Here is a 144,179-nt window from a genome sequence, read left to right on the forward strand (position 1 = left end):
GAATATGTCTTGCGAATGCCAGGATGCCCAGCCACCTTACTGTCGTGAAAACACTGTAATAGCTCCAGTTGGAGTTCAGGAGGAACGAAGTGTCTTGCCGCAGGAGTCTGTCTAGGTGCCAGATGTTGCAACTTCATGATCTGGGCAAGCAGCGGAGAATGAATTTTGAGACTTGTGTTAGCGATAATATTGCACTTGGGTACTATAGAAGACAAAACCGGCTCAGATAAAGCAGAAGGTTCATATTGGCGAGACAAAGCATCGGCTTTGGAATTCTTAGAACCAGGTCTATAAGTGAGTATGTAGTTGAAATGAGTAAGGAATAATGACCAACGAGCCGGCCTTGAGGACAATCGCTTGGCCTACCCAATATAGGACAAGTTCTTGTGGTCCGTTAAAATAGTGACAGGATGTAAGGTCCCTTCCAATAAATGTCTCCATTCCTTTAAAGCCATGATAACCGCTAGTAGTTCCCTGTCACCAATGTCATATCTGCTCTCAGGACCTGAAAGTTTTTTGGAAAAAAAACCACATGGATGTAATGGTTTATCCACACCTAACCTTTGGGACAAGATAGCACCTATACCCGTCTCTGAAGCGTCTACTTCGAGTAGGAACGGCAGAGTAGTATCAGGATGAACTAAAATTGGTGCAGAAGCAAAAAGTTCCTTGAGAGTCTTGAAAGCAAGGAGTGCTTCAGTAGACCAATTCTTAGTGTCAGCCCCCTGTCTGGTCATATTGGTGATAGGAGCAATAATTGAAGAGTATCCCTTAATGAAGCGCCTATAGTAATTGGAGAATCCAATAAACCTCTGAATGGCCTTGAGACCCTTAGGTAAGGGCCAATCTAAAATGGACTGGAGTTTCTCCGGATCCATCTTAAACCCTTCCCCAGAAATCACATAACCAAGAAAGTTAGTCTGGGATTGATCAAAGCTACATTTCTCCAATTTGCAGTACAAGCCGTGTTGAAGGAGCTTGCGCAAGACCCTTCTGACCTGTGCGTGGTGAGTCTCAATCTCTCTAGAATGTATAAGTATATCATCGAGGTATACAATAACACAGTCATGTTGAAATTCCCTAAGAACTTCATTGATAAGGTCCTGAAATACTGCCGGTGCATTGCAGAGACCAAAAGGCATTACTGTATATTCATAGTGTCCATATCGAGTGTTGAACGCCGTCATCCACTCGTGTCCCTGCTGAATTCTCACCAAGTTATATGCCCCTCTGAGATCTAACTTGGTGAAAATCTTGGAACCCTTTAAACGATCAAAGAGCTCGGTAATCAAAGGAATCGGATAGGCATTTCTAATGGTTATTTTGTTCAAACCTCGGTAGTCAATGCAAGGTCTCAGCGTGCCATCCTTCTTTTTTTTTTGTTGTAAATATAATTTTTATTTCCTGGATATAGGAGGTAAACATGGTTATTACTGCGTAGACTCGCAGGTCTGTGCAACTTTCAACAAGATGTTAGAGTCAAGCATAATACGGGCACGCAGGCCCAACAAGGCTGCCGGACACGCAGGTCCCAGATAACAACAACAATAAGAGCACAAGAAGGTGAGTCCCCCCCTCCCTCCCCCGGGCTCTTCCCATTCGTCTCATGCGTCATCGCCATCCAAAGAAGGGTAATCGCCCGTGGCTAAGCTGTTGTCCCCTCAGGTTAAGACTAGCTCCCTCTAGGTGGCTACCTCTAGGGTGTCTAATGCAGAGTTCTCTATTACCTCCCTTGTGCCCCCTGCGGGAGCTTTTGTGATCTGCCTGTGCGAGAAGGATGAGTATTTGATCTGATGAGTTGCTACTGTGGGGGTCGCGTCTGTAGGGGTTCCCTATTGACAGCTTACTATAACAGCGGAATGCCATTTTGTAGGGAGGTGAACATGCATGGGCTCATTTCCAATGCCCCTATGTCATCATGGCCTTTGAGTAGCGTTTCTAGTTTGTGACTCTTGGGTAGTGGGGAAGGGGGAGGGTTAGGAAAGTGAAGGGGAGGAGGAGGAGGGTCTGTCCGTTGTCCCCTAGATCATGTAGGCAGAGTATAGCCCTATATTTAGTTTTGTAGCATCGTCAGGAAGTCCTGTTTCGTCGTAGTCAGTATCCAGTGAGTCCAGATGTCCAAGTATGTCTGATGCTGTTTTTCGGTAGCCAACATGGAGAGCTCCTCCACCGCTCTCAGCTCCTCCATGTGGGTGAACCATTTGAGAAGGGAAGGAGTCTCACTCTTTTTCCAGTATTGTGGAATAGTTTGCTTGGCCATGTTTAGGATGCGGATTGTGAGCGATTTTTTGTACTTAGAAATCGGTATAGTCGTGTGGTGAAGCAGCATTGCTGCAGGTTGTAATGGTGGTGGGTTGTCAGAGAAGCGTGAAGTGATTGTGTGTATCTTCCTCCAGAATGGTTGGATGAGTTCGCAAGCCCACCAAATATGTAGAGGTGTACCCGGTGCATTTGTGCATCTCCAGCATATGTTGGTCCCATGGGCATGTATGTATTGAGGTGTGTCTGGGGTGCAGTACCATTGCGTGAGTATCTTATAAGCTATCTCCTGGCTCTTGCTAAATATGGAGCAGTGGTGTGTGATCTCACATATCTTTTCCCACTCCCTTGCGCTGAATGTGTGGTCGAGAGCCTCCTCCCATTTACCCATAAAGCGTGGTGTGGCCGTGGGTGTGTGTGTTTGTAGGAGGGTGTAGAGCTGCGAAATACCGTGTGGTAGCGGTTCAGGGTCTACACAGAGTTGTTCAAAGGTAGTAAGTCCCCTTGTAAGAGCTCCTGCCCGTGGTAGGGTTTTGGTGTAGCTAACTAGTTGTGCGTATCGGAAGTGGGTCGTGAACGGCTGGTTAGGGTCACCGCACAAGTCAGTTAAGGACCTCAGCCCCTGACCGGAGCATACATGTCTCAATCTCGGCAGTGGGCATTGCACCAGGGCCCTCAGTGCCCTAGGGTCCTTACCTGGTGGGAAGCCTGGGTTATGTGTGAGGGGAAGCAGTGGGGACGGGAATGTGGAGAGTGTGTGTCTACCGACACTCCCTCTCCATACCTTCAGCGTCGCTTTCGTGTATGTGGAGTAGTGTGTTTCCTTTCCGTCAGTCCCCCCGGGGAGCCACGGGATGAGGGCAGCTGGGATCCCAGCCAACCCCTCCTCCGCCTGTTTCCATAGTTTACTGACCCCAGTTTTAGACCACTCCACTACCCGTTGCAGATGGCATGCCTTGTAATATTGCCGGAAATCGGGTAAGGCTAGGCCCCCTTTGTTCCTAGGTTGGGTGAGTAGTGCATATTTTAGTCTGGGTCTCCTCCCATCCCACACAAAGGCTCCCATTGCTTGTCGAAGTGTAGTAAAGAATGAGGTGGGGATCGAGATAGGCAGAGCCTGGAAGAGGTAGAGTAATCTCGGTAGTAGGTTCATTTTAATTACTTGGATTCTACCCAGCCAGGAGATGTGCGGTAGGGCCCACTCCCTCATGTCTGCTTGGAACCTAGTCAGTATCGGGGCAAAGTTTGCTGTAAAGAGCTCCGATTCCCTGACCGTCAGCCAAGTGCCGAGGTAGCGGATTTTGTCAGTGGCCCACTGGAACGCGAAGCTGCGTTGGAGCTGCGTCGTTCTCCTTTTGGGTACGCTGACATTTAAAACATACGACTTGGAGAAGTTGATCTTGTACCCTGACAACCTGCCGAAGGTCTGGAATTCCCGCACCAGGTTGGGGAGGGAGACCTCTGGATGTGTTATGAAGAATAGGAGGTCATCTGCGTACGCGGCTAGCTTATGGTGTGTATCTCCTATGCGTACTCCCTTGATATCTGGGTGGTGGCGGATAGTAGAGAGCAGGGGTTCCAGGGCCAGGACAAACCGCAACGGAGATAGGGGACACCCCTGTCTTGTTCCGTTGTGAATTGGGAACGACTCGGTGGGCGCCCCATTGACCAGGACGTGCGCTGTCGGATGAGTATACAGGGCCTTGATCCATCCCTGCAGGTACGGTCCCACACCCAGGTGTGACAGTGTCTGAAACATATACGTCCAGCAGACCCTATCAAAGGCCTTCTCCGTGTCCGTGGACAGCAGGAGAAGGCCCGTGTCGTCCCCTGTTTTTTTGTGCATTACAGTAAGGGCCCTTATGGTGTCATCCCTGGCTTCCCTTCCCATCACAAACCCCACCTGGTCCGGATGGACCAGAGAGGGTACGTGCACCTGGAGTCGGGTCGCCAGGACCTTCGCTAGCAGTTTGATGTCGTTATTTATAAGGGATATGGGCCGATAACTCCCGCAGTGCTCCCGGTCCTTACCCTCCTTCGGGATTATAGTGATGTGTGTCATGAGCGCTTGTGGGGGCAGTTCGTGTCCCTCCCTGATGGCATTGAACATGTCTAGGAGTGGGGGGTACAGGATCTCGGCATAGCTTTTATAATATTTGATGGGCAGGCCGTCTGGGCCCGGTGTCTTGTCCGGTTTCATGGATTTAATAGCTAGCGCTAGTTCCCCCATAGATATAGGTTCATCCAGCTGGGCGGCCGTGGTTGCCGTCAGAGAGGGGAGCGTATGGGTCTTTAGGTAGTCATCTATTGAGGTCTTGAGTGATCGTGACTGGGCGTCAGTGTGGGGGCGTGGGAGGGAGTACAACCCTGCGTAGTATGTGCGGATGATTTCTTGGATCTTGGCCGGGTGTCTGTGTAGGACTCCCACCTTGTCTCTGATCCTGTCTATGTACGTGTCTTGGCGCCTTTTGGCTAGCATGCGCGCTAGAAGTTTCCCACTTTTGTTCCCATGAATCGCGAAGAAAGCCCTATTTCGCAGAGCGTCCCTTTGGTGAGTGGAGTGTAAGAGTGTAGTCAGTTCCCTACGCAGGCTGAGGAGAGTGGCCTGGTGTGTGGGGAGTTGGTGTTGTTTGTTAAGTGTGTCTGCCTGTGCTATGTCCGATAGTAGTTTAGCCATGCGGGCCTCCCTCTGTTTTTTCAGGAGCGCACTCTTTTGGATGAAGTGGCCTCTTATGACACTCTTATGTGCCTCCCAGCGTATGGTGGGGGAGGTCTGCTCGCAGGTGTTATATGTGAAATATTCCCTTAATGTCGCCCCTATGTCCGAGGTGATCGTAGGGTTTGTAAGCAATGATTCGTTCAATCTCCACTTAGAGATCTTGGGTCTGTGAAGGGGGGAGTGTAATTTGATGATCACTGGGGCATGGTCCGACCACGTCACAGTGCCTTGGTCAGCCTGTAGGACTAGCGGTATGTGGTAGCTGGGTACTAGTAAATAATCTATGCGGGTGTAGGAGTTGTGAGGGTGGGAGTAAAAGGTGAAATCCTTTTCGTCGGGATGGAAGGCTCTCCAACAGTCTACTAGCTTAGCCCTGGCCAGAAGAGTTTTAATGGCTGTAAGGTATTGTGAGGGGATGTGTGTGTGGCCCGAGGAGGAGTCCCACTTGGGGTCTAACGCTACATTTAGATCCCCTCCCACTATTAGTATGCCTTCCTGGAAACCCGCTAGTGTGCGGAGCGTCTTAGCCAAGAATTTATATTGCCCCCGGTTAGGGGCATAGAGGTTGGCGAAGGTATACGTAGTACCCGCGATCGTCCCCTTGAGGAACAGGAAGCGGCCCTCCGGGTCTGTCAGGACCCCAGATTCAGTAAATGGGAGGTGTCTATGTAGGAGTATAGCCGTGCCTCGGGATTTACCTCCCTGGAAGTCACTATAGTACCCCTTGGGGTAGTGGTGGTTCGTCAACTTGGGTCGTGAGCCTGCCCTAAAATGGGTCTCTTGCAGAAACACTATGGATGCTCGTGCTGTCTTAAAGTCCTTATGAGCTCCAGCCCTTTTTTCTGGCGTGTTTAGTCCCCTAGTGTTCAGTGAGAAAATGGTGAGTGGGGCCGGTATTAGAGACATACTGGGTGTGTGTCAGTTGCTCACAGGTGTTACTGTCACTTCTGTCCGGTCGTCAGGTATAGCGAGTACTGGATAGGGTAACTTGGGGAAAACCGGGAAGGTCAGAGGGTAAGAGGGGAAGGAACGTACCCACTGGGTCTAGAGACTGGGTACGGATGAATAACACTATGTACAACGAAAAAACGAAAAATGGAGTTGAGCGTTGGAGGGCAGTAACCACCCCCCCCTCCCGTAGGTGGGAGGGGTGCACCGCACACCTAGGGTTAGAACGCTCCAACCAGTAGGGTAGCAGAGGAGTCCAAGAAGCCCCAAGTGGGCAGGACCCAGCGGGCCCAGGACGCTCCCAGAAAGATCGTCACGTACCTCTGCGAGCCCCCGGGGTACCGCCCAGTCAGGACATCCCGTCTCCCCGCCTCTTGGCTCACCATGCAAGGAGTGTAGCCTATGATGTACCTCCATAAGCGAATGTTTGCAGGGTCTGTGTCATGACCGCAGTTTGTGGACTAATCGGCCCACCGATGTATCATGGTGTCCTTTAGTTTAAGTGTGCCTCGCCCGCCACCCCCCAGGTCACTGGGTGATTCCCAATTTTCTAGGGTCAATTAAAACCACCTAGCTTAGAGTAGTGAGATTTTCCCCTTGGTTTCCCTCAGATGTCGTATGCGTCCCCTTGCTCCCCCCCCCCTAGGCTCCATGACCTGCCTCCCCCCAGTCCCGGCCCGACCCCCAGCAGCCATCCGGCCCCTGTACTTGCATGCAACAACATATATTTAAATGGTCCCTAGAAGGTCTAGTACAGCTTTCTCCCGTAACCCCCTATAACCCGGCAGGGGCGAGATCAAGATAGCCGGGATAGCAGCAACAGTCCATAAAGTCTGAGGGGACCCACTGTGTAACTGCGTGGGCCGCATCACCCCTCTACAGGTGCTGATGTGGCTGACTCCCCCGTCTCGTGCGGGTGGTGTGGTGGCATTGGCCAGTTAGCGTCCCAGTTTGTCCTGATAGGTTGTGCCTGGGGGCTGTAGCCTTTCGGGGTGAATATAGGGGTGATTCATGTGGGTCCCCCTATCTCCTCGCCTAATAAAGGGGGGACAAGTCCAGGGCCGAAGTGTGTCTATCCTGCTCCCTTCGTGCCATGATTAGGCAGGGTATGCCATTTAGTAGAACCCGGGGCCACCCCCTCTCCCCCTCCCCAAGTATTCAGCCCACTGTCCTTGTGTTGAGGTGAAGCGTGTAGTCCCGAACCCCCCTTGTCCCCTTAGGCATACTTGCGGTTATGAAGCGGGAAAAGGAATGCTGTCCCCAGACTCCGGTCCGTTAGTCTGTTGACTGTTCCACGTGGGCCCAGGGTTTGGAGCCGGAAGGCCAACTGTAAGTCCCAGGACTGGAGCGGATATACTCAGGAGAATGGTGATGCTCGAAGCGATATGGATGCAGCAAAGAGAAAGTAGAGGGTGAAATAAGCATACAAGTCCTCCCTGTCAAGGCTTGGTGCGTTCCGTCAGAAGCCCAGGGAGCGGCAGGGTCGTGGCACTGTTAGTTCTGTGTTCCCGCTGGTCTTATCGTCTGCATGCGGGGGTTCCGTAGTCGTTGGGGTTTGGGGCCCACGCCTTGCGGCCTAGGACCTTCCGTGTAAAATCTGAGCGGGTTCGGCCATGTTAGCTTCTCCGGCGGCAGATGTAACTCACGTTGAAGCGTCTCTAAGTCTTCTGCGCCCGTGACCATGAAGGGGCCTGAGGGTGTCGCTACTTGAAGGCCCGTGGGGAAGCACCATCGGTACCTGAGGTTGGCGGACTGCAGTTGCCTGGTGAAGGGTTTCAGGGCTCGCCGGTACGCCAGTGTAGCAGGGGACAGGTCTGGATATAGCTGGATGTCCGACCCTTCTAGTAACACCTTGTCCGCTGCCCGCGCTTTGCGTAGGATCTCCTCCTTAAGCTGGAAACTCTCCATGCAGCAAATGATGTCCCTGGGGGGTCCCCCTGGGGGCCCTTGAGGTCTCAGAGCCCGATTAGCTCTAATAAAGCCTATATGCGTCAGTGGCGGCCTATCGAGGAGCCGATTGAAAAGCTCCATCAGTGTGCTTTGTACTGTGGCCTTGGTATCCAGTTCCTCTGGGACCCCCCTTACCCTAATGTTCTGGCGTCTGCCCCGATTGTCGAGGTCCTCTATATGCAGGGCCATCTGTCTCATCACTGTGGTATGGTGCTGCAGCATGTCTGTGTTAGCTGCCTGTGCCACTGCCATGTGGTCACAGTCCGCTTCAATCTGCGATACACGTTGGTTGAGGCCTTGTAAGTCCTCTCTCAGAGCATGGAGTTCCGCCGTGATCGAGGAGTGCAACTCAGCGTTGGCCGTCTTGAGGTCTTTTTTCGTGGGTAAGTCTTTTAGCAGGGCCATCAGGTCCGACATTGCTGGGTCTCTTGTCGCCCGCGTTTCAGGGGCCTGCTCTCCCGTTGGGGAACGCTGGGAGAAAATGTCCGACTCCGTGGAGTCATTTGAGGCCTGCGGATCCAAGTCCGCCTGTGCGAGCAGGTATCTCTTCATTGTCGGGGTCGGGGTTCCTTTTGGGTGTTCCCCTGATCTTTGGGTATGTGAGGCTCGATGAGTCTTACCCATCACTGCGGTCAGAGTGCGGATTAAACGAGGTTACAAGCCGAGCCAGCGGGGAGCTCAGGGATCAAGCTGCCATCTTCTCGGACCGCTAGGCCACGCCCCTGCCATCCTTCTTTTTAACAAAAAAAAAAACCAGCCCCGGCAGGGGAGGAGGATCTCCGAATGAATCCTTTGTCTAGATTTTCACGAATATACTCCTCTAGGACTAAGTTCTCTTTAGTAGACAAAGGGTATACATGGCCCCTGGGAGGCATAGTACCAGGAAGTAGATTAATCTTACAATCAAAGGACCTGTGTGGGGGTAAAGTGTCGGCCTTCTTTTTGTCAAATACCGCCTTTAAATCCAGGTACAGGGGCGGTATTTGTACTTCTGTAGAATCAGTAGAATTAGTTGGTGTATTAACTATGCAAAGCGGTGACACTTTCCGTAAACACCTCTCCTGACAGCTCTGACCCCATGAGACTATCTCCCCTAATTCCCAATTAATAATAGGGTTATGTCTCTTTAGCCAGGAATACCCCAGGACTATGGGAACAGAAGGAGATGAAATGAGTAATAGAGATATCTCCTCCTTGTGTAAGATACCAGCAGTTAAGTTAACAGGTATGGTCTCACGAAAAATAACAGGCTCAAGTAAAGGTCTACCATCTATGGCCTCAACAGGCCAAGGGCGTCTCCCTTAACTGGGATGGAATAGCGTGTTTGGTAACAAAAACTTGGTCAATAAAGCTCTCAGCAGCTCCGGAATCTATCAATGCCATAGTTTTTAGTACTCCCTTCTCCCACGTTAAGGAAACGGGTAGCAGAAGCCTGTGCTCTTTATAATTATGAGTAGAGGACAAAATAGAAACACCCAAGGCCTGTCCTCTAGAGAAACTTAGGTGCGAGCGTTTCCCGAGCGATTAGGACAAGTTAGGCGTAAGTGACCCTTGACTCCACAGTACATACACAACCCCTCCCTTCTCCTGTACTGTCTCTCCTCTTCTGAGAGGCGAGTACTGCCTATCTGCATAGGTTCTGGAAAAGGTAAGGCTTTGGTCTCAGGACTTTGAAATGATGGAGCTAGTCTAAAGGAAGGTCTACAGGTTCTATCTCGAGTGTTCTGCCTCTCTCTTAAGCGTTCATCAATGCGAGAGATAAAAGAAATTAAATCCTCCAAATTCTCAGGAAGCTCTCTAGTAGCTACCTCGTCAAGTATTACATCTGATAATCCGTTTAAAAACACGTCTATATAAGCCTGTTCATTCCACTTAACTTCTGCCGCCAAGGACCTGAACTCTAGTGCATACTCCACAAGTGTTCGGTTATCTTGTCTAAGGCGCAACAGTAATCTAGCTGCATTGTCCTTTCTGCCAGGAGGGTCAAAAGTTCTTCTAAAAGCAGCTACAAAGGCATTATAATTATATACTAACGGATTATCATTCTCCCACAACGGATTGGCCCATCTCAGAGCTTTCTCAACGAGTAATGTGATGATAAATCCAACCTTCGCCCTATCTGTAGGATAGGATCGGGGTTGTAATTCGAAGTGAATACTGATTTGGTTTAAAAAACCACGACACCTCTCAGGAGAACCACCATAACGTACAGGAGGTGTAATTCGGGAAGAAGCACCTACAGTGGCTACCTCTAGACCTGAACTCACAGGAGAGATAGAAGTATTACGCATCTCCTCTGGTGGATTATTAGGACGAGATAGTAATGCTTGTAGCGCTAGAGCCATCTGGTCCATTCTGTGCTCCATGGCATCAAACCTAGGATCGGAAGGACCAAGTTGACTGTTTGTACCTGCAGGATCCATTGGCCCTGTCGTAATGTCAGGATCGGGACAGGGATCCAACACGCAGAGTACAAAGAGTAGAAAGGTACGTATACCGGACCTTAGAATGGCCGGACTAACGTAGAAAATGGTCAGAGACAAGCCGAGGTCGAGGGAACGAGAAGACAGGTAAGCGAGAGACAAGCCGGGTCAAAGGGTAACAGAGAGAAACAGGGTAATATAAACAAGCCGGATCAGAACCAAAGAGACAATCAGAATACAAGAGCACTGGGTGACTAGACTGGCTAGAACCACGACAGGGCAATGAGCAAATGCGGAAAGCTCTATTAAATACCCCGGTTCTAGGAGGTAATCACACCCCCGACTAGTCCTGATACGTGTTCAGAACTTGACTGACAGGTCGGGCTGGATTAGCGTCATGACGTCGACTACTAAGCGTCGCGTCATAAAAGGACGTGGATCCCTCGCGGCCGGCGTGTAAGTGACCGGAGGAACCGCGAGGAACGGAAGAAACAGACCTTCTGGAAGGAAAAACGTCTAAGTCTCTCCTCCTCTCAGAGGTAGAGACTACAGGTACCCTGACAGGTAGACATTGAATCCCTTCTCATGGGACCAGATCTCCCACAATGTGTGTCCCTAAATCACAGAGAGTCCTACATGAATCACATGCACAGCAATCGCAAGACTCCATGCGGATGTGAGATACAGTGAGAGAGCGATATGCCTTCGGGTCCTATCCATGACCAATGACACCCTACCTATGAAACAAAATATTCTTACGAGGTATGAGGGCTTGGGATTTCAGAGGATTAGAGTGGACAGGATTACAGGGCTACCTGCACTTATACCAAGGACAGGAGATAGTCAGCTTTACAACATTACAGAACATCACACATCTCACCCCCAGCGACTATTTACGTTCCTTACAAATTTGAGGTCTAGTGTGAATGGAGGTGTTAAAGAGAGCACCACAAAACCCCTCTCACTTTTTCTGAGAAATTGTGTCTCGAAGACACCACTCAAACCAGCTTAAAGGACCACTATAGTGCCAGGAAAACATACTTGTTTTCCTGGCACTATAGGGTCTCTAGGTCCCCCCATCCTCTGGGCCCCCCTCCTGCCGGGCTCTAGGAGGTGGAAGGGGTTAACTCTTACCTGTTTTCCCCCACCTGTTTTACCTGTTTTCCCCCTACCGTATGGAAAAGACAGAAACTGATGGTTACTAGCACATGTGCGAGGAAAAGAGAACTTATGTTCATATATGGTGGGAGTGTCCAAAGTTACTGGTTATTATATCTGATATACTGCAGAGACACATTGATGGGATCTGATGCAAATTAATGTAGCACATAGTAATTCCGGTGAATATAACAGTTTACCATTATTACTATTCTTGGAACATGATAGAAATCATCACAATGTGCTGTGTAATGCATATTTGGTTTTCCTCTGCTAGGGTAGATTTGAAAGAATTGTTTAGAAAGATTCAAAGCACTTTTTTTTTTTTTTATTCTTTATTTTTGCAGTGCATATAGTGGTAACAGTCAGGCACGTGGTACCCCAAAGGCAATCCGCATGCATATTTCTAAAACAAAGAGTGACAACCTGGAAAGCATTAGGGTATGGTAGTACAATGCACTATTTTTATATTTATGAACAGGCTTAGATCGTGCTATTTAGTCGTATTATAGATTATAAGATAGCTTTACAATAGTGGTAACAAGCGCTGCCAACGTTGGGTATTACTAGTAGTCAACGCTACCGACAACAGGTATCCGAAGGTCTATGTAAATTAGCGGTTACACAACATCACTGTTTATAGTTTAGGTATGCATGTTTACTAAGACAGTCTGCGAGGCATTACTGGTAATGGTAAAGTGTAGCTGGAACCCCACCTGGCAAGGTTACTGCCCCTACCCCACTCACTGACAGTAAGGGAGTAACAGTAGGTGAAATTAAATGATCGGTGCCCGACCGGCTAGTTATGTTAGCGTAATTGCGATGTGGGGAAGGTAACTTAGCTTTAGTGCACTTCCTCTGAGAAAACCAACCAAGTACTCTGAACTGACAGGTTATACGTGTTATTTAGTGGATGTGTGTGCAAACGAGCCGCTAGGGTCGAAGAACGATTATTAGTGTAGCCCTATGCCATGTTGCTAGTATTAGAAAATGATGAGGGCTTAAAAGTGGCGGTTAGGTATACATGCTAAGCCAGACTAGCGAGTCTCCCGTGTGGGGCGCGGTGTTGCGCTAAACGCCAACCTAGTGGACTGAAAAGCCTTATTGTATATCATGCTAAATTAACAAGCTTGTGAGACAGGCCTACAAGAGTCCACAATATCGCACATGAATTAGGTACTGGTACTGACAGTGTGGTACTCAGAGAAGCTGCACTTTTTTGGTACATTATAACAAGCTAGTAACAATTTTATGATCGAGAAAATATAAACTTAAGTCCATGTAAGCTGGATCATAGCAGGTGACCGCCAGGTTAAACCGGGTCTGCCAGCGCCATCACTGGGACTTGCCTGCAAGCCGTCCGGGTCTTCATATCCCTGCATTCAATGCCCAGTCTATGGGGAGGTCGTCGATCGCTCTGCAATGGGCATGTTTCATGCAGATATGCACCTTTCTTAAGAGTAGGAGGCTGCACTGCGTCTGGGTGTCTTGTGGTGCACCTGCACGATGATCCGCCATCTTGTGGGGTTAGGACTTTGGGCACATGTGGAGGCCAGAAATGCCGAGTGGTCAAAAGGGATCCATTTGTGGTCGGTGACAGCAAATGCCTCTGCGCCATCTTGCCTGTCGTTGAACCGCACCGCCTGAACAGTCTCCTCAGTGGGGGCCTCCCGTCAGTCAGCTTTGACCGTTCCAGCTCGTACCTGTTGCCGGCGGGTGACGGCCATTTGGGGAAATACCGCTGGTGAGTTTTCTGCAGCAGGGTGGTTGTTTCGGCCCCGCGTGTCGGAACATGACAGGAGTTGCTGCTTGTGCGGGCAGACCGGGATGACCCCCCGGTCCAGGGGGGGGGGGGGGACGCCGGACACCGGCTGGAGACCCGGGAGAGCGGCCGTCTCGTCCCGGCTCAAGCTCCTCACGCCTCGGGCCTTCATCGGGTTACGGAGGGCAGCTTGTGGGGTATCCCCTCGAACCCCAGGTTCTGGGGATCAGGGTGGTAGTTGGTGCGGGTGGCTATTAAGATTTGTGCCCCCAGTTTGCTCCGTTTTCGGGCCTCAAAGCGGGAGCTCAGACAAAACGTGTCTGATCCCGTCGGCGGTCCGGCCCCGCCCCCAAAGCACTTTTTTTTTTTAATTGCAGAGCACTGTGGCATGATGTGCTCTTTTTACAAAAGTAATAATTAGCTGTAGGGCAGGGGTGCCCAAAAAGATGATCCCCAGATGTTGTAGAACTACAACTCCCATGATTCTTTGCGTGCCTTTAGCATTACAAAGCATCATGGAAACTGTAGTTTTAAAACATCTGGGGATCTACCTTTTGGGCACCCCTGCTGTAGGGTATCCATAAAGTTTCCACCAAAAATCTATTCATAGCAACACACTTAAAACCTATATAAAGAATTAAAAACAAAAAAAAGTGATCATCTCACTTTGAAGCAGAGTTATTTTTTTTTATTTACAAAAAAAGAGCATTCAATGACATGATAGGGTGATTTTTTTTCTATTTTCAATTTTATTAACATAAAAAAAATTAAACGTTACAGTTTCCTTCAAATGTCATGTACACACATAGTAAGGTGAGAGGAATGGGCGCCCTGCATCCCAAAACTACTAGTGTTCAGGTCCAAGCTAGGAGTTGTGGATAGCTGCCTTTGGAGACAGATTATTAAATGCAGCTGCCTGCGTTGCCATATGTATAGTATTTACCACTATGTCAGGGGCATAGTGGTGAGATCAGGGATGGTCAACAAATAAATATATAAATAACTTTTCATCTATGCAACTTGGATTTCACAATATCCATTTGCATGCCCTTTAAAATGACATGTCATATTTGGCATGACAGGTGCACTTTAAATGCTGAAGTTGCTTGCCCCTGGTAAATGGCATTGACTACTCGATACACATTACCAGACAGAGTCAGCACCCTGGTATGAGAACCATTTGTGCAATTTGTTGTATTTCAGATATATGTAACCTTGGTGTCTGGAGTTTTATTCTTAGTGTTTTATAACTGCAAGTCCAGAATATGTTTCTTGATAATGGTTTTCACTGAGTGTTACTAAACTAGGCAATGTAGGTGATACCATGCTTGTTTTGGCTATAGCACAAAGGTTTCAGGTGATGTTCCTATGCCCTCGTTGTTTGTTTAAGTGCCTCGTTAGATCTTCTATCCTCAGGTCCTTCAGCTGTACCAAGTGCTCCAGACGCTGGACCTTCATCTGTAGGATCTGTCAAAGAGAGAGCTCAATCAGTTGACCATACCCAGTGAAGGTCACAGCTGAGACTAAGCTGTAGTTTTTGTGCAGAGCAGCAGAAAACATAAGTCGCATAGTTAGGAATTACTTAAGTACATAACATTAGAAAATATAAACAAAGCTATAAAAACTCTAAACAACTGCTTCACCAGATTTAAACACACACAAAATATTTAGAACTTCAGGCTAGGTTGTCCAACTGTCTTCTATAACTGCGAGTATAAATCAGTGCTGCACTAATTAGGATTAGATTTTTTGTTTTTATAATATCATAAGCCTGCCTGGATGAAATATATACTTGAAGGCATATTCACTAAAGTGTGACATGTTGTCAATTCAAAGTAAACTTTAACCCCTTAAGGACACATGACGTGTGACATGTCATGATTCCCTTTTATTCCAGAAGTTTGGTCCTTAAGGGGCTAAGGGGGGTTGTTTTCCAGGAAGCATGTAGAGATCGATTCTCAGAGAGTACTACTCAGCTGGAATTACTAATTCAGTTCTCTGAAACTACAAAGTCTACTTACACTAAATGAGGGCTACATGGCATTCACCTAGGGATCAATAATTGGTACATTGTGGTTTATCATTAATATTTAGGTTTCTGGCTGTTTCAGCCTCCATTTTAGGAAACACCTTGCCAAGTTATCCCATAGGATGGACACAGTCACATTATACCTGTATTACTGACACCACTGATTGCCTCAATATAATATTGTCATATTAACATCCACTGATGGCTTTCTTTCCATCTAATTTTGTCAAATGGTTAGAATCACTGAAGCAGAGATCTGGACCTCATCAACTACTATTAACCATCGTCGAGAGCTTTAGTTTGCCTCCGTTAAAGTATGCCGCATTGCTTTCAGTTTCACTGGGTCCCCAATTATTTAAATCTATTTCCCTTTTGCCCAAGAAACTTGAGGTTACAGTTAGAAATTATTTTTACCGTGGAACATTCCCTTCCAATAATGCTGACTCTACTGCCCTGCTTCAGAAATGGGACCTTCTGTTAACTTTCTTACCTTTGTGTAGACTGTCTTGCAAACTTTTGCCAAGCACTAAGAACGTTCTTGCAGGATTTCTCCATTCTCACTCCTACAGTTCTATGTCCTCTAATAAGCAACCTATAATGTCCATGTAACCATATGAGATCACAGAGCCTATGAAATCAAGCCTACAATTTGGCAAGCTCATGCTACTGCTCTCAGGTCCTTGACAGACCAGTGAACAGAGGACCGAATGCTAGCAACTACCAGTCACTTGCAGGACAAGCAAATCACCTTTTGCCCCATTAGCTATATACGAGGGAGACCATGGGCTAGACATTTTGATAGCAGACCCATAGCTGGGAGTTAAAGTGGAACCAGAAGGTCAGGATCAAAAACAGAGCTGTACCTACACAAGCCAAACACATGGATAATGTTTCCACAACCATCTGACTATATAGCTCTATGCTGGCACTATGGCTTGACCTAGATGTGGAAGCCATTTAATCCCTTGCAATGTGTATTATGGGACTGCCCACATCTCGGCTCTCTGATGGGAGGGGAGAGAGTTCAGCCCAAGTTGCGCACACGCATTCACAAGTTGGATAATATTAACTTGGGTAGCCTATATCTTCTGGACGTGTTGAATGACCGTGATGATGGACGGTCTTAGAGCTGCAGAGATTTTTATACATTGCTTCAGTTCTAAGCTACTCAGAGCTGAGAGTAGACACAGGGTGCTCTATGGATCTTTACCTTTTGCAATCTTGTAAATTTTTGAGAATGATCCCTTAGTTAAAGGCTTGATCAAAACCTTTTTTGTATATATGTATTCCCCCACCTTAATAAACTCTCAAAGAGCGTTTTTAAAGAAGATTTACTTACCTCAAACCAGCGCCGGGTAAAGCTTCCCAGTGCTGCTCAGTGCATGCTTCCTTCTGCGTGGGAGGGAGCAAAGACAAGTGCTTCCAAATCAGTTAGCACTGATGACCGATGCAAAATATGCACAGAATTTAGATTAAGCAGCAGAGACCTGGGTTGACTAAGTCACATGTGCTCGGGTGCAAATTAACACCGGCACACAATTAAAAATAACTCTGGATGTGCAGTCGTTCAAGCTGAAACACTACACATCCAGACTCCTACCACCATGGCCACTTGAAAAAGATGTTTGAAGTAACCCTTTTAAATCCTGGTAGGAAAACCATATCCTCCAAATGTTTATTTGTTGGTAGAGGAAGCATTTTTCCCTGAATCTCATAGCTGCAACAATTCAAATTTTCTCTTTGAGAATCAGATCAGTACCTTGGTATCTATTTTCCATTACTAAGTGCACTGCAGACACAAACCATTCGTCACCAAGACAGGCCCAGCAGGACATGAGCTAAAAAAAAAAAAAGGTTTCTATTTCTACATGCAAGATCTGTTTTCCTACAAAGCAATGTTTAAACACAGGGTGGCAGCTGAGTGTTTTAGTGGCTATCCAAAGTCTGCCTAATGTTGTGGGAAATACGTTGTTCAAAGCACAGCTTTCCTCTAATTGTAGGCACATGTCACAATCTTTAAACACAGGCTGTCAGCTTTCTCTTTAGTGTGGTGAACTGCTCTGTAATAGATTTGCCAACTACACAATTTGACAATTGTTTTACCTTGATTTGGATTTATTTTGTAAGACAACATTTTCTGACTGGTTGTTTCTCAACTGTTATCAGTGTTGGAGAAGGGAGGATGGATGTGAAACAGCTGCTTCAAGATGACTCCTATGGGTTGTGTTTTCAAAACCAGTATTAACCATGCTGTCATAAAGGCAGATGTTACACATAGCAGGCCTTTGAGATTAGCGCCCCAGATCGTGTTTATCTCAAAATTAATATGACACTTAAAAATAAGCCTAATAAGTCCTTACTTAGATCTAAGAACTCCCCATGTTTAACAGACACAATATACTGCATTTATTTTGTGTACATTGAACACGTTTGGTGGAGATGGCTGTTTATGTCTACAGTAACTTTGAACAAAGGAGAAGTGTAAAAATGGTGTGCTGCTATGATAACTTTTCTAAACAGTTTATGTTGTGCCTGTCTTTCTCCAAGCACACATTTTTATGCCTGGTTCAGTGCCATCATGCCGAGGAGGACACTGGGAGTGCAGCATTATTTTTAAATATCGCCTTAAAATACATCATTTATCCATATACTTTTATATTAAAAGTAAACTTGTTAGTAATAGTTGTTTTTTATATCACTGCTTATACTGCACAATTATCTCTGAGGAAGTCCAATCTATTTGGACGAAACGCGTTAGATTGCAGTTTATTTAATTTATTTATCTTTGATTAAGGCTTGTTATTGCCTTAAAATAAAACTGTTTATATTCCAACTGGCATACTCCCAATTCTTGGAAGACAGTTACCTATCCGTGGAAGGTGAACGCTACTTCAGCCCCATGTGAGCTTAAAGGCGCATTATTCTACACTATTTCGTGAGTGCAATTATTGTGGGCTAAATCCAATTGCTATTATTGTACTTCACTATGTGCTATGTATTCTTTTGTTTTTTAGTTATTCAGCTGTATCCCATTTTTGTTTATTCGCATATCTGTATTTGAGGTCCGTTTGGGGGAAACCTCTTGGGAAGCTGTACTCATCTCACACTCAGTTAAGTACTTCTGCATATTTTTACCATTTAGTTGGTTAGGTGCATTTGTATCTCTTGTGTGTTTTGTTCTTTTTTTCTCTTTTTTATTCATAAATCAACCCAGGATGGCAGGTGTGGAATAACCTTTTTTTTCCCCCATGACAGATTTTGCCTTTTAGCGGAAAGCAGAAAGGTGAATAGATCGTACAGGACTCGCCTAAGAGGTTTGTCTTGACATTGGCAGTAAGCTTGCACTTAAAATGTTACTCCAACCTTTTTAGGTATATGACAATTTGCTATTGCTCAATAGGTCCCTACTTAATAATAAAGTTAAAAATGAAGAATAAAATTCAGCTCCAAGCAAAGTTCCCTGCTTTGGTTTCCATGCCCCTTCTAAGATCACTGCTTCCCTTGCACAGTCCGATTTAAATGCCTCACAGAGAAGCATTTTATTGTACTGTTTCACGGGCTCAGAGCGCATGCACATGCTGTGAGCGGATAAGAGTAGGAATTGAGGGGGTGGAAAGGGGAGGGTAGTCAATAATAAAAAAAATATAAATAAAAAAAAAAAGCATAATCAGTCACTAGAGGGAGGCTGGGACAGAGCACAAAGAGGGAGGGAGAGCTCCCCTTTGCATGCGCACCTTCAGCGCTGCATGCAGGGGGCGAAACTAAGAATGTCTGTCTCCAGCACACAGTGCGAGCAGACAACAGATGGAATTTTTACACAGAATTAACATTAGGCAGTCTGGAACAGAGTTCCAGCTTGCTCAAGTAATGTGTGTCGGGGGTGAAACACCAGCACAAAAGTGCAAATATCTCTGTATGTGCAGTGCTTTAAGCAGATTCCTACCACCATGAGCACTTATAAAAGCAGAAATGGTAATAGTGGTTGGAGTAACCCTTTAAGTGCCCTTTGTAGTGGTAACAAAAACTGTTATTTGAAAGGACACATTCCTAAACACTGACAAAGCTGTCACAATGATCTTTGGATCAGTACCTTAATTACACAAATTACACAATTCCCACCTATCCATCAAAACAAAATCAAATAGCACACTGACCGCAGTCCACTCTTTCAAATACCTGGGTATGTTGTTAGACCCCAATCTATCTTTTGGCCTGCACATAGAAAAACTTGCATTAAAACTTTATCCAAAACTAGGTGCCCTGTACAGAAACAAATCCTGCCTAAGCCCTTCAGTAAAGGAAAAGATTGCACAGCAAAAGCTGATACCAATCATTGATTATGGGGATGTAGTACATGCACCTGCACCACAAACGCACCTTAACCTCCCTGGCGGTATTCCCGAGCGTGACTCGGGGTTAATTTTCGCTGCCAGAAGCGGTAACCCCGAGTCACGCTACAATGACGTTACATATATATAATATGTATATATATTATATATATAATAGATGTACATATATATATATATTATATATAAATACGTATAATTAAAATAATAAATAAATAAAATAATAAAATAAATAAATAAAATATTGAAACAAAATTTAATATAAATTATATATGCATATGTAATTTCATTCTAACTGTATTTTGTTATTAATATATATATATATATATATATATATATCGGTAACAAAATACACTTAGAATGACATTCTCTATATATCTATATATATATAAAATACAAATAACCGCAAATATATATATATATAATTACATAAAAGATTACATTAGTATACACGTAGAATTTAAATACCTATAAATGCATATATATTAAAATTCTACATGTATATTTAAATAATCTTTTAACGTAATTATGTGATTTGATTAATTAAAATTTGATTGACATGCCTGACATGGGGGCGGAACTGGGCGGGTAATTCAAATGCAAAAAAATGGTACCGCTTTTGGTACAAAATTCCTGACATAATCATACCGCCAGGGAGGTTAATAAGCTAATACATTGTATAACTTGTTCTGCTGCTTTGTGCTACAATGTAATTACATGACCCACCATGGTGACATGCTAAAATAACTAAACTGGCTGTTGCTGGAATTCAGACGCATCCTTCATCTTTCCAGCCTTGTGTTTATGAGATTTTCTGGTAAGCTCCCACCCTACCTGAGCAGAATGCTCTCCCCGGCTGTTCCCACCTCCTATAACCCCCGATCCAGTATCAGCACTTTATTTAGTCTACCTCAATACAAAAAGAAAGCAGCCTGATCCTCCTTTTCCTACAGAGCGCCGCAATTATGGAACGACCTCCCGCACACTTTCAAATCTTCCCCAGGCCTAAAATCCTTTAAGAAATCCCTCTCTACATACCTCAAAACAGAATGCACCACGGCCATGGTTGATTATATATTTCCTACCTGTTCTATGTTATATTTTGTATATATTGTGTATTAATATTGTTTTTGTATTTTATTGTACCCTATTGTATCAATGCAATGTTTTGTGGACCCTGGACATACTTGAAAACAAGAGAAATCTCAATCTATCTTTCCTGGTAAAATATTTAATAAATAAATACATTTAGGCTAGCATATTTATCTGCAGGATAATATCTGGTAATTATATATTATTTTTCTTTACTGTTCGTGCCACTGAATACAGTAGAAGGATCAGACCACTCTTACTGTATTTTTAAACTTATAATGTCACAGCTTCTTTGTGATGTGTCATCTTGTTGCACAGGGTTTTTGTTATGCTCGTATATCAGACATACCAAGTCTCCCGGAGGCTCCAGGATTTTCCCACATTTTTAATGCAGCTCCCTAACCCCCGCAAATCCTATACAATAACCCGGAAATCACACACTCAATCTGAATGTGCATCTGTATGTTCCCGTTTGTGTCTGTATGTGACAGTGTGTGTTTGAGTGTGTATGCACCAGTGCATATAGCAGTGTGTCAAGGTGTTCATATATGTTTGGAGGCTGTGTGGGAGTGTGGTGGGCACAGTAGCTGATAAAGCCACCTCCCTGAAGTGCATTTTGGTATATTCTACATTTCAATCATAGGAGCTGGTGATAGTATCAACTATACAACATGCTATAGTTTCGGATTCTGTGTGATCTCTATAGGAAACGTTCTTTGATTTTAGAATTTGCATGTTCAGCTAAAACTGAATGCACCTTCTGCTGATTTAAGTAGGATATGACTAGTTATATCTGAAGGAATCTTTGCTTGCATTTTCTACATCTGCAAAACTGTGGCTAGACCTCTAAATTCATGTCAGGGTATAGAATGTGCCAAATTTTTTCTTGTGTTCTGAAGTTTCCTATTACAGTTTCTGATATGGGAAACCGTGACCTGTTCATAGATATTCTTGTTAGATGAGAGCAGATTGTTCTTTATCACAGCAGTTATTTTCAATATGTTATTCCAAAAGAAGCCAGCAATACATTCCAGAATTTTACCAGGATCTGCTAGTTAACAGCTGTTTAAAGAGGAACTGTCACTTCATCAAAGTTAGATTTTTATTTTTTGTGCTATTTTTTAAATTCATTTTAAACTTTACATGCTGCATGTAAATTGGTTAAACCTTGTAGTGCTGTGCACATGACACGTACATGACATTTCTCTGTAAGATGCCTGAACGAAATGTGCCTGCGACTGCCTGAGACCTTTTGGGGCAGTGACGCCTCCGCAAGAAAGTTTAAAAAAAAATGTTTTATTTATGGTGTTTTTGGATGCCTGCTAGCAGAGTAATGGAAGAGTCGGGCAGTAAGCAGGGCCTGTGTATACGTATGTATGATGGATGTGTTTGCAAGTGGATGTGGGTGATATTAAACATTGGTGTCAGTGCAGTTAAAGGGAAAAAAAAGTTGATCACTTTGCATATACATACTTCTGTGACTGCTCTCTCATGATGAATAGGTCATACTGATGGAAGATGCATGAATGTATGTCACACTTCGTTTAAGTCTTCTCTTAAAAAAAAAAAAGGGCCATTTGTTTGTTCTTGCCCCCAGAAAAAAAAGTTGTTGGCCATGTCTTGAGAGGATACATGTCCTATATAATGACTCGTCTACAGCCCATCCTATACTAAATCCCTACACATTCACACCTCTAAATTATTTTCTCATGTTAGAACAATGCCTTCCGCACTGCATTCTGTCCTACCACCAACTCGTATATTCCCTACAAACTTCACTAAACAGCACTGTAAAGTAGTGATGCACATTGAGGTGTTGATTCTGTGTCCCTTGACTTGTATTTTATACTAGCATATGATTGTTCCATAGTTCCTCCTGTCCGTTATATTGTTTTTCTGCAATATGTTTTCATTGTTTCTTGCTTGCTTCACCATCCCATTTAATTTTTAGTTTTTTTAATTCCTCTTTTCCGCTTTTATAATTTCACTTCACATTTCTATTCTTTCCCCTAGCTATCATTGGTTGTTGTTGTTGTTGCTATTATTATTATGATATTTATATAGCGCCATTAAATTCCGCAGCGCTTTACAATGGGTGGACGAACAGACATTATTATTATTATTATTATTATATTATTTATATAGCGCCAACAAATTCCGTAGCGCTGTACAATGGACTAACAGAAACATAATTGAGATCAGACCACTGGACATACAGGAACAGAGGGGGTTGAGGGCCCCGCTCAATGAGCTTACATGCTAGAGGGAGTGGGGTATAGTGACACAAAGGGTTAAAGTAGGGGAATTAAATAGTTTGTTAGAGAAGGGTTTATTGAGTGCTTGGTAGGTAATTTTTGACAGTTGCAGGAAAGGAGTCATGGGGTGGGGGATGAGAAGCCTGCTGACAGTTTAATTGATACGCTTTAATGAAGAAGTGAGTTTTCAAAGATTTTTTGAAGAAGTGGAGGCTGGGTGAAAGTCTGATTGAGGAGGGAAGGGAGTTCCACAGAATAGGTGCAGCCCTAGAGAAGTCTTGAAGGCGAGCGTCAGAGGTGGGGATCCGGGCAGAGGATAGGCGTAGGTCTTGGGATGAGCGCAGGGGTCTCGACGGGACATACTTGTGTATGAGGGAGGATAGGTATGTTGGAGCAGCATTATGTAGGGATTTGTAAGCAAGCGCCAGAATTTGGAATTGGGCCCTATATCTAACTGGAAGCCAATGCAGGGACTGACAGAGCGTGGAGGCGTGGGAGGTGCGACCGGACAGGAAAATAAGCCTCGCAGCCGCATTCATTATAGATTGCAGCGGTGCAAGCTGGGAACATGTAAGACCAGTGAGAAGGGGATTGCAGTAGTCGAGGCGAGAGAGAACAATAGCATGAACCAGTATCTTAGCCACGTCCGGCATTAGATATGGGCGGATGCGCGCTATGTTCTTGAGTTGGAAGCGACAGGATTTGACTATCGATTGGACATGGGGAGTAAAAGAGAGGTCAGAATCGAAAAGAACCCCTAGGCAGCGAGCCTGCGAGGTAGAGGTGATAGTAGCGCCGTTGACTTGAATGGAGACAGACACAGGAGTAGCAGCACTTGAGGGACTAAAAACTAGAAGTTCTGTTTTGGACAGGTTGAGTTTAAGGAAGTGAGCAGCCATCCAGTTGTAAATGGCAGCGAGGCAGTCAGAAACACGAGTCTAGGTGGGCGGAGAGAGATCAGGGGAGGACAGGTAGATTTGCGTGTCATCTGCATATAAATGATATTGAAAGCCAAAGGAGCTGATGAGTTTACCAAGGGAGGCAGTATAGATAGAGAACAATAGGGGGCCGAGGACAGAACCTTGGGGGACGCCGACAGAGAGGGGTTGGGGAGAAGAGGCAGAACCAGAGAAAGAAACACTCAAAGAGTGCTGGGAGAGGTAGGAGGAGCACCAGGAGAGAGCAGTATCCCGTAGACGAAAGTTATGAAGAATGTGAAGAAGCTGTTGATGATCAACAGTGTCAAAGGCGGCAGAAAGATCAAGGAGGATTAGGATAGAGTATTGGCCGTGAGATTTAGCAGCAATTAAATCGTTGGATCAGGACCAGTGCAGAATCCAGACTAAAGGGGGTCAAGCAGAGAGTTGGATTCGAGAAAGTCTATCAATCTGGCGTAGCCAACTCTCTCGAGGATCTTGGAGGCAAATGGCAGTAGCGAGTTAGGGCGGTAGTTGGATGGGGAGTTGGGATCAAGGTTGGGCTTTTTCAGAATTGGGGTTACGGTTGCATGTTTGAAGGGTGAGGGAAATGTGCCAGAGGAAAGGGAGAGATTGAAAATGCTAGCAAGAGGAAGAGCAAGAGAGAGAGACAAAGTGCGGATGAGATGCGAGGGAATAGGATCGAAGGAGCAGGTGGTGGGGCGGGAGGACAGGAGCAGAGCAGAAACCTCTTGTGCTGTAGAAGGTGCAAATGTGCATAGGATGGTAGGGGGGGTGGGGTTGGGTGATGTAATTATAGGGGTAGAAGAGAGATTAGAGATCTCTTTCCTGATTGTAGAGATCTTCTCAGTGAAATGAGATGCAAAGAAGAGCATCAAAAGTGTGAAACAGGTGTTTGGGTTGATGGGACAGTGTGCTTATGATGGTTTTGAAGGAGCCATGCTGTAGGAGCGCAGTATAAATTTATAGTGGACAAAGTCAGATGCAAAGTGAAACTTTCTCCAGCAGCGTTCAGCCGTTCTGGAACATTTTTGGAGGTAACGGGTCAGCTTAGTGTGCCAGGGTTGTAGTTGGGGGCGCTTGCTGTGTTTAACTGTAGGAGGTGACATGATGTCAAGTTGAGAGGAGAGAGTGGAGTTGTAGAGTGAGGTTGCAGAGTTAGGGCAGTTGAGATTTGAGATGGGTAAAAGGAGTGTTTGGAGTGTGGTGGAGAAGTGCTGGAGATCGAGGGAGTTGAGGTTTCTGCGAGATTGGAGAGTTGATGGTGGTGAAATTTTGGTATGGGGTATGCAGATGTTAAATGTTAGCAGATGGTGGTCAGACAAAGGAAATGGAACAGTGGAGAGATCAGAGGTGGTACAGAGATTGGTGAAGATGAGGTCAAGAGTGTTTCCTGCAGTGTGAGTTGCTGAGGAAGAAATCTGTGTGAGTCCAAAGGAGGAGACATGTAGTTGTAACCAGAGAAGTTGGACACACAGGAACAGAGGGGTTGAGGGCCCTGCTCAATGAGCTTGCATGCTAGAGGGAGTGGGGTAAAATGACACAAAAAGGTAAGACTAGACTAGTGACAGTTGCAGAAGAGGAATCAGTCAGGAGCTATTAACAGATATGCTTTTATGAAGAAGTGGGTTTTTTAAGACTTTTTGAAGGAGTGAATTTGAGTGGATAAGTGATGAGCTACTTATGCAGTGGCAGTTAAACATGATGTCAATAGTATTTATTGATTATATTGCTATTTGTTTAATGTTTCTATGCACCTAGAATACAAATCTAAATCGTTGGACATACGTGAAAATGTACATCTACTCTTTCTATTGGGGTCGACTGAGAGCCTAATCCTACCAAGGTCAATAAAATGAGAATCACTGATCTTGTTCATGCGGTCTAAATACACCATGGCAAAAAAAATTATTGGTGAAGTAAATAATATTAAAGGGATACTCTAAGTACCAAAACAACTTTAGATGTTTTCATTTTCTGAAAGCATAGTGTGTTAACTTTAGAAGTTGTTACTTCCTTCTCTGTTAATTGAAAATTAATCACACTCAGGAGGCTCCTGCAAGCTCTAGCAAGCTATTAACGGAACTGGAGATAAGAAATTCTAAATAAAACAGACTGTGTAATAATGGAAGGTTAAAGCTTAGATCTCTCTTTACAGGAAATTGAGTTGTGGCCATGGCTGCATAAACAAAGTGATTTAAATCCTAAATGAGAGCAATGAGACTGCAGGGGCAAGATATATACAGCAAAAGCACATAATTAAGCCAAAGCTATTTTGGTGCTTATAGTGTTCCTTTTAATAATGTCACTGTTAAACTCAAAGTGTTTTATAAAAATATTTCAAATAACTATTACAAACAACTTTCAATGGCATTCAAACTAGCAACCGGATGTAAGACACAGCTTTGACAGGTCTTATCTGATTACCAGGGCTACCATCAGAAATTGTGAGGGCCCTGACACAGCTCAAGCTCTGGGGCCCTTGGGTTTGCAGAGTGTGTGTGTTTGTGTAATGGGTGTAGTGTTTGTGTGTATTAGATGTGGTGTATTTAGTGAATGCAGAGTGTGTGTTTTGTGTAGTGAAGGCAAAGTGTGTGTTTTGTGTAGTGAAGGCAAAGTGTGTGTTTTGTGTAGTGAAGGCAGAGTGTGTGTTTGTGTAGTGGATGTAGTGTGTGTATAGTGAAGGCTGTTTGTGTGTATTAGATGCCGTGTGTATAGTGAATGTGGTGTGTGTTTGTGTAGTGCATATAGTGTGTGTATAGTGGATGTAGTGGGTGTTTGTGTAGTGGGTGTACAGTGAATGCAGTGGTCAGGTGGCATGGACTCTGCAGAGGGGGCCCGCAGGACACTCTAACTTCCCTTCTCAGCAGCTTCCCTGTCTAACTCTCACGGCCTGCGTACTGCGTTGCCAAGGCAGATGTAGAAAATGCAAGCAAAGATTCCTTCAGATATAACTAGTCATATCCTACTAAAATCAGCAGAAAGGTGCATTCAGTTTTAGCTGAACATGCAAATTCTAATATCCAAGAACGTTTCCTATAGAGATCACACAGAATCCGAAACCATAGCATGTTGTATAGTTGATACTATCACCAGCTCCTATGATTGAAATTTGGAATATACCAAAATACATTTCAGGGAGGTGGCTTCATCAGCTACTGTGCCCACCACCCTCCCACACAGCCACCAAACATATATGAACACCTTGACCTTGGCAACGCTATGACAGTCGTGGGACTCACAAGATTTAGATGGAAGCTGCTGGGAAGGGAAATGAGTGTGCTGCAACGAACATTAGCCGGGGGCCCGCAGGTATATATATATATGTGTGTACATAGGCAATGTGGTCCTGGGGAGCCCGGACTGCTCTGGGAGTTCCGGGCCCCCAAGGACCGCTGGGCCCATGACAACTGTCAAACATACAGCCCGTGGGAAATTTCCCCGTAGGCCGTCTGCCCTAGTAGGCCATGGCTGATTGCGTGCTCCATTGTAAGGAGTCCTATCTGGCGGCTGTGTGGCGGTGCTATAGTGCTCAGAGAGGTAGGCTGTGTGCACAGCAGGCCAGCCACTCCTCCTTCCCTGCTGCTAGCAATGCCAGAGGAGCATATGGCCTGCGAGCAGAGAAGATCCATCAGGGCTAGTCTGGAAGACGGCTTAAGGTAGGGAAAAAGGAGCTCGTGGGGAACCTCCCTGTAGTGTAGTGTTTTACATTTGGGGGGCAGGGTATAAAATTGGGGGAGGGAGGTGGAGCAGTGTAAAATTGTGTGGGGGGCAGTTTATTAGCGTGGTGAGAGGGAGCGGGCAGTGTATTAGAGTGGTGGGAGTGGGGGCAGTGTATTAAATTAGAGTGGAGGGAGGGGGACAGTGCATTAGATTGGGGGCAGATTATTAGATTAGGGAGGGGGCAGTGTATTAAACTAGAGGGAGGGAAGCAGTGTATTAAATTAAGGGGAGGCGGTGTATTAAATTAGAGTGGTGGGAGGCAGTGTATTTGGGGGGCAGTGTATTAGAGTGGGGGGGTCGGGCCGCGGGAGGCTGTGTATTAAATTGAGGGGCATAGTAAGTGTAGCGGAATGGATGTTTGCCAGACTCTTTTTTTTTTTATTCCCCTTTTTCAGCTGTCCGTACCCCTTGTAATAAAACTTCCACCTTTCGTGTGTTTTCCAGCTGTTATTTCGTGTGCTTCCTCTTTGGCCATTCGGGAGAATTCATACAAACGGATCCCCTTGGTCTCCCGAACGAGGACCACCCCTGTGCCCCAATAGAATGTTGACACCAACCACTCAAGTGCGAAACCGCAGGGGAAACAATTAATAAATGCTTCCTCTGGGTGGCATTTGTCTCCCGAACATGGGCAGTGGTACTTGCTCGTCGAGTGCCTGGAACTCTTTTCGGCTAGGCACTCGCGTGAACGCCGGTAAACCTTAGACCGCTGCCCATTCCAATTCCCGACCACCTACACGAACAACGTTTGGGAGATATGAGATACCGAACAGGGGGAGCATTTGTATCCTGAAATAAAGAGATTCCCTTGTGTGGTATTTGCACAAGACCCTCATGAACAGAGACTGGCCAGGGCACTAATTTCCCTGTAACTGTTTTGGGCTAACGCCTCGTGCCTGGCCAGTCAAAACTTCGACATAATGCCATTCCCGTTCTGCCACACCGATCTGAGTGATTTTTAGATATGTTGGGCACTCAGATCGGGGCTATCAGGGAATGTAATTTTCGTGGGGTTCTGTGGTATGGTTGAGGTACTTTTGGGGTACAGGATATTTTGTTGGATTTTCTGTGCATGGGAGATAATGAAATTAGAGAAGTTTGTCTCAGGCAATTATCTCCCAGGCTCAGAGGATCCTGGGATTGAAAACCCTGCTTTACTGTATGTGAAACCCAATGCATGGGACTTGGCATAAAAGCCGTGTATGTGCCAATAAAAGCCAATAAACTTCAGTTGTACCCCCAGAGCTGTATGTCGTCCAGTTGCTGGGGAGGAGGTGTTATATTCTTGGAGTATTTTACTTGTACCTGACTGTTCCCTTGGATTGTTGTACTCGTTCCTGACTGTACTTTGGTGTAACCAGCGGAGGAGGGTCCCTGCTAGGACTAGGGCTCCGCTACGGTAAGTAACTGGAAGTGAAGCTTTTGAGTAAATAGTAGAATATATATATATATATATATATATATATATATATATATATTACATATGTACCAAGGATTACATATTGTTTGTAACCACTTCAATAAGATAAAATAGTTATATTAACTACAGTGCCACTTTAATTGCTTAAACTGGAGTGTTTAACATAAGGTATTTTTACCACACTAATAATGTTAAAAGTTTTGCTGACCAGTATTAGGATGGTGGAATTGTGATTATAGCTAATCGGCATCCATTAACATGTTCATAATTCAAATCAAACAATAAATCGGAATGTACCCATACATCTTTGCTCTCATGCTTACTTGTACAGTTTCCTGCAAGGCCATCAGTTCTTGCTCTTTTTCTTCTAATAGCAGCCGGACACGAGGCTCCACATGTGTATATTGATGCAAACGTCCATCCACTCTGTAGGATAATGAATGCATTAAATAGTTTACTTCTCAGTGTAGCTGGTTTTATCCTGTTAAAATGTCCTTTACTCCAACAAATTCCTCTGCAGTACATTGTTTGTAATTGCAGTAATTGTTTGATAGAATTATAATAATACAGTGGTTTAAATGGCCCAGTTTACAACTTATAGGAGATAACAGCTTAGAAAAAAAATCTGAAGGGCTTCTGTTTTGAGTAGCCATTTCGGACAGTGAAGAAAATGTGAAATAACTGATTTCTGTGCTTTTTTTTATAATGCATTTTTATGTTTATTTTGTTTTGGATGAACTTTGAGACAACAATCTTTTTGGGAGTAGCTCGATTTTTCTAGTCCTTTAAAAAAGGAAGCAAGACCAAAAGCATATCTTAACTAATGGACAGCACAAATCATCTGATACATCCAACTATCCCCTCACCCCTGTCTCTGTATTATAAATCTCTTTGTCTGTGCACTTGGGTTTGACCTCTGAATAAGATGCTTTGCTGACTAAACAACATGAGGGCTACAGAGCAATCGAGGTCGGGAAGCGAAAAATACTGCTGTTTTCTCTCTCTTTGCAGATTACGAAACGGGCTGCGGTCTGACGGAGTGATTAAGTTACAAAAAAAGTTCTTGTGCTATGGTGAATGATTTTGTTCTGTTTCTCATTATAAAACAGATTTTTGATAACCAAGAGAATTTTAAAAAATGATACTGTAACTAAAAAAGAAGGGAATCATGTGGCTTTATTTACAACTTTAACCAGGAAGAATATATTGAGATTTATTTTGCATTCTTTAAGTATGTCCTGGACTTCATGGTAAAATCTCCTACTTACATAAAGAATTGTAGATTCTTATTAGCTTAACATAAGAAAACAAGCTCAATTCTGCAGTGCAATGACTACTCACTGTATTATTTCCTGGGAATTGAGGTAACTCAGAGGCCTAAAGGCTGTCCATTCCCATATGATCGAATTGTTGTTATAGGTTGGTACCTGTACCAGGTAAGCAGCATAATGAGGAAGATTGCAAGATTGGAGTTTTCATGGTATTACTACTCTCCATCTGATCTGTTCTCAAAGAGTTATGGCCAGACAGCAAAATCATGGAAAAACAGCACCTTGAATTCAGAGTATTCCTATGTTGATTTGTTTTTGTATTTCTAAGCCCCTCTCCTTCATCTCGTGTGTAGTTGAGCATCACGGGGAGTAGATTCTATCTCTTGAATTAACTTTGCAACCTCTGAGTATGATATTTATGGCAACCAGAAAAGCTCTTAAAGAGCTCCCTCAATCTAAGGACACCACTGGATAGATTATGGGAAAGGTATTTTTACTCACCTTTTTTCCCCACACTGTGCTGGTCTTGCCTCGCCTGGCTCCACCTCCACGGCTGAGATAATCAATCTTGATGATCTCAGTCAATTTAATGTTTCCCATAGGAAAGCATTTGGAGGCTATTGAACATGCACGGCAAAACGCGGTGCTGTGCCAATCGGCATCTCCTCACAGAGATGCATTGAGCCATGTCTCTTTTCAGCTATGTAACTATGTACTATTTTACTTTTCATTGATGACTTGTAAATAACACATTCACTTTTAAATGTACAGAATTCCTGAAGATATACAGTATGTAATGCAAACCACTTACTAATGAATTCTGGATTATGGTGTAGTCAAAAAGTTGGAACAATTCTCCAATTTAGCTATTCTTACCTAATTCTCCAGTTCCATGTTTAGTGAATAAATCTAAAAACACAGTGATATATTTAGAAAAAGATTAACCATATGCATTCCCCGTTAAATTTGTACGAATCTCTGACTCTTCTTCATTCCTAAAAATGTTATGTGCTCTTGAGTATTTATCTCCATGTTTCATCCATTCTATATGTCATGGTTCATCCACTGTTACACTGAACCCTGGCAGCCTGTGATGCCTATCAGACTTAAGGCACATTGGTTAAATACTAATGACACTGCTGATCTAAGTTATTCCGTCAACTTTTCCTGGACTATAGTTTTGTATCTAGTCCAGCTAAGTTTGAGTTTCACAGTAACATGTCAATAATATAAGCTCTTTTTCAGTAGCATATTTTATCCAATTAAGCCTTTTTAACACAAGATTCATGTGATAAACCCATAATGTATCAGTGAAGATTTTCAGTTATCGCCTATCAGAAATGTCACGGTGATCTGTGAAAACTACAGTTAATTATCCATCACAGTAATGAACAGCCTGTAATTATAGCTAATTAACATAAACATTATGAAAAGTTATTTAACCCGGTTTGTCAATGACCTAAAAAACTGCAGTTTAGTATATTTTCTGTCCGCAAGGAAAATAAATGGAAAATAAATATGGTTCTTGAACATTGCAGAGGGTAAGACCTATAGCCCCTGGGAAAGAAAGCTAAGAAAAGCAAAGTAAATCCTGGTATTCATGACCTCAACTTCCTGTGCTGCATAGTCACATGTTTTGGTGGGGGAGGCAGTGAGAATATGGTCACAGGCTGTGCCCTTTATGTTCTGCTATGCATTAGAACACTTAGAGCATCTACCTCTTGTTCATGAGGTCAACAAATTTAACAAACTTAAATAAAAAAAGTTCCAAATATCCAACCTTTAACCCTGCACTGCCAGGCTAGCAGATATTTTTGTATCTGTCATTTGTGAGAGATTACCGTTTTGTGTGGTTCTGGGACTGGTCCGTATATCCTGGGAAAGCCTTTGAATGTGTAGGAGACAGAAGTGCATCAGGGCCTGAAAAAAAACAACAAGAAAAGTTTAGTTTTTGTGAGGCAAAAAAAAGAAGAATAAAAAGGAATATAGTAGAACACAGAATGGCTTTGATGTTGAACAGCACTTATAATATGTGCCTGACTCCGTAAGCCAGATATAGACTCCGCTGCCAAGGGTTACAGGCCTTTCTCTATCCCAGGCTACAGAGCACTGTTCTGACAGTCGTTCCATCTCTGTCTTGTGGTGAAAATACTCAGATTGTAGGTTGACTCCAAATCAGAAGAAACTGTCTGTCAGCTGAACTCTACAGGGTCCGTGGATACATAGCAAACTTCCATAAACCAAGTTTAGCCAAGTTTAGCTGTCTAAGGACATTACATTGAATCAAGATCCGTGGAGCATCAACTTGGATGAACTTTGCAGTCACTGAATTTTGAAGATTGCTCACAGTCCAGCTCAACACAATACTCTCAAATGACCTCTGTCATCCTGTCTTCATTGCATAACACCTTAAAACTGCATACAACTTGCATTACTGTTTATATATATATATATATATATATATATATATTATATATTTTGTTTATCTGTTCAGCAGATTATTTGCAATAACTAAAGGTTTTAGAGTAAAAACATTAAGTATGTTTTCCTGCAGCGTGGAATTCTGGAAATTAATTTGTTTTGTAGAAAATGTCAAGCTATAATTGGCTGTTGATGTCACATGGTCTCAACAGCTTTAATTTGTTTTATATTTTCCTGAGGGCTGAGAATTGTGATGCAACTACAATGGAGTTACCCCCACGCTGAAATCTTCAAGTGCGTCCATCTATCATTATATATGCTTGGATTAAAATGCTATTTATCTGCTAGCAGAATTGTACTGATGATTTAGGAATGCTAGATATGTGCAATATGTGCCAAGAGCACAGGCGCAATGGGCACCATGCTGTGAGCATATTATTTAACTCTCAGCCACAATTCATGCCCGTGCTGTTTGCGATGGGTTGCATCAGGTCATGTCATCCACATGCTCTCTTCATATCCCTCAAAAAGTATTTGCTCTGTCATCAGTTCAATGCCTTGTAGAAGGAGAACATGAATATTTTAAAAACTTCCTTGAAATGGGTTAATAGAACCTACTCTGAAATAACAAAGAGATGAAGAAAGTGTAAGATAAATGTGAATGGCTTGGAGGAGGATAAGGGTGACGTGTCCGGGAAGTGGAGATTAAATGATAAGGGAAAGAAAAGAAGGGTATGCCATTGGAAACCGGGTGAACTGATATATATAGTATAGTAAGAAATAAGTATGCTGGCCTTACTATATGCTTACAGTAACTGTACTGTCTGTGCTGGAATATTGAGATATTTAATGAATGGATTAGTGCCAAGGTCATCAGGAAAAGAGAGGATGGCCATGTCAGATGGTAGTATTTTAAAAAGTTTCTTTTTTTTTTTTTGACAATCTTTATTTACGGTTTTATATTTTATTCAGAAATAAGAGATATAGAGTATAATGCAGGTGTAGATGAGACCAAGATAAAAGTGTTCTGTTACATACATGCAACATCAGCTAGTCAGCTAGGTCGTGATACATAACATATTAGGAGATATCAAGCAACTGTACTAAGTTGACAGCGAGCACAGGTGAGGTCGGGGAAAACATGTCCGTATTTTCTACCTTTGTATGTACGTCACCCGGGCCAGTTATGCCTCTCGTACTCCTCAATCAATCTTGATTCAATTTGAGAGTAGTGTTGGAAGAGCTACTGTGTTTCCAACACCTACATAATGAGTCATAGTACTAGCCTTTAAAAAAAATTAAATTTTTAGAGGGGGGTGGCAGCCGACCCAACGAGACCACCCGGGCCACCACAGATGGAGGGAGTGCCCACACACTCATCCGGGCCGATGTAACCCACCGAAATGTCTTGTCGAGGGGCATGGATTTAATTCCATCCCATTCGTTCTGCACTATTACCAGAGTGCCAATATGGATTGGGACAGGAAGTCTATCCACTGAGTCCATCTCTGCAGGCAACGTTCCGTATTACCCTTCAGGGAAGCCGTGAGCATTTCAATTTCATGGATCTCTTCAATCTTTGCCATCCACTGTTGGAGGGTGGGAACCTCAGCGGAGCGCCACCTAGCCAGGATCAGCAGTTTAGCTCCATTTAAAAGATGTTTGGTTAGCAGCGACTTATACCTCGAGATAGGCATTGTGGTGTGGTGAAGGAGCATCTGGAGAGGCTGGAAAGGGAGGTCTGTATCCAGTATGTCTTTGATCGTTGTGTGGACCTCAGTACAGAAAGGGCTTAGGTTTCTGCAAGACCACCAAATGTGGAGATCAGAGCCCACATCCTCCTCACGTCTCCAGCAAGTCTCAAAGACCTCAGGAAGCATACGATGTATTCTCTCTGTTTTTTTTGTACAACATCGTCAATGATTTGTAGTTAGGTTCTTGGTGTTTGGAGCACATGGAGCTCTGGTGTGTCAATATGTGGATTTTCATCCACGGAGAGTCCGAGAGTGTGACACCAGTGGCTCTTTCCCATCACGCAGTAAGTTTCACGGGTTCGGGCGGGTCGGATGACTGCAGCAGCGTGTACAGAACAGAGATTTCCTTATGGAGGTGTGCCCGCGCCCTGCACAATTACTCTAACTCTGTTAGATTCCTGTGAAATAGGTGTCGTCCATATTGAGACGTGTAGTAAGATTTAACTTGGAAGTAGCGAAATCTGTCCAGACCCGTTGTATTTTAAACCGTTTCAACTGTTAAGAAAAAGTGCACCACAGCAATTTAAAAAAAGATAATTTGGTAGCTAAAACTTTGGAAAACAAATTACTTTGGCACGTATAATAATAAAGAAAGCAGTAATTCTCAAAGCAATCTCAAACTGCTTTGGATTTAGCTATTGCATTAGAAAGACGATAATCACTAATTAAAAGATTGCACTGCCCAATTCAGAGATCAGTAGAATAATACCTGATATGCACGACAGCATAATGTTTGTGGAATTTGATAGAATTACACAGACAAAGAACTGGGCTGAATTCCTGATGCTGGTCCATCGGTGACTAGTGATGTTATATCTTCATGAAAGCACATGCATACATTACTCACGCATGTTTGTGTAGGTTTTAGCATGTATCTTCTCTTTAGAAGGAGTGATCACTTAGGTATTCCAGGTATGAAAACTTTACAGAAATATTGGGAGGGAGACGCATATTTCCTGGAAAATGCAAGCCTCTATTTTCCTGCTTGAGACCAAATAGCTATCCACATTAGACAGGAGTCTGACAGCAGTACATGAAAAATTTCACATGATTCACAAAATCACAACTAATTTTATTTTCTGTTGGTACATCAAATGTTACATTTGTCACCTACATTTAATATTTTACAGCTTGCTGGATTATTGCTAATTTGATTAACCCATTAATGTGTGAACACTGTTTTTACTATAGCAATGTTTTTTTACCTGCTCATTGTCATGCAGATTGATTGCACTAATTAAGCCTTTGAATAATGCACATTGTTTTACCATTTGTCATAGCTTAAGTTAAAAGTGTGCTATTCTATTATGTTGATTAACTTCCTAACAACTATATGTGGAGATTGGTGGTGTTTTGAACCTGCTGTGAGATATCCTAAAAAGTAAGAGTAACCGTGCACAGGAACATACCGGTACATTTAAATTACAATGGCTTTTACGAAGGTTTTGTGCAGCATAGTGTAATTCACTTTGTGTGGATCCTGTGTGTACACTGTGATTGTGTAGATTGTGGAAACACACACTTGTCTTATAGTGGTAATCGGTAAACTGCATCATATTTGTTATAAGTGAGGTTCCCAAATTACCCAAAATGCTATGGCTCAGGGCTCAAAATTCCCACTGGCGCACTAGTCATTAGCAAGTGCAAATTCAGTCCTGGCAAGTAGAAATTCACCCTTGGTGAGTGTACCATGGACCCTCCAGGATTTCCGTGGTGAGAACGTTTAGGCCTGCCTAGCGCACTCGACCTAAATTTTATTTTGTGTTTAATTATTTACCATGCAGTCTTTATTTAAGAGAAAAATGTATTACATAGATACAAGCATAAATGTCAGTGCAGACCATTAGCTAAAGTGCCAAAAGACCGTAGACTATATACATAGTTATATAGTTAAAGAGACATTTGTCCATCAAGTTCAGCCTTTCTCACATCTATTTTTGTGGTGATCCAAAAGAAGGCAAAAAAAACAAAAAAAACAATTCAGTTTGCAACACTTTTTCAACAAACTGGGAAAAACAAATTACCACACAAATTAAAAATGATATCCCCGAACATTGTTTTTGCAAGTATTTATCCAGTCACTGTTTAAACATCTGTACAGACTCTGATAAAACAAGTCTTATTGTTCTTACTGTTAAGAAATCGAATTTCTTCCAGTCTAAATACGTGATATCACGTCCAATATGTAGTCCTGATTATGAATAGATTTCCAGACAATGGTTTGTATTGGCCCCGAAAATATAAATATATCTATAGAGATATCTATATCGAGAGATCGATAGAGAGAGATAAACAAAGATTATAAAAATAAGTGAACCAAGTCTCAAAAGACCAGATGCATTTCTAGGAACAATATGGACCAGGAAACTAATACCTTGTGATTACAGAAAGCTGGTAGTAACAAGAGATAGTCCACATCAGCCAGCCCAGGTAAGTAACTGCAAACTGAGAGAGGGCTCCTAAGATATGTAACAGGGATGATGTTCCAGGAGGAATTTGCCAAATGGCAAATGATTTAGGTAAACTAGAAAAATGGTCAGAGTTGTGGTAACTGACATTTAATGTGGATAAGTGCAAGATAATGCATCTTGGACGTAAAAACCCAAGGGCAGAGTACAAAATATTTGATAGAGTCCTACGCTCAACATCTGAGGAAAGGGATTTAGGGGTGATTATTTCTGATGACTTAAAGGTAGGCAGACAATGTAATAGAGCAGCAGGAAATGCTAGCAGAATGCTTGGTTGTATAGGGAGAGGTATTAGAGGTAGAAAGTGGGAAGTGCTCATGCCATTGTACAGAACACTGGTGAGACCTCACTTGGAGTATTGTACGCAGTACTGGAGACCATATCTTCAGAAGGATATTGATACTTTAGAGAGAGTTCAGAGAAGGGCTACTAAACTGGCTCATGGATTGCAGGATAAAATTTACAAGGAAAGGTTAAAGGATCTTAAGATGTATAGTTTGGAGGAAAGACGAGACAGGGCGATATGATAGAAACATTTAAATACATAAAAGGAATAAACACAGTAAAAGAGGAGACTATATTTAAAAGAAGAAAAACTACCACAACAAGAGGACATAGTCTTAGATTAGAGGGGCAAAGGTTTAAAAATAATATTCAGAAGTATTACTTTACTGTGAGGGTAGTGGATGCATGGAGTAGCCTTCCAGCTGAAGTGGTAGAGGTTAACACAGTAAAGGAGTTTAAGCATGCATGGGATATGCATAAGTCTATCCTAACTACAAGATAAGGCCAGGGACTAATGAAAGTATTTTTAAAAATTGGGGGACAATACACCTTCACCCCACTCAAACACATGACCTGAACAGACTCCCCCCTCCCCACCCCAAAAGTATCCTCACACTGAGGTAATACAGGTATACACAGCCACAGATACATAAATGACAACGGGACAACGTATCAAATCTGGACTGCTACCCATTGCCAAACTGCTAACATATATCATTGTACTACAATATTTTAAAGCGTACCCTGCGATGGTACAAATTTGAACGGATGGCACTGTTATACCCCACCCCCCCCCCACCCCTCTTCTTTTCTGTATCCCTTCCCCTGAATATTGGTATATATACAAAACCAATAAATAAAGAATGATAAAAAAAATAAAAAAATTGGTCAGACTAGATGGGCCGAATGGTTCTTATCTGCCGTCACATTCTATGTTTCTGCTTCCAGTAAGTGGTTACAATACTGTGAGCAGCATTAATCAAGTGATTAATTACTAATTTCCAGTAAGACTTTCCAGGAAGTGAGGTACGGTGCAGCAGATAGGTTTCCTTATCAAAAGGGAATGGGGAGTCAACCAGTTGGGAAGCAACCACATGAAAAGTCTACCAAAACGGCGGATTCCGGGGCAGTCCCATCATTTATGGATGAGGGAGCCAAATTCCCTAACTTTTAGCTAACTAATATACTAACGAGTGAGCAGTTTGTACCTCAACTCAGTAGTGTGTGTGAACAGAGTTTTTATGGGTAAGAAGAAAGACCCGCTCCCATGGAGTTTCATCAAAAGTTTTGCAGAGCTCACATTCCCATCACTATATATAGGGAAGAGCCACCCAAGGATTCCAGTTGAAGTCAATAGAGCTGCTATACACAGTACTCCAATGGTTTGGTGTGAAGACCAAGTTCTTTAATGGGGCAGCGATCGTGGGAGATATCCCTAGAGTGAAGTATAAAGGAAACAAAGTGTGATAGCTGTCAATTTCGGAAGTGGGATGCGCAGACCCAACAAAAACTCCAGGGGTTGCGGGCAGCCCGATTAAAAAAACAAAAAACAAAGTACTCAGAGAGGGTGCAGAAGGTCTAAAGAGGGAAGAAAGGGAGGATGTAATTTTGGAGGGAATTGGAAATTATCTAAGAATGGAGCCAGGGCGGGAAGGCAAGGTGAAGAGAGGAAAGCCTGAAATGTGGCCCTGAAATTTTTAGCCCTTCTATAGTGATGGATATATGAACGTCCCCATCCTAGAGGGCCAGGCTGCAGTCTGCTGGAGACCAATCATCTCAGCTAAAGGGAAAGCAAATAATTGATTAAAACAAATAATTGATGTACGCTCCCTAAACCCAACAAGCCTCCCACAACTCCGCAAAATTTCCGTCCCATATCCCTCCTCAACACTGACGCGAAGCTCTTCGCTAAATTATTCGCAAATAGGCTAGGAAACATCTTACCACACGTCATACACAATGACCAGGTGGGATTCGTCAAAGGGAGACAGGGAGCAGAAAACACTAGAAAGGTCATAAACATCCTTTACCATCTGAAAACTCAGCAGAGAGGGGGACTGATGGTCTCCCTCGACGCAGAAAAAGCTTTTGACCGTCTGCATTGGGGGTTCCTACGAGCAGTTTTAAGCAAGTTTGGCATCCCACCTGGCTTTGTGTCCGTTGTGAGAGCCCTCTATAGCGAGCCCTCAGCAAGGGTGCTCAATGCAGGGTTTATGTCCGAACCGTTCAAACTCACAAATGGCACGAGGCAGGGATGCCCCCTGTCCCCCCTGCTATATGTCTAGCGCTAGAGCCGCTGGCGGTAAGGATACGCGAAAATTCGGCGATACACGGTATAGAAATAGGAGGGAGGGAGTACAAAACTAACCTGTTTGCAGATGACATTTTGCTTACACTTACACAGCCTCACATATCATTACCAAACCTACTGCAGGAAATAAAGAATTACGGGGAACAATCATACTATAAACTAAATGTCACAAAAACCCAAGCGATGGGGATAGGACTACCACACAGTTCTATAGAACACCTCAAGCTCTCATTCCCACTGGACTGGAGAGACGACCACCTCACGTTCCTAGGATTGAGAATCCCGAGAGACCCGCATGGCCTCCTGGAACTCAATTACGGAAGATTACACAGAGAATATAGTGATACACTGAAAAAGTGGGAAAACACATACATGACATGGGTGGGGAGATTGGCGGCGGTTAAGATGATGTTACTGCCTAAATACCAATACTTACTTAGGACACTGCAGATTCCCCTTCCCAATACGTACATAAAGCGGTTGCAAAATGTCATCACAAGTTTTGTATGGGCACACAAAAAAATAAGAGTAGCAACGTCGATCCTAACTAGGACTGTGGACCAGGGAGGGCTGGGACTGCCGGACATGCGGACGTACTATAGAGCAGCAATAATATCCACGGCCCTACAGGCTCATGCAGCTGAAAACCCACCTCAGTGGATAGAGATGGAATCGACCTGGACAAACCCCAATGGCCTTAAATACCTATTATGGGTGCCGCACAACCGGCGACCACCGCTCCCAAACATGCCCGCCACCACAGACACACTGCTCAGAGTCTGGGACAAGGCTAAATCGCAACTAGGGTACACAAAAGCTTGGTCACTAGCCACCCCCATATTTAGCATACATATAGCATATCCCGCCTTCGACCACCGCAAATGGATAGATAGGGGATGTACACTAGTTAAACACCTGTATAGCAAGGGACACATGAAACAATTCCCAGAACTACAATTAGAATATAACTTGCCACTAAACATGATATTCTCTTATATACAACTGAAGGGAATACTGGCAAACGACACCAACCCGAACACTCCGCCAAATGCAAGAAGAGTAGAACACGCATGTATGTCACTGACCATGCCAAAAAAGCCACTTTCACTCATTTATGCAACACTAAATGATCCGAGCCAGCAAACACAGGGAGACACCTTTAGAGTAGCATGGCACAAAGACATAGGCATGGACTTCTCAGACGACCAATGGTCCAAAGCCTTTACGGCTCATAAAGGCAGGTCTCGCTGCTCATCCCATCTAGAACTCATGCGCAAATTACAGTATAGATGGTATCTCGTGCCAACCAGACTGGCGCGCATATACCCCGACTCCCCCACAACATGCTGGAGATGCTTAACAGATGAGGGCACCATGCTCCACACTTGGTGGACCTGCCCGGCCATTAGGGAATACTGGAGGAGAGTAGAAAAGATGATACAGGGTGCACTACAAATCGAATTTCAGCTAAGACCGGAATGCGCCTTACTACTCATGACGCTCGAAAACTACACAAAAACACAAGCCAGCCTATTGTTTCACATATTAATAGCGGCCACCCTCCTAATAGCAAGGAGATGTAAACAAACACAAACACCCAAATGGACTGACCTGATACAACAAGTATCACTTAACTTGACTTATGAAATAGGGACTAATCAGCAATCCCAAATAGCAAAACACATCATTCAAGCCAGACTAGAATGGGAGGTCTTTGTGGAGAAGCTAGGACCAGTGGATGAGTTTGAGTCATAAATAATAGATAATATTAATTAAAAAAAAAAAAAAGGGAACACTTAATAGCAAAGGGTAATCGTGGTAACAGGAGGGATGAGAGGAGCGCTGACTCCGGAGAAGTAAGGTAGAGGTTTACGGAACACACCCACTACTACACCTGATTCAGGGCACTGGAGAACTAAAACCCACACTGTACATAGTTGAGGGGATCCAGGCCTGACTACCAAGAAGAAAAACGAATACGGCAAGGTAGCCGGAAGCATTGTAAATTCGAAGAAGGGCTCATGGAACTCCCCCTCCCCCCTACCCTTCTGTCTTCTACCCCGCCCGCACCCCGATGTCAAATACCCCATCCCCCCCCCAGAACAACAAGCAACAGATAGGTTTACTAACAAACAATCGAGAATAGTCACAGCTATAGGTGTAGACAACTCAGTAATATCAAAAAACTGCTAACACACAGGGAGAACGATGCCAAAGTGTATCACACTCGAGTTAGCTATTAGGCAGACTCATCAATCAACAGCTGTTCCAAGGCATAACAACAGACGAACTTTAACATGTATAATGCGATCTATGTATGTATATGTCCGATGCAACCAATATGATAAATAAGGAAATACTCCAAAATGTATAAACTGAAAAGGTATATATTATTAAGATGACTCTCATTGTCGAATAAGCCGTTGTGAATAACACCACCTTATTGTAAATATTGTATAAATGTGCTACTGTACCAAGTGAACCATGTCGACTGCTAACGAACGCTAATAATGTGCTCATTGTGAACCCCTTCCACCCCCCTCCTTTTTTCTCTTCTGTATCCCTTGTTGAGAATTACGACAAAATAAAAATTGTCAAATTGAAAAAAACAAAAAACTAATAATTGATGTTCACTCCATGCACCATAACCACTTTAGTCAGTTGAAATACTTATGGTGCCTAAAGTGTCCCTTTAAGGAACTCCCAACAATGAATCAATAGGAAACTAGTGCAGGTTTGGATGCCTTTGACAACACGGTATAATAGGTCCAGCCAGGTCGAGGTTGTCAGATAGCAGAATAAAGAGTAACACTAGAAAGGTAAAAAAACAAGAGGACTACACTGCAAAGTACTATTACACTGTTAGTATGCTGTGTTCAATATGACCTGGGTATATTTAGCATTCGTGACTTGCATCACGAAGATGTGTGAATGTGTTTGCAAATGATGCACTGGATCATGTAATTTTTTTTTATACTTACCAGTTGGTTGGCCGGTTTTCGTGCTGTAGTATTCAGACTCCTGAAAAGAAAACCATTGTGGGAATTCTGTTACCTTTACATACAACATAAACAATAAAATTAAACTTTTCTGAGCTGGATATGTCTAATAATAAATTGTGGGATAGGAAAAAAATATTTTCTAAGCCATCATTAAGGGAAAAAAGTTGAAAGATTGGGTACAAGTACCTTTTGGCTTTAATCTATAATAATACCGGATAAAATTTGTTTCAAAGATGCTTACTGTATTCAGGCAATGGTCAAATGCTTCTCTCTGAAACACTGCATAACACAACTTCATGACCCAATAATCTGCTTTGAAAAAACAAAAAATCTCAAATCCGTCAAATTCAGCCATCCAGACACCTCGGTTTCTGCTGCTGATCCAAGAGAAAGCACAAAAACTAAATTAAAGTACGGTAATTTCCATTTGTGCATTCTTTCCTAAATCTGAAATGGTAGTCAGATTTTCCTTGGATCAACAAGCTGTTACCACAAACACATTTTAACCATGATGTCTTTGAATATTCTGTTTTTCCACAAAAGCATCTCTGGATGCTTTTTAACAATTTCTGAACAAACTTATCAAAAAAGATATATAAAATATACTCAAACTACCCACACCACCGAGACCTGGAGCAATCCAGGACGGACAGCTTGAATCAGCCGGTAGCACAGAGACAGGTTTGAGACCAGGGGTCAAGTCCTGGGGAAAAAAGTGTGGGAACTCTCCCCCACCAAAAAAAAACCCACTCGTATGCATATATAAACGCGTGCACACACATACACTCACAGACACACACATGCACTCAGACACTCACAGACGCACACACATACTCAGACACTCACACAGTGGTGTATTTTAATTTTGTGCTGCCCTAGGCATGACTATACCTGAGCACCCCTAATCTAAATTTACCACCCCTTCCTGTCAAGGGCGCACCGCTTCCTGATTAAGAACCCACCCCTTCCTCTTTAGACTCCACCTTTTCCTGCTCCTTTTAAAGAAATACTATAGTGCCAGGAAAACAAAGCTGTTTTCCTGGCACTATAATTCCCTGTAGTGCCCCCCCTCCCTCATTCGACACTGATGGGGTTAAAATCCTATGGGTATTTAGCAGATGCTGGATGTCCTCATGCACAGGGGTGAGGACGTCCAGCATCAGTTAGGCGACTTTTGGTCACCTAACCACCCGAAAGTCCCTCTAGTGTCTGATAGACAGCCACTAGAGGTGGAGTTACCCCTCAAGGTAATTATTGCAGTTTCTGAGAAACCGCAATAATTACACTTGCAGGTTTAAGGGGACTGGGACACTGCACCCAGACCACTTCAATGAGCTGAAATTGTCTGGGTGCCTATAGTGTCCCTCTAAGCACACTCTCTGACAGACACCCACACTGGCAGATACACACTGACAGTAACACACACACTACGTGACAAACACACAGACGTCACTGATTTGACACACACACACACACATTCACTGACACACACTCATTCATTGACAGAGAGACACACACAAACACACTGACAGACACACACTAATAGTCACACACACACTAAATGACAAACAGACTCTCACTGATTTGACAGACACTTACAAACATACACTAACAGAAGCACATACACGCAAACATGTGCATACACTAACAGAAGCACATACACTCATACGCACACACACATGCATACACTAACAGAAGCACATACACGCAAACATGCATACACTAACAGAAGCACATACACTCATACACACACACCTACATATGCTAACAGACGTAAATACACTCATACACACACACACACTGACACAAACACACACATACACCAACAGACATGAACTAACATACACACACATACATAGACTAACAGACATACACACACACATACATAGACTAACAGACATACACACACACTAACAGACATACACACACATAAACAGACATACACACACATAAACAGACATACACACACACACGCACACATACACACACACTAACAGACATACACACACACACTAACAGACATACACACACACACTAACAGACATACACATACACTAACAGACATACACACACACATACACTAACAGACATACACACACACATACATACACATACACTAACAGGCATACATACACATACACTAACAGACATACACTAACAGACATACACACAGACATACACACAGACATACACTAACAGACATACATACACACACATACACTAACAGACATATACACACAGACATACATACACATACACTAACGGACATACACACACACACATACACATACACTAACAGACATACACACAGACATACATACACTAACAGACATACACACAGACATACATATATACAAATTATTCAAATAAACATTGCCCACCCACCCAGCCTCCCTACCTTTCAGGAAAGCTGTCATGGATGGGTCCCTGGGGTCCAGTGGGGCTGCAGTGAGGCTGGCATGGGGGGGCCACCTGATTGCCTGCCCCCCCCCGGTGGGCGGCTCTCTCCCTGTCACACGCGGCGAGGGAGCTGTGTCCTCTCTGCTCCCTCTCGCCGCGCGCCGTTTTCTGATGCAGGGAGCCGGAATATGACGTCATATTCCGGCTCCCTGCATCAGCAGAAAACCCACGCGGCGAGAGGGAGCAGAGAGGACACAACTCCCTCGCCGCGTGTGACAGTGAGAGAGCCGCCCCCCGCCGGGGGGGGGGGGGCAATCAGGTGGCCCCCCCATGACAGGGGGAACAGAGGGCATTTGGGGGCGGCATTTTTTGGGACCGCAGTCTGCAGTGGGGAAGGTACACCTTATGACGACAGATCCAAACCGGGGAACCTGGAATCAGATAATCGGGTCCAACCGTAAACACAGCACTCCAAGTAGCACAGTGCACCTAAGGGGTAACCCTCTAAGGCTACGAAAGAAGCTAGGAAAGTATCCCAGTGACAGCGTACCAAACATGGACAGCTAGAATCGCAGTCTAAATCAGTTAGAGCCCGAGCATAAACTTGTTTGCGCAATGTTGTTCATTCAGACTAAATGTACTTTACCTGACTGACTAATGTTACATTATCTTTTGAAAAATCCAATAAATAAAGATTGTAAAAAAAAAAATATATACTCGCATATCGTAGAGCAGGCTGACTGCTCTGTGGTAATGGCTATGGTGGTATGATCCCCACCTCTGATTTCTTTAGAGTTGTGGTTAAAAAGCCAGGTAAGAAAAAATGAAAAAATAAAACATTTTTGCTTTTAAACAATTAAAGGAAATTGGCACAACCTAGGTATATTTGTCCAAAATAATTCCTTTATTTAAATACAAAATAAAACTGAAAAAAATCTGAGGTGGGGATCATACCACCAGAGCCGATACCACAGAGCAGTCAGCCTTCTCTACGGTGTGTAGACATGTGCAATTCGTTTCGGTCCGAATATGTATTTGGACAAATTTCGGGCAATTCAGACATTCGGGTACTTCCGAATGTCCGAATTGCTGAAGTGCCGAGTTCCCGAAGTTCCTAAATTACCGAATTTCCAAAGTGCCGAAGTTCCGAAGTGCTGAAGTTGCCGAAGTTCCGAAGTATCAAAGTGCCGAAGTTCCGAAGTATCAAAGTGCCGAAGTTCCGAAGTATCAAAGTGCCGAAGTTCCGAAGTATCAAAGTGCCGAAGTTCCAAAGCACAGTATTGCCTAAGTACTAAAATACTTACCCAGTGAAAGAAGAAAAATTTTACATTGTATACAATTTTAAATAAAAAGTATACAAACATAGCCAGGATTCACCTGTAAGCATTTGCAACACTTACAACAATCAAGTAACATACATTCATATAAAATGTAAGTTACTTGGCCAGTCAATGTAATGACAGAAATGAATAAGTAGATAACTCCCTAATTCCCACCGCATTAGGGAGCTATCTACTAAAAGGCTGAAAGATCTAAATTGGTATTTCAGACAAATTTACTAATACTAAGTAAAGATTACTTAGTATTAGTAAATTATGCCCCTTCCCGAGCCCCCACCCCTGAGCGGCGGGTGGGGGCCCTAAATTATAATGAGGGGGGACCTAATGTCCTCCCCCTGGCCCCCACCCCTGAGCGGTGCGTGGGGGCCCTAAAAACTAATAAGGGAGGGGGACCTAAGGTCCTCCCCCCTGGCCCCCACCCCCGAGCGGCGGGTGGGGGCCCTAAATACTAAAAAGGGGGGGACCTAAGGTCCTCCCCCTGGTCCCCACCCCTGAGCGGCGGGTGGGAGCCCTAAATAGTAATAGGGGGGGACCTAATGTCCTCCCCCCTGAGCAGTGGGTAGGGGCCCTACAGTAAATTAAGGGGGGGACCTAATGTCCTCCACCCTGGCCCCCACCCCTGAGCGGTGGGTGGGGGCCCTATATACAATGTAAGGGGGGGACCTAATGTCCTTCCCCCTGGCCCCCACCCCTGAGCGGCGGGTGGGGGCCCTAAATACCAATAGGGGGGGGGACCTATTGTCCTCCCCCTCGCCCCCACCCCTGAGCGGTGGGTGGGGGCCCTAAAAAAAACAGCGTGGGAAAGTTCTTTGTAATTTTCCCACGCTGTGTAATTGTCAGGATCGGGACAGGGATCCAACACGCAGAGTACAAACAGTAGCCAGATACGTATACCGGACCTTAGAATGGCCGGACTAACGTAAGTAGTACAGTATAGAATGGTCAAAGACAAGCCGAGGTCGAGGGTAACAGAAGACAGGTAAGCGAGAGACAAGCCGAATCAAGGGTAACAGAGAATAGCAGAGTAAGGTAAACAAGCCGGGTCAAAACCAAAAGGGATAATAGAATACACAAGCACTGAGTGACTAGAACAAGCTAGAACCACGACAGGGCAATGAGCTAATGAAAGAAGCTCTGTTAAATACCCTGTTCAGAGCAGTAACCACGCCTCCGAGGCGTCCTGATTGGTCCTGCAACAATTGACTGACAGGTCGTTCCGGGGGAGTGTCCTGATGACTACTTCCTGCCTAGATGCTGTAAAAGGCAGTCACTCCCTCGCGGCCGGCCTAGCATGACCGGATAGACCGCGGGGAAGGGAGCCATCAGACCGTCTGGATGGAGGAACAGCTAAGTCTCTACCTCTTTCGGAGGTAGAGACCACAGGTACCCTGACAGTACCCCCCCTCTCAAATACGCCCACCGGGCGGAATGAACCGGGACGAGATGGGAAGCGAGAGTGATACGCCCTGCGGAGACGGGGAGCATGAACATCCTCCTGAGGTACCCAACTCCTCTCCTCAGGACCATATCCCTTCCAATCAACCAGATATTGTACTCTCCCCCGGGAGATTCGAGAATCAATAATAGAGTTAACCTCATACTCCTCCTGACCCTCCACCTGAACGGAGCGAGGAGGGGCTATTGTGGAGGAAAATCTGTTACATATGAGTGGTTTCAGCAATGAAACGTGAAACGAGTTCGGGATGCGTAAGGTATTAGGAAGAGCTAAACGATACGCAACTGGATTGATACGGGTCAGCACCCTGTAGGGTCCAATATAACGAGGAGCGAACTTCATGGAGGGCACTTTTAAACGGATGTTCCTCGTGCTCAGCCATACCCTATCACCTGGAACAAAGACCGGAGCCGCCCTTCTACGTTTATCAGCGTGTTTCTTGACCAACATAGAGTTGTGCACAAGGATTTGTCGAGTTTGATCCCACAACTTCCTCAAATTGGCAACATGAACATCAACCGACGGCACCCCCTGGGAAGGAGAATCCGAAGGAAGAATAGACGGATGAAAACCATAATTCATGAAGAAGGGGCTTGAATGAGTAGAATCGCAAACGAGATTGTTGTGTGCAAACTCCGCCCAAGGAATCAAACCGACCCAATCATCCTGGTGTTCAGAAACAAAGCATCGTAAATATTGTTCAATTTTCTGGTTGGTACGTTCAGCAGCTCCGTTAGACTGAGGATGATAGGCAGAAGAAAAGTTTAATTTAATACCAAGTTGAGAGCAGAAGGACCTCCAAAAGCGGGAAACAAATTGGGAGCCTCTGTCCGATACAATTTGAGAGGGTATCCCATGTAGGCGAAAAATCTCCTTAGCGAATATCTCTGCCAATTCGGGAGAAGACGGGAGTTTAGGCAGGGGAATGAAGTGTGCCATCTTAGTAAACCTGTCAACCACGGTGAGGATAACAGTCTGTCTTTTAGAGATAGGTAGATCGACAATAAAGTCCATGGCCAAACAGGACCATGGTTTTTCTGGAACCTCCAAGGGGTGCAGGAATCCACATGGAAGCGTATGGGGTTGTTTGGTTTTAGTACAAACTTCACATGCAGCGATGAACTCCTCAATATCCCTCCGTAAAGCAGGCCACCAGAAGTCCTTAGAGATCAACGTGTAAGTTTTGCGAATACCAGGATGTCCTGCCATCTTGCTATTATGTAAACACTGTAAAAGCTCCAGTTGAAGAGCCGGAGGAACGAAATGACGGCCCGCAGGAGTCTGTTTAGGTGCTAGATGTTGCAACTTAATGATCTCGGCCAGTAATGGAGAATGAATCCTGAGATTCGTATTAGCAATGATATTGCATTTCGGAACTATAGAAGAAAGAACTGGTTCAGGTACAGTAGAAGGTTCATATTGGCGAGATAATGCATCGGCTTTAGAGTTTTTAGAACCAGGTCTGTAAGTCAGTACATAATTGAAGTGAGTCAGGAATAAGGACCAACGAGCTTGTCTAGAGGATAAGCGCTTAGCCTCCCCAATATAGGACAAGTTTTTGTGGTCCGTCAAAATCGTAATAGGGTGTAGGGTCCCCTCCAACAAATGTCTCCACTCCTTTAAGGCTTTAATGACTGCTAACAGTTCCCTTTCCCCGATGTCATATCTGCTCTCAGGCCCAGAAAATTTCTTAGAGAAGAAACCACAAGGGTGTAACGGTTTATCCACCCCTAACCTTTGAGACAGAACAGCCACAACTGCTGTCTCAGAGGCATCGACCTCGAGCAAGAAAGGCAGAGTCGTATCAGGATGGACTAGAATGGGAGCCGAGGCAAAAAGTTCCTTGAGAGTCTTGAAAGCACCAAGAGCTTCCTTAGACCAGAACTTAGTATCAGCCCCTTGTTTGGTCATATTGGTAATAGGCGCAATGATAGAGGAGTATCCTTTAATGAAGCGCCTATAGTAGTTGGAAAAACCAATAAACCTTTGGATAGCCTTGAGTCCTTTGGGCAAAGGCCAGTCTAAAATAGATTGGAGTTTTACAGGATCCATTTTAAAACCTTCCCCAGAAATCACGTATCCAAGAAAGTCTACCTGAGACTGATCAAAACTGCACTTCTCCAATTTGCAATATAGACCATGTTGCAGCAGCTTGTGTAATACCTTTCTGACCTGTCTATGGTGAGTCTCAATCTCCTTAGAGTGTATTAGTATGTCGTCCAGGTAAACAATAACACAATCATGCTGAAACTCCCTAAGTACCTCATTAATCAAATCTTGAAATACTGCAGGAGCATTGCATAGTCCAAATGGCATAACAGTGTATTCGTAATGGCCATACCGGGTATTGAATGCCGTCATCCACTCGTGACCTTGCTGGATTCTCACCAAATTGTAAGCCCCTCTGAGATCTAACTTGGTGAAGATTTTGGAGCCCTTAAGACGATCAAATAACTCGGTAATCAGTGGGATAGGATAGGCATTTCTGACAGTTATTTTATTCAAGCCTCGGTAATCGATACAAGGTCTCAGCGTGCCATCCTTCTTCTTAATGAAAAAGAACCCAGCCTCGGCCGGAGACGAAGACCTCCTGATGAATCCCTTTTCTAAATTCTCCCGAATATACTCCCCTAGAACCGAGTTTTCCTGAACAGACAAAGGATATACATGGCCCCTTGGAGGCATAGTCCCGGGTAGAAGCTTAATTTTACAGTCAAATGACCTGTGTGGCGGCAAAGAATCGGCATTCTTCTTGTCAAACACTGCCCTTAAGTCTAGGTAAAGGTCTGGTATTTGTCTTCCTGTGGACTGAGTAGGATTCTCCGGTATGTTAACATTAGCTAATGGAGAAACCTTGCACAAACACCGATCCTGGCAGCCCTGGCCCCACGAGAGTATCTCCCCTAACTCCCAATCGATAATAGGGTTATGTTGCTTCAACCATGGGTACCCCAGAACTATGGGAACTGAAGGGGACGAAATGAGCATAAGAGATAAATTCTCCGTGTGTAGGATACCAACATTTAAATTAATGGGTATGGTCTCACGAAAGATAACAGGGTCTAGTAGTGGTCTACCATCTATGGCCTCAACGACCAAGGGTGTCTCCCTTAGCTGGGATGGGAAATTGTTTTTACTAGCAAAGGCTTGGTCGATAAAATTCTCAGCAGCACCGGAATCTATCAATGCCATAGCCCTTACTACTTCCTTCCCCCAAGTTAAGGAAACTGGTAGCAGAAGCCTGTGATCTTTATAATTAGGAGTAGAGGACAAAATAGAAACACCCAAGGCTTGTCCTCTAGAGAGACTTAGGTGCGAGCGTTTCCCGGGCGGTTAGAACAGTTCGAGAGTAAATGACCCTTGGCTCCACAATACATACACAAACCCTCTCTTCTCCTGTACTGTCTTTCCTCCTCAGAGAGGCGGGTATACCCTATCTGCATAGGTTCAGTAAGCAAAGATACCGTGGAGTCAGGACTTGGAAAAGCGGGAGCTAACCTAAAAGAAGGTCTCCGGTTCCTCTCTCGAGTGTTCTGTCTCTCTCTTAAACGTTCATCTATACGAGAGATGAACGAAATTAAATCCTCTAAATTCTCAGGGAGTTCTCTGGTAGCAACCTCATCAAGGATTACATCAGATAGGCCATTCAAAAATACATCCATATACGCCTGCTCATTCCACTTGACTTCTGCCGCCAGAGACCTGAACTCTAGTGCATAATCCACCAGTGTTTGGTTCTCCTGTCTCAGGCGCAACAGTAGTCTGGCTGCATTAACCCTTCTACCTGGAGGGTCAAATGTTCTTCTAAAAGCAGCTACAAATGCGTTATAGTTATAAACTAATGGGTTATCGTTCTCCCATAGTGGGTTGGCCCATCTCAGAGCTTTCTCAATAAGTAGGGTGATAATAAATCCTACCTTTGCTCTATCTGTAGGATAAGAGCGAGGTTGCAATTCAAAGTGGATACTAATTTGGTTTAAAAAACCACGACACTTCTCAGGAGCCCCACCATAGCGTACTGGGGGGGTAATGCGAGAAGAAGCACCCACTGTGGCTACCTCTAGACCTGACCCGACAGGAGAAACAGGGGTATTACGTATCTCCTCTGGTGGGTTATTGGCACGAGCTAATAGAGCCTGTAGCGCAAGCGCCATCTGATCCATTCGGTGATCCATGGCTTCAAACCTAGGATCAGGAGAAGCCAGCTGACTGTTTGTACTTGCAGGATCCATTGGCCCTGTCGTAATGTCAGGATCGGGACAGGGATCCAACACGCAGAGCACAAACAGTAGCCAGATACGTATACCGGACCTTAGAATGGCCGGACTAACGTAAGTAGTACAGTATAGAATGGTCAAAGACAAGCCGAGGTCGAGGGTAACAGAAGACAGGTAAGCGAGAGACAAGCCGAATCAAGGGTAACAGAGAATAGCAGAGTAAGGTAAACAAGCCGGGTCAAAACCAAAAGGGATAATAGAATACACAAGCACTGAGTGACTAGAACAAGCTAGAACCACGACAGGGCAATGAGCTAATGAAAGAAGCTCTGTTAAATACCCTGTTCAGAGCAGTAACCACGCCTCCGAGGCGTCCTGATTGGTCCTGCAACAATTGACTGACAGGTCGTTCCGGGGGAGTGTCCTGATGACTACTTCCTGCCTAGATGCTGTAAAAGGCAGTCACTCCCTCGCGGCCGGCCTAGCATGACCGGATAGACCGCGGGGAAGGGAGCCATCAGACCGTCTGGATGGAGGAACAGCTAAGTCTCTACCTCTTTCGGAGGTAGAGACCACAGGTACCCTGACAGTAATTTGACTCATAACTCTCTGATTGGTTACTTAATCCACCAATCAGAGAGTTATGAGTCAAATTACACAGCGTGGGAAAATTCCAAAGAACTTTCCGACGCTGTGTAAAATGACACAGAGCACTCTGATTGGTGGATTTCAGATAATCGGGAATAATTTCAAACCAACCAATCAGAGTGCTGTGACAGGTAAATGTAGAGACTTACCTGTCAGTCTCTTCATTTACTTGTCAGAGCACTCTGATTGGATGGCTTAAACCCACCAATCCGAGTGCTCTGAGCCTAATTGCAGGGCTGCGCGGAGCCCTCCATGGGTGAAGAAGGATTATATTTTTTTGCGCACGTTTTTTTTTTTTTTTATTGCGTCGGTTATTATGGTTTTTTATTTGGCCTTTTTTGGGGCTGAAAAAATAAGATTTTAGAAGAAAGAAAACATCGAATGGTAAGTTATTATTTTTTTTACAGGTTCTTAGTTAAATGTCCCCCCCTCATTATTTTTAGGGTGAGGGGGGAAGGTAGGGGGATCATTTTTTTTGGGGGGGGAGGGGGTGACTAGGGGTTTGGGGACCCCTAGTCACCTGGGGGGGACAACATTTTTTTTAGGGCCCCCACCCGCCGCTCAGTCACCTGGGGGGACATTTTTTTTAGGGCCCCCACCCGCCGCTCAGGGGTGGGGGCCGGGGGAAGGACAATAGGGCCCCCCCTATTGGTATTTAGGGCCCCCACCCGCCGCTCAGGGGTGGGGGCCAGGGGGGAGGACATTAGGTCCCCCCCTTTATTAGTATTTAGAGCCCCCACCCACCGCTCAGGGGTGGGGGCCAGGGGGGAGGACATTAGGTCCCCCCCTTTATTAGTATTTAGGGCCCCCACCCGCCGTTCAGGGGTCGGGGCCAGGACCTTAGGTCCCCCCCCCTTTTAGGATTTAGGGCCCCCACCTGCCGCTCAGGGGTGGGGGCCAGGGGGCAGGACATTAGGTCCCCCCCTTATTTTACTGTAGGGCCCCCACCCACTGCTCAGGGGTGGGGGCCAGGGGGGAGGTCATTAGGTCCCCCCCCCTATCGTTTTACTTTAGGGCCCCCACCCGAGGGGGGGGGGCTATTTTTTATTTATTTTTTAAACAGTGAGCTGCTCACTGCACTGTTTACTAGACATGCCGAGTCTAGTAAACAGTGAGTATAGCGAGTAGGGGCAAAATTTACTGATACTAAGTCATTTTTACTTAGTATTAACCCCTTAACACCGCAGCCAAATGTACAAGTTGTGAACAGAACAAAACGTAAACAAAACCTGGCATTTGCGCTATATGTCTGTCCAACCGTAATTCACCTCTTTCATATGAAATGCATCCCCCCTTATTATATATCATTTTATTCAGGGGAAACAGGGCTTTCATTTAACATTAAATATTTAGGTATTGAACATAATTTAATATAAAAAATATATAAAAAAATGGGAGAAAAAAAGATTTTTTTATTTTTTTTTAGTTCTATGTGACATTTTAACTGTGGATGTCAAAATACTGTTTGCTTTTACTGCAATGCAATACACATATTTGTATTCAGCGATGTCTCACGTGTAAAACAGTACCCCCTATATACAGGTTTTATGGTGTTTTGGGAAGTTACAGGGTCAAATATAGCGTGTTACATTTGAAATTGAAATTCGCCAGATTGGTTACGTTGCCTTTGAGACTGTATAGTAGCCCAGGAATTAAATTTACACCCATAATGGCATACCATTTGCAATAGTAGACAACCCAAGGTATTGCAAATGGGGTATGTGCAGTCTTTTTTAGTAGCCATTTGGTCACAAACACTGGCCAAAGTTAGCGTTAGTATTTGTTTGTGTGTGAAAAATGCAAAAACGCCAATTTTGGCCAGTGTTTGTGACTAAGTGGCTACTAAAAAAGTCTGGACAAACCCCATTTGCAATACCTTGGGTTGTCTACTATTGCAAATGGTATGCCATCATAGGGGTAATTTTAATTCTTGGGCTACCATAGGGTCACAAAGGCAACGTAAGCAATCTGGCGAATTTTAATGTGAAAAAACTGAAACACAAGCCTTATATTTGACGCTGTAACTTTTGAAAACACCATAAAACCTGTACATGTGGGGTACTGTTGTACTCGGGAGACTTCGCTCAACACAAATATTTGTATTTCAAAACAGTAAAAAGTATTGCAGCAATAATATCGTCCGTGTAAGTGCTGTTTGTGCGTGAAAAATGCAGAAAACGTCACTTTTACTGGCGATATCATCGTTGTAATACATTTTACTGTTTTGAAACACTAATATTTGTGTTCAGCAAAGTCTCCCGAGTAAAACAGTACCCCCCATGTACAGGTTTTATGGTGTCTTGGAAAGTTATAGGGTTAAATATAGTGCTAGCAAATTAAATTCCCTATACTTTCGGCATGGGTTGTCAGGCAGGTCCCGCTAATTGTAATTAATTAGGATACCTAATTATGTAAAATTATTACATAAATATATGTGTAGAATTAATATATGTATATATATACATATGTGTATATATACGTATATATATATATAATTTTTTTTAATATTTTTATTTATATATAGGTATATATAGTGATATATACGTATATATTTATGTATATAGATATATATATTATGATATATATTATTTTGTTCTACGTGTATTTTGATATAAATATATATATATTATTATCACAATACAGTTAGAACGAAATAACACACATCTATATATTTTTTAATTATTTATTTTTAAATATTTTTTTAATTTTATTTTTTTACGTATTTACATATATATTTTTTTTATATTATATATAAATATATATATAACAATAATTATATATATATTTAATCAGTATCAGTCTACGTGTAATTTGATATTAATATATATATATATATATATATATTAATATTTAAATACACGTCGTGTATGTGTAAATGTGTGTATGTGTATATATATATATATATATATACTTAGATCATATATATATAATATATATGATCTAAGTATATTTTATTTGTAACTGTAATTTTTTTTATTTATTTTTTGAACTAATATTTTATTTTTTTTACAGGACAGGGGGCAGAGACAGTGTCAGCCAGTGATGTCACATCACTGGCTGACACACAGGATCAGTGATCACAGTGACTGCCTGTCACTGTGATCACCTCCTGCAGATTGGGTAATTGACCACAGGGGGGAGTGCCTGGGTGGTACAAGCACTCCCCCCTTCCAATCTGCAGGGGGATCATTGTGCCAGTTACATGTGTCAGCCAATAGGCTGACACATGTAACACTGATCGCAGTGACAGGCTGTCACTGCGATCAGAGCGCTCTGAGATCGCAGTGACAGCCTGTCACTGCGATCTCAGACCTAGCAGATCGCGGTCACTGACCCCAGGGGGACTGCCTGGGGGGCCAGGTAAGTCCCCCGACCGCGATCTGCAGAAGGGGAAAGCCGCCGGCCGCATGTGTCAGCCGATTTGAAATCGGCTGACACATGCTTAATACTGGTCGCAGTGACAGCCTGTCACTGCGATCAGAGACTGCAGATCGCGGTCACCGGCCACAGGGGGGGTTGCCCGGGGGGCCAGGCATCCCCCCCGACCGCGATCTGCAGCGGGAGAATACCGCCGGCCACGTGGGCGGCAATAAAAGCGAGGACGTACTATTACGCCCGCCGGCGTTTAGAGCCGGTTTCTGCGTGGCGTAATAGTACGTCCTCCGGACTTAAAGGGTTAATAAATTTGTCTGAAAGACCAATTTAGGTATTTCAGCCTTCTGGTAGATAACTCCCTAATACTGTGGGAATTAGGGAGTTATCTACTAAGCGGCTGCAATAGAAGTGCCGAAGTTCCGAAATTCCGAAGTTGCCGGATTTCCGAAGTGTCGAACTGCCGAAGTTCCGAAGTGTTGAAGTGCCGAATTGCGAAAATTCCGGAATTTCGGAATGCCGAACCGAACCGAAAATTTTCCCCATGCACATGCCTAACGGTGTGTGAGTATATTTTATATATCTTTTTACACTTGGTTTTTATCTTATTGCGAGCACTATTGTTGCCCCCCTACTTTTGGTATCGTTTGAGCTCCAGCTAACCCAAAGACTGAGGGTACCTACAGTATATCCAGAAGTGGGGATTGTACCACTACAAGCGCTAGATGCTAGAGCTGGCTATAGCTCTGCCAAATGTGAATGCATTATTAATGTATTATTATTCCACCATAACCACTTTATACGATACATATTGCACTATTAGGCCTTTTCTCTCTTCTTCTCTCCGTTTCATATGACCGAATATCGGAAAGACTGATTAAGGATACCATTCCCAAGCTTGAAGAATTCACATCTCCCATTGAATATACCATAAAGACACAGACACAATCTGGTGTGAACTTAAAGGTTTTCTTTTATACCTCTGGACTTCCTGTCATTGACTATATTCCATTACTTCCTGTGGCGCAGCCCCTAATTATCTTTGTACATTTCTGGTTTTTGTTCAAAGGGTGAGAGGGAACCCTTTGTTGTGGTTGCTGCCTACCCATTGATATATCAGCACTGGTCTATTTCTTGTGTACTTGTGTGTTCTATTTTTAAGGTGTTGCAGTTTCCATATTTGCATGTTCAAAATAAAATCTAAATAAATAAATAAAAAGGTGAGCAAAAAATCTTTACATCAGACTCTGATGGCCATAAGAACCTTTTGGATTACAGCATATCATAATGCGCAGATCGCTTTACATACGGGCCTGTATATTTTGAGATTCATACTTTAACCCCTTCAGGACGGAGTCAATAGTGCACGTTCTGATCAAAACAAAACGTAAACAAAAACTGGAATTTGCGCCAGTGGCGGATCCAGAGCCTGATCTCGGGAGGGGCACTTGTAGATTATTTAAATAAATAATCCAGACACAATAACCACTACAGCTCAGTGTAGTGGTTATAGTGCCAATAATGCCAAGATCCCCTCCCAGAGTAAGTAGTCAAACTGTTTAAGAACTGTTTGACAACTTACCTGAGGTCCTCTGGGAAATGGGGCTGTTGTAGGGCAGAGGAGCAGTGGTATGTGTGAGTGGTGCAATGTGTGCAGTGTGTGTGTGTGTGAGGGGGACAGTGTATTAGCAGTGTGTGTGTGAAGGTTGCAGTGTGTACGTGAGGGCGGCAGTATATGTCAGGGGTGCAGTGTGTGTGTGGATCAGTATGTGTGTGTGACAGTTACAGTGTGTGTGTGTATTGCAGTGTATTTGTGGGGCAATGTATGTGTGTGGGGGCAATGTGTTTATGGGGGCAGTGTGTGTTTGTAGGGGCAATGTGTGTTTATGGGGGGCAGTGTGTTTATGGGGGGCAGGGGCAATGTGTGTATATGGGGGAAGGGGCAATGTGTGTGGATATGGGGGGCAGGGGCAATGTGTGTGTGTGTATGGGGGGCAGGGGCAATGTGTGTGTGTGTATGGGGGGCAGGGGCAATGTGTGTGTGTATGGGGGCAGGGACAATGTGTGTGCATATGGGGGGCAGGGGCAATGTGTGTGCGTATGGGGGCAGGGGCAATGTGTGTGCGTATGGGGGGCAGGGGCAATGTGTGTGCGTATGGGGGGCAGGGGCAATGCGTGTGCGTATGGGGGGCAGGGGCAATGCGTGTGCGTATGGGGGGCAGGGGCAATGTGTGTGCGTATGGGGGGCAGGGGCAATGTGTGTGTGTATGGGGGCATGGGCAATGTGTGTGCGTATGGGGGGCAGGGGCAATGTGTGTGTGTGTGTGTGTGTATGGGGGGCAGGGGCAATGTGTGTGCGTATGGGGGGCAGGGGCAATGTGTGTGCGTATGGGGGGCAGGGGCAATGTGTGTGCGTATGGGGGGCAGGGGCAATGTGTGTGCGTATGGGGGGCAGGGGCAATGTGTGTGTGTATGGGGGGCAGGGGCAGTGTGTGTGTGTATGGGGGCAGGGGCAATGTGTGTATGGGGGGCAGGGGCAATGTGTGTATGGGGGGCAGGGGCAATGTGTGTATGGGGGGCAGGGGCAATGTGTGTGTGTGTGTGTATGGGGGGCAGGGGCAATGTGTGTGTGTATGGGGGGCAGGGGCAATGTGTGTGTGTATGGGGGGCAGGGGCAATGTGTGTTTATATGGGGGGCAGGGCAATGTGTGTTTATATGGGGGGCAGGGGCAATGTGTGTGTGTATGGGGGGCAGGGGCAATGTGTGTGTGTATGGGGGGGCAGGGGCAATGTGTGTTTATATGGGGGGCAGGGGCAATGTGTGTGTGTATGGGGGGCAGGGGCAATGTGTGTGTGTATGGGGGGCAATGTGTGTGTATGGGGGGCAGGGGCAATGTGTGTGTGTGTGATAAGAAGGATTTTTTTTTTTCATGTGTGTGTGGTTTTTTTAATTTATTTAATTAAATAAATGTTATGTCCCCCCTCCCTTCTTACCTTTACTGGGAGGAGGGGGGACATCTTTCGTTCCCTGGTGGTCCCAGTGGGGTTCATTGGTGGTCCCAGTGGTAGAACTGAACTCTAGCCCGCGCTCCAGGGCTAGAGTTCACTCTCGCGAGATTTGGAGCGTTGCCGTGGTAACCGCGGCAACGCTCCAAATCTCGCGAGAGGAGGACCCGGAGGAGCTGCTGGTAATAGCTCCCGGGTCCTCTCTCCCTCCCCTGACGGTCGGCTGTCAGTAATGTGCCTGCGGACCGGGAGGGAGATCACTGATCTCCTTCCCCGGTCTGCAGGCACAATGCAGGGCTGGCACTTGGGCAATGTCAGCCCTGCATTAGCCGGCAGGGGAGAATCTCGGGGGGGGCAATTGCCCCGTTGCCCCCCCCCTGGATCCGCCACTGATTTGCGCTATATGTCTGTTCACCCGTAGTTCCCCTCTTTCATATTAAATGCACCCACACTTATTATATATCATTTTGTTCAGGAGAAACAGGGCTTTCATTTCATATAAAATATTTGTATATGAAACAATTTATTATGAATAAAATAAAAAAAAACTGTGAGAAATTTTAATTTTTTTTTTTAATTTGTAGTTCCGCCTCACATTTTAGCTGTAAATGTCATAATACTGTTAGGTTTTACTGCAACAAAATGCACATATTTGTAATCAGCGATGTCTCACGAGTACAACAGTACCCCCCATTAACAGGTTTTATGGTGTTTTGGAAAGTTACAGGGTCAAATATAGAACGTTCCATTTTCAAATTGAAATTTGCCAGATTAGTAATGTTACCTTTGAGACGGTGTGGTAGCCCAGGAATGAGAATTACCCCCATAATGGCATACCATTTGAAAAAGTAGACAACCCAAGGTATTGAACGTGGGGTATGTTTAGTTTTTTTTAGTAGCCACTTAGTCACAAACACTGGCCAAAGTTAGCGTTCATATTTGTTTTTGTGTGAAAAAAGCAAAAAACTAATATTTGGCCAGTGTTTGTGACTAAGTGGCTACTAAAAATGACTGGACATACCCCATTTGCAATACCTTGGGTTGTCTACTTTTGCAAATGGTATGCCATCATCGGGGTAATTCTTATTCCTGGGCTACCATACGGTCTCAAAGGCAACATAACTAATCTGGCAAATTTCAATGTCAAAAAAATGAAATGCAAGCCTTATATGTGACTCTCTAACTTTCCAAAACACCATAAAACCTGTACATGGGGGGTACTGTTATTCTCGGGAGATTTCACTAAACACAAATATTAGTGTTTTAAAACAGTAAAACATATTACAACAATAATATAGTCCATAAAAGTGCCGTTTGTTTGTAAAAAATGCAAAAAACTTCACTTTTACTTAAAATATCATCGTTGTAATACAATTTACCAGTTTTAAACACTAATATTTGAGTTCAGCGAAGTCTCCCGAGTAAAACAGTACCCCCTATGTACAGGTTTTATGGTGTCTTGGAGAGTTACAGGGTCTAATATAGTGCTTGCGAATTAAATTCTCTGCACTTTCTCCCTGTGTTGTCAGGCATGTCAATCAAATTTTAATTAATCAAATGACATAATTACGTTAAAAAATTACTTAAATATACACGTAGAATTTTAATATATATGCATTTATAGGTATATAAATTCTACGTGTATACTAATGTAATCTTTTATGTAATTATATGTATTTATCTCTATATATATATTTGCGGTTATTTGTATTTTATATATAGATAGATATATATAGAATGTCATTCTAAGTGTATTCTGTTTCCAATATATATATATTAATAACAAAATACAGTTAGAATGAAATTACATATGAATATATAATTTATTTTATATTTTGTTTCAATATTTTATTTATTTATTTAATTAATTTATTTATTTATTATTGTAATTATGCGTATATATATATATATAATATATATATGTAGATCTATTATATATATAATATATATATACATATTATATATATGTAACGCCATTCTAAGTGTATTTTAATATTAATATATATACTAATATTAATATTAAAATACATTACGTATGACGTTACATATATATAATATGTATATATATTATATATATAATATATATACATATATTATATATATAAAAAGGCATTTCATTTATTTTATAACATTTAAAAAAAAAATTTTTTACACTACCTACCAGCAGGGGGACTGTCTAATATTTTAGACAGTCCCCCTGCTGGCAGATCCATAGCCAGCTATAGGGGGCCATGTGATCGCTCTTTGAGAGCGATCACATGGCCCCCGGGGGCCTCATTTGCCGGAGGGGGGCTGCCTGGGCTCTCAGACAGCCCCCCAGAAGAGGATCGCGGCGGAGGTGAGTACACCTCTGCTCCTGGGGCTGCAAGCCGTTACGGCGTTCTATGCCGCCGCAACGGCTTTAAAGCCCTTTAAAGCCGCGACGGCATAGAACGCCGTAACGGCGTTAAGGGGTTAAGGAATATTCCAAACACCTCAAGCACCTTATATCACTGAAGTGCTTTATGTGTGAAGAGTGTGCCCCCTTTTTAAATTTTTAAGTGCAGATTTCAATAAAAAATTATTTTTTTATAAATTAACCTTCTTACACCCCGTGGCTGTCAATTAGACATTCGGTCCTGTTGCTTCCTGGTTTGGTTAGCTTAGTGGATCTAATCTCAATTTGCAGCAATGGCTCAGAGCACCTGCCTTGCAAAGACTTCTCAATGAATTATAATGGTAAGTCTGTGATTGGTCAGCCACAGGGTTTAAAATTGATGCAGACAAGAGATCTGCTGCTTTTATCAGCTGTTTTTAGATAAAATCCAATAAAAAACAAACAAAAAAAAGTGCAATTGTATGCATGGTTCCATTCTGGGTAAATCAAACGTGTTTTTTTTTGTTATATATGTTGTATTTGGGCAGTGGTGGTAGAAGGCTGATGTTAATAAACCTGACATTGTAGGAGGGGGTCAGTAGACTATACCCAACCTGGGCATCCAGCAGGATTACGCATATGTCTGCTGACCCTTTATTTAGTTTCAATCCTTTACCATATTACCTAGTTTAGATGTACGGTACATTTGTGACAGTTGGGCACAACTCGGATCATCCTATACATATGGTTACCATCTTGTTACAGACATATTCATTAAATAGACCAAGGGCCACAATTTAACATTTAATCTCGTTAGTCAATTAGTCTTTGAGAATTAACATTCAACATGATTATTCAATAATCACCAAATAGAAGTAAACTAAAAACAGAGTTGCAAAATGTAGGCTAAAATAGCCAACCCATGACTGTAACAGAGTTGGAGAATGATTTTCAGATGAGCTATTTTTGGCCTACATTTTGCAATTCGATTTTCAATTAATCTCAGTTCATTGAATAAACACCACAATCAACTATATTGTTTTGCATAGTTTTTTTATTGTATCTGTTCTAGTGTATCTAGAATTTTAAAGCCATAACACACAAATAAGTGAGAACAATTTACAGTAGTTAAAAAAAACAACCATAAAAATAGAAAGTTAACATAAAAACTATGCAGCATGAGCCTGTTGGTAAAATTGGTTGTGTGTATATGAGTACATTTGTTTACGTGCGTGTTTATATATTTATATATAATTCTATATACCATTTGACAAACCTTGACTTGAGTTATGCCTCTTTGTCTTTGGGAGTTCTCTTGCAGCTTTTCATTGATCTTCTGCCTCAGAGAATACAAGACTGACTCAATCACCCCTGGGGCATTGGAGATCAGCCTACGGACAATGTCCTCCGGGACATGAAAGTTTAGCTTAGAGAATACCTTCCTGTGAAATAATGAGTAGACTATAATTACAGGAATTGTCATCAACCATTAATCCATAGTTGTCATGCTTCTCTGATAATCAAAATAAATCTACCTCCGTGTGTGATATCATAAATTTCCTCTTTTTTATAATAATATGGCTAGCGATACTGAACATTTTATGGGTAAAAAGTAGTAAACTCAGGTACTTTTAATCATGTTATCATGGTATTAAGAGAGGCCACCATAGTGTTGATGTATATCTTAATCAATTAGTTTCAGCTATTTGCACTCTGCAGGTGCCAGACATCATACAGAGGAAACATTATTAACTCCATTCATACAAACAAGGTTGGAAAACCTTGGAGGGACTCTCATCACCACCCACCAACTTCAGGTAATGGTTTAATCCTTAAATAGGACTTGGTTAGGACCCATACCAAGCTTATACTATATTGTCCCACTGACTGGCCCAGCTTGGATATGTGGCATGTATTTCATTTGCCACGTTTTGTTTTGTTCTGTTTTTTTTTTTTTTTGTTTTTTACTTTCAGGGCCAGATGATTGTGTTGAGAACTCATGGTTGCTTTCCCAGTATTGGGACTCGTTGTAGCAGTGTGGAAGCCAGCATGGTGAGGTACTGACAGTTGTCGCCCTGGCGGCCTCTTGCGCAGTCTCCTCCTCCGCACCAATCCAGGAAGACTTGGGGGAGACCCGTTCATGCTGCGTTGGGCTTTACGGCAGACCACAGGAGTAGAGGTAATTTCCTTTCTATAAAGATTGGCCCAGAATCTTGCACAGATACCGTCGAAGTTCAAGAGTAGTGGGTCCTTGAGCGAGGGTGGCTGTGGGAGGACGCTTCCGGCTGTGGGCCCCAACAGGGTGACCATCTAGAGTACCAGGCTCGGTCAGACCGGTAATTGATAGTCGCTAGGGTACTCCCCGGGGTTGCATGCAGGGTTGAATCCCAAAATTGAGATAGTAGTGTCGAGTTTTAGACTCCTTGAGTTAATTCTGCTGGGGAGGCTCCAGCATCATACGACCGTCCTGGTCGGCTGTCCAGACCCGCCCCCTTTAAAAAAACTGTTTTCAACTCCAGCATCATCACAGCTCTACTATTTTCTGCATTCATTTTGCAATTTTAAATCTAGTCTTGCTTGCCCTGGTGTCAAACTCCAGCCCTTTAATATTTCCAGTGAGAACAATGTGCACTCATAGGACTAAACATAATTTCTTTATTTTAAAGTTAACGTGTCAATGTTTAAGCTCTGTTACCAGGAGTCAAGTGAATGAGCTAGAAATGTTGAATGTATGCTCTTACACATGTTTGCTTAAAATAAAGCTGTTTCCATCCTATTGTGAAGTACTGAGTGCACTACTTCATGTTGCAGAAATATTTTTTCAAATGTATTTTTTTTTTTATTCTTTATTTTTGGTATGCAAAGTTTTACAAACAGGCTTGCGATTCCACAGCGGCTGAAGCAAGCATAATATTAGCGTACAAGATGTAGCATTGGTATGGCATATACAGTAATCATGCACATTTTGTATGAGAATATAAAAGAAGACAAATAGAGTAATAAGAAAAAGAAACAAGCCTGGCAGTCCTGTCTAGGGGATAGATAGGCGAGCTGAAGCAGATTTTATGTGGCAAATCTCGTGGCTTACAGCCTATATAACTGCCTAAGTGTACAGGACCGAAGCTGCGCCTTTTCAGCTGCTATCTCTACTGGGACCGGGTCCTACGCAGCTCCCTGAGACACGCTGAGTGCTTGAGTTGTCAGCTAGGAGTGTGTCACATTTCCCGTATTTCTGCTTACTCCAACCCCTGGCCACCGTGGGAGCCTGCGCCCCATGTCCATTAACCCCACAAGTGTAGGCTGGGGTCAAAGTTCCGATAGAGTCCCCACAGATCTGCCAATGCTTGTGGATGGTGGAACCCCCGAGTGTGTGGACGGTGCTCTGAAATGGCTCTCAGCCAAGACAGCGACCTGTCACTCTCCAGTATAACCCGGCAGTCAGGGGGAACGGTGAAACTGCGCTGTCGATCATCGGAGTATTGCCAGAGTCTGGTGTACAGGTCGTCCGATGCCTCCAGGGAGGTACACAGCCACTGCTTAGGCAAGGCAGTCTTTGCACTCCGCCTTGCAACAGGTGCGGTGGCAATCTTGTTTTCTCCACTTGGGCCCAGGCTGGTCACTCCACTGCCCATAACAAGTGAGTGTGTACTGCGTCCTTGGTGGGGACTGGGATAATCCCCACTGGCCCACGGGGGGGAGGAGGAGAGAGGAGTACTGGCCTTGGGTAGGCAAAAGAGAGGTCCCCCTGGACCAAGCACAGGAGATCGGCTGTTTCTCCCACGAGAGCCTCACAGCAGGCCACAGACTCATCCGCCCACCAGTCGGTACTGCAAGCAGGTTCCTTGGGTTCCCCTTGCAGGTTGGCATCCACTGGTGGCAATATCAAGGGTTAAAGGGGTAAGTATATGCTTAATATTGAAGACCTGTCAAGGAGCCGAAGTGCTCCACGTCCATCCAGCTTGGCGGTCAGGGCCTGCACCCGGTTTCTCTTTCTCCCCTCCCCTCCCCCTGCATATGTACACTGAGCTGTTACCAAGGGTTGGTATTAAAAAATAAATTAAATCCAGTGCTGCTTTTTATTGCTGTTCTGATGCTGGTTATGACGCCACCCATGAAGTCTTGGTTGCAGTTAATGGATGCAAAGGTGAGCAGTTACGAAGTGTTTATCCTTTTTTATGTCTCAATTCCAGGCTGTCCAAGACCAAGCGATTTACTTATAGCTGCTCCTCTGCTAGCATGGGAATATATCTACGGCATGGACATTAGAGACAAATGCACTGCAGCTTGTTCTAAATCCATCAATGACGGTTTCTGATGGGGCTTTGACTACCTAAGCATCCGTATGAGATGCATTGACAAATAAATACGGTATTCTATGTCTGATGCAGGGCTGAGCTACTTCAGCATTAGTAACACTAATTGTAAGTCTGCTATTCTAAGTGACATGACTGTCTACACAAATTTAATTATGGCCGTGCGTGTAGGGAAAAAAATGATTTGGAAATCTTAATTGGTATGGTCTAGAACAAATACAATTAGATAGGCAGCACATTAATTTTTATCATGTTTTATCTTGCAAAACAATGAAAGCATTTACCAAGCCAATCCTGCAAATTGCTCATTAGGATGAGGAGAATATTTGCTTGACACAAAAGGTTTAACATTTTTGTCAACCATACCCTTAGGAGGCACCATTTAAATTAAAAGTCTCTTTGCTTCCTATTGCAGGAGTGATATATTTAAGGTCTCTGATTTTTCAAGGTTTATTTTTAGATTTGGCTAATGTACACAAGTTATGAAATTAGTAAAGTACTTCCCAAAGTGAGGTTTAAGGTTTTAATACTTTAAATGTATTTTTATATTATTTAAAACGATACAACTAGTTAAAGCCTTTGTGAAAGAAAATTAATTCCATCTTGGTTTTCTGGAGACTGATGAAAATCTCTCAACTTGTGTGCAAAATAATGGAGTACTACTGAATCTTAGTGTCTGGAGATACCTTTTATTGGATTAACAGTATTTTAGTATTCTTCTTTTATTATATTTAGTCAAAGAGGTAGTGAGATAGAAAATAATAGGGTATGACACTATCTGTATAGCTGGACATGTGTATATATTATACATCTGTTACTTCAATGGGCAGATCATGTTTTCAGATACCAGTGCCACATATAATTAGATATAATATACATATTATGATCTTTCCTATGAGTTTTTTATTTTTTATTTAAATCCAATATTTCCCTTTCAATCTACTGGAAGGTCTTTTTCAATGTATAATCTTAACGTATAATCTTTTTATTTAATTTTTTTTTTTTCATCAAAAACAAACAGAGCAGTGGATTTTCTTATATTTTTTTTTACCATACTAATTCAAGGATTTTCTTGCTTACCCGTATTATTTCCTATATATTGAAATGACTAGATTCCCCATAATAAAATAAAGGTTGGATTGTTCATTTTGTTACTAGTAAATGCAGGCACAATTTGCAAAACAGATACTGAACTGACTGAGTCATATTTAATAATATAAAGGAATTAACATGGACAAAATGGATGTTTGGCCTTTAGGAAGTAGATGCCATCTTCGTAATTGTTCCTAATAACATCATGTAGTTGAAACTGACCTGTCATTAGATATCTTTCTGCACAATTAAAGGTTACCTATGGATTGTGCTTGAATTTTACAAATACATTTCAATATTTATTTATATTACATGTTAGAAATGACATGTAAGTTACATGTACCTCCGAACTGCCACACATGTGGTTACATGCATACGTATGGCACTACTGAAGGAGGCACATGTATGGCATGATTTAAAAAAAATAATAATAGATAAATAAATTTGACGTGCATTTGGTTGCCATGCCCTGTGGAGCCTGGCTCGTGTGTTTTCCTTTGATCGAAAAGGGACACTCTAGGCACCCAGCCCAGTTCAGCTCATTGAAGTAATCTGGGTGCACTGTCCCAGTTCCCTTAACCCTGCAACAGTAATTATTGCAGTTTCTGAGAAACTGCAATAATTACTATCCAGAGTTAACTCCACCTCTAATGGCTATCTACAAGACAGCCACTAGTGGGACTTCCAGGTCGTTAGACGACTTTTGGTCACCTAACTGATCGTGGACATCCTTATGCATATATCCAGCGTCACCCAGAACCACAAAGCATTGTATAGACTGTCTAAATGCATTACCAAAAGAGGGGCCAAAGCGGAGCCTGACCCAGTGCCGAGGGACATTGGTGCTGGATTCCTCTAAGCCACAAAAGGGTTCTGTGCTGCAGGGGGGTTGCGCGAGCGAAGGGGGGCCATGTAGGGAGTTTGTATTCCTACCCTATCATTTCCCTTTAAGGATTGGAACCTGCTTAGTCTGTCCTGGACTAATTTAGGACAGGAGTCTTTTTTTATACTATTACATGAAATAGCATATAATAAATACTTTATAAAAATGTTAAATTCCCTTGTTGGTTTTATAAACAAAACCCAAGGTGTTGCATTTGGACAGTACATTTATTACAATTTTAGGTAAAGGGAGGAATGGAAACATATTTGAATACTATTCCTAAGCATTCTTGATAATGTCTAGATATGTTCAGGCAAAGCATAGAAGTTTAAAAATTCTAACAAAGTACGGTTATATTGAATACATAAGTATGCAAATTGAAATTGAGATTTTTTTTTGAATTTTTTTTATTCTGTATTGTATATTGTCTTGATAAACTGTAGCCATTCTATAGAATATTTGACCCTTTCATACAATATGTATTTCATGTTTCACCAAGAATGTGACTGTTACCGGTTTAAAATTCCCCAGTTGCTGAGCTTCTGTTGTGTTGAGTTTGCTGGGATGTAGTTATGCATTTCCACGATCTTAGGGAGAAAATGTTTGACGACCTCTGCAACCAATACTGAGGAGACAAAATCAGCAATTTGGATTAGCTGAGACATCTGAACAAAAAAAAATCCTTAGAGTTCGCATATCCATCACATCCCAAGGTTTACATTGTGAGTCATTAACAGGGAGAAAAAAAAAAAAACATTTGAAACTTTTGCTGAGCTGTAATGGTGGTCATCATTTAATTATGCAGCTACATCAGATATACAGTAAGTTATCGGCATTGAAATACAAGAATGCTACAATACAAATTATTAGCAATATCCAGTTATGTTTAACCCCTTAAGCACACATGACATGTGTGACATGTCATGATTCCCTTTTATTCCAGAAGTTTGGTCCTTAAGGGGTTAAACTCTATAGGACACGTTCAAAGACTAAACAAAAGCTGAACGAGTTTCACTGCAGCAAAATGTCTCACCAAGAGATCTGAGAATGAGTCATAGAATAAACTGCAACAAATGTTAGCTGCTCTATTTAAACAATTTACTATGACAAATTCCTCCTAGAAGAAATATCACTTTTTATATTACTCTGCAATGTGGATCCACAGGATGTTGTTGTTTTTTTAATTTCTTTTATATCAAGAAATCTAACCATCAACAGTCCTAGCTACATGACCTGGACTAAAACCTACCTTCTAATAGTCCTAAAGATAGCTAAAGAGTCTCAGGTTCTCCTGCTATCTTGGCTTGTTTTATCTAGTGTCCCCAGAGAACGATGCGAGTGGCTTAATATTTATTAATAAGCTTGTGGCTGAGCTAAGCTTGCAGGGCATTTTTACTGAAGCGAGAGAGCTTCCACAGGACTCTGACTAGGCATTCTGGTTGTTATGACAGCACGTGAAACACTGCACCTTATCAAACACACCAGCTGGAACTTCATTTGTGAGAGCCCCGTTTCATTAAAAAGTAATTTATAATGTCAATGTATGGATTAAGGAAGTGTGTAGGTAGACATGGTGAGTCACAGCCTAGGGAGGTGTGGCTAGTGCTGCATAAACAAAGTGATTTAACTACTAAATGGCAGAATATTGATGAGTGAGCATGATCTATACACCAAAACTGCTTCATTAAGCTAAAAAACATTTGATGCGTAGAGTAGAGATATTCAGCATTTTGCCAATAATCGGTATTGGCCTTGTAATTTATCAATATTACAGATAACTTCTTCACCTCTACCAGTCATCCAATCAAGCCACCAACCAATGAAGCATTATGTCGTGACCTCATGTCACCCCTTTCTGTGAAGTCAGGAAGGTAAGACCATGAAAAATCTATTGTAATGTACTGCACTGGCTTACAATGATAGGAGTGTGATTGAGGTTAGCATATTCAGTTAATGCCAGATTTGGGAAGATATTCTTACTTTTTAAAAACTTTAAATGTACAGAATATCGGCACCAGTTCTTGTCAATCAGCCTGAAAGGCTACTGATAATCTGTATCTGTATCGGTTCTGGAAAAATTATATTGGTCGATCCCTAGCACAGTGTTTCATTAAGTAGGGAACATCTAGGACATTCTACAAGCATGAAATGGACAATGTGACACCTCTTAGGGGACACTTAACACCCTAAAACACCTCAGCTTGCTGAAGTACCTTAAGGTTCAACTGCATATCCCTCCAGGTTTCTTTTTATAAAATGTACCAATTTTAAGAAAACAAATGTTTGTTTTGGTAATTCCCTTAGTAACAGCTGCTAGCTGTCTGTTTTGGGTTTCCTGCCTTTCTTGCTTTAGTTTGTAAGAAGCATTATACATCCCTGTGAGAATCACCTGATTGGACAGATGTCATCACGAATGATGACTTGTACCAGAGTCAGAAGTGCAGAGATTAGACTCCCTGGAGCTGAAAAAAAGGTGTGTTACTGATTTAAACCATTTCAATCTGAGTTTATGGAGTACACCAATTTAAAAAAAAAAATAGCATCTCTACATTTATAGCAGTTGTAACAGTGTCTGTTGAATTCTAATACACGTACACATCATTCTACGTAATGAGGTACTGACTAGGGATTACCTGAACCAAATCTTATTTAACGTGGAAAAGTATAAAGAACACTGCAGTGGCCAGCACTATCTTCTTGCTATATGATAAGCCGGATGGCAAAAATATTACTAGTAGCACCTCAAAAGTAATTGGAATAAATAAATATCTATTGACTATGACCAAGAGTTGAAAAAGGTTTTGAGTGAGGAATAGAAGGGTTCAGTTGTGTCTTTACTGCTAGAGGTATACAGTGAGCGTCAGGTTAATTCCATGCTTAAAATTTTAATGAAACCAAGGTCAAGCAGCAGTTATTGGCGCCAACAAAGCTACAGACCGGCAGAGGGTGAAAACGACAAAAACTAAAGAATGGGAAATGGCAGCGGGGGTGAAGTGCATGGTGAGGACCGTTCGAAACAGGCTCCTGGGTGCAGAGCTGAAGCTGTGCAAATCTAGAAAATGAGCAAAGCAATGAGAAGCTGGCTGATGTTTGCAAAAGACCATACTGATTGGACTGGAGTAAGGTCCTCTACTTTCATTAGTCCAAGTTTCAGATTTGCCTAGCACCTGGTCATCTAACAGTTATACAAAGATCTAGAGAGGCCTACAATCCACAATGTCTCACACCCACTGTGAAATTTGGTGGGGGATCAATGATGATCTGGGGGTGATTCAGCAAGGATGGAAATTGGGAAGATTCATCTTTGTGAATCAAGCCATATACAGTTATAATGAAAATTATTCAACCCCTATTGAAAATCAGGTTTATTGTCAAAATTCTCAGACTTTCTGCTATTTGCATTGAACAAATCAATCAAAAGCAATTGAAATAGCTCAACACCGTGAAAACTTAAAGTGATTTCCCCATATGTAACTGAAGTCTCAGAATTATTCAAACCCTTCATGGCAAGCATCTTTAGTCCTTTGTAGAGACCCCTTTTGCTATTATGAAATGCTGCAAACCAGGTGCATAGCCAGACACGAGATTCTGGCAGCACTCCTGAGGAATCTTAGCCCTTCGCTGAGCAATGGCCTCCAGTTTAGTAATATTCTTGGGTTTGCGCGCTGCAACGTCCGTCTTCATTTCCTACAACAGATTTTCTATCAGGTTCAAGTCAGATGACTGTGATGGCCACTGTAGTTTTCCAGGACTACTTCATTGCAAACAGCTTAGAGTCTGTAAATTTTGACAATAGTTTTCAAATGGGAGTTAAATAATTTTGATTACAACTGTACAAGGTTGTCTGGGAAGAAAAAATGCTTCCTTTGCGTTGACATGTGACTATGTCCCCCAACTCTGATGATTGTTTTTTCCATTTCTTTCCATGCCACACAGCCAGGTGGATTGAGAACCACCAGATTAAGGTCCTGTCACGGCCTGCCTGATCTCCAGACCCCAACCCCACTCATAAAAGCTAGAATGTAATAAGAGGATGGATGGTCACCAGTCATCGAACAAAGCCGAGCTGCTGGATTTTTTTTGTTGGGCCAAGAGTGGCTTAAAGTCACAATACGTAAGACTGGTGGAGAGTATGTCAAGACGCATAAATGCGGTGATTGAAAATCAAAGTTATTCCACCATAGTTTGATTTCTGTACACTATGTTAATTAATATTTTGCTGTTTAAAAATGAATATGATATGAACGTTTTTCTTTGCTTTAATCAAGGACTGAAAACACTGCATCTCTTTTTTTTTTCTTCTAATTTTGATTAGCTGTCATTTTCTGCAAATAAATGATCAAAATTACAATATTATTTTGGATGTGGAAGAAATGTTCTCAGTGTGTTCCATTAAAGTATACATGTTATCTGAAATGGTGTAAATGACTTGCATTCTAATAGATTAATTTTATACATCGTGCTGGTGAAATTTTCCACAAAATATAAAGATTAAAGGGTAAGTTACCTGATGATAACTATGTAAGTATGATGATGTCTTCTTACTCCTGCAAAATGGTGTCATTAGCGGGAGAGTATAGCTGTGCATACAGCCAGCCTAGCTCCTAATGATAGAACACGCATTTAAGGACGCTCACAAACACCTATAGAATGCTAGCAATCTGGCATGTACAAAAAAAATACATTTTTATTCTCTGTAAAATTACATTAGGCCACTTTTGTCAAAAGCACTCATCCACTTTGTAAGTATATGTTTTAAAATATCAACTGTAAATACTGTACCATGGGTGGGCTTCTTATCAGCTATTTTACCCTGTTTATCAGTGGTTTTGCTAGAATCAATTAAGAGAAACTGGCTATTTTATAGTCAATAGCCTAACAGATGTCTTTTAAAATGACTCCTTTTACACAAGAGTGTAAAGTGTTCTTAATCATACTGATTTATGTGACGGATTTGTGTGTCTTTCTCTCTTTATGTGTTTTTTGTGACCTATACTTTTGTGAAATGCCTTGGATGACAAAGCGCTTTAATTGATGCTGACTATAACCTTGCACTTAGATCATCCTTGCTTTTACCCATATTTTAACCAAAAGGTCAAAACGTGTTTCTGTACATTTTAAAATATACATTTCCAACTCCAATCAACATTTTTGACTACATAGACGCACAGTATAAATAATATGGCTCCTGCTAGAGGAAGCTTCGCCATGGGATATGCCCACATGAGAGACAAATTTATTCACTGGTAAACACCCCCACACTCGGAGGATGTTTGATTTCCCTGTTCATATTAGCTCAGGAGACCTACATGAAAACAACATTCTGGCAAATATATTCTACTATGAAATAGACTATCATAGGGGTGAAAATGTTACAGATTGTAGGGGAGTTTTGGTCAAATTTGTCAGGGACCCCCCAAAATGGTTGAAATGTTCTCAAAATAATGAAAACCATTGTGGACATCATACAGCAGAATTTGTTTACCAGTCATTCCTAGTCTATGTTGAGTTAAACTGCCGCCATTCATGTTGGTATACAATGCGGTGAATATACACCCAAAACTGAACTACTATGATGGAAGGAGATGATGGAGCAGGCCATGTGTGAAGTGTCAATATTGACTGAGCTCACAAGATGTGTTCCACAGCAGGGAAGTACAACGGGTCCGACAGCTCGGGAATAGGAGTGGGTGCTGAGAGGGAGATAGGTCTAAAGCGGTACATATCATGGGTTGGTGTGACAGAGACGGAGTACATTATTGACAGGGGATGATGTTGCATTAAGTTCTGTATTTGTTGTAGTAGTTGGTACAGGAAACAAACAGGCAGATATATTTGATGGGTAATTCACAAGAATATGAAATCACACTGACCACATATAGAAATATTGTTTTTCTTCTTATTAATTCACATACATATTTTGCAAAGGTAGTTATTTAACATGTTGAGCTTGCAGGAAAACAAACCACAGGAGAACCAAAATCTACTTAACTGATTAGTCTTCCTAGTGTATAATTATAAATACTCCTGAAAGTGGAATATGGATGGAAACCCCCTTAAAAATTAATGTCTTTTATGGTAAAATCATCTACTCCACTACAATTTCAAGATGCTGCCACACCGACTGACTCACAATCACTGCATGCATGTATCTGTCTGGTTTGCCATCAGCAATGACAGGTTCTCTTTGCGTAAGCTATTTATTAATTACTAAATGAAAGTTGCATTTTCGCTGGTGTTTTTCTTCAGAGGACACCTGAGAAAATTCAACTTTAATTCAAACTGATGCACAGTTTAGGAGAGCAGAGCCTGCAAAACAAAAAAGTTTTAGTAAGTATGGAAGGGCATACATAAATTATACCTCCACCATGCCTCCAGCTCACAGGTGACCATGCTGCCAAATGATATGAAGTAAAAGATAGGAGTAAGCACTTGTATGAGGTCTAAAAGCTGTACTTTGGAAGGGTTACAACAACATTTTGGCACAAAAGCGAGCCAAAATTATGTTGTAACCCGTCCATTAAAGCTGCCTTTGGACCTCATACAAGTGTCCACTCCTATCTTTCACTCTATATAACCAAAACAAGTGTAAACATATCATTAAAGGAACACTCCAATCACCATAACCACTACTCGCCCAGTGCCCTTGTGCCCCCCCCAGAGTAAATTGTCAAACCGTATAAAGAATGGTTTAACAACTCACTTGGGTCACCCTAGATGTTCACTACCACTAAAGCTACCCTAAAGACTATATCACTCTACTTGCAGTCTGTTTCTTCTCCCCTCCATAGGAGCCCAGCAAGCACTCATCTCTTCCTTAAAACCCTCCATTAACATTGCAAAACCACAAGGTAAACAACTAATGAATGCCCTCCTGGGTGGCCACCATTTCGTACAGGCAAACACACATGGTCGAAATAATGGCTGGCGGCCATCTTGTCTCCCGAACGCAGGCAGCGGTACCTGGTCGTCGAGTGCCTGGAACTGATTTCGGATAGGCACTCTCGCACACCGGAGAAGACGGAACTGCTCCCCGTTTCTAGTTCCCGACCACCCATATGAACGGTGTTCGGGAGATACAAACTACCGAATGGGGGAGCATTCGACACTTGAAAACATTCATCTATTATGTGTGGTTTTTGTATGGAAGTCTGTGAACGGAGACAGGCCGTTGCCACAATTCCTCTTGAACTACTTTGGGCTTCTACCTCATGGACGGCCGGTCAAAAGAGAGATCAGGAGAGGACAGATGGATTTGTGTGTTATCTGCGTAGAAGTGACAGTGGAAGACAAAGGAGCTGATGAGTTTGTCAAGGGAGGCAGTATAGGTCGAGAACAGTAAGGGACCAAGGACAGAACCTTGGGGAACGCAGACAGGGAAGGGTTGCAAAGAACAGCCCGAAAAAGAAACACTGAAAGAGCTCTGGGAGAGGTAGAAGGAGAACAAGAAGAGAGCAGAGTACCGTAGACCAAGATTACGGAGGATGAGAAGCTGTTGTTGATGATCAACAGTGTTCAAGGCAGCAAAATGGTCAAGGAGATTTAGTAGAGAGTAGCAACTAGTGGATTTAGCAGCACTTAAATAATTGGATACTTTGGGCAGGGCTGTTTCAACAGAATAACAAGCGCGGAATCCAGACAGAAGTGGGTCAAGCAGAGAGTTGGATTCAAGGAAGTCGGTCAATGTAGCATACACAACTCTCTCAAGGATCTTATAGGCAAACCGTAGTATTAAGATAGGGCAGTATTTGGATGGGGAGTTAGGGTCAAGGTTGGGCTTTTTTCTTTTTTTAAAGTATCGGGCTTACGGTTACATACTTAAAGGATAAAAGAAATGTGTCAGAGGGGAGGGAGAGATTGAATATTTTAGTGAGGGGCAGAGCAAGAGAAGGAGACAGAGTGCGAATGTGATGTGAAGGAATAGGATCGAGGGAAACAGGTGGTGTGACGGGAGGAGAGCAGGGACCTCTGATGGCATATCGGTTTTCAAGTGAGCATAGAAAAGAGAAGGGAGTGGGGTAGGGGCAAGTATTGGTAGGGGTAGAAGAGAGATTAGAGAGCTCTTCCCTGATCACAGAAATCTGAGCAGGGAAGTGAATTATCTATATTTTGTTATTATTTATTTTATTTATTTGATATGTATTGTGATCCACATGTCTTAATTGTGAATGCAGCTAGAATGTAAGACAGTCAATGAATTTTACATAATTTTAAGGTGCTTTATTTACTTATGATATATCTTTGCAATATATAAAGAAAAGAATGTACTTTTAAGTCCATTTCTGTTGCTGCTCTTCAAAGATGCAACTTTTTAAAGCGAGTCTGATACAATAGGTCACATATATATATTCTCTCTCTCTCTCGTATTGCAATATGCAGTGATACCTTTTTTTATTGGACTAACATAATATTTCAAAGACAAGCTTTCTAGAGTTTTCCTCTCAAAAGCTTGTCTTTGAAATATTATGGTTAGTCCAATAAAAAAAAGGTATCATTGCATACTGCAATACTGTGGTATTTTGGCATCTTGTTTACCGGACTAATACGGCTAGTCTAATCTACAATATATAAACACAGACACCCTGCCAATACAATGGCACACATACACACACACTACAATGACCCACACACTATAACCACTGACACCCTGCCAATACCAAGACCCACACACTATAACCACTGACACCCTGCCAATACCATGACCCACACACTATAACCACTGACACCCTGCTAATACCATGCCCCACACACTATAACCACTGACACCCTGCCAATACAATGACCCACACACTATAACCACAGACACCCTGCTAATACAATGACCCACACACTATAACCACAGACACCCTGCTAATACAATGACCCACACACTATAACCACAGACACCCTGCTAATACAATGACCCACACACTATAACCACTGACACCCTGCCAATACAATGACCCACACACTATAACCACTGACACCCTGCCAATACAATGACACACACACTATAACCACTGACACCCTGCCAATACAATGACCCACACACTATAACCACTGACACCCTGCCAATACAATGACCCACACACTATAACCACTGACACCCTGCCAATACAATGACCCACACACTATAACCACTGACACCCTGCCAATACCATGACCCACACACTATAACCACTGACACCCTGCCAATACAATGACCCACACACTATAACCACTGACACCCTGCCAATACAATGACCCACACACTATAACCACTGACACCCTGCCAGTATAAATCACACAATGACAATGTGTTTTGCTGCCCGGTCCCTGCTCCGGGTACCTCCATCACTGAAGTCCCGAGTGATGTTCCTCTTGGTCCGGCTGAGAGGTACCTGGTCTATCCAGGCATACAGCTCCTGCAGCTGCTCCTCGGTGACCTCCTCGCTGGTCATCATGGTTCGCTCCTCGGTTCTCTAAATATGTTATCGCAAAAGTGCCGGTAAAGGCCGCGCATCACTGTGTGTTGTCTAGGGTTGCTGTGGAAACCTCGCGGTTGCTAGGTGACGCGCCGCGCATTACGTCACTACGGGAGCCTGAGAGGTGCAAAAATGATTGACTGTCAATACTTTCATGGATTTAGTAAGGAGTTACAGCATTGTCCAAAAACTACTGCACTCATTCCCAGACCTGCATCTTCTTAGTTTTTTAAAGTAAGATTTTGAACATTTATTTATTAGTAAGGTGGGTTTAACATCTTGAATAATAATCACATATGGACACATGTATCATAACTGGAAATGTCCATATTCAGTGCCCAAATCCCTCTGCCCCCCTTTTCTATTCTAATGTCCCTCTTTTCTAGAAGCTCCATATTGTTGGTGTGGCTGGGCGTATAACAGAGCTCCACAGCAATTAATACTCACAGGGGACTACTTTATCTTATGTATTTTTCCCCTGCTTATTTTTACTACGTCTGACGGCTGCGCTCTGTCTAGGCAGGGTCTCGCTGGATCCTTCAAAGTCATGAATGCTGTACTCTTGCGCATGCGCGAGTAAAAATGTCACCGGAAGAAGATGGCGGTTCCCGCGTGGGATAGATTCAGGTAAGTAGAACTCACCTTTCCCTTCTCCCCAGCCATCGGACCCCCAGATGGTGACAGTGTGGCTTTAAATTAAAATAAATGTATTTAGAAATGAATCAATTTGGGTGCCACAAGTGTCGCAATTTGTGGCACTGGCCTGCCCCCTTTACAAAATTATTTTTTAATAAAAGTAAATTCACTGCATGCGCAGTTCATAGAACAAACTAGACGTATAAATGGAGCTTGGAATAATGGATAGGTAAAAACAAAGCATACTCCATACTATATTTGGGTCTAAAATACTTAAAGGGATACTATAGGCACCAAAACAGCTTTAGCTTAATGAAGCAGTTTTGGTGTATAGATTATATCCTTGCAGTCTGCCCAATTCTTTACCATTTAGGAGTTAAATCATTTTGTTTGGGGGCGGAGCTTAACTATTCCGGAGCTCCGAGGCCCAAACGAGAGAAAACGGACAAAATCCCAACTAACCGGCACCCGGACCACGGCAAAAGCCCTAGACCTACACCCCAACGATATGGGTCGCAAAACCGGCAAGAAAATCCCGGGGAAAAACAACCCGGGCCTCACCATAGGAGACATGTGGCGGCAGGCCCGAGGCGCAAACGAAGCCAACATGGCGGCGCTCCACGGAGGCTGCTCGGACTTCTCCAATGACCTCTCAGGCGAGGAATACCTACCGACCCACACAGCAGGACGGCCCTCACTACCGACCAACGCCACTAAGGACCCCACACCAGTGACAGTAGCGATCCTTAAGCAAATGCTGGCAGACCATCACAATGACATCCACAAGGAGATCACTGCACTGAGGGGGGATCTAAAGGGGGTGACCAGCCGCCTAAATACTCTAGAAAACCGAACCGAAACGAACTCCGAAGACATAAGGGAGCTCAAACGCACGGTACAGGAGCTGCGTCTGCAACAACGCTCTCACGACTACCGCATGGCCGAAGTCGAAGATGCCAGGCAGCGAAACAACCTTAAACGCAGGGGGCTCCCAGAGAGCGCCACAGATGCGGGCCTACCACAGACCATCAAACACCTTCTTGCTATGATACTGCCACCGGCACAGGCAGAGTACATCCACCCAGAACACAGCTTCAGAATCCCCAAGTCACCAAAGACGCCCACTGGGTCCACCAGGGACACTATAATAGTTCTCCGGAAAGGTTCCGACAAGATGGCGATACTAGACGCCCTGCGGGGCAAGACGCCTCCACAGTTTGAAGGCAGGACTTTAAACTTTTACGCAGACCTTTCCAGCGGCACCTTAGCTTGGAGACGGTCCCTCCAGCCACTTACCGCCTTACTCCGCCAAAAAGGCCTCAACTACCGCTGGCGACCAGCTCACACCCTCACGGTCCAACAAGGACCTGACTCGCATCAGATCCGGGACTTAGGTGACGCAGCACCACTTCTACTATCCTTAGGCCTCACTATGGACTCCATCCAACCAAAAGGCCAGAAGAGACAAGCTTCCCCGCAACACAGCTGGGACCCAACCAGGACCGTCCCGTTCGTCCCGCAGGGCCTCACACCGGACCCATACGCTACCATCACCACTTGAACAGTGCTGGGCGATCACAGGGACTATCGGTTCCAATGGCAAGCACGCATGTGGTAGCTGACTTATACCTGTTTCTTTCTTATCCTTAACTTTTTCCTGAAAACCAACTTCAACACGTCTCACTTTCTAGAACCTTACCTATGGTTGGCATCGAGGGTACCGGAACACTTGAACTGAGCAACACCAAGCCCAGGTTACGCTTGCTTAATCACCGACCCGGTTGGACCCAATCACACAGCTCAAGCACTGTATGCTTTCATGCTGTTCCATAAGAACTTGTTTTTTCTTTTTCTTTTCCTTAGCATGCCGCACTTCGACAAAGGTGACCACCCATAGATCTAAGATTCCATGCTAGATTGCTGTAAGCTACACGTATAGCCCGCCTGTTCCTTTTATTCAGCCAAACTTCACATAACGTGTTCCTAATTGTTCTATTTATGTTATTCTTTGACTTTTTCCCATTTACATGTAAACAGCAAATCAGCTCATTATCAACATGTACTAGTTTGCCTGTTCTAGCACACCTTAATTATGCACCATAAATACCTTCACTAATGGGGTACTGCAAGAGTCGCCTTAACAGACTTGCTCACTTTACTGGGTAGGCTAGTGGCACTGTAACGTCCAGCTCCACGGGGCTGGTGGGCACCCTGGCTTACCTATCACGGCTACACTCATAATACAGTCCACACCTACACTAGCATAATGTAGTCTACACAGTCACTCCACACTTCAGTAAGCTACATCGCACCCAACGACTAACTAACCTCAGAAGATCACTCCTCCCCTCTCTCAGTTGCATTATATACCGTAAACCATGCACACCTTTATGCATTCCCACTAAGAGGGAGTACACTACAGATCTCATCTGCTCGCTACCTCACTGTTGAATATAGCACACACAGGTACAGCCTCATACCCTACTTAACTTCAAGGTGATAAGGCAAGTATATCCCTTTATGCAGACTACAAGACGTTGAATGCCCTAGGATTAACAAGCATGTCTGGTATTGAGCATAGGTGTGAACCCGCAGCCGAGACACAGTAAGCGCCCAGGCCGTGATTGTCTGGCAATGCCACTGTCTGTAATGTAATATGTCATAGCCTATGTACCACTAGGCATCATACTTTATCCTGCCTAGCACGCACCATGAGCATTTGAACTACCTACACCTGTCCCTATATACACGTTAAACTTATAATTCACCTAACAAATACACAACTGGGTTAAAGGACCACTCTAGGCACCCAGACCACTTCAGCTTAATGAAGTGGTCTGGGTGCCAGGTCCTTCTAGGGTTAACCCATTTTTTCAGAAACATAGCAGTTTCAGAGAAACTGCTATGTTTGTGAATGGGTTAAGCCTTCCCCTATTTCCTCTAGTGGCTGTCTCATTGACAGCCGCTAGAGGCGCTTGCGTGATTCTCACTGTGAAAATCACAGTGAGAGCACGCAAGCGTCCATAGGAAAGCATTATGAATGCTTTCCTATGTGACCGGCTGAATGCGCGCGCAGCTCTTGCCGCGCGTGCGCATTCAGCCGACGGGGAGGAGAAGAGGAGGATCGGAGGAGGAGAGCTCTCTGCCCAGCGCTGGAAAAAGGTAACTTTTAACCCCTTTCCCCTTTCCAGAGCCGGGCGGGAGGGGGTCCCTGAGGGTGGGGGCACCCTCAGGGCACTCTAGTGCCAGGAAAACGAGTATGTTTTCCTGGCACTAGAGTGGTCCTTTAACATAACTAACATATCTTGCTTAGTAACATGTTGTTATCTTTTTTGTCCGTCCGCGTATAAATGTTATAATTTTGCAATCCGTGTACCTACTAATGCTGACACTTGCGTGCCGTATAACATTAGATTGTTTTACCACGTTTAAATATGTTTAACAATATGTTTAAGAGTTGTTAAAAAAAAAAAATGTGCCTGTACCTCAATGCCACGTATGTATCAATCTGTGATATCGCCGCGATTGTGTCTGCTGTTGTGGCAGTGTATATCTTTTTTGTCAAACCATGCACAATAAAAATAAAGAATTAAAAAAAAATAATAATTTTGTTTATACATCCCTAGTCACACCTATTTTACTGCACATTGTTTAATTTGTTTATACATCCCTAGTCACTAACTTTATTGCACATTGTTTAATTTAGAATATTTGTTATCTCCTGCTCTGTTAATAGCCTGCTAAACCCTGTGGAGTGTGATTAACGTTCAATTTACCGAGCAGGAGATACAATCTTTGAAAGTAAGTTAACATCTGATTGAAAATGAAACCATTTTTTTTTCATGCATGCTGTGTGAGTCACAGGCTGCAGAGGTGTGCCTAAGGCTGCATAAATAGAAACAAAAGGGATTTAAAAAAAAAAAAAGGATCTGAGCAGTGAGACGGCATGGGCATGATTTATATACACTAAAACTGCTTCATTAAAGGGACACTATAGGCACCCAGACCACTTCATCTCATTGAAGTGATCCGGATGTAATTTCCCTGTGCCCTGAACCCTGCAATGTAAAAAACTGCAATGTTTACATTGCATGTTTGAGGCTGCCTCTAGTGGCTGTCTATCCGGCAGCTTCCTGCTGTTTTACGTAGTTCAACTCCATGCAGCGATGCTGGATGTCATCATGCTTTGCATAAGTTGATATAGGTTTCAGCGCTTAATAGATAATCCCCTTAAAAATAACAAGGGCGCATTTATATGCAAATGTCCAAAGTATATAAATCAGCTACAAAATCCTGTAAAAAAAGTCCTGTAAAAAAAGTCCAGATACTGTTGCAATGTGTAGGAACTCTGAGATATGTGGAGATACCTTAGGAAAAGAGAGACAAAGAAAGATACATAGTGTGACTCTGTATCAAAATTTAATGCCCAGGATACAAAAGAAAAGGTACCCCCCCCCCCCCCCCCCCCAAAACTAAAAACTCTTACACTGAATAAAATATGGTACTCATCATTGTCGTTCATGCAGGAAAAAAGTTATTTCAAATCTGCTCGTACTGAAAAGTCCAGGCTGGTGATCCGGTTCCTCCCGAGAGACGGCAGCTGCCTGGTGCACACAGGATCGCTGACCGTATTGATGTCAGTGGGGAAACATAAGCGATAAGTCCAGTTTCTATCGAAAGCTTAGGTGGTCTGCTGCAGATGAGTGATAGTGGCACCCTATCAACCATGCTTTGCATAAGGTTGCCCTGTGTCTTGGAGAACCCCATTGCAAAGCATTAATTCACTGCTTTCAGATAGGGAAGTCCTAATGCGCACATGGGTGAGTGTTTAAAGGGTGTTTTTAACCCTTTCAGCCCTGGCCACATTAGGACACTTCTGGGGTGGGCGGTGAGGAAGCTGTCATCTTCTTGCTCTGCTCCCTCTTGCGCTCTGCTGTGATGCCCTAAGTCAGAATATGGCGTCATTCTGGCCACACTAAACTGCGCACAAGGGAGCAAAGCAAGTAGAGCAGGAAGATGATATCAGCCCCACTGAACCCCAAGGAAAGGATCCACTCCAGCTCTCCCAAAGTTAGGGCGGCTTGGTGGACATAAATTGAATTAAAACAAATAATAATAATTGTGTAATTGTGTGTGTGTTTGTGTTGTCAGTGTGTGTGAGTGTATGTTTGTCAGTGAGTATGTCTGTCAGTGAGTGTGTGTATGTGTCTGTCAGTGAGTGTGAGTGTGTGTCAAATCAGTATCTTAGACTCCGACAGAAGTTCCTAGAACAAGTGGAACATTATAATAGAAAAGAGAGTTTTAGGCCCAAAATACAGACAGTCCCTCCTAAAAAAAAGGACAGTTGGGAGGAATGAGATCATTGATTAAGATCCATATATTAGCTATACATTGAAGTCATATAGTTTGTCTTCAAGTAGATTTACAAGACACTCTCCAAATGCTTATATAAACTGGTCATTGCAGAGAATATTAATGTGTCTCCACATACTTATACGGTTCTCTTCCCAGTCCCAGGTCCAGCAATACAGTCTCAGCCTAAGATGGAAGTATATGATTCATAAGCCTTTTCTCCAAGAAAAAAGTTAGCCCTGGTTAACTGTTCACCATCCTTGCCCACCACTGCTATGACTGCCAGTTTTGCCTGCTTCTAAGATGTCATGCCTCATTCCACACCTGCCCTTCACATCCTGGCTTCATACTTTCTAATTAATTCATTTGGGTCCTTCAGCTCTAGCTATACCCGATTCTCTAAATTTAAGTAACTCAATGTTTACGAGAAATCCATCCAAAAAATCTGTTTCATTAGTGAGTGGTATCGGAGGGTTGCTAACTGTGGATAATATCATTTTCTGCCTAATATTCTACCAAAGTCTCAATGTAGCAATATCCTTCCTGTGTGAGTCAACCACCTGGAGCAAATGTGACACTTGATAGTACCTCTCAAAATCATGGCCTTCTTAGCAAACCAACAGAGGGCATAACTAGAAACCACAGGGCCCTGGTGTATGAATCAATGAAAGGTCTGTGAGGGAGCGCGTAAATTGGTCTGCACTTGCTGAGTTGCAGACTACACACTCCTTAGCAGGATTACATTTTGATTCAATATATTGATGAACATTTAATATATATATGTGGCGGACTGCCAGTATATTGCCGCCACGGACTCCCTTTCCCAAAGTAACATAGCTCTATCAACCCGGAAAGTAAATATCGCTGGTATAGCCTTTCCCCCCACACATTAGTCGAGATTGAATGCTGGGAGTAGATCTGTTTATTTCAGGCAAGCACTCTCAATTTAAACATACAGTAAACTCCTCCCTGTGCCTGAGAGATAATTGAGTCTGGAAACTTTCAACTCAATTATCTCTCAGGGACAGAAAAAATATGAAAACATTTTAACACCCCAAAAGTACCCCCAAAATCCATGGAAACCCCTCGAGAGTCACATCCCCGGGTAGCCCTTATCTGAGTGCCCAACATATCCAAAAAGCACTCCGATCGGTTCGGTGGTTTGGAATTGCCATGGAGGGAAGGTTTTGACCGGCCGGCCACAAGGTAGAAGCCCATACTAGTTCCAGAGAAATCGTGGCAATGGCCGGTCTCCATAATATCCGAATGCTTTCAAGTGTTGAATGCTCCCCCCAGTTGGTAGTTCATATCTCCAGAAAGCCGTTCGTATAGTGCCCCCTCCATACATACATTTACATACATACATTTGTGTAGCTGAATATTACAAGGGGAAATTGCTCTTTGGGCAAATGTTTTGGCATAATTTGATATGAATGCAATTGCCCATTGAGTTCTTATTCTTCTAGCCATCTACAGAAATGATTATTTATTATTATATATGATTGGTTTATAGATTTCTTGAAGTCTACTGTGACCCATATTAAATAAAAAAAAACACTCTAGGCACCATAACCACTTTATCTAAATAAAATGGTTATGGTGCCTGGGGTCCCCTGGCACCATCTTACCTTATAGTGTTAAAATGTTTTCAAACAGTTTAACACAGAAATAGTATTTTCATGGAGCCAGTCATGCTGCCTCTCCTCTGGGGCTTAATCAAATGCCGAAGCATTTGCAGAAGAACTGATAGGAGGCAGCAGAGTCAGATTAAGGTTGCCATATGGCCCTAGGCAGGATGCTAAAGTGTGTGTGTGTCTGTGTCTGTGTGTCTTAGTATAATGTTTGTGTGTTTTGGCCTCTTGGAGTCTTCTTTTTTTTTTACATGTGCCTTGAATTTGGAACTCTGTTCAGTGGGAGGTGGTATGCCACCTTAAAAGCATAGAAGTGCTGTTTACTGAGACAGTATCTTTAGGCTGTCATCCATGTGAGTAGACTTAATCACTATATTTTCGAGATCATATATACATTACTAGAGAAAAATATAATGGGTGCTCACTCCAATACACATATACATTACTGTCTACACTATATTGTTGATCTTTTTTTCTCCTTCATGTATTTGGTTCATATCCCTGTTATATCCCTGCAATAAGGGTATGTTTTCAGCGCTCTATTTCTACCACTTGTATCACTATTGCAAATATAACTTAACTTAATAAGTGAGAACCACCCTGCAATTCACGGCATAGTTCTCGGCAGGGGTGGTGGCGGTACGTGACCCCCTACAAACCATTTTTGGATAGATGTCTCTCCCCTGTAATCTCATGTAATTCCTTGTGTGGATTGGGGGGTGGGTAGCATCCCAGAGATTATTTTACTTTAGTTTAGACTTCTATTTCATCCTTAATATTTATAGTTTAGATACACACATCTACACAACTGGAATGGTTCAGGGTCTTGCTTAACTGCCCACTTCTCAACCCGATATCCCAAAAACACAAAACATTAAACTACACCTGGGACAAAACACCATTCTTATTTATCTATTGCACACCGAACCACTCACTTGCCCTTCTGGGAGGCTGGCAGTGGTAGGTAATATGACACACATAAATATCACACATGACACACATTCTTTATTTTGTTCTGTTTATTGTTGAATAATCATAGTTTAAAAATTGTAAATGGATTAGAATGTTGACTAATTCTCAAAGTGAATTATACTGCTTACATTTGTCATACTGCATATTGCTGAATGTTCAAATATTCTGTACTTCTGTACAAAAATTCTGTACTTCTAGAAAAGCATGCAAATAATAGCGTGTACGGCTTGTGCAAAAGCCCATCATCGTACAACATGTTTATACATATTTATACCGTGTCCTATACAATAGATATTTAAACAAGCACGTATAACAGTAAGCTTATTTGGCTACTTGTCAAGGATTTTTGTTATTTTAAAAAAATACTTTATCTTTACTCAACAGATGAAAACAAGTGTACAGAAACGTTCGGGCTTACGCTGAAGCCAACAGGATAAATATATGTGATAAAACAATGCAAATTAAGCAGGACATGCGAGCCCTTCTAGCATTCCCGCACAACCGTTACCACATCGAGATATTTTAATTCCGATTCAGGCGCGTTTTGAAAGCGCGTTTTGACCACACCATGGACCTAGCCGTGTCGTCCAGTAGCAGGGTACGGATGTTTCGTCTCACTGCTTCTAATTGTCTGTAGAGCTCGCCGTTCAGGGTCGTTTGATGTTTCTGTTCGAGGGTTCTTAGTTGCCCCAACAGGGCCTCCAGTTTTTGATGTTTCAGCTTTTTCTTCCTGGTAGCTAATTTGATCATCATTCCGCGCACCACAGCCTTATGTGCTGCCCATACCGTACTAGCCGACACCTCCGGGGTGTCATTCACTTCAAAGTATTCCGCCATCTCTTTCCTGATCTGGTCCACCGTTTCAGGATCTCTTAGCAAGGATGAATTCAGTTTCCAAGTCCATGGCGTTGCTACACACAGATTGCCCAGAGTGATGAAGACGTGGTCTGACCATGATATGCTACCTACCTGTGACCCCACCGTGCGGGAGACACCCGCAGCATTTGCCAAAAAGAGGTCAATACGTGAGTATGTGCCATGAGGGGCTGAATAAAAAGTGTAGTCCTTCCTTGGTTCCCGGATGGTGGGCCCTCCACACATCCACCATCCCGGTTTCGGAAATAAAGTCTTTGAGTAACTGGTCCTGTCTACCTCTCCCTTGGGACCTTGGGACTCCATCCTTTGTACTCCTGTCCACCGCCGGGCACGGGGCTGCATTAAAATCTCCTCCCATGATGACCATGCCTCGTGGCAATGCTGAGATTTTATCCCTTAACTCGTGCCAGAAACTGGAGTCCGGTTGGTTTGGTGCGTAGATATTTATCACATGTATGGCATGGGAATGCAAGGTGCCCGACACGATAACGTACCGGCCCTCCGGGTCAATGCCTTGGGAAGTCAGTTGGAATGGACAGCTGCTACTAATAAGGATGGCTACTCGGTTGTGTTTGCGATGGGACCTAGCCTCGTATGTTCCCGCATAAGTGCGATCTCGCAGTCTGAACTTGGCTTGCTTAGGAATATGAGTCTCTTGTAGGAACGCAATATCCGATTTCATTCTCTTTAGTTCTTTGAACATGAGGCGGCGCTTCTTCGGCCGTTAAGGCCGTTTACGTTTAACGAAGTGATCTTAATCTCCATTGTGTGGAATTCCGCTCTCTACTGTTTGACTTCGTGTCCCTTGGTCCCCTGACTCGTCCATGTCAGTTGGTCTCGCCTCCCCGAAGATACCACTCCCGTTCCGTACTATCGGGCCCATGTCAACCCCAAAACTTTCTCCCTCTGGGACGATTCCCCCGCCCCCTAGGAAAAGGGAAAAGAAAGGAAAAAGAAGAAGAGTCAAAGGAAAGTAAGATAATAAAAATTCTGTACATTCCCAATAAAAACATATTTGGGGGTAAAAACAAATTCTTGGTAAGGTGAACTTTGACCAATTATGAATCATTGTCAGCAAACTGATTAATTGACTGTTCTACTTTTGTTTAAATATGTGGTGTATGATTCCAGCTGGAAAACTTAAAGGGTCAGTTTAGGAACCATAACAACTTAATACAAATGAAACTGTTATAGTACCAGGATGTCCCTGGCGCTTGCTTGCCTTAAGGGCGATTTAATTTGTTGGATCTTTCAATAAAGAATAAAGATGATCAAGTTAGATAAAATGTTTATGTTATATCTTATATTGAAGAAGAAATAGTAACAATTATTCGCCCTCCCCTTATTAAATGTCTAATATCTCAATAATTATGTGACATATATCTGAAATTATGTAAAAAAAAAAAAAAAAAAACACTTGTTCTTACTTGATCTAACAAAGATCGACTAGCCTGAATTACTTTTTTTTCCGTACAAACTTTCATGTGGGTGGCTAGCCTCCGCCCTGTGTGAAATATCTAACATCTCAGTAATTATGTGAAATATCTCTGTGAGATAACCACAAAGACCTTTCAACCTGAATATTTTTTTGCCTGTTACTTTTTATGTGGGATGATTGCCCCCCTAATTAAACATCTAATATGTCTGTTATGATATGAAATCTAACTAAACAGCTGATCATACTTGAGCTAATAAATAGGGGGGGGGGGAGGGGATAAGCACCCCCTCCTGTCCAGCATAAAATTGTTCATATTCCTTCTTCTATCTTAGAACTAATTAACAAAATAAAGATCTAACAATATTTATGTTATCCTTTAAAAAGGATGGAGGTGGAACTTGCCTGCTAGACGGAGAAGATGCTTCTGCAGACATTGCTGGTAAACAAAGAAAAACTTGAAAAGGGGGGCGGGGCCGGACGGCCATGCTGGCAGGCTGCAAGTCGCCGTGGCTCCGGGGGAACTCAACCACTAATGGGTAAAAACCCACTACAATCAGCTTGGAACTCCCTGGAAGTGCATGATACCTGGCCCTGGAGTGTCCCGGTGCAGCTGGAGCACCTGATAGCGGGTGGACCGGGTCCTGGTGAGATGCTCTGGGGCTGGGGAGACTTAGGCCTACCTGGGAGGGGAGTGGGGCGGACGGCCTCGCTTTCCGCCCTGGCAAATACTGAGAACCACAGCAGATCTGGGGTCCCCGGCCCCGTTCACCCCCCCTCTGGGCCGGCGGGGGTTATCCCGGCCCCCACTGGGCAGGCAACACCTTGGCAGTGCCTCTGGGCGACCCATTGCCGACAGCTAACATGCGGCCCTTCCAAAATGGCCGATGGTGACGCACTGGAACCGCTTGAGAAGGGGAGCTCCCACAAGCTGACCTACTCACCAGCAGCAGACCCAGCACCTACCTTAATGGAGCACGCCTCACGAGAGCTCTTTATCACTCAGGCCGCAGACCAGCTCGGAGAGAGTTACCCTGAGAGGTCGCCCCAAATGACTATCCCATTACAGTGTCGTCCACACATGGTTACTGCGACCTGTAAAGCATCATACCCGCACTCGCCTACCGGCCAGGTACAAAGTCCACAGAGATCCACGGACACTTCGACCTGCAATGTGTCCCAATGACGCAATGGACTCAGAGGGGCCCCACGAGGACTATCTTCGTACCGGAGAATAGGATGCTGACCAACATCACTCCTGATGCCGAAGCTGACAGGCTACCCCAGCTCCTTATGACAGAGGGCCCCTACAGCATAAACCGCTGGACCTGTCACTGACAGCCTTAACAACAGACTCTCTGGCTATAGTTACCACCAAACGGACGTATCTGCTACTTGAACCACAATGGAAGCTACAGCATATGATGGTCTTAACACCCTGATTAGAGCAGATAACAACTTAACGTGCCACAACCTGCATGGTGACACAACATTTACTTAATTGAGTAATTATCTTAGGATAAGCTATAGTTTCATATAAGCATATGTCTATACATTTGTACCATATTCACTAGCCTGATTAATCTCTGGTTTTAAGCATACTCTCAATGTAATGCTTGGAAATGAACAGGGATAGTATACAAAATTAACAATAGGATTAAACTCGTTTAGCAGTGTAGTATTTGGCACGTACTGGAGATAACCAAGCTGCTCAACTTAACACTTCATGAATAGCTAGTTCAGTAGTTAGTTTCAGTTTAAACATGACAACCTAGCTTGCACCAGTCAGTTGTTATTATTATACCAAGATATGGAGCATAGCTGAGCATTATCATCTTATTATCCAGGGAGCGCCTTGTGCTACATGACCATCCCACGCCTAGCCTGAATGTAATACCACTTGACAGCATATACAGAAACCTGCAACAAGACTGCTTGTCCCAATTTAGTTAAGCTTGATGTATACATAAATTTACAAAAATGTGTGTATTCTCATGCCACTGTCTAACCTGTTGTTACTCTTGATCCACGCTGTTGTGGTGTAAGTTGATACCCTGTAACCACCTGCACAACTCAAAATAAAGAATAAAAAAAACCAACAAAAAAAAAAACTTGAACATGCCACTGCATCCTGCCAGGAGTGACCCATTATTCACCTTCGGGTATCCTCCTGAGCAGATAGATGCCATTTTTATTGACTCCACAAACACAAAGACCATGCAAGGCTTCAGCCTGCTGCACAGCGTTCCTACCTTGTCTTTGAGAGCTCCCCTAGCGGTCCCTGCATGGGCGCAACATCGTGCTGTTACCAAGTCGTCCCCTACTACAGATATGGGGCGGCAAATGGAGAGACTACCAAGTGGTGCACCCACTGAAATATCACTTCTATATCACTTCTATAGCACCAGGTGCAGTCCAAGATGGCCGCTAAGGAAGGTCTAGAGGCCTCTGTCTCACCACAGTCACCTAAACCAAGGGGTATACCCCAGCAGCTAGTGCGTCCGGTAACCCCAGAGGCTCCGATACTGACCTCAAAAGGTTAAGCCCCAGCCACAAAGCAGGCCGTACTAAACCTCCTACAGGACCTCCAGAAACTACTGGCAGCAGGCATAGCTCTAGTGAAAGACGTCCAAGCGGATTACAGATCTCTATACGAGTCTGTCTAGTGTAAGGAACACTGTCCACCAACTTCAATCTGCCCAAAACACGGTTGCTCTGCAAATGAGCAATATGGATGATCGTAATAGATGCAATCACATCAAAATAAGAGGCATTTCAGATATCAACACATTTGACAAACTGCCTCACTACCTCTGATGCCTGGTGGCATTCATCTTAATCAGGCTAAGAAGCTCATCTTTGATGGGGCATGTTTCTTACCTAAACCAATGCATGCAGCATCTAATGTGGTGAGGGATGTAATTGTCTACTACCAGTCTTCACACACCAAAGGTCTTCTTGTCAGGACTGTGGGACAAGACACTGTATCACATTGAGGAGGCTAACCTTACTTTTTATCTCACAAGATCCACACTTCAATGGTGCAGATTTCTGTCAAAAGACAGGCTCAGTCAGAATACTGTTGGGGAATGCCTTTGTCCCTTATTATAACCCATGACGCAACTGTTCATAAGCTCTCTTCAGCCATGGCGGCCTCTAAATTCACATTTAGGTCTCCGAGCTCTCAACAGAGGGAGAGTAGCTCAATCCTTGGCCCATACGTGGGACCAACTAATGTGATCTCACTTCTTTCAAGAGGGGAGTAAGAGGCCTAGGAGGGAACAGGACTAGAGTAGAAGTCGGATGTGGTGGAGGCATTGCTCAGCATTCTGTTAATGCCATACCTTCCTATATTCTTCATCTTTTACTTTTTGTACAGTTGTTTTTCTCATTTGTTTTCTTATGTTTTACTTTACTAACTTGTGCTGCATATATGGAAAAATCTTGGCTAGGAGCGGCTCTATACCATGCAATATGGTGCATAGTCTAATTCCGGTCTGATCAACAGTATTGGTAAATACTGTCACACACAGCACCCCTGCCCCTTTGCCCCCTTTGGTTAGGGGACCCAACACAGTTGTGCCCACCAGCCTGATACTAGAATATTTGAATAACATGCTATCAGACTACACTATTAGCCTGTATTAGTCCTTCCTATCTTGTTTGACTGTGGCCACTGGTTAGTAACGATTACAGACTCGTTATTTCATAATTAAAAAACAGAGGATAGATCGCATGGGTTTTGTTTCTTCTCTTTGTTTCTTGTGTCAATCCTAATGCCACTGCGGAAACTCTGTATTGTATATCTCCTGATTTTAAAAAAAATTAAAAAGTGTACCCTCTTTTTTCATTTCACAAAACATGCAGATTTCCATAGAAATTTGAACTTTTCTAAATTCATCTTGTTATACCCCATGCTGTCAATTAGACCAGTGCTCCTCAACCCTCTCCTCAAGGCATACCTAACAGTTCAGGATTTAGGGATTATCCGGGTGTGTCTCAGGTTTTTTTTTTGTTTTGTTTTTTAAACTAAAAACACCTTACTCTAAGGTGTGTGTTTTTCCTTTTTCTTTTTTTTTTTTCAATGTCTAAGTTTTTATTGACATTTTTTCACATATTCAGCACAAAATGGGTTTTTCCTTTTTCTTAACACCTTAATCCTTAAATTCTGACCTGTTAGGTGTGCCTTGAGTAGAGGGTTGAGGAGCACTTTTGCCACAGGCTCGTTTGACGCATTGGTTCCCAGAGTTTTACTGAGGAGCCATGGATAGCAATACCCAGCTGCTACCCACCCCCTGGTTACCGTAATTCTTATCCTTTACTGAATAGCTAATTGAGAAGGTGATCTATGCCATGGTACACTCAAAAATAGGGAGCACCTCCTCTTGGTGGTATACACATAGAGCCTGGCCTCCTTACCCTGTCAGTCATTTGCTCAGCATAGCTAAGACGTTCGGGCACTAAAGGTAGATCACTCTGGGTCCCACAGTGTCACTGTAGCCTCCCACAGGGCCCCTATTCTCTATGTGATGTTTGCCTCTATGTGATACCTGGTACTGTATATATATTCTGCCTGTTGTTCAATAAACCAGTATTTGGGTACAAGGTGGGGATAGCTATCATTCCATATAGTATCTGGTTGATGGGTGGCTGATATCACTGAAAAGCTAAGGCTGTTAGGTGGGTATTCCAAAGGTACTGGGTTGCTGTGGTCCCTGGTGGCTTGGAGAAGGGATGAACACAGTAGCAGGGTCAGGTCTTGGTGCAAAGTCACAAATCAAGCATCCTTTTCTTGTTACACACTCAATATGCATTCTCATACAAATTACATAAATTTGGAACACGGAGAAACACATGCCATAATAATTACATATGTATTTTATTGATAAAAAATATAAAATACCTGATAACACTGGCTTCATGAAAGCCGCACAATAACCCCCCCTCCAGTCCCTTGGTAAAATAGTTTACAAGTAATGTAAGCCTATCCACGGATAAACAATCCAAACTATGTACGCTTTCACAATGTATTGCAACATCTCCATACGTAGGACATGGTCCATTAAATACAAATGCAGCATATAGCATTTCACAAAACTAAATGTGTTTTTTTTACCCAGCTAAAGGAGGTATGTGTGCATAATAAATAATTAGCCTCCACTATGTTGGGTAACAACACAAAACGATAAAGGGAGAAGTCAAGTATAAGCATTGCTCTAGAAAGCAACAACACGTTTTAACAATTCAGGAGAATCTAGTAACACAATTCCCTGTTGAGACATAGAGCTGAGATCTTAACTGAGTCACAAGCGTCTTGTGACTGTATTTTTTTATCACTGTGCTTATGTGTGTTTAATTAAATCTCCCCGACAGGCATGGAATGCGACTCAAAGCTTGGTTTGAGATGAATAACAAGTCTTGTTGTACTGTTTATTTTAAAACCAATAACTTTTTAGCCATCTGAAAATGCAGCAATAATTTACGAGATGTTGAAGAAAAGAGGACCTGCAATACATTTAGAGAAATTACTGTGCAAGTTGAGAATGTGCTAAGGAAAAAATAGTTGATCAGTAAAATTCAGGCCACGTAAGGCGATCTATATGTACATCAACAACAAAATCCAGAATTACACAGGATGTGTACCTATAATTCAGTGCAGAGAATTGCATCTATGAAAAAAACATGCATACACTTGTACCTAAAATATGTAAACAGGTGATCTATCTCCAGTAAAAACACACCAATCTGTGTAAGCGATGGCGCAACCTGTAAATTACTGTAGATTATCAGTGATAGGATACCCTCTTAAGTGCAGTATGTTCCGCATCAGGGCAGCTATCCTGATAAGATAAATACTGAATGTGGTTCTTGGAATGTAGAAGTAAAAAAACAGTCTTTTTTTTTGTAACAAGAATGACACGCTATTTATGCATTCTTCTGTCGGATTGTATTTCCTACATGTTAAATATGTGTGGCGAGGGGAATCAGCATTGTTGAAAATATAAAAGAACTCCTTTTTTGCTAAAGACAAAAGAAAAGTATACATAAGCCAGTGCAAATTAAAGGGTGTATTTAGATTGACCTATATAAACAGCAGGTGTTTCATTGGAAACAGATTTGTTCTGCACCAGGTCTTCTTTAGAGACAAAATAGTGCAAATATTGCAGTGCTGCCGAATAAAAGGTCCCATAAAGCATTTGGCTTACTTAAACCCTCTTGAAACAAGCTCTGGCCATTTAGAAGGCCTGAATTCTTCTATCCATTTCTCCTCTCAGTAAGTCTTTCAGTATAAATAGTTTGTTTGATCCTCATGATGAGGATAATCCTGGTGCAATATTTCAGATGCTGAGCATAGCCAGCACTTCAACATTTCACTTTATGGTTTCCAGTTCAGTATTAAATCTACAGAAAGAATCTGTAATGCGCTTCCATTGCATGGTTTACTGAGAAAGGGGCTCTCTAACCATAACCACTACGGCTCATAGTGGAATCTTCCTAAAGAGTACTCTTTCTCCCTCCATAACACGGAGTCTTCGGAAACCACAACATTTTTGTTGTGAAACCATCCGTAATCTTCATATTCATTCTTATAAGGCACAACATGAGCTTTGTGTGCAGTCAACAGCAGGAGGCACCATTGCAGTGAGATTCTGCACAATCTCTAAATCTTTGGGTAGTCCGAGTTGGTCTGTAGTGCAAGTAAAGTGTCATCTCCGCTGGACAGGAGGCCTCAGGGCCACTTTCTGTGGACAAAGAAAAAAGAGAGATTGACATTAAAAATTCGGTCAGATTAGTTTCTAAGGCAATCTGGTTTATATTAAAAAAACATGTGTTTATGTCATTGTGGCATTCGTAGCATCTACCATGTATTCCTGCAATAAATGTAGTTTTACGTGTCTACTCTGTTACAATAGGTTAGAATTAAATAAACCAATATAGAGTATTCACAGATTAATATACTAAATAGTATTAGTAATAACGAATATGTAGTATAAAGCTACCCAAGTTTCACATGACCGCATGTTTACATCCCAGTAAATCCTTACCTGTGAGGGCATAGGCGGCATTCTTACTGCGGATGGTTTCACAGGTGGTGATGGTTTCACAGGGGGTGATGGTTTCTGTTTCAATTCCTGAAATGAAAATATACATGTCAATCAAATGTATTTTTATGCAGTGTATATGCCTTAAAAAAGGAAACACTAGTTTAATTAAATGGTTTTCCCAAGGGCTACTTCATGTACTTGTTCTGACATATTTTAAAGGGACATTGTAGGTACTGTAACCACTTCATCCCGTTATAGTGCCTGGACGTCCTTGGCAACATCCTTCCGTTCATTGTTAAATGAATTTCCTCTGCATTCCAATCCCTCTGTCTACAACAGGAGGTCAGTAATTAGCTGAGTGTCAGCTGACAACTCTCAACCTATCACAGGCTCCCATTGCTGGTATGAATTGGTATGGCCAAGTAAAAGTTTAATCTTGGTCTTAAACACACCTCTACAGTGAGAAGGGGGCAGGCTGTGGTTAGCCAGGGACCCTTCATCAGTGTTAAATTGTTTGAAAATAGAATGGAGGGACTTCAATACTCAATCCACTTTAATGAGATTAAGTGGTAACAACTATTTTAAAGGACAGTAGAGTAAATCAACATGACTGACTTATTACCCATACATACACAATCGTATCCCTATAGTATTGTCAAACAATATATTGACTGTGACTCTCAGTAAGCATTGGGAAGTTCAATGAAAAAAAATAGACGCACATGTATTTAATATATTTGTTTAGCTAAACTTTAGTGATCCAATGTCCATGTCTTTTGCAATATTGCTTAATCACATTTATGTAGCAGTTACCATGACATTGGTGCCTAGCGAGAATCTGTATACCACAAGAACTAATCAAGCATGCTTGGCTTATTGGTGTAAATTAGTGGGGCGCAAATACTATTTTCAAAAGGGTCAGTATAAGCACCAACGGTTGTGGTGCACAGAGTATCCAACACTATGAGTGGCTTATAACAAATTGTGAACAGGGCTATGTATAAACCGATAGCAGCTACGTTGTGGATGCCATCTACGTTGTGGATGCTGACTACTGGGGGATTAATTACTTATCCTATAAACCCCCTGCTGAACAGAGAATTAAGAGATAAGATCAGTCCCCCATAGACCAGAATAAGAGAGCTCCTGATTGAGGAAGCTTCTATATGCGGGGTCAGGATCTTCAAAAAGGGAGTATTTTTTTTTTTAATTACAATTTTATGTTGTGTAACTATTATCTACAAATGGTCTTTAAAGGGAGAACAATTCACTAAAAACTCACACCCTATTTTAAAATAATCAGTATTTTTTTGCACAGTACAAAGATTACTTACTGGTTTTGTTTTCAGAGCAGGCAAAGGCTTGTTTGGAGGGATTGGAGCCTGGGAATAAAACAGAGAGAAAATGTGTCACACGAATTTGCAGTGTAGAAATGATAATAGAGCTTTAAACATGTTTAAACCAAATTAGCTAGTATGGTGAGATCTTGCTATATTCACACTCAAGTTATTATAATGAAAATGTCACTTACCTGTGGAATTACAGGTCTGGCTGGTGCATTGACAGGCTTGGCTGGTGGTCCAGGAGGAGCAATTCTAGGTTTTGTTACCTGAAAAACAGTAATGCAACATTAGAAAGATCCGAGCGTCTTAGTGTTGAGAAAATTAACTACATACTATGCAGCTTTCCTCCGTCCATAATATTGCTGAATATAGGCAATTATACAAAGAAGCATAATCGGCAAAAGTCATCAAATTGTCTAGTAAAATCAATAAATGGATGATATGGGCACAACCTACTCCCTGACTGGCGATTTGTCTTTCCCAAACCAAATAAACAATCATTTTTAATGGTAAGTTTTATGGTAAAAGGACAAAATGCAAAATACCTGGGGTGATTTTGGAATTTCAATCGGAGACTTCAGCTGGGAATCCAGAACAAATGTGGGAATCTGTGAAAGGATAGAAATAAGTAAGTACTTTGGCACCATTGTTATTACGAGAATTCTAATGACAAAATATAGCGCAAAATATGATATTAGGATGAGGAAATTAAGAAGATAATTGGGATATCTGATGGACATTGTAGAATGTTACAGAATGCAAGATGGAGTTTTTAGGAAGAGATTGAGCTCAGTTGTTCTAAACTGACATAGATGGAAATATTTATGGATTACATATATGGTTTGCATTTCGTACCTCTTCTATGTCCTCATTTGGGATTATAGTGATGAATGCAGACCTAGAGTCTTCAAGGTTAGAAGTGCTAGCAATCAGCTGGGGACGCCCAATCATGTGATTTGGTAAGCTTTTCTTGATGGGTCTGCTGTTGCTTCTGCTGTCTTGGAAGAGAGGATTGGACAACCCTGAAGAGCGGGAGCTTGCAGTGACCGTTCTGTAATGAACAGTAAAATTAGTTCAATTATTTAACAAACATAAAAAAACAGAACACATACAAGGTGAAGCTGTTTAACATTAATTATCTTCAAAGCTTTAGCTTAAAACATCAGTAGGTACAAGTCAGTAATAAAGACCTTGGGTTTATCTGTGTGTACCAACCTAGTAAACATAGGAGAAATTGTATGGTTATTGAGAAATAAGACTACGTTTGTCAAAGAGTTACTGAAAAACATGCAGGGAAATACATTTGAGTGATGGCATCTTTATTTGGGGTTTGCTTCAAAAATGTATATGGGTTGTGATTGTGGTTAAATCCAGGATATAAAATGGCATTTTCGAAATCTGTAAATGAAGAATTAAGTGGTCAGTTTTTCGTTTTAATTTCTGTTGAATCTGTGTCACAAGTTCCTCTTTACCCGGAAAACCAGAAGCTTGAAGATAAATCAATAAGATGAGACACATCTGGACAGCTGCAGAGAAACCACTAAACCTATGGTCCACTTAAGAGGAAGTGACTCTAAACCTCTGTAGGAAATGATTTTTAGAGGTCAGCAAGAAAAAAGGATCATGAGGTGCAAAAGTTTAACTGATGGTGATATATGCATTTACTATGAACTGTGTGTGTTTCTCTTTAACCCCCTTAAAGAATTAACCTGTTAAGTAGAAAAATGTTTACTACGCCAACATGTTTCTCAAATATATTATTAAATCAATGGTGTGGTGACCCATATTATGTTGACTACAATATTTGTATTTATTTGTGTTTATGCTAAACAAGAATGTTGCTAACATCAGCTAATTTCTGCTTTCGACAGGATGTGTACAAATCGTGTGTTGTATGAAGGATTATGTAGTGGATTTTTTTGTAAATCATATTTCCAAGTATACGTTAACAATCTGTTTAAAGAGCTATATATGCTGCACAGTTTTTTTACTTTTTAAATGCATTGTAACAAAACTGGACAAGTCAGGCTTGCTTGACACTGTTCCTTGCTTCCCCGCTTTGTGCTATTCCAGCAGTACATTTTATGAATACATGCATATACAAAATTCTGCTGAAATCGCTTTACTTTTTTTTTTTAAATCACTTTCAGGAACTCATGATTACATGCAATTAGTTATTTTGTTGGATGCTGCACATTTGGGCCTCTTGACTGTGTACCAAAACACAACTCAAAACAAAAATAGAATAGAATAGAATAGAAAGAAGAAGAAAAAAAAAGTACAAGACCAACGACACTGCTTCTTAAAAAGGCAAACTTACACCGTAACAGGCAGTGCGATCAACAATACCAAATTAGGTAAGGTATTGATGCGTTTACCCAATAACACAGTATTGGTTTCTGATGAAAACATTGTGTCAGTTGTAAAGATGTTTTTTTTTTTATTTGCTATACTTTCTAGATTAGGAGATGCAGACACAGTTTAGTTGTTCCCAGACTGGAATTCAACCAAATATCCTTTGGCGTTGAAGTAAGCAGAGAATATCTGCTTTCAAAATGTATCCGCACAGGATCTAGAAAGAAAAATCTGAGCAGCCAAGAGTCTGTGAAACATGACTCAGACTGTGAGAGGATCATATAGCTGATGGACAAATTCCTCAGATGACTTCTATGTACTGACATAAGAACAAATCAATAATCAGTCACAGAGCTGGGGAATGCTAATGGTAATTACAGTTTGCAACAGAAAACCTTGTTACGGGATGTCAGATTATACAAGAAGAAAGGAATATTGGAAATCTATGCTCAACATACATTTCCATAAAAGAACCAATTTGTCTCTTAACTATATTGACTTTTATTCTAGGCAGAAATCTAATTCAATAGTAAAATAAATCTATTTAATTCCGCACATTTGTAAATGGAAAGTTATTTTGTGAAAAATATCACTTTTTGTATAATGTGGGGGTAATTGCTTTCTCTCATCCAAACAGTTTTTTTACATTATAAATATGTCGTTTGAAATTTCAATCAGTAGGGGTTTTTATGATGCATACTATTTTTGCCAGTTGTGTGTGAAAAACCAAAAAATTGTCACCTTTTTTGAGGATAGTTCCTTTGCCTCCATTTGTAGTAAAAAATCCCTCCTACAATCAAGACGGCAAACAGTAAAACCGCCACCAAAATCCCAGCAACAAGAACCCATTTTTCTTCATCTGCAGAAATGGATACAAGTAGCATTAGCAGTATTCAATAACATGAAGTTAAATTACTTTGTTTTCACAAGTTGCGGTAAAAATTTTAGGATATTCAATGCTGTGATTTTTTTTTTTCTTTCTGTACTTCTGCTTTCTGTAGCATGGAGAGCTGGTTTTATTTTCTGAGCTGATCTTAAAGGGACACTATAATCACCAAAACAACTTTAGCTTAATGAGGCAGATTTGGTGCATAGATCATGCCCCTGTCCTCTTACTGCCCAATTCTCTGCCAGAAGTTAAATCACTTTGTTTATGTAGCCCTAGCCACACCTCCTTACATGTGACTTACACAGCTTCCCTAAACACTTCCTATGAAGAGTCATCTAATGTTTACGTGTCCTTTATTGCAAGTTTAATTTAATTTAGAATCTCCTGCTCTGGTAATAGCTTGCTAGACCCTGTAGACCCTTCCTGTATTTAGTTAAAGGTCAATTTATAGAGCAGGAAATAAAAACTTTGAAAGTAAGTTACATCTGATTGAATTTGAAACCATTTTGTTTTCATGCAAACTGTGTTAGTCACAGTCAGGGAAGGTGTGGCTAGGAATACATAAACATAAACAAAAGTGATTTAACACCTAAATGGCAGTGAATTAAGCAGTGAGACATCAGAGGCATGATCTATACACCAAAACTGCTTTATTAAGCTAAATTTGTTTTGGTGACTATAGTGTCCCTTTAAGATGATGCAGTTTGTTGATGCCTCTACAGTGTTTCTTTTAGGGACAAGAAGAAATTCCCATTACTCTATGATGCTAAAGTTGAAGTACAGCGAGTGATTTATCTACAAAATTATAGTAGCAGTAACTATACGTTTAAATTGCACATTATGTAACCTGGTTATTTATTTACAGAGCAGACAAACAAAGAAGCATGACTCTCTCTTTAACCCCTTAAGGACACATGACATGTGTGACATGTCATGATTCCCTTTTATTCCAGAAGTTTGGTCCTTAAGGGGTTATGCAGTGATGGAAGGCGGGATTGCCTGGAATTATTTTAGGCCTACTACAATTCAAACTTCCTTTGGGATGACAAGATCACAAGCGATGCAGTTCTGTTATCATTAAAACAATGTCGGATGTAGGAAATTCAATTTAGTTCTTTTAAATAATTAAAGTAGGCCCATTTACCAACAACAATTTGTCAATAAAAGCAACAGCTATCTCTCCTGAAAACAATTTTATGTTATATTTAGTGTTGTTTTCTTATAAGTGAGAAGTCTGCTTGCCATTAGAGAGTCTTCTCAATAATATGCAGCTTTACTCCAGTCAGTGTAAGAATGATGGTATGTGTCACTGAATGTTTTCCAGAGGTATGCATCAGCCGCATCTGTTATGATTCATCATTCATGACTTCATACTAATAATTCTTTTTCCAGTTATAATACTAACATAATTGTGTATAGACATATTAAATAAACTGATCATTATAAAAATATTTTTTGTTACCTCCAGTTATCTCAGTGAACTTGTGGTCGCAGTATGGTGGGGCCCAACCTGGTTCACAATGGCATTGCCTCTTGTGATTGCAAACCTGTAATGAAAAGAATTGTTTATTACTCGGCTATTCAGTCACATGGTCTCATAAACACCACTTGATTGGCCAGTGTAGAGTTTTGCCGTGCATGCGCACTAGCCTCCCAATGTTCTCTACATGAAAACACTGTATTGGCTGAGATCATAAAGATTAATCATCAAAGAGGCAAGCATCGCAGCAAGGTAGAAAAGGTAAGTAAATAAGGGGGACGGTGCTGGTACCCTAAGCAGGGAGCAGATCCCTGTAGCATTACCTAGCACTATACTGTACCTTTAAATTCCTTACATTAAGGCATTAAAGGGTTTATATAATGAATGATGGCCATATCAAAAAATAGAATTTACTACAGTGATTTTGTAAATTTAACTGCAAAATGTAAACAAAAATAGTGGATTTTGAAATATTCTCTTAACTGAGCTGCACAATTTAATTTCCTGTGTGTGTGTAAGAAATTTAGGCATGTGGAATTATTTGTGTTGGAATTCAGTCATAACGTGGATAGTAAGGGGATTTAGTGGGCTGCTTTTAAAATAAAATTAATTTATTATATTCAGGCTATTGTGGTTGAGTTACACACCCCACGGTCGTTGCATTTTGCGGAACAATTCTTTTCTCCAAACACCGAAAGATCTCGACACTCTCCTTCAAAGCAGACCTACACAAATACACATGGTAGTTAAAAGCTTGATCAACAATTTTAAGATTTGAGATGTAAGAAAAAGTTAAACACATACTACAAAGTATTTTCTTTAAAAAAAAAAAAATGTAATCCTTGAAATATTCCATCTGATGACATTAATGTACTTATGCAAACTAATAAATATTAATATCGGAATAGGTTATGTTGACAGTTATATACAGTGGATCCTCACCATGCCCATGCCACATTTGGTGCCAGAAAGGACCATTCCTGGGTCAGATGTTAACCCGCTTTCCCTATCTGCTGATTCAGCCACTTTGCATTCGATCCCACCAGACATTATCAGTACGTATTTGTTGTTGGTTGTTGGGAATTCTTTGCCTCTGGTACAGTGTAAGCGCCCACACATAACATCCCTGTTGAAAATTATATGGGTAAATGTTAACTATTTCACAAAAAGGCATGACAGAACAAAACCATTAATGCTAATTAAAACAGAACTGGCCAATCACCATGAACAACTAAATGACCAACACAGTCTGGCTAGAAAAAAAAGCATAGTCCATCTGGTCTGTCCAAACAGATTTGTAAAGAAATAGGTTCTCTATACAATTAATACACTGTCATACAGATTAACTGTAGATAATTAGTTAATTGAACTAACGTTTTCTTTATCAAAGTCGGCGATCGGAGTCAATATTGCTAGCTTAGCTCTATTAACCATAGATAAAACCAAACTTTCCAGAAATACATACTTGCTTTTACATTCTCGATATCCATTAGCTGTCTTTTTGCAGTGCAGATATTTGTTGCCCTGGATGTTATTCTTGAAGCAACTGCCTGGAGCAACCTGGGCCTCTGTAGGAAACAAGGGGAAATATAATCAGATCTCTCAAACTTAAATTGTATAGAACAGTGATTTTCAACAATGGTCCCCAAGCATCTCCAGTGTGTTAAATCTAATTCCTACACAAACACTGCTGGTATGTTCCTTAGTCGGTCCAGTTAGAAAGATAGAACTAAGGGTCGAGCTTCTTCTACTTGTGAACAGGGACCGGAAAAAACATGCTACCAAGTAAAGCTTCATAGACTATTCCTCAAAGACAACTTTACGGGTAAACCAGAGTTTATGGGTGTATCAAATTGTACATATCGGTAGTATTCAAATCCTGAATGGCTGGCAGCCTTAAATGCATAATTTAAGATGCACTTCTGTAGGAGTGAATACTTAAGAAGTCATTTTGAGAAACGTATTTTCAAATAGTCTGATTATGTAGCACACGACAAATTAAAAGAAGTCATTTTAAATAAACAAGCACAATCCAAAGCTATTACAATATTCAGCTAACATAATCTCATATTCTCTAGATGGATTGAGCCAATGAGTTACTGCTATCTTTTACAAAAATCAGTTTTCAATTCCGTGTAACAGTCTGGTTAGTCATGCCTCCAATTCCATTTGCATTATTCTGTTTATCTAAGATTAGAGTGCTCCGAGTCTGAACATGTAAAATAGCCGTACCTGAGCCCCACAAGGCCCTACACTGCTGAATGAGGGATGGGCACTCTCCGTTGTAGCAGTATCCATTCAAGCAGGTAACTCCATTTTCCTGGAAGGCATCCTCGGGGCATTCAGCAGAATTCCCATTGCAATATTCCGGCAAATCACATTCCCCCTTCTTAGTGCGACACATCTCACCGACCGGCCGAATCTAATAAAAACAGGGATTTAGTGAACCTATCCACTGGTTCTACTACTTGTATATATTAGCATAAAAATAATGGCAATAGTACAGGTGGCTGTTGGGTGATTAATCCAAAAGAGATATACTACAAATCCTCCCCCTTCGGAAATCCCTTTCAATGTTGTGTAACATGCTACTTCATATATCACTTTGAAGAACTAAATATCCATAAACTGTTTAATAGGGCTTCCGTCCCTTTCTGTCCCTATCTGTAACAAAACACTGTGAATGAATGATCTACACAGCTAATTTCCTATTACAGCTATATAAATATTTATGTAAAATGTATACATGTTATGGTATGTTATCAGCCACCTAACAATATTACTACATAGTCAATGTACTAAGACCATACCTTGCACTGCTGACAGCATTCTCCCTGAGCACACTGTGCTCCTTCCTTCAGCCGGCATGTGGTTGCATTGCAGCAGGGATCGAGGCAATCCTTAAACACAAAGAATTGCAAAGAGTTAGCTAAGATTACGAGATGATGATTTCTACAGCTGTGCATTATCCCATGGAAATTTAAATGAGTGCGAGTGTATTTGAATAGGCACACATGTATATTCAAAGATAATTGAAATAAAAAAAAAAAAAAAGAATGACCAAAACCACTAGATAACAGGACACATGGAGTGTATGGTTATATAAATATATGGTTACCTCCAGACTTCCACAGTCACATTCTTCTCCACTCTCGACAAACTGGTTTCCACATACTGGCCCTCCAAAGAGCTGGTTAGTATCAGGGGTGTTGAGTAGACAAGTAGGACTCATTTCATTTAAAAAGGTTTGTAAGTCTGTTAAACTGCAGCTGCTGAACATCTTGGGGTAGACGATCCTGCAATTGGAATAAGGACACGTGATTATGTATTCTAAAATATTAACAAGGTCCCTCATAGGTCTAATGATGACAATGATGAAACTAGGAGGCTACTCAGCAATTATTTATCAATATATGTAGATGTAATGTATTAAATAAACAAAACAAAACACACCAAAAAAACATGGTTGTTGGAAGAGCTTTGGCTGCACTGGAGATTGAGCTATTCAATGTGCCCTTGTGCATGCAACCCATAAACAAAAACATTAAAATCTATTGATAGACATGTGTGTGCAGTTGCCAAAATGTATTGGGGAGGGGTAATATAACAAAAACACAACAACAAAAATCCCACACTAATAAACAGATATATTAACCACAAAAGCAAACATGATTATTTCTCACCCCACACTTTTCGACATAACACAGCCACCATTTTCTCTAGTTTCTGTGCAATGACAACCTGGCACATCTTCATCATGGGACATGCCAAGGTTATGCCCCATTTCATGAGCCAATGTTGAGGCAGCACCAATGGGATTTAAACTGTGATCCTGCAGTAGGAATAAAGCATGCATTAATTCATCTCCAGTCTTGTGAAAACCGCATTGTACAATTGTAGAGCCAAACATCAGAAACATTTGTACTCACTTGATTGACCGCACCAGAATCCCCAGTGCACATAGCCAACTTGGTGGCCAACCCCACTGTAGTACCTTCAAATTCAATCCCACTGGAACATAAGAATGAAAGAAAGAAAAAAGTTAAAACTTGGCATAGATCGTTATTATTAGGCCCTTGTCACACATGTGTAGTCCTCTCCTGTTTCTGCAAACAAGCCTGTGTCATATGCCAGGAATTGAATTTCCTGATGCAAACCTGGCCTTTTCAGTTTAGAGTTTTTCTACTGGAAATGTTACAGACTCTGACATATCACTGACTCTTCTAGTACAGTCTGACTAAGCACCGGTTTATACATCACTTTTAACTATTACGTAGCCACGACAGGCCAAAAAAAAAATATATATTTTATCTGCCCATCACTACCCAAGATTCTTACGTGATTAACTGTGCGTTATCATGCCGCCGCTTGCGAAGAAGATCAGTCTTGCGCCACATCAGGAAATTATCAAGAGTTTTACCAGCATTGGTGCTCACGGTGATCTTGTCTTTATTCGTCCACACTTCCATGCCAATTAAAGCCACACGGAATTTTAAGGTACGGTACAACTAAAATAAAAAACATATTTACCATACGTGAAACCGCATGTTCTGCCAGAACTTCCCTCTCATATAATTATGTTAAATTTACTACAGTGGCCTGCCCTTGGCAAGAACACCTCCAGCTTCATTTTAAAAGGACAACATTTATAGTAGAGAAGAATGTATTATTTGATAGATTTTAAAGGTGGGGCAGATTTTAGAAATTTAAGGGAACACTATTGGAGAGTAAATTAGGGGCATTTTAGCGGAAATAGATTTACCTTGTCCACGTGATTAACAATTTCTTTCATGCGATGATGCACGGTAGCCATGTCTTTGTATTTAACATACTGTATGGATATAAAAATAAAGTAATATTACAATCTGAAGATTGCAGTCTGGGACTTAAGGCTACTTTTGTCACTCACTCACCTCAGCATTGTCCACAACAAGGTAAAGCTCCACGTATTTAGTTCCGGACTGCAGGGTAGCAGCTCTCTGAAAGACACATTTGTTATAACTATTAGAGATACCAGATTCTCGGTCATCTGTCTTTATTTGCTATCTTAGTACAATGTGCACACTTGGATGTTTATTCAGGTGTTTGAAACCCGCAACGTTGGTTAAAACAAAGTTTTCAAATTTTTCCTAACTCGGCTATTTTCACAAAAGGTTTGCATTGCACCTTGGCTTTTAATTTTCACGAATTTGTTATTTAATGGCTGAAGCCCTTATTACTGAGGTATCGTGGGATGTGTGAAATACAAGACACTTTCTGCATGTTCCCGGATCTAGCCACGATGAGATCCTAACTTCATAATGTTCTGTAAAGTGTAGTAAAGTTATGTATAGGATGTCGTACTCACCCATGGCTGAGGTTTAAGCATCGCTGCTACTTTGGGTCCATAATCGTAAATAGTTGTTGCATTGCTCCCTTGGCAGACCCCTCTCTTCAATCTGAGGTGCTCATGTTTATAAACAGCGTGTGCCCCCTGTTCACCAGCCCCTGTCAATGGCTCAATCAGATACATCTGTCCTTCAACATGCACGAACCCACTAAAATGAAAAACAATTATTGATTACTGTTTGGCCATAGAAATCTTATAGTAATTGTCAGCTAAGTGTATACCTGTTTAGCTACATGTGGCAACATCATAAAAAAAAAACGATTAAACAACTGCTTTAGACACTCAGTCATCTGATGGAGAGCCAATGTATATTGCTTTGAATTAATAAAACACTAGTACCACCATAAATAATATACCAAGATACGCCCTAATCACTTTGCATATATGCCTTTATATGTCTTGTAAAAACTATTTAATTACAGAATAATAAACTGCTAGTGCCAGGATTAGCCAACTGGTAGCTTTTGTTATTTTAGGACAATCATCCAATGCCAAAACAAATGCTGCCAAATGGGTTACAAACGTCTTGATTTTTAGTTTATTCAATAGCTAGCTCCTGGCATTCTCAGGTGTGATGTGGAAACTTTAAATTAAACCGTTATTAGTAAATTTCTAAATAGAGTCAATGGTGATGGATGGACCATAAAAATTATAAAACTTATAACATTATTTCCTGTTTATGATGAGTTTTAGAAAATGTCCTACTTTTTTTTTTATAGGTCCCATTTTGTTAATATCACTTTCACATGAATAAATAAAATCCTGTAATTTGAATATATAAATGATGTCACTATTTATTGTGTAAATCACTAGATGGTTGCGCAGTACGGACACTGTACACATTTCCTTCTCCAATTTGAAGTGAAGAGAAATGTTTAAGTATATTTAGATATAATTACGCCTATCTCTATTTCGTCACGTCTATCTCTCTGTATTATACACATGTTCCTCTCTCACAGCGGGAAGAGACCCATAAGGAGAATTCATCCCTCAGGCCAGGAAATAGACAATATGAGAAATTACCTCCGCTCGCTTCATTTCCTGTATGTCGTTATGAGATTTGTAGTGTAAGCAATAACAGTTAGAAAAAGGAACTCATTTCCGCTCCGTAAGTTCTGTAATTTTTGAATGCCTTTAACCAGCTAGGATTCCTTTTTTTTGGCTCCTTACAAAAGATAAACTAAATGCTCGTAAGCAATGGAAATGGGAAGAAAAAAAAAAATCTAAACAAAAAAAAAACTTCTGTTGCTCTGGCAACAAAGCTTTTCAACTAACCAGTGTCCTTCTTTATATCACATGATGGGATACACAAGATTATGAATGGGACAGAATCTGATCTGCTGATGGCAATTTAAGAATCATTTCTGGGCATAGGTATTATTCATGATAATGTTATAATTTGTGGTGTCATACGCCGTAAAAGAGCTAAGTTTGATATTGTACATTAATGTTTATCTCTTAGTTTGAATGCTCTGTTTGTTTCCTTCATTGTATGTTGTTTCTCTACTAAGAATGCCATAGATTTTTTAACCACATCCTCGTAAGTATGACAAAACAAACAAACGTGATTTAGAGGAGAATAGGGTAAACCGCTAAAACACACTCTGCTCTGCCAAGAACAAAACATAACCAGTGTACAACAATTAAGGGATGAGTTGAGATACAAATGATTTTTTGATCATCAAAATCTTCATTTGGATTTAGTATTTCAAGTGCGTTTCCTAAAAAAAAAATGACAGGTCCATTCAAACACAGGAATGGATTTAAAGAATTATTTCAACAAAAAAACAAACAAATAGTGTTTTCATAAGACGCTGGTTTTGGTTAGAGTAACCGTTTCTGAGGTTGTGAACACTAAAAAAAAAACTCACCTCCATTACACTGCCCAGTCCAATTTCTAATCTCAGCCTGATCCTCTTTGGCAGACATCAAGGAGGCGAGGGAGGTTGGACTAAGGGGTAGGGTTTCTATTCTCAGCCTGATCCTCTTTGGCAGACATCATGGAGGCGAGGGAGGTTGGACTAAGGGGTAGGGTTTCTATTCTCAGCCTGATCCTCTTTGGCAGACATCAAGGAGGTGAGGGAGGTTGGACTAAGGGGAAGGGGCATGCTGCCATTGGCTGTTAGTCTCCAATGTTGCACATACTTTACAGAAAATTGTTCTGGTCTGGCTAATGACGCCATTGGAAGAGGAGTTACAAAGCAAAGCGCAACTTTAAAATCAGTGAAGTGGTCATGGTGCTTGGAATAACCATTTTAACATATCACAATAGAAAAGGACAAAGGAAAAGCCTCAATATTTGAATCATCATCAGAAATTATTCCAATCTGTTAAAAAAAAAAACAACAACAACTTTTAAATGATTTATCCACAGAAGTCCCCTTTCAAGTCTATGGGATTTTTTGTAGATAAATAATTGGAATAATTTTTTATGCTGATTTAAACTAATTAAATTGAAGCCAAAGGGAATCTATATTTGTGAATAATTTAAATTGTATTGTCATAGAGAAGGGGCATGCAAACACCTTGGGATAGGCATAACGATCCATTGATTAGTAAGCTGTCTCGTCTGAGTACCTATTCATGCTTTATTACAGATACAATATTATAGCGTGATTTACCTTATGCCATTACAGGTATTGATACTGGCTGCTGACTCACTTTCACCTTCCACATGTCCGTGATAGAAGCAATGATCCTGACAATAAAAGAATAACACTCAGGTACAAGCGTAATAATTGGTGGCATGCAATCTATTGACATATATATAGGGTTACCAGATCCACCATATTGTCAGGGACACATATAAGCTCACTGAAGTAGGTGGAATAAAATTAGCAATCTGTTGTGTTCCTGGGAAAATGGACCAATATGCTAAATTATTCAAAGGTAATCCTAGAAAACTGCAGGTACTATGACTAGTTACATCCAGTGTGACATCTATAGGGGGAAAAGTCAACAGGAAGTGTCAAGGTGTAGGTTATTTAAGTGGACACATGATTCACAAAAGATGGTGAGATATTCTTCAGTGGAGCAGTAAAATGTAATCTATAGATTGTGCTATACCACCACAATTGACTACACTTTCAGTCACCTTGTCATAAATAGATTTCTGCTAAAAAAAAATCTGCAGAACAGATGGAAGAACACATTTTTGAGGACAGTCTGTTCTTTGGAGACAAACATGCTTATTCTAAGCCATGTGTTAAGAGAACAAAAGCAAGCAGGTCTTTTCCCAGCCTTCTAGAAGACAGACTGCAAAGAAAACTGAAGAAGTAGAACAGCAGAAGGGTTTGCCTGGTACACACAACTCCCCCCCTCCCCCATCATGCTTGACATTAAAAAAAATACTTAGTGGTGTCTCACAATTTTTCATTCTGGTGTCTGAGGATCCGTCTAAACCAGTTAATTTAAAAAATATATATTTTACTTGATAAAAAGTTTTTTTCTGTAGGTACTTGATTATAAAAAAGTAAATTAAAGGTGCTACGCTGAATATAAAGCTTTGAAAAATGGCGGTCTTCTTATTTGAATGAAAGTTGAAACTCATAGTTTCTGGAAAGGAATTGTGGGGCTTGGCTAGCCATCTAAAGATTTCTGGCTTTAATGTCAAACTGAAAATGAAAGAACTGATGGGAATATTACGATTAAAGTACACGGTTTAAAGTCTCTTAGACATGGCTTTTGTTTTTGTAAAATCATGAAACTGGAGGCTCATCTCAATATGGCAGGATCTAAGTGTGAAAAAGCCTGACACGTGTTGCTTGGAAACCATAGAAATAGTATCAATGTTTACAGGAAAGTATACGCTTCATTACTGAACAGTTCTCAGAAAATGGATGAAACTTTTTTTTACCTTTCTATGAAGTATTATTTGCTTTTGATCACACATTACTTAGAAGCTAAATTTAAATCATTTAAATCATTCTGCTGCATGCTATTCCATTTAAGCACATTTTACACAGGTATAAAGGGGGGGGGGTGATATTTGATATAAATAAGTAGAAGGCGTGATGCAGAGTTGGTGAAATAGCACATTATAAACTTATTAATGCCCATTAATCTTGCTTCTCTTATTTAATTAGAAAGTGCTTTACCAGGAAGAACACATTGAGATTTCTCTCAATTCTAAGTAGGTCATTTTTTGCGATTTTAGATTAAAATGTTATAAATTGAGAGGATGTTACAAAATTAACCCCTTTATTCTCAACCTAAGGCAAAGTAATAAAAAAGAAATTAGAAAAAAATACGTAAAACCTTAATTTCAACTTCACTCAAGTTTAGAATTTAATCCAAGAAAATTTGCATATCCACTGGATTCAATTCTAAACTTGTGTGAAGTTGAAATTAAGGTTTTACTTTTATTTCTATATTTTTTTTTGTATTTTTATTTTTTTAGAAGCCTGCCATTCCTTCCCCTCCCATTCTGTACAGGAGATCAGTAAACATTCTCTTTGGATTCTGCTAACAATCTACATTCCCAATAAATGCTTTTATGTTCCTTGCAAATACCTAGAACAGTGGTATATGTCCTCTGAACAAAAAGTACTGGATAACAAAGAAGTTAAGGCTCACAAGGTTGTACGGAGCAGTCTGCAAATACATTTTATCCAAACTACTACAAATTTTCACCATGTACCAAAGCAGTAGATTATTTTATTCAAATCTGTATAAATATATCACTAACCCATGATTAAGGACACTAGCATTTAGTGGTTTTTGTGTCACACCCACAAATAAATTATCTCAGAGCTTAATCAGGTAATCAGGAAATCCAACATGACTCAACTGGAAACAAGAGTATAGAAACCATGTAACAAGATACCTTATATAGTTTCGCTGCGTGACTGTTACTTCTTACATTTTTTTTTTTTAAACATTTAACGAGTTATGCTCTATGCTACGTATATGGTAAGGTACGGTATATAAATAGCTAATAAAATTAGACTCTTTAACCAAAGACATTTTCCGACATTGGAAGCATAACACCTTATAGAAATTGGTGTTCTTTCAGAACTTCCCTGCTTCGCACACAGTGTAACGTAAGCATATTAAATGCATAAAAAATATATCAGTTACAGGCAGAACTGGGTGGGGGTGGGGTGAGTTGATAAATTAGAGGCAGAACAGGAGCTGATAAGGTTTGATTCCCCGGCCTAAACCCCATTTATAATTTTATTATTGCCTTTATATTATATCTGCTTAAATAAGATACATTGGGCTGCCTATATAGATTTTGATGGACTTTATATAAGTGGATTTACAGTGCACCACTTTGTATGTGTATGCACGGCTCCAGCTTTTAGATATCTCATAAAGCACTGACTACATCAATTGCAACATTTCTTGCAACGAGTATTGCATAGTGCAGCCAGACCATTTGTTTCTATGATGAAACACTGTTCTTTTGCCTTGTTTTGTTGCCTTAGAGATGTGTACAATAAAGGAACACACTGTTGGTACAACAACAAAAAAAAGGAACTTACCTGCCCATTTTGGGCTTCGGTCACCTCTGTTCCATTTTCCGAATAATATGTTAAAGTATAGTCTTTGCTCAGTAGTTCTCTGGGGGGGAAGAGGAACAAAAGTGTAGATTGTTAATAATTTAATTTGTTTTTGCAAAATTAATTTTCTGATCATATTCTACATTTTCTGATCATATTCTAAAGAACAGTGTTTCCTCATCAATTCCTTGTGTAAGTATTAATAAAATCTTCTTGCAAATAAAAGGGATCCTGATATTATGTGTATGTGAAAATGGGCTCATTACAGAAAAGAAAACTGTATTCACTGTATGTAGTGGCAAAGTAAAGAGCGATTTAACATATAGTACGCAGGGCCGACAACGTATGCATCCTCAAAACACACAAACGCAGAACATATAGTGCATCTAACACACATTGCATTTCTAAACACATAGTGCATCTCTGCAGAATGACCTGCATTCAATGCCAAAAAAAGCTTAAAACTGGATGCCTATAATTAGTATTTAATCATCCACATTGTAAATCCCTGAAGATAGTCATTAGTAACCTCATTAGGAAGGAGTGACCATCTTTACTTATTCCGAGCCAGCATTTCAAATGACAGGAGGCAGAAGCAGACTCCTGCTTCATATCTTAAGAGAGGCATTCTAAATCTTGACATACTCTAGGTATACAAAATAACTGTGTTCTGTGGTTTCAAACTGAAAGCTTTGGGTGTTATATTGGCAACGATGACTAACTGAGAAAACTCAGGTTTCTAGTTTTGAGGTTTTACTTTTAGAGTAGGGTTTGTTAAATGCTATAATCAATTCTGTGTGATAAATAGGTTCACGTCAAGGCCTGTCTATTATATTTCACAAATCTATATGAAATGGTATGAGTTTAGTCTACTAGCACTCACAATTGTTTTTTGTTTTGTTTTTTTATCCAGGAAGAGAGAATGCCATACACGCCCACCATCAGCACCATAATATAATGTGTCAATACCTGTTCTTTTGTAACGTTATGGTGTAATTCTTGCCTCCAAATCTCAGGGCGTAGCGTGCATGTTCTGGGTAGAGATTCTGTGGATAAAGACATAAAGAGAACATTGTTATTTTTTTTTAAATGGTGAGTTTATTCATTGGCCAGGTCTACAAATTAACGAATAAGATCAACACAAAACAAGGTGTAAGTTCAACAACTATATTGTGTTTCTGTAGTCTGGTGACTGCAAGTGACCTGTGTTTATTTAAAATTTGTCAATAATCTGCCTCAAAATCACAGAGGTGTTATGCACAACATCATTAAGGACCCAGTCACCCAGCCTACGTCCAGCTGGGCCTGTGATACATCAATGTATTTTTTTGTATTACGATATAATTACAAGCATATATATTCATGCTCTTAAGAATGATCACATCTACATGTCACACATCTATTTTGATTCGCTATTAGATTAAAGGACTTTTAGGTGGGATTACACAATTACATTTGGGCTCATTGTATACGTAGATCTGCAGAGCAGACTACGGTCTAAGGAGACACTGACATATTATCAGTTTTATTGGTATGTAGAATATGCAATAATATAATGCAGTACATGGTCTGTTTTGTTTTTCATATTTAACAGCTATGGAATATTTAGACTTATATGATAGAATGTTGAAACAGACACATGAATACTTAATCCATTTGGGCTCCTGTTTTGTAAGGGTACTGGAATGGAAAACTCATTATTTTAATACTGTGTCAGACTGTTTAATATCTGATTGATCTCATTGAGATATATAAATAGAGGAGGATTCCATGCACTGCCATGATACAGGTTATTTCAAAGAAACTGTTAACCTTCCGGAGATGAGATCGGTTGTGATGGATATCCTGTGATCTCAGTGATCTCATTGCTTCTGGGGCTCTGCTTTTCCCTGATATGTGCTGAGAAGGGCTGGTTTTAATCACAGCCATGAGACTGTACTTCAGGAAATGGGGATGGACCACAGGAGAAGGAGAACAGAAGCCACAGCAGACTAAATAATCTTGGTGTGAACATCCCAGAGTTGGTTTGGAATACCATTCCACGGCTAAGGCGTGGCTGTATGCACAAATTCACTGTAGAATTTTTCATGTACACATATGTATAAACCAAATATACATCCCTACTTAATAGCCAACATTACTAATATTTTTTTCCTCAGTTTGAAAAAGCACCAACATAGTGTGCATTAGCGTTGGAATTATAATTTAAAAAAAGACTACTGCAAACACAAATAATATACAAAAAAACATTAATGTTAAAACCAGAACTGCATAAAGTGTTTGCAGCAATACGTACTCTGTAGTAAAACGTCTGCATGGCATAAAAAATTGATTTGGCAAAACCAATCTGTCCAAAACAAAAATCATTCAGAGAAAAAACGGTTTGGACAAACCAAACAGTGCGAAAAATGGGCACATCAGTGTACTCAAAGTATATCTAGAATGTAAATATCATGTATATATTTCACAGTATACTGATAGACGCATTTCCCTGCCATTTGGTTCACAGAGAAGACGTAACGAATAGAAGGGGAAAAAAAGGAAAAGCAGCAAAAAATAAATATGTAAATAAATAAATATATATATATATATATATATATATATAGATATTTGTTTTACTGAAACTCCTTTTTCCCCTCTATTGGTCATCTGTAAATAAAATAAACATTAAGTTGCTGTCTCCTAACCATCAGTCATATTTTTTTTCCCATCAATCATCTCTTTTTTTTAATTTTACACCGTGGGTGGGACTGCAAATCATCAATCAAATTAAACTGTTCAGCAATTTTAGGTGTCATTTGCTTTGTGACACTCTCATATGGCGATCTAAAATTCAGAGAAATTGCAGTTCGTTTGAAACCAAATGCACAAGCCTACTCTGTAGTGCTTCATGTAAGAATATATTCAAATCAATAAAATAATTGAAATCAATATAACTGATAGTATGATGTAGTCTAGTCTAGTCTCTTAATGTGTGCTTTTATAATAATTGGCAGTGTGTTCAATATGCCTTTTTGCTGATGCCTTCATTAGCATGCTTAATAGATACAGTTAATTCTTTAGAAGCCAAATAGGATTGCATTAAACCACTGAGTAGTTAAGTCAATAATGTAAAAAATATATGTTTTGTGGGAATGAATAAGGGTGTAGTATCCAGACTGTTTACATTATATCTGTGTGTGGATAATCCCACCATCCCTCTCTCTCTACTGTCTGTAGTCAGGGTCCCATAAACCAGCACTTTTATCTGACATGAAAAATAGCTTGATATAAATGAATGAATCATGGGAAGGAAAGGGACCAGTATTTGACAAGCTGTTGAACTATGGCTCCGAGAAATGGTTTATGAGTTTTGTTACAAGAGGTCAGCCATCTCTAATTGGATTTATTTATGGAGAGAAAAAGCTCCCAGTTATCCCACTTTTAACCTCTTGGATGCCATTAGTTCCTCTCTTCACCCAATTCGACAGTTAATATGGCAAAGACAGAGATAATATGAAATAGAGTTTGATCTATCCATCTGTGTGTATCTGCATGGTAGTGTTCCAAATCAGAATGTTGAGAAATGTCAGCGTTCCAAAGACGAACATTCACTGTTCAGCAATGAGAGAATGGAATAAAATTTTGTTCTGCCACACCAAATGTTCTCTTTTGGCAGCCCATGATGAACTGATATTTGTTCCATAAATTAATTCATAAGTAGCATACATGAAAGAATAGTGTTTCTACCTGTGCCAGGTCCCTCTTTAATCTTTCCAGGTGAAGCCTTTGGGGGATTACCCTTTCATAGGTCTGCACGTGGGGAAGATGTACCGTTTCTGAATATCCTGCTGAAACAGAAAATGTCATAAAACCACTGCTCCTTACATGTTTCACATTTCTTTTTTATAAATTCAAAAAAATTATTGGTTTTTTTTCCCAGTAAGTTAATAACCTATAAACAAAATACAATGAAAAAAATAGAATAAAAATGTTTTTCTCTGAAAGTCAAGTATGTATTGATATATTTCATATATTATAAATACTACATATAGGTATTGGTAATACATGCATTATACAGTGGGGAATACCTTGAGATATGCATGTCTTGTTTCTTGTCATAATTATTATTTATACAAAAGTAAACACAAAGCATTGTACATTTTGTACAATTCTCCCTACTGTTAATTAACACATAAGGAATATATTCTATATATTTAACACATTTAAGGAATATATTCTATATCCAATCCTCACTGTGTTCATTACATCAAAGTTAAATCAACCAGAGTAAATTGACTTTCCGTGGTATTAAAACACCTTAGTATTTAATACAGATTTTATATATATATATATATATATATATATATACATATATTACTAATTCTGAGTATTACACAATCCAACAGTTTTGTACAAATCTTAGGTTGAAAAACAGGTAGAGCTCTACTGTCATATTTTGTCCAATCCCAGTAGCCTACACAAGTGATGGCTATGAGATTCACCATCTCACTCACGCAAGACATGATCTATAGAGGCTCCTGTGGATCCTCTATAGATCTCAATGATGTACTCTTGCGCATGCAGATGACGCACCTGGAGCTGCACTGGGTCCCCAGGTTTAAGATTGCGGTCAAGACAAGGGACTTTTATAGGTAAGTAAACCTACATTTGACTGCACCCCAAGGCCACCAGACACTAACCAAAAATGTCACATTCAAGGTCTTTGCAAAATTTGCAAAGACCTCCGAAAGTGACTGATTAATTTTAACATGAGTAACAAAATAAAAATACATGCTCACATTTCTCCATGTTTAACACAAATAATGTAATAATATATTAATTCATTTTCTCTATAAAGTAATCTATTCCAGACTGTCCCTCTACTCTAAAGTGAACCATTTTGCAATGTTGTACAGCTGTGATAACTTTATCAGCAAACTAAAATAATATTTAAATCATAGTAAAGCCATTATACACAAGTGGCAAATTCATTACTTTGCAAATATTTTTCCACCGCCCCTTCACTGCCAATGACATTTATACACAGATTGCTTTTATTTTGAATGGTGCTTTGTAATTGCAATGAGATTATGCCAAATTAAATATAATACAATAAAGACTATTTAATTTAATATGTAGTGTCACAGGAAGTATCCGACTAAGTTATGTCATTCTATTCCTCTCTGATTCTGTATAGCAGACTGCACAGATAATGATATTTATAGTATCCCGACATAAGGAAATACAGATGTCTGGTCTCTGTCAGGCAACTGTACTTACAATATGTGAACACTATGCCTAGATATACATAATGTTTGTTTTCTGCTGACACTCAGGTTTGTTCACCAAGCACCAAATTAAAAACTGAGTTGCGAAATTCAAGTGTCCAATACACATTTGGAAAAATTCTCCAATCCAACTTTTTGTATTATATATATATATATATTACAATTTCTGTTTATGAATGCATGTATACTGATATAACATCTGACATAAAAAAACATATTTTAGTAAAACACTTCAATATGAATAATAATATTATAATATAATAAAAACTAATTGGACGAATTTACTAGTCTTTTTAAATCACACCTCCTCTATATTTTCAAAGAAATGCTAATTTTGCTTCTTTCCAGAACCTATGAATTGTGAAGCCTTGCAAGATGAGCGATACAATGTAATCTATAATAATTTATTTGGTCATTCTTTGCAAAAAGTATTGTAGGGAACAAAGTAAGAATTACAATTCTGTCAAATTACATCATGTATTTTGGGTAGCTTCCAAAACCCCAAAATCTCAAATACATTATTTTATTATTATTATTATTATTTTACTAACATATTTACAAGGGATGAGATATACGAAAACGATGAAAACACTTCCCTTTAAGCAAAGTATATGTAACCCACATTGCCCTTTACTTTGCAGTGAAGAGAGAACAACTAAACTAAGCTGTGTTTAAACATTCACAATATAGTATAGTCTATGGACTGCATACAACATTTTCAAATAAATAAACTGAGCAAGCCAGTGTCTGTTTGCACAAACATGTAAAACAAACAAAAAAGTCATATCAAAACATGTCAAAAAGGTCTGTTTTAATTTTTTGCAGCTAAACTAACACTTCAGTCATCTACTGTGCACTCTAGATATCACCAATTGATCATCTGAGCTTCAATGACCCCCTGTGAAAGTAAACTTTCTAATCAGTGGGCCAGTGAAGTGTTTATTTAAAAAACTTTATTTAGAATGTCATCTGGCAATAAAAGGGTCAATTAAGCTTAATGGCTGGTGGTCAGACTAGTCAGACTACTGTAACACAAAGAGAGTGAGAAGAAGTCAGAGAGAAGGAAAAACAAATTAGAATGAGTAAAAAAAAACAACAAATTAAACTAAACGGGAAAACAATGGAAGAAAGATAACTATTACAATTAAATGTGAAGGACACTGAAATACGAGAGGGAAATACCTCAAATGGGAGAGAGTTAGAAAAGGGTTCATTCACTAAACAGGGAATTGAAAAAGTTATTGTAAAATTGAGGCCAAAATAGCTGGTATGGGGAAATCTTTCAACTTACAGTCACAGTTTGGCCTGATTTAGGTGGTGGGGATTGGGGGGAGCAGATTTGTCTGTACTCTTTTTTTTTTTTAAGACTTTCTTATTTATATGTCTTTTAGTCATTAGTTTTTTTTTTTTTTATTTGGTGTTTTTTTCTTGCATGCATCTTAACTCCCATCATATGCTGCTAATTCACACAGGAAACGTCCCTTCACAGATACATGATATCCCGTACATGACATACATAGGGATGGCTCGGAAAACGCTATAACAGCAAGCTAGCCAGTGATCATCACTGCATAGGACTAGTTTTACATTCTCTTGGGCTATAAAGCACGATACGTCTTTAGATCAAATGTAAAGCCAGCAAACAATGCAAACTGTTTTAATCACTTTAAAAAACAACATTTGCTCCAGATAAGCAAATTCCCAACAATAAGCTCCTACTGATACGATCTAATGTAAGACACAGCAACATTGCTGGCGACATCCCATACAGACAACTAGCCTGGAACTTTCACAGAAAATGCAGTTATCGATTTCTACGTTACTTACATTAACACGTGTGTTTGTGAGAGACATACATACATATACACACACTACAAACTTAAATGGAACTGGTAGAAATGTATACATTAAAAACTCTGCTGGAATCAATACAAATAACACAACGATAAACCATTCAAACAATTATTTTGCACCCCCTGATCATTTGACTAAGCACATGTAAAATCATAAAGCAGGAAATGAATAAACTCATCTCTCCAATCTCCCATGAGATCAGGTCTTCCCAGCCCTGCTCAATATGTTCCCCCCAGTGTCCCCGCACAGCCCCATCCTGTGTTACTGTATCAGCAGTGAGAACTTACCCAGCACAGCCCATAGAGCCAGCAGAGGGAGGACAGAATGCATGCTGCCAGCTTAATTCTGATTGTTCCAATTCCCACACAGCAAAACCACTGACTATATACGGCCTCATTTGCATAACTACATATTCTAATGTAAGAGGGCCTGTGATTGGACAGCCTTTGATTTACTCATTTCCCCCTCCCTCTGATTCATGCTTTTGCCTAAATCATTTGAGGAAGTGAGGAATACGTTGAGATTTCAGGCAACTCTTTGACTGTGTCACTGCAGATCCTGGGGGCTTGGATGTTAGTATTAATGTTTAAATGTGTATTATTAGCAATCTTTCCCAAGTAATTTCCCAACCCAAAATGTATATTTAGACCTTCTAGGAAGAAATATTTAGGGCAGATAATGGATATACAAATGGGAGCTGGAGTGATTTTCCTACACCAGGATACCGAACCCATGTACTGAAGAGTGGCATAACTATGAATTTATTACAAAGCATACCAGTTCTGGAAAATAGTTTTGTTTTTTTTAAGTATAAATAAATAGGTGTAAAAAACGCCAATAATAAAACGTCACTTCTTAAAATTATAGAGAGGAGAGGTGAGCGCTAGGAGATTAATAATCAATTTCCTTTGGAAATTCTGGATCTTTATTTTACCAAGCAAAAGGGCCACTCCGATCACCATAACCACTACAGCCCTCTGTAGAATTGACATTAGCCAGCCAGGAACTCTAGTTTTGGGCTGGCTGGTTAAGCCCCAATGAAGTGCTGGAGGTGGAGTTACACCTAGGGCAGAAGAGGGGATAAACTCTGTATGTGCAGAATTTCATAGCGAAATGCTTGATATACAGACTCCAGGCACCATGACCACTTCAAATCACTGTAGTGGTCATGGTGTTTTGAGTAACCGTTTAAGTTAATGGCATGGTTGTATGGGCAGTAGGTCAGGCTGGGGAAGGTGGTTAATCACCAAATACTAAATTGAAGTGGACTGAAAACTAAATTGCAAGATCATCGGTTTTATATACTAATGTGGGTATTGTCTGGAATTCAAAGTAAATTTACAAATGTTATGTGATATGAGATTTTTTTTTCCATTTTTGCTATTTTGCTTTAACCCCTTAAGGACACATGACATGTGTGACATGTCATGATTCCCTTTTATTTCAGAAGTTTGGTCCTTAAGGGGTTAAATAGTTGAATTCACTCTGAATTCCCTAAAATGTACACTATAGTAAATGACCCAATTTTTCTATAAACCTCACAGTCTTCGATGGCACAGAACAGGATACATGGTAATTACACACCTCTATTTTTGCACAGACATTGGATCTATTGACTAAAGCAGGAATTCAGGAGAATTGAAAGATAGCTGAATTTGATTTTTTTTTTTCACGTTTGTCTTTTTTGGATAAAAGTTTGCAAATTCCTTATCAATTCTTTACCATTTCCAGTTTATTAAGTAATCCTAACAGACCCAGCGGAATCCTCACTGATATGTTGGCAACATTACATAATTAAATTGTGTGGCCTGATTGAATGCTTAATGGACAAGATACACAGCCCACACACTTTGATTGTATTGTCCTCATCCCAATTCATGAGGTGTAAAACCTATTGCCAGTCCTGCTGTGAATGACTGAAGACTTCCTATGACTGTTATAATCTCCACAATGGGGATATTTATCTTACTGGAATATAGCCAGTAAAATTGTGTTCAGTTGGAATCAAGCAATATTACCAAAACAGTTAAAAAATTCGGTGAGGTTATTCCCAAACAAGGGAAGTGTGTTCTTATAGATTCCGTATCCAATTGGATAATGGATCCATATGTTGTGATGGTTAATCCTATCAGATGATGAAACATAATCGAAGATGCATGCTTAGCATCAACTTATTTGAATTTTGGGCCTGGCGTACAGTTGAGCTGAACAGGTAACATTGTGACTTTGGGGAGCGTCACTGTGCTTTCAACAACTTGTAATATATTGGTACTTGGCATTAAAGGCAATTATTTTATTGGCTAAATAACTAGATATTGAGTAACAGCAGCTGATATAGTACTTTACCTTAAGATTAAACACATGGTTTCCCTACTAGTGAACAGACTCTTTAGTAAACACATCTAGAATGATAGTATCATTATCTCCAAAACAAAATGGCAGCCAGTCTGGGCCAAGTTATGTCAGAAGATGCTTACCCACAGCCACTGTGAGTTGGCTTAGGCATTTTATTGCAAGGACAAGTTATGAACAGTTTAAATCTGAATTTTAGATGTATATAAAACTTCTATTCACCTGGCCAGCAACATAATGGTAGATTGTTTGATTGATCCGGAACAAGAAGAAATTAGCCCAAAATTAACTAAAGCACAATAACATGACAAACATCAGTGATTGTTCGGGTCACTAGGTGTTTCACGTGGTCAGTTATAGTTTTCTGATTGATAGAATCATGATTAGAAATCATAAAGATATAAATATACACATTGAAACATTCTAACTGCATTGCTTATAATTAATGGTTGTGGCAATAGCTATGTATGAATGCAGAAGAAAAGGGATGAAGCCTTACTTATTATAGAGTGCACGTTTATCTCTTTATATTGTTTTTCTTTAAACTGCAAAGCCATATCATTGGAAGGGTTACAATGTGCATAATTGATTTAGTAGGAGGTCTGGACATTGCTGAGGTTTGGGTGATTTTGTGGTACATGACCCCTCCAAGCGGCTCATAACCTTTTATTAGAGGTCTCGCAGGAAGAACGACGATCTAAAAATAACAAGAAAAATGTAATAAAACAGAGACGAAAGTATAAACTGATTAGCATCGCGCAGGAAAACTACAATGAGTCAGAAGCCTGGGGTGGGTTTGCTAATTCAGCTGCCTCCCAATCTCATTAGAAAGATAGTATGCTTCACATCACTAACTGCGCTGTAAATTGGAGGATTGTGCAAATTTGTGGGTGATCTAGAATTATAGATATATCTCTTATGAAGGACAAAATGGGCAGCATGTATCCTGCTCATACTGTAGAGATGTGTGCTATACATCCACAATTTAAACAGGTTGCGTCTAAACAGGTCAATAAAGTATAAAATATAAATTAAAAAAATTATTGAAGACAACAGACAGGTGACTTTTTAATTTTAAAAAGCCTCCAAAGCAGGTGAAATGCGTTGTGGATTACCTTGTATTGTTTTTAAAGCAGATTTTACAATAAATCACTGTAGTTCATTATCTATTTGGACCGGTTAGTTTTTATTTTTATTTATACTTTACTTTTCTCTGTTCCTGGCATGCCCTGAAGCACAACCACTTGGAATATCACCATCTGATCCTCGGTGGGGACTGTACCACATACACTGTCAAATTAGAGCAATTTTATTGCTCAAAAAAATGCAAGGTCGTTTCCATCCATCTTTCTGTTACATATATACAGAGAGCACTATATGCCGTTTCGTTTCTCCCACATTTGTGAATGCTGTTGAAGAAGTTGTAAACCAGCTGCATCTTTAGTTGGGGTTAGTGCCACCTTATATCTGCAAAGTTACGCTTTAGTAAAAACTCTACGTTTGTGAGTTTATTTCCTATTTTTAGCACTAAAGTCACTTTAAATTTGCAATACTACACTATTGGATGTTACTTGTGTCTTTACATATTCCACTGTGACTCACAAGAGAAACCTCGTCCTCACATATTCATCAGTGGGGTTGTTCCACTACACACTGTCACTACCAGAGCTTTATGATAACTCTATAACATGTGAGTGGGCACTTACACACTTGTGTTCTTTGTTATCCACTCATTGTGTTGCATACTATGCTATCAGTATAACCTTTGTTCCCCCCTTTTCTTTTATAAGCACCTTATGAGAACGTATACAGACACATAAGAACTCAGGCCAACAGAAGAATATTCAGACTGTATATATTTAATTTAATCTTGGACCATCTGTTGTCTTCTGTATTTTATTTAATTGTCATTTATAAAACAAAATGTATTTGTTTAGGCGCAACTTGTTTCCGATAACCTTTGTATTTTTTTCATTGGGACATTGAGGGGTCTCTAACTCAGTTTTTGCTGCCTTTGGTTAATTGACTTTAGTGCGTTTTATCGCCTCTCCAAATCTCCAAATTTTGTAAATCCACAATTTAAATGTCTGGGATTTCCAGCCACCCCTAAGGTGTTAGAAGCTAATTGATATGTAAACACAATTTGCTACAAGACAGTAATTACTGATTTCCATGAACAAAACATAACACGTTCCACCAAAATTAAGAAAAACTCCTGGGAAGACAGTCTTTCAAAAACTGAAATTCTTTCAAAAACTGTTTGACTACTTATAGTGAGGGGGCACCAGGGCACTCCTACCATAACCACAACAGTGTTCTATAGTGGATATGGTGCTTGTAGCACTACTTAAAAGGCTTAATACAGGAGACAAGTAAATGCATAGGATCCTTCAGCAGAGATTGTGGTGAGGACAGAGGCTGCATGTAGGAGATAACATGCTTCCGGTTTTCTTGGATCTGATTGCTTCTAAAATCAGTGTGCAGTCACAGATATCCTATTTACTTTGTATAATTGTTGTGTTCCCCCCTGTCAATACCAACCGGAGTATACTAGCAATGAAAATTGTCACGCCATGGCACATTAGCAGAGTTAGAACATTAGCTGTGCTTTTTTTTTTTTTTTTAAAGGTTATCTATTTAAAAATAGGTTATTGATTTAAAATATTAGATTTTATAAAGAGTTTAAAAAATATATGATGCTCTATGAAACACTCACCAAATAGATTTAACTATGGCGCATTCGATTCAATTGGTTATTTAGAGGAAAGGGAAGTACTTGGTGGAACAATATGTTAACTAGCTCTCTGAGTCAGAGGATATTTAATAAAAAAGAGAGTTCTCTTGAATTCTATTTGTTTATTAAGATCTCTGCATGTGTCAAATGAGTGTTCCTTTTCTTATTTCCTTTATCCACAGCCTGGAGGCTGCATATGGCCCAAGATTAGACAGAGATATGGACTGTGCTGATGAGTGCCCCCCTCCACCTCCTCCGATAACAAATCTGTAATTGACACTCTACTCACAAGTGCTTTGATCTCATTTATACTGCATGAGGCCAAATGCCATGCTGATTCAATCAGTGTGAGCGGCCATTGTTCTCTGTAGTGTCACTTATTCTGGAGAGGACTCAATTACTGCACTGTGTTGCTTGGCTTATCCTGCACTTACAATATCACCTACCTACTCTCACCTACACCTAAATGTTTTGTATGGGACAGCAGAGCTGTTGGTTTAGACAGGAAATAAAGAGTTAAAGAATTAGAATGTAATTGAAATATTCCGTTGAAAAAAGGCCTAATATGGCATTTATTCAAGTTCACCACATCACAGGAGATCGGTCTGTGTCTCGTCAGTGGGAAAGAAATTAGGATTTTCCATCCCCCCCCCCAACCCCCCTGCCCCCGTTTTGATCTCAGGAGTTGTACAAAATGGTAAAGAACACAACATTAAGCATCGTGTTTTGTCTTTAGAATAAGAAAGAAGAAAGATAACACAAAACTATTTTTTTGTATTGAAATATAAAAAAAATCACCTACTAGCGATATATTTAAATATCTAAGATTAAAGAACTTCTTAATGTCTAAACTAATATGCAAATAACATTATATAACCTTCCAAATTGCTAATAGTAAAAAAAAAAGGGCGTATTGCTAGATTTTCTAGATTATTCGATCTATTGGATCAGGATCTCCAAATCCCTTCTTTTAATAAATGGGAAATTGATATTGGTAAAGCTTTACCCTTTATAGAATGGACTAGAGCTACTCAATTAGTAAAACAATCTATTCATAATGTATCATTAATAGAAACCCACTTCAAATTAATTTATAGATGGTATCTAGTCCCAGTCAGACTTCATAAGATTGATCCTACTCAAATTAAAATATGTTGGAGATGTGGATTAGAAGATGGGACTAAATATCATATTTGGTGGGAATGTTCTAGACTCAACAATCTAAAATTACAGATGTTTGATTTGGTAAAATCTATATATTATGACATAAATGAAATCAGTCCACAAATGTTCCTATTTAATATTGGTCTTCCTACACAGGATAGCAATCTAAGAAGACTTTTGACTCATATATTCTTTGCAGTTAAAATTAATATCGCTAGATGTTTGAAATCCCCTACACCTCCTGATTGGATAGAAATTATGGCTCAAATTGAATTTCAACATAAAATGGAGACGAGTTATTTTCTTAATTCGTTTCCTAGGAAAATGGAAAAAAATTGGTCTCCCTGGACTTCCATATACTCTAGTATTAATTAACTATATCTTTGGATTGTTTTCTTCTCTCTTCAAAATCGGCCAGAATTTGTGTTATGTAAATATGTTATTTATATATATATATATTTTTTTTTTAATGTTTATATGTAAATCAACTATTTGAACTTTCCTATATAATTATATGATGTGTATTAACTTGATTGGATATTTTGTATGTATACATATATGTGATATCTATACCTGTTGATGCATTTATTGAATTATTTGGATTGATGATGTTATATGGGATAAACAATTGTGTTTTTTATGTACTTGATGACATTTCTATTGAATAAATAAGATAAATACAAAAAAAAGAAATGTAAAAAAATCATTGAGAATGAAAGGAAATGAGCAAAAACATCCTACCTAACTAAAAACAGAAAATATGTATGAAGCAAATGCAATATAGATTGAAGTTTAAACATGGACTTTATAATATCCTGAATTTAAAATCTGTGAGAATGTCCAATCAAAGCATAGAATATAGACTGCAATGCAAAATAATAATAACAAAGTATTTAACTAGGAAAGGTACATTCAGATTACTCTGTTTTTTAAGTAAGTCATGGGGATGTTACCAGGGCCGGTGCAAGGATTTTTGCCGCCCTAGGCAAAAGTAAAGTTTGCCCCCCCATGTGACATCACAATGCCCCACCCAAATGAACTGCCATGTTAACTAACGCCAGTGCTGCAGTGCCGCCGTGTTTACATTAAAAAGCCTGCAGACAGGCTATAGACACCAGAACCACTACATTAAGCTGCAGTGGTTCTGGGGACTATAGTGTTTCTTTAATGTGAGGTAAATTAGAGATTAGTGCCACGAATAATATACTAGATTGCCTACTTACAACCAGATGGGATGATGATGGGCTCTAGCTGCAGTCTGGCTCCACTGGTCTGGTGTAGAACAGGCTCTTTGGAGGCTGTTTGTAACTGTGGTCACAAAATCAATGATATGGGAGAATGGGAAGCAGCTCCATTTTTTTGGGACCCTTTACACAGCTTAAGGTCTGGGTCCCAGGGTCCACCTTCATGTTCCACCAATGAGTTTGTTCACAGGGGGTGGAGTGTTTAGGAGATGTCCTGATATGTGTGTAAGGAATGCATTGTGTGAATCTGTGTTTGTATGTGTAAGGGCTGCAAGGTGTGTTTCTGTGTATGTACGGGATGCAGTGTGTGCGTCTGTAAGTGGTGCATTGAGTGTGTGTAAGAGGTGCATTGAGTGTGTGTAAGGAATGCATTGTGTGTTTCTGTGTGTGTAAGGGATGCATTGTGTGTAAGGGTTGCATTGCTTGTGTGTGTGTGTCTGTATGTGTAATGCATTGTGTGTTTTTCTGTGTGCAAGGGGTGCATTGTCTTTGTGTGTAAGGGGTGCATTGTGTGTGATTGTGTGTGTGATGGATGTCAATCTCTCCCCCCTCCCTTGTCACTTTCTTCTCCCCCTCTCCCTCACTTGTCACTCTCTTCTCCCCCTCTCCCTCCCTTGTCCCTCTCTTCTCCCACCTTGTCCCTCTCTTCTCCCCTCCCCACTCTCATTCCCCCTCCCTCCCCTGTCACTCCCACCCCCTGTCAATTTCTTTCTCTCCCCTGTCAATTCCCCTCCCTGTCAATTTCTTTCTCTCCCCCCTCTCTGTCAATTTCCTTCTCTCCCCCCTCCCTGTCAATTTCTTTCTCCCCCATCAATATCTTCCCCCCTGTCAATATTTTTATCTCCCCCCTCCCTGTCAATTTCTTTCTCTCCCCCCTCCCTGTCAATTTCTTTCTCTCCCCCCTGTCAATTTCTTCCCCCCAGTCAATTTCTCCCCATCAATTTCTTTCTCCCCCTGTCAATTTCTCCCCGCTGTCAATTTCTCCCCTCCCTGTCAATTTCTTTACCCCCCCTGTCAATTTCTTCCTTCTCCCCCCTCCCCTACCTCTATTGTAGCGTGGCCGAGCTCTGTATGGTCCGCGGGTAGAGGGAGCTTTTGTTTCCTGTACCCGGCCAGACTAAAAGGAAGTGCACACTCAGTGTGCACTTCCTCTTAGGCCGGCCGGGTACAGGAGACAGATGCTCCCTGTACCCGCGGACCATACAGGGCTCGGCCACGCTACAGTGAGGGAGTGACAGGAGGGAGCGCTGAGCGCTTCCCTCCTGTCAGCCCCTCTCCTCATGCTGCGCCCGGACTGTGCGCCCTCATGGACGCACGAGCCCGGGCAAAGCTGCAGCTGCCTGAGGCTCTCTACAGAGCGCTCGGGCAGCTGCAGCATGAGGGGGGCCGGCGCTCCTGGAGGCGCCCCTTCCCAAGGGGCGCCCTAGGCGGCTGCATAGTCTGCCTAACAGGTAGCGCCGGCCCTGGATGTTACCTTAGCCCAACATCCAGGGGTTGTTACTATTACCCAATTTAATGGTGCTCATTTTATCTACCTCGGAAGGATGCCAGGATTTGAACCTGCGACCCAAGGGTTGAACAGATTCTACTGATGATGCATGAGCTCGCGGTTGTTACCCGTTTATCATAATGCTATATCACTATACTCTTTGTAAAGAAAATAAAATGCCCTGGGTATTCTTGTTGAATTCACCATGGTAGAAATGGGCTCCACTAAATATTATTGCTTAGGTCACCAAAAACCTAGACCCAGGGGCGGGGCCGGGACCGCCATGCCGAACGGACGCACAGTGGAGTAGCTCCTGGAAAACTCTCCAGTTTTGGCATTTAAAATCTACTTTCATGCTCACCGGAAGACTGGCAGCAGAGACCCAGAGTATAAAGCCACCCTGATCCCGAGGTGAGGCTTGCTGAGAAGTTTTAGTCCCTCGGAGGGGCGATCCCTGTCATCCATATGAGGACCGCTCGGGCAGTGAGTGGGGTAGACGGCCGCTCCCCTGCTATCCTTCCCGCCAGCGGCAAGGCAGAAGCACGAGGCTAGGCGGACCTGGCCCTGTCCCCCCCCCTCTGGACCGGCGGGGGTGATCCCGGGCCCCACCCCGCGGCCCATAGGAGTGCAGCAACACCGGCACTCAAAGCACCAGCAGAGCGGACACAGTGCAAAGAGGCCGCTTCTAAAATGGCGGAGACGGCACGATAAGCCACCCACGATCGAGGGCCGAATGGCGCACCCACCTCTCCTGACTTCACACGGGCGGATTGCCGATGTGGGCTGCAAGGGGAGAAGCAAGTACAAGCCGTGACCCCACAAGCCAAGCTATGGTGGAGCAGCACTAAATCGAGCAAGCCCAAAGTCACAATGCACAGAGCGGGACACCGCCACAGCGCCCTGGCCTTACCTGCCATACTGCCCAGATCACCACATGGGGGCAGAAACATAAGGATTCACAACATGCAACCGACATACTGCACCCAACGAATGACACGGCTACAGGGACTGAACTCCCACCTGAGACAAACATCCGACTAGATCGCAGGTCAACCATAAAAGGAATACCACTATAATACACAGACACTTAACAGGACTGAGAAAGAGAGGGAGGAGACCGCGCCTTAAATATAAAGAACTAGATGAAAATACAAAAAAGTATACGTACACAATATTTGAAGTAATGGTCCTCTTACACAATATGACCTCAGAAAATAAAAGGAACATACAAAGAATAATAGTGCAATATGATTAGTACAATAAGTATGTAGATGAATAATACTAATAGTTTTCCACTCATATATCCCAGAGCTAACCTAGAGCTCTGCCGTTAGTGCGCCTGGACAGAACAATCCCCGTCTAAGGATATATATGAGGTAGTGGTGGTCCCAATCGTCTCGGATGGAGTAATATGTGGAGAGACAGGAGAATCCAGATAGTGCAATATATATTTGTAAAATAAAAGATGAATAAAATGATATAAAATCAGTACTCACATTTACTAGAGCAGAACTTGCTCTAGTTTCTTTAGCGTAGGTGGTATAGTCCCCACCAAGGAACAGGATGATAACCAGGATGGAAAAAATAAAATTCAAATGTATATAAACAAAGAATTTATTTAAACAAAAATAGGATAAAATAAATAAGAGTGCTATATAAAAAGTCTTTCAAAGTCCACTTTACGCGTTTCGCCTATCAAAAAGGCTTCTTCAGAAGTGTGGATATGTCCTGAAAGAGTCCGTTTATATATGAGATTTCTAGATGAAAATTCCGTCCTGGTGTGTCTTGATTGGAGTTTCCTGTTTCCTGTGTCCATTGGTGAACCGCACGCGTCACACCGGAAGTGACGCGGCATAAAAACACCGAGATTTGCTGTGCGTTCCACCAGTGGAACGCAAACGTTACCAAAATAGTAACATAATTTAAAAAATAGGACAGAAAGAAATGGAGTGGGTGTTCAAAATGGATACTTTACATCCTAGTGGGCTAAATATAGAATTTGATCTTTTTAATTTTTTATAATAAAATTATTTTATATATTTTATATATTTTTTTCTAATCCTTTTACTTTAGCCACACATGCCCCATTCTATTTCTGTTTTTATACATAGTCATTTTTATATATTATATATCTTTATATTCAGTTGTCCTAATTTTTTTGAGATCATACTCCCCACCTCATTCACACAAATTGGGTCCTGTATTTTTTATGTATTTTTTACGTACTTTTTATGTCATTTTTATTTATGTATGTATATATCTTTCTTCATGTATGGGTCTTTTATTTTTCATATGGATTATTTCTTTAATGTGCAATTTCGCATGCCACAATATTAATTATTTGGGACATTATATTTCACTCTATGTCTCCTCTGGCTGTATATTATTTTTATTTTTTATCAGAAAAAGATTTATGGCTTCTATTTACCCTTATAGCCCATGCTGCTAATTCACAGCCTCCATTCCATTTTTTTTCAGTACCTATCCGTATTATTTTAGTAAGTCTAACTGCGATTGTACTTGCGTTCCACAGATGGAACGCATAGCTAGACTGATTTTATTAGCGCCGCGTCACTTCCGGCGCGCCATACACTGCCTCCCTTTTATATTGCCAAACAGCATAATATACAGCTCGTTTTTCTATTTAGATATGCACAATCACATTCAGTCAATCACCCAACCCCACCGGAACGCAGCGTTACTATTTTGGTAACGTTTGCGTTCCACCGGTGGAACGCACAGCAAATCTCGGTGTTTTTATGCCGTGTCACTTCCGGTGTGACGCGTGCGGTTCACCAATGGACACAGGAAACAGGAAACTCCAATCAAGACACACCAGGACGGAATTTTCATCTAGAAATCTCATATATAAACGGACTCTTTCAGGACATATCCACACTTCTAAAGAAGCCTTTTTGATAGGCGAAACGCGTAAAGTGGACTTTGAAAGACTTTTTATATAGCACTCTTATTTATTTTATCCTATTTTTGTTTAAATAAATTCTTTGTTTATATACATTTGAATTTTATTTTTTCCATCCTGGTTATCATCCTGTTCCTTGGTGGGGACTATACCACCTACGCTAAAGAAACTAGAGCAAGTTCTGCTCTAGTAAATGTGAGTACTGATTTTATATAATTTTATTCATCTTTTATTTTACAAATATATATTGCACTATCTGGATTATCCTGTCTCTCCACATATTACTCCATCCGAGACATTGGGACCACCACTACCTCATATATATCCTTAGACGGGGATTGTTCCGTCCAGGCACACTAACGGCAGAGCTCTAGGTTAGCTCTGGGATATGTGAGTGGAAAACTATTAGTATTATTCATCTACATACTTATTGTACTAATCATATTGCACTATTATTCTTTGTATGTTCCTTTTATTTTCTGAGGTCATATTGTGTAAGAGGACCATTACTTCAAATATTGTGTACGTATACTTTTTTGTATATTCATCTAGTTCTTTATATTTAAGGCGCGGTCTCCTCCCTCTCTTTCTCACGTCACTTCTTTACAAGGTTGGGGTTCCTTGTATTGGTTACTGCAGCCTAATATTTCATATAGTGAGCACCTAATTCATCCATCCTTTTGTACTTAACAGGACTGGACTTAGCACAACACTCTCTAGACATTTTGTCCCTCTCCAAAAATCAAAACTCCTTAATATCTACAGAAGAGCCTCTAAACAAACAACCACGGGTCATTACCTTGCTGGCATGGAGTCCAATAGGGGTGGAAGCTACAGGGCAATCTAAAATGCTGATGCTCCCTTTGTTTTATTCTCTTTGCCTCCAGGCCACTTAATCTATAGCCTCAGCTTAGCACAACGTGTAATTGTATATTTAACATGTACTTAAAGGGACATTCCAGGCACCCAGACCACTTCTGCTCATTGGAGTGGTCTGGGTGCCAACTCCCACTACTCTTAACCAGGGCCGGTGCTAGGATTTTTAGTTACACAGGCGAAGATGCATTTTGGCGCCCCCAACCCTCATTAAAAAAAAAATAAAAATGCATCTTCACCTGTGTGTCTTTCCTCCCAAGCGACAGGCACACAGGCATCATTTTTCAGTCACACAGTCAAAGTCATACAGGTACACTGTCATACAAAGACAGAAATAATCATACAGAGACATACAGACACATACAGTCAGAGACATACAAGCAGAGATATACATGCATACAGAGACATGCAGGCATATAAAGACATACATGCATACAGAGGCATACCGTCATACAGACACATACAGAAACATACATACAAAAATTAAGAATTTAAAAAAAAAACCTAGACCCGAATAATTTTTGAATAATTTGACAACCCAAAGTAATGATACCTGTTAAAACTGTTACAAAGTATTAGGGATAAAAGTCATGTGTCTTCCTAGTAGATGCATGGATAGGTCCCAGGCCAGGGGGGAGTAAACAGGTGTTTCTCATTGAGAGGTGTGACTCACACTCTAAGGGATAGAATAAGAAACGGCACGTTAGCATGTGTGGCTCTAATTCAGCCATTGTAGATTTATTGCAACTTTTTGGTAAATTTGCAAATCAGTTTTCATTTCACTGCAACGATTTTTGAATAACCTTCATCTCCAAAGCTACCCTAATTTTTGCCTCCAAATTGCAAAATTAAAGGAAAATCCATTATTTGGGCATACACTAAACAGGAATAGCACTGATTTTGTGAAAAAAAATAAAAAATTTAAGGGTGATTTTGGTATTTATACAGTCCCTTTCAAATAGGATGTGCAACATACAATGCAGTAAATTAAGTGAAGTGTGGAATGGAGACAAGTACTCATGAAATAACGTAAAAGAAAAAAGAAAAAACTGGTTTCATTTTAGCAGACATGAGTTCCCATTAAGCCACAGAGCATATAAACATATAGGATGTGTACATAAATGATATATATATTTACATATTCCAGTGCTGCTCTGAGATTAGAGGCCTTGCACTGCACACTGTCAGTATACCCTGCATTATGGAGGATAAAAATACATGGATGACATCACTCCACACATGCGTAAATGTTACATGATCTGCCTGCTATCCTATCACCCCTATTCGTTGGCAATGGGTGGGGGCCCTAATAATAATAGTCAAGGGTAGGGCCTAATGTCCTCCACCCAGCTCCCACCCATTAGGGGCAGATGGGGGTCCTAATAATAACACTTGTGGGGGCAACTCGTGTCTCCCCCCAAGCCCACACTCATGGACTGCGGTGGATGGGCTCTAAATATCAATGGTAGGGTAGACATGTCATTGTTCACCTACACCCCAAATAGTGGCATGTCAATCCACTCCCCTTCCTCCTAGCCACTGCGTGGCTAGAGGAACTCAAACCCCTAGCAAACTCCGAGTAAAATGAAATAATCTTACTTAACCCCCCACCATAACAAAAGTGAGGGAGGACCAATAAAATTAATACCTGTAAAAAATAAATAAAAATTATACTTACCATTAAATGTCTCTCATTTCCACTTTTTTCTTCAGCTACAAAAAAAGGCCAAATTAAAATCTAGAAAAATCCAAAACAAAATCCTAATTTGCACGCACAAATAAATAAATACAAAACGAAGGAAAAGTATGGATTTTGCAGTCTGAATAGCCCCGCCCCAAATTGGGTAAAACTATCTGGCTGCATACGGTAACATTCAGACTACAAAATCCAGACATTGTACACGCTATTCAGCAACGTCGACATTTTGCAACTGAGGCCCTGGATATCCCTAAATTGTGTCACTTCTCTTTAGCAAATAACACAAATAGTACCCCAGGGGTGTAGTTTGCCACAAATGATAATAGAAACCCCAAATAAGCAGTGTGGGTGTATATTCGATTAACTAAATGGTCACTATCTCCAGCCTTATCTTTGGTTTTTAATGAAAAATAATCAAACTTTAATTTAAAAAAATAAAAAAAATAAAACAACAACAAATGTTAAGACCTGAGAGTGGGAACCTTTAGTTCTTTGGTTATATACAGAGAGAGAACCTATATATAAAGTGAGAGAACGTAGCTTCAACTCAACATGATTCATGAGGAAAATTTTAAAATTTCCACCCAGGCATAAAAGTCATGCATGGAAATTTTCCATAAATCTGAACTCTACGGCTTGACTAAAATAGGTGAGAGAATGATAAACTGACCTTATTTGATGCAGAGATAAAAATGTCCCACAGTGTGTTCAATTATATATCAATTCTTGTTTTTCTCCCCCCTCAGAAAATTTAGAAGAGCCCTAAAAGAATAATTATATTTTCTTTCTTCATGTTTTATGTAAAAATTGACAGACACTAGATGCATGAAAGGTGGCACTTGAATGGACATATGTCTTTCTTCCAACTTTTATAAATGAGGAACTGGTTGGTAAGAACCCAGTGGATTGAAGGGATTCTGAAGGCACTATAACCATATTTCATTTTATTGAATTGGTTATAGTGCCTGGAGTCCCCTGGCACAGTCTCTCCATTCCGTGTTAAACCCATTTTCAAATGTTTAAAACTGGTTCCCTGGTTTCCCGTAGTCAACACAACTGGATATATACAAAAAAGAGAACACCACAGGCACTCCAAATTAAAGCCGTATGCAGATTTATTGGGAAAAAATGCTTGAAGCTTGAAAAAGACCGCTGTTGGTCGAAACGTTGCTTGGCGTTGCATTTTTTCCCAATAAATCTGCATACGGCTTTAATTTGGATTGCCTGTGGTCTTCTCTTTTTTGTATATTATCATGGGATTGCTGGTCCTGATCCGGAGCACCCTTAGCCGTTGGGATTGAGTGCGGTTCCCACTATCCACTCTGCACAACTGGATATATGGCTAAATCTGAGAATACACACTTCTATTTGCCAGACCAATTCAGTGCCAGATTTGCAATGGCACTGTGATAGGCTGCATGAAGTTAGCTCTGTCAGCCAATCACAGCCATCCATTGCTGCTCAGGATAATGCTTTCATATTATCCTAAGCAGCACAGATGGGATGAAATGTCTAAAATGAAATGTTACAAAAGGTTTAACACTGAATGACAGCACCAGAGGACTCCAGACACTATAACCACTTCAATGAGATAATGTGACAGTGTAGGCACCCAGACTACTTTAGCTCACTGAAGTGGTCTAGGTGTTGTGTCCCTTTTGCACTTAGTGCTGCAATGTAAAACATATGTTCACATTGCAGCTCTAAATTAGCCTCTAGTGACTCTCTACCAGACAGCCATTAGAGGGTTTCCGGAATTGAAACGGAACTTTGGTCTGGTATGTGATGCTGGACATCCTCATGCTCTTCAGGAGGACACCCAGAGTCAGATCTTTCCCCATAGGGGAATGCTTTCCTATAAAACCGTCTCGGGACATAGGAGGGGGAGGAGCGTCGGCCCAGCACCGAGGGATATCGGTGCTGGGAAAAGGTGAGTACAGAAAGGGTTTTTAACCATTTATTCACCCAGGCAGAGGGGTGCGAAGAAGGGGGGAGCTATAGAACCATATAGCAAACAGTTTTGTATTCCTGACACAATAGTATATCTTAAAGCAGTAATAGTGTCTACAGTGTCCCTTTAAAGTGGTCCTAAAACAAACAGCCGTGAAAGATTCCTATATGGTTACAATGTCATGGTTAGAATGGTTACATCCCATAATGCAAAATTATCCCTCAACATATGAATGTTTTTTTGCCTCAGTTGCCTTTTGACCATTCATGAGTCATTGATTTATTAATTGTTTCAGTGCCCATCTGTAGCACGGGAATGATTAGGACTGGATTTATAATAATATTTTAATCTGGGGTCAAACAGAGGTAGTATCGCCATCGCTTTAACCGAAAGCAGTGATCATATCTCGAAGATATGTTTTCAATGTTATTCAATCACCAACAAAGGAGGCCTGGACTTCCAAAAATAACAAACATGAGAAAATAAACGTACTAATTCGTGCTGAGGTCAAACTGGGTTTCTTTTAACTCTAAATCCTGTTTGCACCACAAACCCAGTATAAACACTGCGTAGAGCTGGTGTAGGAAGTGTGAATGGATCCCCTCTTCAGGGGTCTTCTCTATTACACCTTGTTATCTGATACTCCCTCAAGCTTGTCACTGAGGCGAGACCAACCTAGATCATTAGGCAGTCAGGAACTGTGCCACCAAGAGGAATAGCTTGTGCCTATGTGAATAAGCAGGTCTGAATTGACCTCATAGGTCACAGTCTTTTGTCTTCACCTATTAACTTGCAATGTTTTATGGTTGCAGTAATGACTCATGACCCCTGCTTAAATAAACCAACTGGTTTTCTGTAACTGAAGGCAAAACATTTCACCTCCAAGTCTGGAGATGGATGTATTACACATATGGGATTGCTTATTAGAAAACCTTATTATACATTAAACATTAGGAATGCATTAGAGCAATCGTTATACATTTATATGAACTTATAAATGAACAGATTTGACAAAAACACAGTTATAATTTTTTTTAGAAAAATTTAAAAAAATATAACATTTGATTTTTGAATGTGTTAAATTGTCAGCACAAATCCAGGTTTTGCTGCTTCTGCAGGGAGCCAAAACAAGGAAGAGTCTCAGCCAGTTCCATTACTTTCAAAGGAAGCTGAGCATATGCCATAAAGTACATTTATTGTAGTGGTTAGAATGTTCAATTTTCATCTCCTATGTTGGCAAATGAATCAATAAATGTAACATAATCTGCCTCCACCTGTCACATAAGATTATGCACAACATCAGAAATGTACACATTTTAACTCAAAAAAGAAGAGCTGACGTCTTCCCTGATACTTCCTTAACAATGTATTCAATGTTTAAGAAGATTGCCCCATTACTGGGGAGCTGTACCAGGGTACTCCTAGCACTATAACTACTTCAGTGGGCTGCAGTGGTTATGATGAATGGAGTAAAGATTTAACTTGGCAAAATAAAGATCCCAGAACTCCCTTTCAAGATGAAATAAAACTCTTCTAGAGCTCACCTCTACTGCCTAGAATTTTAAAAGAAGAGACTTTTTATTATTGTCTGTGCTTTTTTATACCTATTTATTTATACATATAAAGCAAATTTCAGTACTAGTATGCCCAGTAACAAATTCCTGGTTATGACTCTCTTTAGTATCTTTCATTTAATATGGGAAAAGCACTCCAGCTCCCATACATACAAAGATGAATCCCTTAGCTGTCGGAGCCGGTGTAACTCCACCTACAACAGCCTCATGAGGTGTGCTCAGTTAGCCAGGAACTAGTATTCTGAGCTGCCGAATGTCAACTCTGTGCAACTTTCATTGTACAGAATGTCAGTCATTGGCTGGGAGTGGTCAGCTAATGCTCTCAGCAAATTACTGTTGACTGCCGGAAACACATCACTGAACCACCAGAGAGCATCACATCCCAGCGGGGATCCAGGTAAAGAGGAAACCATTGCAGGCTGTAGTGGCTATGATGTTTGGAGTGAACCTTTAAGGCCAACATAGCTAAACTGGAAAAATTTATTTGAAATTCACTTTGAATGCATGACCATTCTCACTTTAGAGAATAACCCAGTGACAGTAAATTGAAATTACCAAAATTAGAATCTTTATCATTTTCTAACAAGCTTTCTAAATGTGTTTTTTTTTTTTTAATAACTAAAATAATGTATAAAGTGGTGTATCATTCATTTGTTTCTTTTACAATTTGGGTTTCAAATGTAAAAAAAAATAAATAAAAGCCTTATAATCCCATATGTGCACAATGGAAGATTAATTGGTTAATCTGTCAGGTAGATAAAAGCACTCAAACTATAGCACCATACGCGAATGGTAATATTTACATAAGTGAGGAAAGTGTATCACGATATAATAAGCAGATAAAGTTAATTATGTCTGGCCTATTTTTAGGATAATTGCCAATTAAGACCTAATTTACCCAAACACAACTGTAGTCTGAAAGGTATAATTTGCATTCAAAGGGGTAACAGGCCCTGCCACGCCTCTGCATTTGAGTGTTACTGTCTTGCTTTTTACTAGTTTGCTTTACAACATAACGGTTTATTGTTATACACTGATGTTAAATAAAAAAAAAAAAAGTGTAATTGTGCTTTGGAGAGGTAGTTAATACTTTAAGTAAACTTATCATCCCCACCTTATTTTGCAGTATGCCATAAAAAAAGTTATATGGTCTAGCAGTTTTACATATGTTTTATAAATCATTATGGAACTGCTGCGAATTAAGTCATTGGTGCTTGGATAGACAACATTATCTAATGTCACATTGGAACAGATAAACTGTGATATTTATTGGAGAGCATATTAACCATAGCAAGACATTTTCAAGGTTATTCACTAACGTAAAAATTCAAAGTCAATTTTAAATATAAATAAAATATCTCGCAGTCACCAATGCATTTGGTTAACATTTTCTGGCCTTAATGGGACTCTCCAGTGCCAGGAAAACATATCCGTTTTCCTGGCACTGCAGGACCCTGCAGTGCCCCTCTCCCTCCCACCCCCCATCCCATGTTGCTGAAGGGGTTAAAACCCCCTTCAGTGACTTGCCTGAATCCAGCGCCGATGTCCCTCGGTGCTGTGTCAGGCTCCGCCCACGCTCCTCGCCCCCAACATCAGCCAGGGGAGACCTTAGGCGCATGCGCGGCAATGGCCGTGCGCGCACATTAGACCTCCCCATAGGAAAGCATTAATCAGTGCTTTCCTATCGGGATTCCGGCGACGCTGGAGGACCTCATGCATAGCGTGAGGACGTACAGCGTAGTTTAAAATAATTTACGTTTTCTAAGAACACAGAAGTCCCTCTAGTGGCTGTCTGATAGAAGTCCCTCTAGTGGCTGTCTGATAGAAGTCCCTCTAGTGGCTGTCTGATAGAAGTCCCTCTAGTGGCTGTCTAAATAGTTTATAAAAACTTCAATAATTACACCTTCAGGGTTAAGGGTGGTGGGAGTTGGCACCCAGGCCACTCCAATGAGCAGAAGTGGCCTCGGTGCCTGGAGTGTCCCTTTAAATTTGAAATTCACTTTGAATACACAGTTCCCTAAATATCCCTAAAAGTGTTCAACCTTTGACAAACCTAGTGACACAGGACTTCATACATGTTTACATTGTATTAATTTCCCTTGTTTCACAGCTTATTCAGATTGCAAGACACTAGGCAAGACTGTTTATAACAAAATTAACCGTCAAGTCTAGGTAAGTTGGCTGCATGGTTCCAGATTGCTAGAACATATTATCAAACACATATACAAAGTATGTGGGATTCTTCATAATTAATAGCAGTCTCGCTAAAGTCTGAGATATTAAAATCCAAATGGCACGATTTAGACATAAATAGCTGTGGAAAAATGATCATACTGGATATAGTGAGACTTTGGCCGCTTTAGCCTATATTTTGGCAATTCAGCTTTTAGTTGACGACAATCAGGAATTTAGAGTGCACTCCTAATAGTTTTGTTCAAGAAAAGCAGAGTTGATTTTTGCTACATTTCACAAGTTGGCTCTCAATTTCCCACAATGCACAGTTTATAAATATACCCCCTAAGGTCTTGACAAAAAAACAAAACAGAATTTTCTGTGAAAAAGTAATTGTTTATAAAAGTATAACAGATAAGGATAGTGGATATTTAAGTAGCTTTTGAGAAATGAGAAATAAACATGCTGACAGACTTGTCACTTATGGCTGATAAGATTACAAAAGCTTTTTGCAAAGAAATGCGAAAATTAAATAGAAAATTAAGAAATAACATTTAGCAACTTATTGTTTTACACAGTAAAAAATATGACAACTACGAGCTAACAAAATTCACCAGTTTCCTGCAACAGACAGGAAGTATATGCGTTTTTCTAAAGGAACACTCTGGGCACCATAACTACTACAGCCTGCTGTAGTGTTATGGTGCTTGGGGTGTTCCTTAAAAAAAAAAACGCTAATTAATATATAAAAAAAAATGGCAGTCTTTCTTAGGAGTGTCCGCAAAGCACGCTGAAACCCTATACTTTGTATTATCTTGCGACAACTTTTTTCTCTCTTCTGTACCCCATCCTTTAAATGCCATAATAAAAGAAAGATTGACAAACAAAATAAAAACGCACATACTTCCTGTCTGTTGCAGGAAACATGTCATTATTTTTTTTTGTAAATCTGTTTATTGAAGTGTAACAACAGTTTCAAGTTGGCTCTCAGGCCTGAAAGGAACTCGTATTTTCCAAATGGTGGCAATATAAACAATAACGTTCACAAATTAGTAAACACCATTAAACTTAACACGTTACAGCATGTTCCAAATTTCCGAGTATCAAATTATGAAAGTGGGTATGCATAGCAGGTCTTAGCACTCGTTTCGTTCATAGCAGTCAGTAAAATTACACAAGTTTTAAATAATAATGTAAGATAATATAAATCCAATCCCATATCAGAACAGGGATTATATATACGTGTGTATATTTCCGTCTTACTGTCACTCATGTATCAGACATTGCTTGTATTTACTACCCATTCGTTTTACGCACGGCGGACTTAACATATATACAATCACTGCTATGGGTATACAGGGTGAATCGTTCAGTGTCAAGTCGTAAAGGGGGGAGGGCCAATTACTCTCGCTTTTGTGTGACAGTCGGCTTGGAGTAGGAAGGTAGAATGTTATCAGTGCATGGTCAGGGGGTTTGTTGGGTAAGGTCGGGTGTGTATACCCGTGTATCGGAGTTAAGGCTTCTTCAGCGTCTAGGGCGTATATTAAGCGGGCGGCCATCAGTAGTATGATGCTTAAGTATCCTTTTCCACTGAAATTATCGGCCCAGTTCTCTATACCCCTCGAACCCCATTCCTCAACCCGCATCCCCCACTAGTAAGTATCCTCTTTGTAAGAGCCGTGTCAGTAACGGGAGCCTGCCCAACCCCCGTGTCCATCCCCCGTAGCGGAGCTCGAGAGTCGTATATTAGGTGTTTCAGCCTCTATATCATCATTTTCACCCTGTGTCATAGGGGCGCTACAATATTTGCGTCCTGTCAGCGGTGAGTTGCTGTGGTTTATGTGCCTAAGAAATGTATCTGTTGATCGGGACGTCAGGGAGTCCATAATGTCCTTTTTGCGTATTAGTTATGGTGGAACACGTCCCCGAAAACAGGGCTAGTAAACAGGGTCCAGAGTTCCACATCAGATCTCTGTCCGAGGATTATTATCGGTTGATGTTACCGTCTGTCATAGTTCGTATGTCGTCTACTACCCGTTCCGTATATGGTTCTACCAGTGCCGAGCCCGGGCGAGCCGATCTCCTAATGATCCAGAAGAAAAAGAAAGAGGAGAAAGTTAAGGGGGGGGGAGCATCATAGTCTGAGGAGCATTCTCTCGAGCGTCCGCTTTCTGTCTATATCTAGCGATGTATAGGAACCACGGGGCCCACATTTCTGCATGTTTGGCTCCTCGGCCTGTGATGGTGGCATGGGCCTCTTCTGCCCCCTGGATCTCTTCCACCCTGCGTATCCATTCGTGTTCAGTCGGTACCGTGGTCTTCTTCCAATGGGCTGGGATGTTCGCCTTAGCGGCATTAAGTAGGTGTCGTAAGATCAATTTCTTGTATACGGAAATGGGCTGAGTGGAGATGTGTAGCAAGGCCAATTCCGCATTCCATTCCGGTATGTCTCCCAGAATGAGCTCTATTGTGTTTTTGATCAGGTCCCAATAGGGGGCAATAACTCTGCATTCCCACCAGATATGGTATATGGTACCTCGATCTTCTTGGCATCTCCAGCAATCTGAGGGATGAGATGAATGAATACGGTGTAAGAACACTGGCGTCCTGTACCACAGGGATATGAGTTTGTAGTTCATCTCCTGGTAGTAGGAGCTCATAGAGCTCTTGTGTTGCCATAGCAACGCTAAGTCCCATTGTCGAGTGGTGATGGTTCTCCCCAGTTGGCCTTCCCATTGCCTTTTAAATGCCATCGGGGTAGGGGTGCCTCCTATCAGCAGGTGTTGGTATAGAGCCGATAGTGCATGATCGAGGACGGTCCCCTGGTCACAGAGTCTCTCGAACCATGTAAGGTCTCTGCGTAAACGTTCGTTGTGTGGTATGGAGGTGAGGTAATGTTTCAGTTGCAAGTATCGGAGTTGGAAAAGAGATGTCCGCGGCCTGTCTGCCAGCAATGAGGAGAAATCCCGTAATTTTCCATCGGCAAGAACCGTGTATATAGGGATATAATCGCGCGAGCTCTCAATGGGCCACACTCCCGCAGGGAGCCCTCCACCTAATTTTTCATTATGTGTGATTGGCAACATGGGGCTGGGCGTTGGGGATATGTGTTCCATCCCTCTCAGTGTTTGCCAGGTAATCAGGGTTTGTAGAGTCAATCCTTCATCGGTCGCTGAGGTGAGTCGTCCCCCAGGTGTTCCCCAAATCTTCATTTCCATTGCCCGGCCCATGAGGCCCCTGTCCAGAGTCACCCATTGTTTGGTCGGCGGTGTCGTGTGCCAGTCCAGTACGCGTTGCAATACCGCTGCCTGATGGTACCTTTTAAAATCGGGTAGTGCCAATCCGCCCAGTGTCCTAGGTCGGCACAGAATGTCATGTCGTATTCGGGATCGGCTCCCACGCCAGACGTATTTAATCACTCCCGTCTTTAGGGACGAGAAAAACGTCGCTGGTAAGGCAAGGGGTATAGTTTGCATGAGAAATAAGATCCTCGGTAGGACATTCATTTTAATCACTGCCACCCTACCATGCCACGTGATATGCGGGTAGGACCAGCTAGCCATGTCCGTCAGGACCTTCTTGAGGAGAGGTGCGAAGTTATGGTCATACATGTCCTTCGGTTCAGTAGTCACCCAGACGCCTAAATACTTCATCTTGCCATAGCACCAGCGGAACGCGAATTGTGACTCCAGGGAATGGAATTCTTCCGAAGAGAGCGAGATGTTGAGCGTTTCACATTTCGAGATGTTAAGCCGGAAGCCGGACATCCGTCCGAATCTGCTGAATTCCGAGAGGAGGCAGGGCAGTGTGACTCGAGGGTTGTGGACAAAGAAGAGGAGATCATCTGCGTATGCAGCTACCTTATGTTGTACTTCCTGCCATGTGTAACCCATGATGTTCGGGTTTTTCCTGATCACCTGCAGGAGGGGTTCCAGTTGGAGTGCGAATAGCAGAGGTGAGAGTGGGCACCCTTGCCTGGTGCCATTCCGGATTGGGAAGTCTGCGGTTGTGGCTCCATTAATTCGTACAGTCGCTCTGGGGTCCGTGTATAGGGCAGTTATCCACGTTAGAAGTCTCTCTCCGCAGCCTTGCCACTTTAACGTCTCCAACATGTACGTCCAGTTGACCCGATCAAATGCCTTTTCCGCATCTGTTGATAGGAGCATCAATCGGGTCCCTCTTTTCCGAGCATGATGTTGGATAGCGAAGAGCCTCAGCGTACTGTCTCTGGCCTCCCTACCCGGAATAAACCCCGTCTGGTCTGCGTGTATTAAATCAGGCAGGAGGTGTTTCAGGCGGGTCGCCAAGACCTTGGTGAACAGTTTAGAGTCCACATTTAACAGCGAGATCGGGCGGTAACTGCCGCATTGTAGGGGGTCCTTCCCCGGCTTAAGAAGTATAGTGATGGTCGCTGCAACCGATTCCCTGCCTAGCGTTCTCCCCTCGCCAATCGCATTCAGAGCATCAGTGAGCCGTGATAGGAGTAGTCCCGAAAAGGCTTTATAATACCCCAGGGAGAAGCCATCTGGCCCAGGTGCTTTGCCGGTTTTGGACGATTTAAGAGCAGTAGCTATTTCCTCCATACTGATTGGAGCATCCAGCAAGTCCGCCGAGTCCCGGTCCATGACGTTCAGGGTTGCTTCTGAGAGGTAGTCATGGATCACTGAGCGGTTCCGTGCAGCTTCTGCGTGCGTTGTGGGTGGGTATAGGTTGTAAAGTTTCTCATAGAAAGTCCTGAATTCCTCCGCGATCTTTTCGGGAAAGGGGGAGATCTCCCCCGTGGACAGGCGAAGCTGTTGGATTTGCCGGTGAGGAACAGGGCCCTTCAGTAGCCTCGCAAGATACCTGCCGCCTTTATTGGCGTGGGCATAATAAAATCCTTTATTACGTTGTACTGTTCGTAGATGTC

The 144,179-nt window shown here is 41.5% G+C and overlaps 2 protein-coding genes across 3 annotated transcripts; both read right to left on the minus strand.

The window, feature by feature from the left end:
* Positions 1 to 13,954: 13,954 nt before the first annotated feature.
* On the minus strand, positions 13,955 to 77,116 carry LOC134574514 (sperm flagellar protein 1-like). Its single transcript, XM_063433620.1, has 7 exons — positions 76,925 to 77,116; positions 68,131 to 68,242; positions 62,606 to 62,771; positions 42,514 to 42,553; positions 32,135 to 32,213; positions 29,346 to 29,448; positions 13,955 to 14,686 (listed from the first exon to the last, which is right to left on the minus strand). The coding sequence occupies exons 1-7, from the start codon at positions 77,037 to 77,039 to the stop codon at positions 14,573 to 14,575; spliced, it is 729 nt and encodes a 242-aa protein (XP_063289690.1). The 5' UTR covers positions 77,040 to 77,116; the 3' UTR covers positions 13,955 to 14,572.
* Positions 77,117 to 93,287: 16,171 nt separating this feature from the next.
* ADAM8 (ADAM metallopeptidase domain 8) lies at positions 93,288 to 119,456 on the minus strand. Of its 2 annotated transcripts, none has more exons than XM_063434356.1 (25): positions 119,380 to 119,456; positions 115,698 to 115,798; positions 112,938 to 113,014; positions 111,951 to 112,029; positions 109,086 to 109,162; positions 106,423 to 106,612; positions 105,989 to 106,054; positions 105,838 to 105,906; positions 105,414 to 105,583; positions 105,005 to 105,086; positions 104,759 to 104,907; positions 104,194 to 104,371; positions 103,886 to 103,975; positions 103,308 to 103,497; positions 102,541 to 102,643; positions 102,018 to 102,201; positions 101,723 to 101,800; positions 101,058 to 101,142; positions 99,448 to 99,565; positions 97,207 to 97,402; positions 96,897 to 96,959; positions 96,540 to 96,617; positions 96,343 to 96,390; positions 95,009 to 95,095; positions 93,288 to 94,705 (listed from the first exon to the last, which is right to left on the minus strand). In XM_063434356.1, the coding sequence occupies exons 1-25, from the start codon at positions 119,420 to 119,422 to the stop codon at positions 94,670 to 94,672; spliced, it is 2,637 nt and encodes an 878-aa protein (XP_063290426.1). In that variant the 5' UTR covers positions 119,423 to 119,456; the 3' UTR covers positions 93,288 to 94,669. The 2 variants fall into 2 exon arrangements, with proteins under 2 accessions (XP_063290426.1, XP_063290427.1); XM_063434357.1 differs by having other exon boundaries at positions 115,698 to 115,795; positions 119,380 to 119,427.
* Between the last annotated feature and the right edge of the window lie 24,723 nt (positions 119,457 to 144,179).

Source organism: Pelobates fuscus, chromosome 10, assembly GCF_036172605.1.
Source record: "Pelobates fuscus isolate aPelFus1 chromosome 10, aPelFus1.pri, whole genome shotgun sequence".
Lineage (NCBI taxonomy): Eukaryota > Metazoa > Chordata > Amphibia > Anura > Pelobatidae > Pelobates > Pelobates fuscus.

What these genes read in the sequence shown, in the direction of transcription:
- ADAM8 (XM_063434356.1), bottom strand. Translation starts at nt 119,422, where the DNA reads ATGCATTCTGTCCTCCCTCTGCTGGCTCTATGGGCTGTGCTGG. An exon ending in GTTATGTCGAAAAGTGTGGG is followed by an intron (nt 104,372 to 104,758) that starts GTGAGAAATAAT and finishes TTCCAATTGCAG; the next exon opens with GATCGTCTACCCCAAGATGT. An exon ending in CCAAATGTGGCATGGGCATG is followed by an intron (nt 101,801 to 102,017) that starts GTGAGGATCCAC and finishes GTATTTGTGTAG; the next exon opens with GTCTGCTTTGAAGGAGAGTG.
- LOC134574514 (XM_063433620.1), bottom strand. Translation starts at nt 77,039, where the DNA reads ATGATGACCAGCGAGGAGGTCACCGAGGAGCAGCTGCAGGAGCTGTAT. An exon ending in GAAAACCGGCCAACCAACTG is followed by an intron (nt 32,214 to 42,513) that starts GTAAGTATAAAA and finishes GTTTTTTTTCAG; the next exon opens with GCCCTGATGCACTTCTGTCT. An exon ending in CCTTGCAGGAAACTGTACAA is followed by an intron (nt 14,687 to 29,345) that starts GTAAGCATGAGA and finishes TCTCTTTGACAG; the next exon opens with ATCCTACAGATGAAGGTCCA.